Source organism: Rattus norvegicus, chromosome 2 (genome assembly GCF_036323735.1).
Source record: "Rattus norvegicus strain BN/NHsdMcwi chromosome 2, GRCr8, whole genome shotgun sequence".
NCBI lineage: Eukaryota > Metazoa > Chordata > Mammalia > Rodentia > Muridae > Rattus > Rattus norvegicus.
Genome location: NC_086020.1, coordinates 83,987,167 through 84,131,345, shown reverse-complemented (window position 1 = coordinate 84,131,345; position 144,179 = coordinate 83,987,167). Strand labels below are relative to the sequence as shown.

The 144,179-nt window shown below is 46.8% G+C and overlaps 1 protein-coding gene across 6 annotated transcripts; it reads left to right on the top strand.

Moving 5' to 3' along the window:
• Positions 1 to 61,034: 61,034 nt before the first annotated feature.
• On the top strand, positions 61,035 to 142,841 carry Ankrd33b (ankyrin repeat domain 33B). Of its 6 annotated transcripts, none has more exons than XR_005500280.2 (4): positions 61,035 to 62,120; positions 104,586 to 104,715; positions 124,686 to 124,801; positions 125,364 to 125,489. XR_005500280.2 is itself a non-coding variant. In NM_001191565.1 (4 exons), the coding sequence occupies exons 1-4, from the start codon at positions 61,767 to 61,769 to the stop codon at positions 137,025 to 137,027; spliced, it is 1,446 nt and encodes a 481-aa protein (NP_001178494.1). In that variant the 3' UTR covers positions 137,028 to 137,372. The 6 variants fall into 6 exon arrangements, 4 of the variants coding, with proteins under 4 accessions (NP_001178494.1, XP_038958155.1, XP_038958156.1 ...); NM_001191565.1 differs by lacking the exon at positions 124,686 to 124,801 and adding an exon at positions 136,207 to 137,372 and having other exon boundaries at positions 61,767 to 62,120; positions 125,364 to 125,504; XM_039102227.2 differs by lacking the exons at positions 61,035 to 62,120; positions 124,686 to 124,801 and adding exons at positions 77,581 to 84,755; positions 136,207 to 142,841 and having other exon boundaries at positions 125,364 to 125,504.
• Positions 142,842 to 144,179: the final 1,338 nt, after the last annotated feature.

Genomic DNA, 144,179 nt, shown 5'->3' with positions numbered 1-144,179 from the left:
TCCTTGTAGACCCACGTGCCTGGCTTGACTTAGCAATAAGGATGGACACTGGTCCCCATCTCCGGTTTCCTGTGCCACACAATGCTTTATTTGTTGGAGACTGTAGCTGGCCCTTAGATGACCAAGATTCTGTAGCTATTGTCATGGAGCTTTTTGCTCTGGTCTTTATAATCTCCTTTGAGAGAATTCATATGAGATTCACGGGGAGCTTAGCAAATGTGTGGGACTTATGACCACACAAGCAAGGGCACAGACAGTGGCCGGCTATAACACTGTGCTCGCCTACATTGTGGTAGTCATTAAACTATTTCTTAAAACCCCTGAAACAGACAGCCTTTCTGAAGACTCTTTTCCTGTCCAGGTGATTGGCAGACCCGTTTTTTTTGTTTTTGTTTTTGTTTTTGTTTTGTTTTTTGTTTTTGTTTTTGTTTTTGTTTTTTGAGGAGAGGGCAGGAGTATGCTCTCTATCAGAATTCCTTGGCCTGATAGTCATCTGAGAAGGTTTCTTTAGCTATTCATGACCTAAGTATTCAGAATGTAGTATCTTTCCTCAGGGCCAGAAAGATGAGTCAGATCCTTTTCTTCTGACCAGTGATGTTACTGCAGCAACACTTTATGATAAGAACATTTCTTACATTTTAGAAGACTGGGACTTTTGCTGGACCTCACAGTCAGAGTAAATAACACACCTTAATATCACTCTTAAGATTGCTATTCTACTGTGTACTCAGCCTGTCTGTTTATCCTGCCTTTAAGAGAACTTGCCTAGATTTCCCATGTAAGCAACTTTTACAATTTAAGACAATACATAGCTCTGATCTTAAATTATATACTCTTCCATGACCCAAGAATTGTGTGTGTGTGTGTGTGTGTGTGTGTGTGTGTGTGTGTGTTGATAACCATTTCCTAAAAACAGAAATGTTTCAGCGGTATTATAAAATGAATATCTACTTGTCTTAGGGTTTCTGTTGTTGCAATGGAACACCATGGTCAAAAGTTGGGGAGGGAAGGGTGTATTTGGCTTACACTTCCACATCGTAGTCCCTCACTGAAGGAAGTCAGGACAGGAACTCAACCAGAACAGGAACCTAGAGGCAGGAGCTGATGCAGAGGCCATGAAGGGATGCTGCTTACTGGTTTGCTCTCCATGGCTTGCTCAGCCTGCTTTCTTATAGAACCCAGGACCACCAGCACAGGGGTTGCCCTGCCCACAATGGACTGGATCCTCTCCCATCAATCACTAAGAAAATGCCTTACAGCTGGATTTCATGGAGGCATTCCTTTAACAGGTTTCTTCCTGTCAGATAACTCTAGCTTGTGCCAACTTGACATAAAACTAGCCAGCACACCACCATAAATGTTGAATACAACATGTGGTGGTTGGGGATTTAGCTCAGTGGTAGAGCGCTTGCTTAGCAAGCTCAAGGCCCTGGGTTTGGTCCTCAGCTCTGGGGAAAAAAAAAAAAAAAGCCGAACACAACATGTGGCTATTGCTCAATAACCAGTGATGCTGGTAATGCTGTTAGTTAGTTAGTTAGCTAGTTAGTTAGTTAGTTGGTGTCAACTGGCATCGGTGACTTAATCCCTTGTGAAACTCTGTTAAGGATTTCTGTAGTCTCACTCATTTCTTCCTCATGTGACGTGATTTGTACTGTTCAATAAAAGAAATAGAACACTTTGCTAGGTCCTGACACACTCAGAGGGATAGATTCACAAGGCAACCTTCAGAGAAGTACAGGTATAGACTCATACAGACATAGATAAGGAGACAGAAAGACACACAGGAGAAGCAAAGTAGAGAGTTCAAATCTTGCTCTTGGTTAAATGACACCAAGGGAAAGTGCTTTGATTTTTTTTCCTTACCACATGCTGTCATATTATTTGTGACTCTGGGTTTATTATGAATGTGTTCAAACTGACTGCAGTTTTATGAGGTGAACTTTATACCAAGAGCATCAAGGATGGCTGGGAGCTAGATAAGCTAGGGAGGGTGCGTGAGGTGCTTTCCCTGTTGCTGTGACCAAGTACATAATTAGGAGCAACTTAAAGGAAGATGATGTATTTCTTTTTGTGTACGGTCCGAGAGGATGCATCTATCATGGTGTGGAAGGCATGGCGGCAGAACCAGGAGGCAGCTGATCACATTGTGTCTGCTGCCAAGAAGCAGGGAGCAACCAAGAAGCAGAGCAGGACTAGACTACAAAACCTCAAGGTCTACCCAAAGTGTCCCACTTCCTTCAACTCCACCTAAGTGTTGAATGACTTCTTGCACAGCGCCACCTGCTGGGTGCCATGCAGACAAATGCCAGAGCCTATGAGGGATGCTTCACAGAGACCACAACAGAGAATCCTTCCTTTCAGGTTTCAAGAGGGCTCACCCTGTGGACAGTTTCTTTCTTTTTTTCTTTTTTTTTTTTTTTTATTAACTTCAGTATTTCTTATTTACATTTCGAGTGTTATTCCCTTTCCTGGTTTCCGGGCAAACATCCCCCTAATCCCTCCCCCTCCCCTTCTTTATGGGTGTTCCCCTCCCCATCCTCCCCCCATTGATGACCTCCTCCCAACAATCACGTTCACTGGGGGTTCAGTCTTAGCAGGACCAAGGGCTTCCCCTTCCACTGGTGATCTTACTAGAATATTCATTGCTACCTATGAGGTCAGAGTCCAGGGTCAGTCCATGTATAGTCTTTAGGTAGTGGCTTAGTTCCTGGAAGCTCTGGTTGCTTGGCATTGTTGTTCATAAGGGGTCTCGAGCTCCTTCAAGATCTTCCAGTTCTTTCTCTGATTCCTTCAACGGGGGTCCCATTCTCAGTTCAGTGGTTTGCTGCTGGCATTCGCCTCTGTATTTGCTGTATTCTGGCTGTGTCTCTCAGGAGCGATCTACATCCGGCTCCTGTCGGCCTGCACTTCTTTGCTTTATCCATCTTGTCTAATTGGATGGCTGTATATGTATGGGCCACATGTGGGGCAGGCTGTGAATGGGTGTTCCTTCAGTCTCTGTTTTAATCTTTGCCTCTCTATTCCCTGCCAAGGGTATTCTTGTTCCCCTTTTAAAGAAGGAGTGAAGCATTCACATTTTGATCATCCGTCTTGAGTTTCATTTGTTCTAGGCATCTAGGGTAATTCAAGCATTTGGGCTAATAGCCACTTATCAATGAGTGCATACCATGTGTGTTTTTCTGTGATTGGGTTACCTCACTCAGGATGATATTTTCCAATTCCAACCATTTGCCTACGAATTTCATAAACTCGTTGTTTTTGATAGCTGAGTAATATTCCATTGTGTAGATGTACCACATTTTCTGTATCCATTCCTCTGTTGAAGGGCATCTGGGTTCTTTCCAGCTTCTGGCTATTATAAATAAGGCTGCGATGAACATAGTGGAGAACATGTCTTTTTTATATGTTGGGGCATCTTTTGGGTATATGCCCAAGAGAGGTATAGCTGGATCCTCAGGCAGTTCAATGTCCAATTTTCTGAGGAACCTCCAGACTGATTTCCAGAATGGTTGTACCAGTCTGCAATCCTGTGGACAGTTTCTGCTTCAGGAGTGCAAGCTCCTCTGTTTAATGCACCATGTGTGCTATTTTGTCACGGCAGTCCAGGACACTCTAGGTAGGCCTGCCCTTTCCCTTGGCTCTGTTGCTGCCACCTGACCAGTCCCTGCTCCTAAAGCCATGTTTTAAGAAAAGACCATCTTTTCTTCTGTGATACCCATAATAAGCCCCTGCCTTGTGTGTGAGCAGGAACTGGAGTGGAGTTAGGAGGCCTTAGGAATGTGACAACAGGGGATCTTCAGCTGACCTCACTTAGGCAGATGGCAATACGTAAAAAGACCCCAGAGATGTTATGTTGATGCTACATTTCAGATTTGTCTCTGAGCATGGCGTTTCGTGTGGTCACCCTCCTGAATCAGCTAACAAGATTCTAAGTAACTCTTGGCCGTTTCCAAAAAACTGGGGTCTGAGCTAGACAAGTAAAGGCTCACTGTTGTGTCTTGAAATGGAGGAATAAGTTTCATCCTTTGGTGGATGCCCTTGGGGCCATTAGCTTCTGGTTAACACTGTCATTCCAGTCCTGCAGTCTTCGGAAACAGGAAGAGCTGGGCATGACTATTGGCTGAGGCCTTTTCCTATTTGTGGTCTCACAATAGGCTGAAAGCAGCCGACACTGAACGGGTTGAAGGAAGCTCAATTTTCTCCCACTCGAGGCTGACAGCAAGTGATCCATCTTCCCACAGAGTATCTCTTTACACCCCTCCCCCATACTTCTCCCTGTCACCCTCCCCCAAGTGCTGGGGATTGAACACAGGGCCTTGCATAGGGTGGGCAAGTTGTGTATCATTATGCTGCAACCCAGGTCTCAATGCTGCCCTTGAGTTCACAATTCTCTCTCTCTCTCTCTCTCTCTCTCTCTCTCTCTCTCTCTCTCTCCAAGCCTAGGCACTGAACCCAGGAGCTCTGAGCAAAAGCTGAGTAAGTGCTCTCCCACTGAGTCACTGCCCCCCCCCCCCATATAGCTATTGTTTAACTGAAGAGATGAAGGGGAGCATCATTTGGTTGTATCTTGTAGCCTCTTTATCCCTGCGTCTGCTCTTTCCTTTCCATGGTTTCTGGACTTTGTGCCTGGATTCCTTGTAGCAGGATGAGGAACCTTTGTTCACCACCTGAAATCATCAGTTTTCAGAGAAACAAGGAGTCCTCAGGAGGACAAGCAAGCAGGGCGAGAGTGCATCTGGGTGGCTGTCAGCACACACAGACATACACACAGACACACACAGACATAACACAGACACACACACAGACATATAGACACAACACAGACAGACACACATTAACACAGAGACACAACACAGATAGACACACACTGACACACAGACACACAGTGACACTCACATAGACACACACCTTTGAATTAAGTAGCAGCTGAAGCTGGAGTCTGGGTGGCCCTGTTCTGTTCTCTCAAGGCTTTGGGCTGCAGCAGGTTGCTCTAGCTTGCCTGTGTGTCCATCCTGCCTATGCCTTGTTGAAATGCAGCTTTGATTCTCAGGTCCAGGGTGGGGAGTGAGAGTCTAGGCATCTCACAAACTCCCAGGTCCAGGTGACAATCACACGAGAACCCTACTTTGTCCAGTTTCAAGAACCTCAGGGCAGCCTACCTTCTAAGCCAGGACTTGCTTTTACGTGGGTCTTTGGGTTGTTTTAGTGTGTTGGAATGTGGAAGACTGTCAGTGGGGTTACCCACTGGGGTCCAAATGCACCCAGATATCCCCTAGGAAGCATTCTAAATGGCTAAAGACTAAGCCATGCTGGAAATCCTACCTTAGTCAGCAAAGAATGACCTAGACCCTGGAAACAGTCTTGGTGCCCTAGGTTGTTCCAGTGCAGAGAGACTAGGGGCTACTAGAGCCTCAGGCCCTAATCTGACACTTGACTTTATTGAGGTGATTTTCAAAGACATGTCCAAGGCAACTTAGAGAAGAAAGGTTTACTGGGACTCATGTATCAGAGGGTGAGTCCATGTTCAACATGGCAGATAGCATGGTGCTGGAGCAGTAGCTGAAAGCTTGTATCTGATCTACAAACAAAAGGGAGAGAGGGAGAGAGGGAGAGAGGGAGAGAGGGAGAGAGGGAGAGAGGGAGAGAGGGAGAGGGGGAGAGAGGGAGAGAGGGAGAGGGGGAGAGAGAGAATGTGAGAAAGACTCCCGAACTATATAACTTCAAAAACCACCACGCTGCTAAGACACTCAAATGTGACCCTAAGAAGCAGCACTCACACTTTGGCTCCACCCTCACCCACCTCATGGTTCTACTTAATTGATTGACATTAAAACCTTTTCCTTGAGGATAGAGAGATGTCTCAGTGGTTAAGAGCATGAACTGCTCTCACAGAGGACTTGAGTTCAGATCCCAGCAATCACGTTGGGCAGCTCAGTTTACCCTTTCCTCCAAAGGCACTGCATTCAGGAGCACATGCATACACATACATACACACACACACACACACACACACACACACACACACACACACGCAAACACACAGACACACACACACACACACACACGCAAACACACAGACACACACACACACAGACAGTCACATAGACACACAGTGACACTCACATAGACATACACACAGAGACACACACAGACATAACACAGACATACACACACAGACACACACTGACACATAGACACACACAGACATAGACACAACACAGACACACATTAACACACAGACACATACATACATTAACACACAGACATATGTACACACAGATTCAAACACACACAGACATGCCGACAGGTAACTAGACACAGATAATAAAAAGAAATCTTAAAACTTTTTTATTTTTCTTTGCTTTTTTATTTTTTGACAACCTTGAGTCTTGGATTAGCCTCAAACCATGTAGCTGGAACTACCCTGATCTCTGGGCCCTCCTGCCTGCACCTCCTGGGGTGACAGGAGACACCATTCCCAGCTTAAAAACTTTACTCAATAAACCCCAGTCTGCTTCACCATAATGCCTTGTGGAAAAAGTCAGGAATTCAGCCTCATGGGTGAATTCACCTCTGTCAAGAATTAGCAGCTGCAGAAGGGAGTCTGGAGCTCAGATGCCTCCCCTCCCATTGCCACTGGCAGGAGGGAGGAGTTGCCCAGAGACAAGGTATCTGGCCAAGAAGCAGGATGTTGGAGGGGAAAGGGAGGAGGAGGAGGAAGAAGACAGGAAGGGTGGAGGAGGGAAGGAGGAAGTTGGCATTGTTGTTGTGGGCCTGTCTCCTGGTCTATCCACCCATGTCCTCACTTCTCCATGCTTTCTCCAGAATGTTTCTCCTTTCTTTGTCCAAGCACAGGAGCTGTGTATAGGCCACTTGGACCACCATAACCAGCTCATAGGCTGGGCACCTCAGGCAACAGAAGCACATTTACTTGCGGTTCCAGGGGCTGATGGCTCAAATGGTTAGCTGTCAGCAGTTGTAAGGTTCCTGGGTCACCTCTCCTTGATGACTTGCAGATGTCTGACGTTAGCTGTGTCCTCACCTGGGGTGTCCTCTCAGGACAGCAGCCATATTGGATTAGAACCCACCCCAATCCCTGCCCAACCCCACATTTTAGAATAACTATCTCCCTTGAAGGTGCTATCTTCTGATCTAGTCATGCTGTGAGGTCCCAGGCCTTGGACACGGTACCTCCTGCAGCAGTGTAGTTCGGGTTACAGTTCCTCCCCACCACCAGCTGTAGTAAGAGATGTGTGGAAGGGTTGCCAGATAAAACACCATCCATGTGGTTAAATCTGAGTTCCAAATAAATACGTTTCTTGTGTATTTTAAATATCAATATACTGACACACACACACAAGAAATTTGGTTGGTGGTCTACGATTTGCATCTGACCAGTGTCCCATGTCCTTGGCTGTTGAATGGAGCCTCACTGCCACACGAGCTTCCTCACTCTTCTGTGTAGGTACTGGACAGACACAAGGAAAAGGGAAGAATTGGGAACTAGAGGCCACCTGGGATCCGGGAGGCGCTCAAGGGCTGTCACACCAGTCTCTGAAGCCGTTGAGATACTTAAGGTGGGGTTGCCTGTGGCTAAGTGGAGGTCAGAAAATCTGATAAGGGAGTCTTTAGAAGGCACCTTCTGCTCTCTCCTCAAGTCTCTCTCAAGTCTCTGTCAGATGGGAAACTGTGATACTGAAAGGGATTCTCTGAGCATCCAGAATGATCTGGCTTCCAGCTGCACAAACACATTAAGTCAGCCATGACTGTCATCTACCCCTTGGGATGCTGAGGTGAGGATGACCACAAATCTGAGGCCAGCCTGATTTATGTAGCAAATTTCCAAGCCAGCCAGGACTATACAATGGAACTCCGAGACCAAAGAGTCCCCTGGAAAAACAACAGAAAAAAAATTGCCATCACCAAAACACATTATATCATCTATGTCAGGAAGACGAAAATCTGGCAGCCAATCCTGTAACCACCATTCTATAAGCCAAGTAGCCCAGGCAAAGGTTAAGGGGGAATTTGGACAGAAGAGTCACTTGGAGGCAAAACATTTAAGGGGGAATTTGAAACCAAGACCGGCCCACTTGGGGACAAAACAGATCTGAACTGACCTGTGTCTAGGTATGCCCCTTCTTTATTCACTACTGTGGATAGTGCTAGCTTAAGGCGGTAGAGTTGTGAGAAGGGAGGGGCGTGTCTTTGTGGTTGTTGTGACCCAGCCAGCACCCCCTGCTTGAGATAATGTAGAGTAGCTCAGACTGGCCTTGAGCTCCTGATCCCTCTGCCTTGAGCTTCTGTGCTGGATTTGTGCCACCATAGATTTTATGGGTTGAGCGGTGTCCCCTCCAAACTTACCTGTTGACATGCCAGGCCCAGGGACAAGGAAAGGTCAGATAGCTACACAAAATGCAAACTATGCCGTGCCGCTACAAGTGAATGGATGTCAAAACTTATCTCGGAGGCACCTGAAGCCCACAGAAAGGTCTGGGACAGATACCCAGGGCTCTACCTTCATTGCATGCCATGCCACTGAGCAAGGGCAGCCCTGTGAGCCAGTGCTCAGGGTGACTATTCCTGCAGAGCTGTCTCTTATCTACATGCTTCTTCCAGCAGGCTTGAGGGAGCCTGGTTAGGCATTGTGCTTTCTGGAGGTTTCCTTTTAATCTCATCCAGGAAGCTGTCTCCAGCACAGTTTGTCATCTTCTAAACGAAGGCAGGGTAGGTAAACATGACTCAGATGACAGTAAAGAGCTTGGTGGTGGTGGCCAGCCAGCCCTCTGTCATCATTCCCCACTCCTGGGGCAAGTGAGGGCCTAGGCTCATCACAGGCATCCTCACTGGGCTGGGTTCTAGACACAGCCCTGATGAGGCTGGGAGATTCCTGCCTGCATCTGGCCTTTCATGAACTGATCCAGTAGACTGGACCTCCCAACTTACTTTACAATACACACACACACACACACACACACACACACACACACACACACACCACACACATATACACACACACACTCACACACACACTCACACATTCACACTCACACATACACACACACCATACACACACATACACACACACCATACACACACACTCACACACACACATACACTCACACACACACACATAAACACACACCACACACACACATATACACACACACACCACACACACACCATACACACACACTCACACACACACATACACTCACACACACACACATAAACACACACCACACACACACATATACACACACACACCACACACACACACATTCACACAACTCACACATTCACACACACACATTCACACAACTCACACATTCACACACACACATTCACACAACTCACACATTCACACACACACTCACACACTCATGTACATGCACATGCATCAATAAAAATAAAATAAATCTTTAGCAAAAATCCATATTTATCTAATATTAAATTCTTTTTTTGCTGTCTTCCCCAGAGTTTTGATTATTTTATCCTGAAGTCCTCACTAGGATGAAGACCCTGACGCTGGGGAGCTTTTTGTTAATTTGACACACACCAGGATCATCTAGAAAGAGGAGACCTCAACTGAAAATGCCCCCACTAGATTGGCCTGTAGACCAGCCTAAGGGAGACTTCCTTAATGAGTGATTGAATTTTGAAGGACCCAGCCCGCCATGGGCAGTGCCACCCTGGGTGGGTAGTCTTGAGGTGTGGAAGAAAGACTGGGCAAGCCAAAATGAACAACCAGTAAGCAGTGTTCATCTGTGGCCTATGTTTGCTGCCTCTAGTTCTTGCCCTGCCTTCCCTTCAAGATAGACTATGACCTGTGAGCCAAATAAACCTCTTCCTCCCATGCTGCTTTTCGTCACTGTGTTTATTCCAACAAGCTGAAGCAACCATATTCATTCTTTTTGGGCTCCTTATGAGTGACAACAGACTGGGCTCCTGCCCTGGTGTATGATGGTAGGATTTGTTGAAGGAGACAGAGGCAGGAGGAGGGGTTGGGGATTTAGCTCAGTGGTAGAGTGCTTGCCTAGCAAGAGCAAGGCCCTGGGTTCAGTCCTCAGCTCCGGAAAAAAAAAGAAACAAAAAACAACAACAACAACATCAACAACAAAAAACATACACAGGCAGGAGGATCATGAGTTCGAGGCCAGCCTGGGTTACCTGATTATCACATGAGTAAAATAATAAAAGCACCATGTCACGTGACACCTGCACTTACCCTGGGCTGCCTCTGACTTCCTGTTCCCATAGCTGGGCCTGCGGAACATTTGCTCCTCATTTCAAATAGGTTGAGTGATGTTTATTTTAATGGGCATCTTCAGAGACTCTATGTGATTAGCAAAAACCACCTGCCATCCTTGTGAAATCAGAACAGCCCGTCTACACGCTCAAGTCTGAGATTAAGGGGGAATCTGGGTCAGCGGGGCACAGGTCAGCACAGCTGTGGAGGCCACCAGGGAGCAGATGGGCTCAGTGGAGCTCAGCTGCAGTCAGGAGGCAGTCCCAGTAGCAGGAGGAAAGGGAGGGAGGAAGAGAAGGAGGAGAGAAGGGAGGGAGAGAAAGGAGAGAAGGAAGAGCAGGAAGGAAAGGCAGGGTAGAAGAAGGAAGGGAGGGAAGGGAAAAAGAAGGGAGGGGAGACTGTTTTATTTGTTAGCATCTAAAATTATGATGATTCCAGACCAAATGAGTCGAGTTGTCTGGGTAACAGCATGATGCCATGTGCTCTGTGTCTCTCCTATGCGGGAGCAGAGCTAGGGCCAGGCGTACATTTTGCTGAAAGCGACTCTGCTTATTTATACCTTTCCTTCCGATTATGAAGCCTGCCCACCTTCCATGGAAGCAGCCCAGAGTGAGGAGAGCCGTGGCAGCAGAAGCGTGTGGTCATAGGCAGTGCTCACATCTGTCCCTGTGGGGACTGGGCCTGCGGCTTTGCTCTGGGAACCTGACCTGGGTCCTCCACAGCCTCTCTGTTCCTCCTGGAGCTACAGGCTAGCTTCCTGGGAACTGGAGCTGGGTCTTGCACAGCCTCTGACTTCTGGAGCTGCAGGCTAGCCTCCTGGAAGTGCAAACATTTCTTGAGGCTGTTGTGACAAAGGGCTGAGACCAAGGGTGGCTTGATGTGACACAAGCATATTCCTTTAGTTTTGGAGCCCAGAAACCCAAAGCCAAGGTTTTTTGCAAGGCCTTGCTTTTCGAAGTTTCGGGAAAAGAAAAGAGCTACCCACTTGTTTAGTCTGCCCAAGATTAGTTTCAGTCCTGAAACTCCCATACATACATCTCTATGCTCCCAGTATGGCAGGACGGGTGGACTCCCACCCCAGCAGACACATGGAAGTGGACAAAGAGTAATGCCTGCCTGGTCCTCTTTGCCTTCTTGTTCATATTTAACACCTAGTTGGACATATTATCCAATAGATATTTGCTGAACAAACGCCCCTTATCAGTGAGTGTCTAACTGCTGTCAATACTACCAATATTGCCAATACATAGGACAAACTGGATTTATAGCTTGGCCCAAGGCCTAAGAGAAGTTTTGTGCTACTATACTGAGCCAAACTGGTTGAGTTGAGCACAGTGCCTGGAGCACAGCCTACTTCCTGCTTGCTTCAGATACATTGCACAAATGTCTGGTTAGTCTTTCTAGAGACTCACTGAGCTCAGGATCCTAACACACGATCAGTAGGGACACCTGGCTCGGCTTTCTGCTCCTGGATGCTGCCACCCCTGTGGTCCAGCCCTTGCTGCTCTTGGACCCTTTATTGCTGACCTCCGCTGGCCCTCCTGGAGAATCTGGCAGCAAGCATGGTGAAGGCTAGGGTGGCTGTGAGAGGGAGGGGAATGGATCTCAGGGCTGGTTGCTCTTCGGAATCTCTGGGATGAGGGCCTCCCTGGGCTTCTGTTACTTATTGGGTGGTTGGTCATCCAACTGCCTGGTCAGAGTCCACTCCAGTTTTGAAGTCTGCCATAGGCAGGCAGAGTCTGTTCTGTAGTCCAGAGGCACAGTCCAGAGGCACATCTTAAACCCCTCTCTCTGTCTTCCTTTTCACTGTCTTCAGTATTTTTTTTACATGTATAAATAGTGGAACATAACCACGAGCAGAAATGTAAATAAAATGGTCATGAAGCAGGAGGCCGAAACAAACCCCACGTTGTGGCAAATTTCATAAGTAATCTGTTTTGCCATCCTGGTCTACAGAGCTGGTTCCTGGACACCCAAGACCACACAAAGAAACCCTGTCTTGAAAAACAAACAACAACAAGAAGCCAAACAACCAGACCAAACCAAACCAAAAAGTAATCTGTCTGAACAGTCAAGACTCGACAGTGAATTTAACACGCGGCAATTCAGACTGACCGTCAGTATCTACTTCATATAAAAAGCCAATGGAGGCCGGGAAGATGGCTCAGTGGTAAGACGGTTTGCTGTGTTAGCTTAAGTACCTGAGTTCAAATCCCTAGCACCCATGTGAAAAGCTGAGTGTGGCCAAGTACAACTTCGACCCGAGTATCGGATCAAAGACAGGAGGCAGCGCAAAGGCAGGAGGATTGCTTGAATTTGTTGGCCAGCCAGCATACCAGGAAATCGAAAGCCCTAGGTTCAGTGAAAGCCTCTCTGAAGGGGAAAAAGACACCCAGGAGGTCTTTTCCTGGCCTCCTCATGTGCACACACAGGACAACACTCTCTCTCTCTCTCTCTCTCTCTCTCTCTCTCTCCACTTACAACACAAACATACACCACCCTCTCCCCATATAAGAGTGGATCTTCATTCCTGGATTCTGGTCTTGCTCCACAGTCATGGAATGAGGGAGGTGTCAGATGGACGTGCAGACCGGTGGAATAGAGTTGAAGGTCTGCAACAAGTGCCGCCTGCCTGTGGTCTGTCTGGAGGGTCATCAATGCCAGGTGCAGCCATAGGGGAGGGATGGCTTTTCGACAAATACATCAATTTTGGTTCCCCTCTATAAAAAATTAAGTTGGATCGAAGATCTAAATGTAAAATTTATGATATTGCATTTGGCTTCTGAGATAAGGCACCGAAAGCTCAAACACAGGGAGACTTGGGTAGTGGTGTGTGTGAAGTAAATAAATAAAATGTAGCTCGGTTGGTGACATGTTTGCTGAGCATGCACAAGGCCATGAGTTCAGGCCCTAGCATTTCATTAGCCGTTTACTACGGTCCCCATCTGTAATTAGTACTTGATTAGTGGAGGCAAGAAGATCAGGTGGTCAGGGTCATCATTGGCTAATTTGAAGCCAGCCTGGGCTACATGAGACTTTGTGTATCAAAGGGAGGAAGGAAGGGTAGCATTTCCTCTCTTTTCCTGGAGTCGAGCTGGCAATGTAGCTGAAGTGACATTATGTGGCTCCCAAGGCCACGTGGAGAGCAGTTCTGAGGGTTGTGTTCCCCTCGAAGTGCTCCGTCAGCATGCTTCTGCCCTTCTACCTTCCGAGCTGTGGAAACCACAGTTATGAGAGGAAAGCAGGCACAGTGTTTCACACAGGGGCCCAGTCAAACCCCACCTTTGGGTCATGCCAGGTAGTTCAGGTGTCAAGAGTAAAGGGAGCCTGCTCTGCTCCGGGCCCTGCCACCCTCATATTTTCTACTGGGACCCGGGTAACCTCACTGTGCCTCATGCAAAGGCTGCACCCATAATTCCTGGAACCCATGAAGTTGATGAACCCATTCTTCCTGCTGGTATTCAGTTAGGATGCAGCAGAGGCAGTGAGGGCACAATACAGCATGGGGCATCGTTGGCTGAGGGGACCCTGGGAATAGGACCTCCGTGAGGTCTTCTGTAGAGACTCACTAGTCGGCTTCAGACCCCAGCTCCATGGCCCCATGAAGCCTTCTGAGCCTGGGATGGTCTCCTCTGTGCAGTATGGGCAACAGGAGCAGGTCAGGGTGGTCAGTGTTTTCTGTCACTGGCCAGCAGCACAGAGCAGCCAGGGACTGACCACAGGAGGATTTAGTAATGCAGGCTTCAGGGTGCTCATTGGTGTCCTTGTCTCACAGTGACAAACCTGAGAGAGGCAGGGTGTGTTCCTCTGTTTCTCACTGACTCAGTGTTTAGAATCTGGGACACAAAAGTCACGTTCCACCGGAAAGCGTTAAAGGGTTTCTGCCAGGAGGCCTGGTGTAAGAGTACAGTACCTAGCCAGAGGGAGGGAAGTCAAGAATTGAGAAGACAGAGAGGTCGGCTTGGTGCACATTCATTTAGTTATTCATGCCATGTGTGCACACACATGTGATTAGAGAGATGTGTCACCCCAGGAAAACATGGTGGCACCTCTGGTAGACTTCTGAGAGTTTGCAATCTAGGTGTCAGAATATATACATCGGTGACTATCAGGCTCTGATCAAAGGCTTGTCCTCAACAGTGGGTGGGAACATCTGTGGATCATGGACATTCTAGACTGTTCTCAGGGGCCTGGTGACCCTCAGATCAGGTGCTAGGGCAGGGACCCTCTCCTTGTCCCCTATCTCATGCCTTCAGTACAGACGTGCATGTGTGTGTGTGTGTGTGTGTGTGTGTGTGTGTGTGTGATAACTTTCTCTTGGTTGATCTTGCATGTCCCGGGCAGATGAGTGGCATCTAGCTTTTATTTTTCTTGGTTCCCAAATAGTAACAGTTCTCTGCATGGCTAGGCTTCCTTCAGCAACAAAACCTGGAGAGGTGAACCTCAGCCGTGCAAAACAGCTGTACCAGGGGAGACTGGGAGAGGTGAGCCTCAGCCATGCAAAACAGCTGTGCCAAGGGAGGCTGGGAGCAGAGTTCTATAAGGACCTAGAAATTACTTTGATGGAAGCCTACTTAGGATAAACTCCTATTGTGCAGTAAATCTGTGTGAGCCATCTGCCTTTATTAAAGACCATGATTTGATGGCTGTCCCATAATAGACGCCTGCCACGGCCACTACTCCACCAGAAAGGAGATTATATTATAATCGCTCTGGGTTCCTGAGTGGTTAAGCCTCATTGTGCTCATCATTGCTCGTGGTGGGTTCTTAATAAGGGGAGAATGAATAACTGGATAAAGGCACTGGCAGTTATGAGGACCTAATTAAAATCTTTGCAATTTAGAGCTCGCAGCTGGAGGCAGCTGGGATTCCAACCACCACCCCTGCATGGCTGTGCTGGCTCACTCCCTGCTTTGGTAGATTGGAGGGGAAGGCAGTGAGGACCAGAGCGACAGCTGCCCGGCCCCTTCAGCCTTTGTACTGTGGCATCAGGATGACACCTGCCCTCAGGACCCCTCCCCGAAGAGCCTTGGTGACATGAGTGGGAGCTGTCACACCTGGTGGGGACCTTGAAGCTCTTGGAATTGGAGTCTGACATTACAGAACAACTGTGTCCTGCAGGGCAGCCTTGCGTCCTTGGTAGCCTCAGTCCCTTGGGGCAGCCTGTCCTGGGAATGCCGCCACTGTTGACCTTGCTGGTTGCTGACCCCATTTGAAACGGTCCTGGATGTAGCAGGTACCTTTCCTTCTAGCCTACTGCATTGCCGGTGCAGTCAAGCACTTTGACTCACTTCTGACCCTTGGGGGCGTCCTGAGGCTCTGGCCTGCCGAGGGGGTGCTGGTTTACGCTGCTTTCATTTGGGAATTCTCTTCAGCCCTAAAGCACCGGCCCCTTGTCAGTTTACAGTTGTGGGACTGTAAACTTGACATGTGAGTCTGCTGCATGTCCCCATGGGATGGGTCTCTGTGGCCCAGGCCTGTGACTGGACCTGCCTCAAGGACCCAGAACTGAGAGCATGCGTGTCTCAGGGGTCCCAGTCTGTGAGCTGCTTTCAAACCTCGTGGCATACTATTTCCAGTATTTTTCCATTAAAAAACCATCCTCCCCACAGCAACAACAACAACAACAACAACAACAACAACAACAACAACAACAACAACAACAACAGCCCCAGATGTCATTCTCTGATGTTCGAGTTGAATTCTAGAAAAGCTGAGTCTGGGGAGCCAGGTTGTTGGTCAACTTTGAAACATACACTTTTTAAGTGGGAACTGAGGAATGCTTTCACAACAGTCAAACTCGTTTTCCTAAGCGACTCCCGACCTGATGATATTCTAAGTCTAATGCTGATTCCCTCAATAGAAGCAGCGTGCTGATTTAAAGCGCGTCTCTCAGAGATGGCTCAGTGGGTAAAGGCCCTTGTGGTGGTTTGAATAGGAATGGCACCCATAGACTCATGGGTTTGAATGCTTGGCCCACAGGGAGGGACACTGTTAGGAGGTGTGGTCTTGTTGGAGGAGGTGTGGCCTTATTAGAGGAAGTGTGTCACAGAGGGGTGGGCTTTGAGGTTTCCTATGCTCAAGCTCCTGGTTCAGATCAAGATGTAGAACTCTCAACTCCTTCCCCAGCACCATGTCTGCTGCACGCTGCCATGCTTCCTGCCATGATGGTAATGGCTGGACCTCTGAAACTGTACGCTAGCCCCCATGAAATTTTTTTTCTTTTCTTGATGAGAGTTGCTGTGGTCACCGTGTCTCTTCACAGCATTAAAACCCTCCCTAGGACCCTAAGTCCCCAACATCTTCATAACAGAAGGAGAGAACCAGCTCTCACAAGTTGCCCTCTGACCTCCAAAAACACTCTGTGGTATAAAGCCCACATACATACATACATACATACATACATACATACATACATACATACATATGTTTTTAAAGTATATTTCTCCAGATAGCTGGGACAGCATCTACCTATGTGGGAAATTCTCTGTTAGTTTCATAAGGGAATAAGCTTTGGTATCCACTGACAGGTACCACTCCCTACTCTCTGTGTCTTCAGAGGGAGTTCCTGCTGAGCCATCAGCCCCGGTCCTGCCACACGACAAAGGTGAAATTTATTTACTGCAATGAAACATTTGCTACATTAAAGTTGTGATTTATATCCTAGACTTTCTCCTAAATAGTGATGTTCAGGTCACCTTGAGTTTTTGTGGCAAACTCATGATCAGTCCACCCCCTGTCCACGTCTTCCTTCCGAGGAGGCCTGCAGCATTCTGCTGCAATTTATTCCCCTTGCAGCCAGAGGCATACTAAGTGGAAGCAGAAGCCAACAGATTTCTGCAAAACTTGAGTTTCCTGATAGGAGGCACTAAAACGGGTGCACCTTCCTCTCACTTCTCGCTCTTTCTTTCTTTCTTTCTTTCTTTCTTTCTTTCTTTCTTTCTTTCTTTCTTTCTTCCTTTTTTCCCATTTTTTAAAAATTGGGTATTTAATTATTTACATTTCAAATGTTATTCCCTTTCCTGGTTTCCTGCCCATCAGCCTACTAACCCCTCCCCCTTCCCTTCTATAAGGCTGTTCCCCTCCCCATTCACCCCCCATTACCACTCCCCCCAATAATCCCCTACACTGGAGGTCCAACCTTGGCAGGACCAAGGTCTTCCCCTTCCACTGGTGCCCCAACAAGGCTATTCACTGCTACCTATGTAGTTGGAGTCCAGGGTCAGTCCATGCATAGTCTTTGGGTAGTGGCTTCGTCCTTGGAAGCTCTGGTTGGTTGGCATTGTTGTTCTTATGGGGTCTCAAGCCTCTTTAGCTCTTTCAGTTCTTTCTCTAATTCCTCCAGCGGGGGTCCCGTTCTAAGTTCAGTGGTTTGCTGCTAGCATTCACCTCTGTATTTGACATGTTCTGGCTGTGTCTCTCAGGAGAAAGCTATATCCAGTTCCTGTCAGCCGGCACTTCTTAGCTTCATCCATCTTATCTAGTTTTGGTGGCTGTATATTTATGGGTCACATGTGGAGCAGGCTCTGAATGGCCGGCCGTTCCGTTAGTCTCTGCTCTAAACTTTGCCTCTATATCCCCTCCTATGGATATTTTTGTTCCCCTTTTAAAGAAGGAGCGAAGCATTCGCATTTTGGTCATCCTTCTTGAGTTTCATGTGATCTGTGCACTGCATCTTGGGAAATTCGAGCATTTGGGCTAATATCCACTTATCAATGAGTGCATACCATGTGTGTTTTTCTGTGATTGGGTTACCTCACTCAGGATGATATTTTCTAGTTCCATCCATTTGCCTATGAATTTCATAAAGTCATTGTTTTTGATAGCTGAGTAATATTCCATTGTGTAGATGTACACATTTTCTGTATCCATTCCTCTGTTTAAGGGCATCTGGGTTCTTTCCAGCTTCTGACTATTATAAATAAGGCTGCTATGAACATGTGTCTTTTTTATATGTTGGGGCATCTTTTGGGTATATGCCCAAGAGAGGTATAGCTGGGTCCTCAGGCAGTTCAATGTCCAATTTTCTGAGGAACCTCCAGACTGATTTCCAGAGAGGTTATACCAGTTTGCAATCCCACCAACAATGGAGGAGTGTTCCTCTTTCTCCACATCCTCACCAGCATCTGCTGTCACCTGAGTTTTTGATCTTAGCCATTCTGACTGGTGTGAGGTAGAATCTCAGGGTTGTTTTGATAAGCATTTCCCTGATGACTACGGATGTTGAACATTTCTTTAGGCGCTTCTCAACTATTCGATATTCCTCAGTTGTGAATTCTTTGTTTAGCTCTGTACCCCATTTCTTAATAGGGTTTTTTGGCTCTCTGGAGTCTAACTTCATGAGTTCTTTGTGTATTTTGGATATTAGCCCTCTATTGTATGTAGGATTGGTAAAGATATTTTCTTTTCTTAAAGATCTGTTGGTTGCCTAATGACAGTGTCCTTTGCCTTACAGAAGCTTTGCAGTTTTATGAGGTCCCATTTGTTGATTCTTGATCTTAGAGGATAAGCCGTTGGTGTTTTGTTCAGGAAATTTTCCCCAATGCCCATGTGTTCGAGACTCTTCCCCACTTTTTCTTCTATTATTTTGAGTGAATGTGGTTTGATGTGGAGGTCCTTGGTCCACTTGAACTTAAGGTTTGTACAAGGTGATAAGCATGGATCAATCTGCATTCTTCTACATGCTAACCTCCAGTTGAATCAGCACCATTTGCTGAAAATGCTATCTTTTTTCCATTGGATGGTTTTGGCTCCTTTGTCAAAAATCAAGTGACCATAGGTGTGTGGGTTCATTTCTGGGTCTTCAATTCTATTCCACTGGTCTATCTGTCTGTCTCTGTACCAATACCATGCAGTTTTTATCACTATTGCTCTGTAATACTGCTTGAGTTCAGGGATAGTGATTCCCCCTGAAGTCCTTTTATTGTTGAGGATAGTTTTAGCTATCCTGGGTTTTTTGTTATTCCAGATGAATTTGCAAATTGTTCTGTCTAACTCTTTGAAGAATTGGATTGGTATTTTGATGGGGATTGCATTGAATTTGTAGCTCGCTTTTGATAAATTGGCCATTTTTACTATATTAATCCTGTCAATCCATGAGCATGTGAGATCTTTCTATCTTTTGAGATCTTCTTCAATTTCTTTCTTCAGAGGCTTGAAGTTCTTATCATACAGATCTTTCACTTGCTTGGTTAAAGTCACACCAAAGTATTTTATATTATTTGGGACTATTATGAAGGGTGTCGTTTCCCTAATTTCTTTCTCAGCCTGTTTATCTTTTGTGTAGAAGAAGGCTACTGATTTGTTTGAGCTAATTTTATACACAGCCACTTTGCTGAAGTTGTTTATCAGGCTTAGTAGTTCTCTGGTGGAACTTTTGGGGTCACTTAAGTATACTATCATATCATCTGCTTATAGTGATGTTTTGACTTCTCTCTTTCCAATTTGTATCCATTCGACCTCCTATTGTCTGATTGCTCTGGCTAGGACTTCAGGTATTATACTGAATAAGTAGGGCAAGAGTGGGCAGCCTTGTCTAGTCCCTGATTTTAGTGGGATTGTTTCAAGTTTCTCTCCATTTAGTTTAATGTTAGCAACTGGTTTGCTGTATATGACTTTTACTATGTTTAGGTATGGGCCTTGAATTCCTGTTCTTTCCAGGACTTTTATCATGAAGGGGTTTTGAATTCTGTCAAATGCTTTCTCATCATCTAATGAAATGACCATGTGGTTCTTATCTTTGAGTTTATTTATATTGTGGATTACGTTGATGGATTTCTGTATATTGAACCATCCCTGCATACTTGGGATGAAACCTACTTGATCATGATGGTTGATCGTTTTGATGTACTCTTGGATTTGTTTGCAAGAATTTTATTGAGTATTTTTGCATCGATATTCATAAGGAAAATTGGTCTGAAGTTCTCTTTCTTTGTTGGGTCCTTGTGTAGTTTAGGTATAAGAGTAATTGTGGCTTCCCAGAAGGAATTTGGTCATGCTCTGCCTGTTTCTATTTTGTGGAATAGTTTGGACAGTATTGGTATGAGGTCTTCTATGAAGGTCTGATAGAATTCTGCACTAAACACATCTGGTCCTGGGCTCTTTTTGGTTAGGAGACTTTTAATGACTGCTTCTATTTCTTTAGGAGTTATGGGGTTGTTTAGATGGTTTATCTCTTCCTGACTTAACTTTGGTACCTGATATTTGTCTAGGAAATTGTCCATTTCCTCCAGATTTTCCAGTTTGTTGAATATAGGCTTTTGTAGTAGGATCTGATGATTTTTTTTTAATTTCCTCAGATTCTGTTGTTATCTCTCCATTTTCATTTCTGATTTTGTTAATTTGGATACACTCTCTGTGTCCTCTGGTTAGTCTGGCTAAGGGTTTATCTATCTTGGTGATTTTCTCAAAGCTTTTGGTTCTGTTGATTCTTTCTATGGTCCCTTTTGTTTCTACTTGGTTGATTTTCAGCTCTGAGTTTGATCATTTCCTGCCTTCTACTCCTCTTGGGTGTATTTGCTCCTTTTTGTTCTAGAGCTTTTAGGTGTTCTCTCAAGCTGCTAATGTATGCTCTCTCCTGTTTTTTTCTGCAGGCACTCAGAGCTGTGAGTTTTCCTCTTAGCATAGCTTTCATTGTGTCCCGTATGTTTGGGTGTGTTGTACCTTCATTTTCATTAAATTCTAAGAAGTCTTTAATTTTTTTCTTTATTTTTTCCTTGACCAGGTTATCGTTGAGTAGAGCATTGTTCAACTTCCATGTATATGGGGGCGTCTTCCCTTATTGTTGTTATTGGATCCAGCCTTAGTCCATGGTGATCTGATAGGATGCATGGGATTATTTCTATCTTTCTGTTTTATGACCAATTATATGGTTAATTTTGGAGAAGATACCATGAGGTGGTGAGAAGAAAGTATATCCTTTTGTTTTAGGATGGAATGTTCTATAAGTATCTGTTAAATTCACTGGGTTCATAACTTCTGTTTGTCTATCTATGTCTCTGTTTAATTTCTGTTTCCCTGATCTGTCCATTGAAGAGATTGGGGTGTTGAAATCTCCTACTATTATTGTGTGAGGTGCAGTGTGTGCTTTGAGCTTTATTAAAGTTTCTTTTATGTATGTAGGTGCCCTCGTATATGGAGCATAGATATTTAGGATTGAGAGTTCATCTTGATGGATTTTTCCTTTGATGAATATGAAGTGTCCTTCCTTATTTTTTTGATGACTTTTGGTTGAAAGTCAATTTTATTTGATATTAGAATGGCTACTCCAGCTTTCTTCTTCAGACCATTTGATGAAAAGTGTTTTTCCAGCCTTTCTGAGGTAATGTCTGTCTTTGTCTCTGAGGTGTGTTTCCTCTATGCAGCAAAATGGTGTGTCCTCTTTACGCATTCAGTCTGTTAATCTGTGTCTTTTTATTGGGGGAATTGAGTCCATTGATGTTGAGAGATATTAAGGAATAGTGATTGTTGCTTCCTGTTATTTTCGTATTTAGAGGTGGGATTATGTTTGTGTGCTTCTCTTCTTTTGGTTTTGTTGCAAGATTACTTTCTTGCTTTTTCTAGGTTGTAGGTTTCCCTCCTTGTGTTGGGCTTTTCCATTTATTATCCTTTGTAGGGCTGGATTTGTAGAAAGATATTGTGTAAATTTGGTTTTGTCATGGAATATCTTGGTTTCTCCATCTTGTTAATTGATAATTTTGCTGGATACAGTAACCTGGGCTGGCATTTGTGTTCTCTTAGGGTCTGTATGACATCTGTCCAGGATCTTCTGGCTTTCATAGTCTCTGGTGAGAAGCCTGGTGTAATTCTGATAGGTCTGCCTTTGTATGTTACTTGACCTTTTTCCCTTACTGCTTTTAATATTCTTTCTTTGTTTTGTGCATTTGGTGTTTTGACTATTATGTGATGGGAGGAATTTGTTTTCTGGCCCAATATATTTGGAGTTCTGTAGGCTTCTTGTATGTTTATGGGCATCTCTTTCTTTAGGTTAGGGATGTTTTCTTCTATGATTTTTTTCAAGATATTTACTGGTCCTTTGAGCTGGGAGTCTTCACTCTCTTCTATGCCTATTATCCTTAGGTTTGATCTTGTCATTGTGTCCTGGATTTCCTGTATGTATTGGGCTAGGATCTTTTTCCATTTTACATTATCTTTGACAGTTGTGGCGATGTTTTCTATGGTATCTTCTGCTCCTGAGATTCTCTTTTCTATCTCTTGTATTCTGTTGGTAATGCTCACATCTATGACTCCTGATCTCTTCCCTAGAAGAGATCTATCTCCAGGGTTGTCTCCCTTTGTGCTTTCTTTATCGTTTCTATTTCCATTTTTAACTTCTGGATGGTTTTGTTCATTTCCTTCTCCTGTTTGGTTGTGTTTTCCCGTAGTTCTTTAGGGATTTTTGTGTTTCCTCTTTAAGCGCTTCTACTTATTTACTTGTGTTGTCCTGTATTTATTTAAGGGAGTTATTTATGACCTTCTTCTTTTTTTTTTTTTTTTTTTTTTAGTTCTTTTTTTCAGAGCTGGGGACCGAACCTAGGGCCTTGCACTTCCTAGGCAAGCGCTCTACCACTGAGCTAAATCCCCAACCCCTATTTATGACCTTCTTAAAGTTCTCCATCATTATGATAAAATGTGATTTTAAATCCAAATCTTGCTTTTCTGATGTGTTTGGATATCCAGTGTTTGCTTTGGTGGGAGAACTGGGCTCTGATGATACCAAGTAGTCTTGGTTTCTGTTGCTTGGGTTCCTGTGCTTGCCTCTTGACATCAGGTTGTCTTTGGTGTTAGCATGCCTTGCTGTTTCTGATAGTGGCTTGACCCTCCTGTGGGACTGTGTGTCAGCACTCCTGTAGACCTGTTTTCCAATTTTCTTTCAGTCAGTTATGGGAACAGAGCATTCTGTTCTCAGGTGTGTAGTTGCTCCTGGAGGCTGGTTTTCAGCTCTTGGTGAGCGTAACAACCGAAAGGGTCCTGCTCCTACTGCTCCTAGGTCCCTGTGTGCAGGGGGCACAGATGGCACTAGCCATTTTCCTCTTGAGTTGGGTCTGTGAGCAGAGAGTAGTCTCCTCTGAGTTTTCAGGAGTGTCTGCAACTCTGAGGGTCTAGCTCTCCCATCCATGGGATTTGGGTGCAGGGAGCTGTTTGACTGGTTCAGTTCATATCCAGGTGCAGATCTGGGCCATGGGGCTCCTGCAGCTGACTGCTCCTATATTCCTGTGTCCAGAGGCACTATGCAGTTTCCTCTTGGGCCAGGGATGTGGGCACAGGTGGGCAGAAGTGGCAGTCTGGGGTTGGGGATTTAGCTCAGTGGTAGAGCGCTTGCCTAGGAAGCACAAGGCCCTGGGTTCGGTCCCCAGCTCCGAAAAAAAAAAAAAAGAAAAGAAAAAAAAAAAAAAGAAGTGGCAGTCTGTCCTGTCCTACAGTCTCAGGATTGCCCGCACTTCTGGGTGTTCAGCTCTCTCTCCCACGGGATTTGGGAGCAGGGAGTTGTGGGCCTGGATCAGAGAAATTATGGCCACAGCCAGAAACCGGAAGTGCCGGGTCCCAGAGAACTTCTGCCTTTGTGTGTCCTAAGTCCACCAGGCAGGTCACTTGGAGCAGAAAATTTGGCCTTACCTCTGCTCTCAGGAGTGTAGTCACTCCTGGTGGCTGGCTTTCACTTCTTGCTCTTTCAAAGGCACATGTAATGTCTGGAGCTCCAGAAGTCCTATGAAAACAAGAAACAAGACTTAAAACCAGGAGTCCAATTGACAAAGATGGACACAAACCTGGGTCCTTTATGAGAGCACAAGATCAGGAGAACCTGTGCTAGCCTCTTCTTTTAGCATCAGACTCACAAGGAATTAGCACAGACTATTCCTACACTCAGTAAATGCTAAGTGAAGCCTTGGGGCAGGCAAAGACACCCCAAAATGGGGATGGGTTAGAAGAATCAGAGATTGTAAGGTTAACAGATCTTGTTAAAGAATTTTGGAAACATAGGCTCTATCATGTAATGTTATCTCTGACTTAAAAACACACCCATGGGCTGGAGAGATGGCTCTGTGGCCAAGAGCACTGACTGCTCTTCCAGAGGTCCTGAGTTCAAATCCCAGCAACCATATCGTGGTTCACAACCATCTGGAATGAGATCTGATGCCCTTTCCTGGTATGTCTGAAGACAGCTATAGTGTACTTATATATTATAAATAAATAAATCCTGAAAAAAAAACCCCACACCCAAGCAACTTCACATCATAGCGTTGAGGTGACCATGGTATTGATGACACCTGCAACCCCAGCACTCAGGAAGCTGAGGCAGGAGGAGAAACTCCAGTTTGAAGCCAGCTTGGAGTTTTCTCAGGCCTCATGTGCTGGAGGCAGGAGCTGATCAAGGTCCCTGTCAGGGACTGAGAAGTCTCACGTTTGTTATGGTGCAAGAGGCTCTGCCTGCATCTCCCCATCCCATTACCATGGCCAACTTGGCAGCAAGGCCTTAATCTCACTCTTTCATACAGCTGAACCTCAAATTTCAGAGTGCGTGAGTGATTTTTCTAGCTCTATGGCTGGCATGACTGTACTCAACCCACACGTTATTAACAAACACATCAGTGAAGAGCTTCGGGTCCTAAGGGAGGTTGATCCCCGAACCTGTTTTCCCTCTCCTCTGTCTCTGCCTTCAACCTCTCTTTCTTCATTCTTCCTTCCCTATGGAGTTGACTATAAAACCTCGCCTTTGCTCTGTGAGTTTAGGGCCCTGCTCTGAACCATATAGAGAACCAGCCGGTTAAGGGCTATTGAAAGAGACAGTAATAGATGTGAAGCCGCCATGATCCCACTAATGCCGTGTTCATGAGAAACCCACCCAGGGCCATCTGTCCTATTTTTTCCTCAGAAGGGAATTAAGTTATGATCAAGCTTTGAGGACAGTCACGGGATTGCCTTTCTCATAGGAAATGTGCAGAGAACCATTTCAAGGTAGAGTTTCAGATGTGGCAGAGGAGTGAACGTTTTCTCAACCTGAAAGGCACTTTAATTAGTTTCATTTCCACCCAAAGCATCCCAAAGACTGTGCTGTGGCCAAGTGAATGAGTCTTAGGATGTGTGTAGGATGGCTGTCGCTGTGTGTAGGAACACACCAGAGCTTCGTAGGTCCAAACCTGCAGCTCTTATGTCACCATCTCACGTGGCACCCACAGGCCTGCAGCGGCAGAGGCTAGATCACTCCGTGTTATAGGTGACTTGTTCCCACACCTCACCACCACTAAAGCACGATTCACCCCATTAGATGGCAAAACGGCTGATCTGTAGGAAATTAACATGAGAGTATTAGAATACAGTGGCCCTGATGCAGTATATGTTTGCTGCCCTTTAGAGAGGAGATGCTTGCACACTTGCATACACACACACACACACACACACACACACACACACACACAATGCTGAGTATACATAAAGGCAGAGTTTGGAGTGGAAAAACAGTGAAATCAAGTGAAAAAACAACACTGTTCGAATCTCAATATGTGAAGGATGACAGTGGAATTAATCCAGTTTGAGGTTTGAAAAAATAGATTTAAGATTTGCATACGGAAGCTGGGCAGTGGTAGCACACACCTTTAATCCCAGCACTTGGGGGGCAGAGGCAAAGGGACCTCTGAATTCGAAGCCAGCCTGATCTACAGAGCAAGTTGTAGGACAGCCAGGGTCACAATAGAGGGACCCCGTGTCAACTTCCCTTTCTAAAAAAAAATAAAAGTATCAGCCAGGTAATGGTGGTGCATACCTTTAATCCCAGCACTCAGGAGGCAGAGGCAGGTGGATGTCTGTGAGTTCGAGGTCAGTCAGGTCTACAGAGCATGCTCCAGGACAGCTGGGGCTACCCACACAGAAATACTGTCCTGAAAAATATTTTTTGTACAGTGTCAGATGATGTCCCCTCATGAGGTGGTGTGCTGTGCATTCCATGATATTATCATCAGTTTAAAGGTGGCGGTTGGTCAGGATGGCACCTGGGTTTGTTGGGACAGCCACATCTTATTTTTTTTTAGGGGAGTGGGTTTCTATGGGGTGGGTCTGAAGCCCTCACTGCACAGCTCATTCATTCTCCAAATCCTGTTTTCATCACATTTGAAAGCTGGGGGTGCTGGAGAAGGGCTTTGAAGGCATTGTCTATGAAGGCATCGTCTACTCAGAGGCTGGGCCCACCAGGTCTGCTGTGACTGCCTTGTCTGCCTGGTGAAGTCTCACTTCCCCCTAGAGTCTTTCCGTCATCAAGGACATCCTTGCACATCCTTGCACATCCTTGGTCAGACACTGCACATCGGCTGCCATTTGAGGATGGCCCTGAAGATGCGCTGTGGCTGGAACTTGATGCTGGAATCCTGGGCACCCATGAAGATGGTGGTGCAGTGTGTCAGATCATGAAACACATACCCAGCCTGGTGGCTGCTTCTTTCTCCAAGTACCCAGTGTGTACGTTTGTAGTCCCAGCATCTAAGAGGCTGAAGCAGGAGGATGGTGAGCCAAGAGCAGCTGGGACTACATAGTGAGATCCTTATTAAGGAAATAGATGAAAGTGATAAACAAAGACAATGTCTCAAAGGGAAAACTGTCTTTTGGGTAGGCAGAGGCAGGAGACGCCCCAGGAAGGAAGCCCCAGGCAGTGCACCCCAGAGGATGCTGTGAAGGAAGGGCCTGGTTGTCTTCATCTTTCCATGGTTCACTTTCCCCTACCTGTCTTAGTTAGCTTTTACTGCTCTGAGCAGACACCAAGACCAAGGCAACTCTTACAAGGATACCATTTAATTAGGGCTGGCTTATAGGTTCAGAGGTTCAGTCCATTATCATCAAGGTGGGAGCCTGGCAGCATCCAGGCAGGCGTGGTGCAGGAGGAGCTGAGAGTTCTACATCTTCATGTGAAGGCTGCTAGCAGAATACTGGCTTCCAGACAGCTAGGATGAGGGTCTTAAAGCCCACATCCATAGTGACAGACCTACTCCAGCAGGGCCACACCCACTCCAACAGAGCCATACCTACTCCAACAAGGCCACACACACTCCAAAAGGCCATGCCCACTCTAACAGGGCCACACCTTCTAACAGGCCCACTCCCTGGGCCAAGCATACACTAACCATCACACTACCTGGTCTCTTCTTGCTATCAGAAAGGGAGGTGCTATCTCAGCTTATGTTGCCCAGACACAGGGAGGCAAAATCTGGCAAATTCCTTGTCTGGGCATAGGTGTGATTGTCATCGTGTGCATGGCATTGAATAGCATCCCTCAACTTCCTGGCCACTTGTAACTGAGAAGGTCTTCATTTGGGTCTTTGGCTGAGATGAGATTGCACTGGGCTATGGTGGCCACTAACATAGTATGACTAGTGGCCTTAAGACATGTTTTTAAGACATCCTGGTGAAGCCACAAATGAATAAAGAGAGAGAGAGACTGTGATGACAGAGGCAGGGACGGCAATGACTTGGTTGGTGTGTGCGCAGGGAACACAGAGGTGTGCCACTGAGGCCAGCCTGGCAGAGGGATGCCAGGGATGGGTTCTGCAGGGTACAGTCATGGACACTTGAAATTCTGGTATCCGAATCCCAGAGAATGTGGGTTGACTGTTTCTAAGTCATAGACTTTTGATGTTTTATTTTGGTACCTGCAGGACATGGTCAGACTGAGCCAAGGCCAGGAACCTCTGCTTGGTGACCCTAGCTCAAATTAATTGTCTAGACAAGGATGTTCCAAGGAGCTGCGGGATCAGGGGGATGCCACCTGAAAGCAAACACCTGCCACAGAGCAGGACAGGGACAGGTGCCTTAGCATTTGCAAAATGCTTCTCCTCTGGCTGGTTTTTTGTTAAAACAGGGTCTGGCTGTTTGTTTTAAAACAGGGTCTCATGTACCCCAGGCTGGGTGATGATGACCTTGAACATCTGATCTTCTTGCCTCTACCCTCCCAGTGTTGGAATTACTTGTATACAAGACCATAGTGCCAGTGGTGGGACCCAGGGCTTCAAACATGCTAGGCAAGGGCATTCCTAGCATGATCCACATTCCCAGCCCTTTCTCTGCCCTGGACAAGCCTGATTGATATGGATAGTTAATGGCTCCAGAGAAGGGCATCAACATATTCAGTGTGTGAGCCCCCCAACTCACCACACAGAGACCAAGAACGGAAACCATGCTGAAGGGTCCAGGCCAGTCAGCGGCCTGTCTCTGGAGCAGTGGGGGCAAAGACCACAGAGCCACAGCATGGTTAGTTCCAGGGCCCACGTGTAGAGCCTAGCCCTCCTGGTGGTACCTCCCAGTCCCACTTGCTTCTCAGACTCCCATCCTGGCTGGGTGATCTGTGTGACAGAGGAGGGGCCTCCTCTCTGGCAGCTTAGTGTCCCCCCAGAACTAGAGCAGAGGGAGATTAGGGGTTGCTAATTTGGGACCAGGACTGATGTGCTATAAAAAGCAAGGAGGCTTTGGGATCTGCAAGCCATTTTAGAAATGCATCCCACACACAGAAAAGATGAAGTCAGTGGGATTTGTCTCTCTCTCTCTCTCTCTCTCTCTCTCTCTCTCTCTCTCTCTCTCCTCACCCTTTCTCTTTTAAAGATTCTCCCAGAACCTTCCCTGAATCTTTCATGCCTTCGCTGATGTCACTGTCAAGGTCAGAGGTGACACACTCAGGTCTTTCAGTCCAAGGCCAACACTTTTATGTGTCCTTCTGGGAATCTAGGGACCCAGAAACAGGAAGGGCCTGAATGAAGGTATCAAGAAAGTGGAAGGCTGGCCTTAGTGCAGAGTCCCCACCAGGAACATTGGCATGCCAGAAAATGATTGTAGTGCGAGGGGCTCTCTAGGGGGATCCCGAGAAAATCACTCTGAATTCTTGCCAGGGGCATTTTACCAATCTGTGACTTTTACCTGCTCCACCATCCCCACCCCACCCCCGTCCCATTCTCTCTCTCTCTGTGTGTGTGTGTGTGTGTGTGTGTGTGTGTGTGTGAGAGAGAGAGAGAGAGAGAGAGAGAGAGAGAGAGAGAGAGAACCTGGGATAGTTCAGTGTTGATGTGAAGGAAACTTCTCTCTGTCCATCAGAGCATCACATGGACTTCGTAGGGACCTGAACATCGGACTTTGCAAAGATACTGTTTCTGCTCCAAGGCCAGCAGGTTGCTTGGGCCCTGGTCTTGACTAAGCCAGTTCCCTCTGAGGGAAGTGTGTAACAGATTTTGTTTGTTATTGTTTTGTACTTTTGAGAGTAACCCCAACCTGTGTTTCCTCTTTCCCGGCCCATCACAGGCTACTTGGCATTTGAGAAAAACATTCCTCTATAGCTGTGAAGGGGCTCCTGTGTGCTCAGTAATAAATCCCAGGATGTTGTTTGGGACCTAACATCTGCTGTGTAGCTACTGAGAGCAATTATGAAACAGCCCAGGATGGCAGAAAGAACAGCCAGGAGTGGAGGAGGGCAGAGCTCAGAAGAGCCACGACTCTGATCATTATATCACCACTTGATTTAGCAGAGAACCCCTGGACTGGGGCCCTCAATGTGGTAGGACCAACAGCCTCTGATGGCCTCAGACTGCTTCTTTCCTCTCAGATATAGGCCCAGAAGAATCCTGGCTACAGGGTGGGGTTAGGAAGTGGTAAGCCAGGCACACTCTAGGTCATGCTTTATGGGGTGTCCCTACCTTATGATATTTTGTCTTAGGGACCAAAGGTAGTGTCAGGCTGTCCATTAGGGAAAGCATCCTTAACCCAGTCTTCATGGGGAATGGTGGACATGACCGGCATGCGATGCCAGGCTCTGTGACAGCCTACCCACCTGGTCTCTTAGGTGAAGTAAAATTACTTGTAAGCTTCCCATAGTCTGTGGTGGCACACAATACTATACTGTAACAGTAGAATATGGGCAGAGATATGGCTTGGTAACGGAACACTTCCCTGGCATGTATGGAGCTACGGATTCAATTCCCAGCATCTTAAAAGACAAAAAAAAGCACATATAGGATAAGAATAAAATAGTATGATGTGTACATACATATTATATACAGTGTTAGGGTAAAATGGTTTAATTTGTATAGATAGCATGATTATTTATGTATTATATATGTATGTATTTTCATTTCTTTTCTTATTGCTCTGATAAAATAGCTTGATGAAGGCAACTTGAGGGAGAAAAGTTTCTGGTTCAGAGCATCGTGGTAGGGAAATTTCAGTGTCAAGAGGCTGAGGAAGCTGGTCACCTGACATCCACAATCAAGAGTGGAGAGCCGTGAATGCACACATGGTAGCATTCAGCTCCATTTCTCCACTGTACACAGCCCAGAATCCCGGTCTAGGAAATGGTGCCATTCACAGTGGGCAATTCTTCCTACCTCAGTTCACATAATCAAGATAACCCTCTACAGACATACCAGGTTCTAAGTACTGTCAAGTTGACAATAAACAACAATGTGACTGTATGCTATACTAGTCATTGACTTTCTGTTGGTTATAACAATTTATTTAATCCAAAACATTGAAAGGATTATCATTTCAACACATAACAAACATAAACTTATTACTGAAGTATACATATTTTTGTTTCTAAATCTTAAAGATTCTGCATGTTCGGCTTCCAGCACCTCTCTACTTAGGACAGCGACATTCTGGGTGATTTTACATGGTAAGTGGCTGCCATTCTGTAAGCACGGCACTGATGCCTCTGACCCTTGACCTCTGTGAGGCGAATGACTCAAAGTCCCTTTTCAGCCAGAGATGAGAAAACATGTCCTTCCTCCAAGCATTGTTCCTCAGGACCAAGCAGGAATGAGATGTGGAGAAACAGCAGGGCTACAGAAGGAAGCCTCTAAAGTTAAATATTACTTCCCACCTGGTGCTTTTCAGGGAGCCAATAACTGACTTTCAACCAATACAATCATGTTGCTGCCATGCTAATGAAGGTTTTAAATACCTTCCTATATATGCCCCTCCCGAGGGTCCTGTTCCTGACGCCTCTAACTCTGATCCCAGGGCCTATCTCTGCACCTCAAGAGTACTACTTGCTAGGCTCTGGTCATTTTCCAGAGTTATGTGGATCAGATTTGAAAGAGGGAGACTCCTGGAAGACTACATTCCAGAGAATCAAACAAAATAGATATCATGATGATACTAAAATTGTGTTTTGAGACTCATGGTCGGACATGCTGAACTGACCTGCTTGAACTCCTGATCTCAGGGGCTTTCAGCCAGATCCAGTCAGGACAGACATCAGAGACTACAACAATCATTGGTGCGGCCTTCCTGAGGAATTTAGAAACGGTCATCATTTTGCAGGGAGGAATTAGCTAAAATTGGTTGTACAGACTTAATCTCATTTGGTAGAAATCCTTATAATTGTTACTAAGTGAAGTTACAGTTTCTCACATTGGTACAGAATTTGTTTTGGTGCAGAATCAGGGTTTTCATTGGCATAAATTTCCTCTATTGTTACAAAAATTTTAGAAGTCCAAGTCTTGGACTCAGTCCTTCTGTAAATGCCATTACAGACTGAGCTGAGATGATTAAGCACATGAGGTAAGGGCCAGAGAGCAAATTCACGGCTCTGAGTGTACTGTTAGGGTGTTTTCAAGATATTTTTATTAGAAATAGCTGAGAGTAGTTAATGGACCACAGTCCAGATTACTTTACACAGATAGATAGTTTTCAAAAAACGTCAGAATGTGACATTCAGTGTTATTTACTCACCCGTTGAGACGTATCTCTCCTCACAGCTCCCCATCTGAGGACTCAAAGAAGCAGCTGAGCATCTCCACCTCCAGATGAGGTACATTGTGACTCGGTGGCCACCTGTACTGTCCAAAAGGACACAAATTACAGGTTAGGACAGCCTAGTTCTGCCAAGACAGAATAAGCTAGTCCTTACTAATTCCTGTTTCACTAAGGTCTGTCAGATTCCTGGGCCAGAAGGCTGAAGACTGATGCTCCAACTTCCTGACATACTAGGGCTGTATCGGGAGGCCGCTGTCTCTACAACTTGTCTCCGTTCTAGAAGCTGTGTTAGGCTTCCTGTATTCTCAGATAATATTGGTTGTTCTCAGGTTTCTGACGGGGTTATCGTTGCATAGCCAACTCAGGCTATTTAACATTGAGAGAATATATTAAAGGAGAGTTTTCAGATAGTGTACAAGGTAACCAGGACATAATCCACATTTTAAGCCTTTCTTAAGTTAGGATAGATAACAGAGTGTTCTATGTAATTGACAAAAATGATGGACTGGGTGTTAGGTGTATTTTGTACTTTGTAGCTTACAGAATGGTAATAGTTGTGCTCAGCTTATATTTGAGAGAAAAGTTCCTTTTTTAATTAGACAGAAAGGGTGAAATGTGGCAGAACCTTCCCCTAATGAATAAAGATATCAAGGGACCAATCAATTGGCAAGAAGTAGGTGGTACATCTGGGTCAGAGGAGGCAAGGAAAGGACTGGGGGGGGCGTAGAGGTAGGGCAGGGGGGTAGTGGATGGCATGGAGTCCAAAATATAGGTAGGGGAGGCCCCTAGTTCAGGTGGTGGATCTATTGGGATTTGCTACTGGAGGATTTAACTTAGAATGGCTTACATTTAGGATGCTAGCTGCTGTTCCAACGATCGTGTTACCTCTTGATTCTAAACAAACAAACAAACAACAACAACAACAACAAAAAAGAGTGCAGCTTTCTCTGTGGTCATTTACATCCTCCAGACCTTTTATTTTTTAGACTTAAATCCACTTGTGTGACCTTTACCCATCCTAACATTTGAGCATTTGCTTCTGAGCCTACCTCCTTTCCAGCTGGATGAATTGCCACGGACAGGTGACACTTTTCTTTTTAAATGTCTGTGCATGTGTGTTTGTGTGAGGATATGTACACACAAATGCAGTCGCCCTGCAAGTCTAGAAGAGGGGATCATATCCCCTAAAGCTGGAGTTACTGTGGTTGTGAGCTGCCTGGTATGAGTGCTGGGTCCTCTGCAAGAGAAATATGAGTTCTTAACCTCTGAGCTATCTCTCCCTCAGGTGACATCTTCATTTCCACTCACTTCAGCTTCGTGGGATGTGCTTCCCAGAACTTCTGGTGACTGGCATTCTTAAACAGAAAAGAGGAGGTCTGCTTCTGAATTCAGATAAGATGGTGCCCAGCAAAACCCATGGGCCACTCACTCAGCATGGTCTCTTGAGCCTTAACAGCCTTCATTGTTTTTGACAGGACACTCTGGGAGGGTCCAGTGCTGCAAAATCCTGAAGAAATGCAGAATCTTGGAAATCACTGCCTGGTTCACATGCCACAAGGAACAGAAAGCAGGACACAGCCATCTCTGCCAGTGTTTCTCTCCTTTCTCTTTTTACATAAATTCTTATGTAATCCAGCACCTGCTCTATACAGGGCCATCTCAGCCTTCCCTGTGTTAACTATCATCCCACACTCACTGTCACAGCCTCCTACGTTCCCACTCTTTTTCTCTCACACACACATATGGCCGCAGTTCCAGGAACACTTATGCATACAATCATACTCTGACATGCACTCTCTTCGTGTGTGTGTCTCTCTCTCTGTTTCTGTTCTCTGTCTCTCTCATACAAACATCCCTCCCTCCTGGGGTCTTCTACATGGGACTGTAGATGGCCAATGTGTGTCAGTGTATGGATGTGCACAATGTGTGCATGAATGTGTGTGAGAGAATGTGAGTGAGACTTGAGTGTGAATGTTTGAGACGTGTGGAGCGAGGGTGTGAGAAGACATGTGTGTGCGTGTGTAAGTGTTAGACTACACAGCAGGCACCGACACCTTTGGATGAACTGTGAGTGTTTGGGGGACCTCTGGAAGGAACCAGACTCCTTTCTCAACATTTTTGGGGGCCTTTGACCTTGGTCGTGACATCCTCTGCAGGTGCCTTGTACCCTTAGGGTGACTCCAAACTACACTCATCATCTAGGACACCCTGGTGCTAAGATAGGAATGAACTCCTTGCTAGCAGAACATGCTGTGCAAGGTAGAATAGGAGCAAATAGAAGCTCCCACACCACCCACGCACAAGGCTGCAGCAGGCAGGGGGATGACTGATGGCTGAGTCCTAGGCAGCTGTGGGAGCAATCCCAGCCAAGGCTCACTGCTCTGAGGCTTAATTAATGCTTTTCCTTGTTATTTTATGTCAGTCTCCTTCCAACGAGTCTCCGCAAACGACGCTGTAGTTTGAGCTCCCTACCCCTACACACACAAGCATTCATTTAAAAGTAGCCCAATAAAATTCAACCCAGAGCAGGACACCTTTGACCATTAGCTTGGGCTAGTTTTATAAAGTAGTATATGTGTGTATTTATACGTATATAAATTAACACACATATACATATATTTAACTAGTCTGAATGTTGCTAATCTTTTCCCTAGGGCAGAATCTTGTGGGGATGTGGCTGGAATCGAGGCAATTATAGTTGAGATCGGATGCATCCCACTGTGCTGAGGAGCTCCCTATCTTCCCACCCCTAGGTGAGTTCTGCAACATTCCTGACGAGGTGTCACCTGTTCCTCTGCTTCCTGCAATGCCATATCCTCATCTCACCAGACTTGTACCACTGCCAGGCCCCTGCCCTTTGGTTCTGTCAGCTAGAGACTTTCGTGGTGATCTAAGAAGCACTGACACAGGGCGCCCCAGCCTGCCTCGGAAGGGCTTTGTTGCCAGCCTCTTAGTTTTGAAGGCTCATTGGGTAGAAACAGAAATGAAAGCTGAGACATCATTCAAGGGCAGACAAGGAGCTGGGAGAGCCCAGGTTTCCCCACAGTTCCGTGTGCGGAAGACTCTGTGAACTAGAGTGTAAGGAGACCTCCGAGGTCGGAAGCCACCAGCAAACAGGGCTATCATGGCCTAACACTAGAGACTTGGAAGTCACTGGGCTATCATAACCCAAACACCACAGATTGGGGACATCAGATGGGCTGGCCTGACCCAACACAACAGACAGGGGAGGTCAGGTGAGTTATCAAGACCAAACACCAGAGACTGGAGAAGTCTAGGGTTGAGGGCCGGCTGCCTCAGTCCCTGGACCGTTTACTCGCATGCACTTAGCTGCGTTTTAATATCCTCACATGGCAGAGAGAGAGTTCAGGCCACTAATACTGATGTAGGGGCCTCATCTTCATGAGCCCATGGATACCTGATCACCTTCCAGCTCCAACACACGGGGGGCTGAGCCGTCATCCTAAGATTGAGGGCGTGGCTGAACCATAACTGTAGTAAAAGATAATTTTTAAAATCCTCTACCCTACCTGCCTTAGACCATTTATGTTCTGGATGAAAGACACACACACACAGCCTTGAATTTTAAAATATGTCTTAGGGTACAATAGCTAGACAGCTGCCTGCCCTCTATGTTGTTAGAACCCACTTTCTTATTGATAATTCTAGTTACTACTTACTAAGTTCTTTGTGCCACCTGAGTTGCTCTTAACTTCAACTACGCAGCCCTCTGGACCATGTTCTCTTGACTCCTAACCCATGTCCGCTCTCCTTTCTCTTCTCCTGCATGTTCTTTCTCCCACGGTGGCTTCTTCGGCCTCTCTGCCCCTTCCCTGAGCCTTCCAAAACTCAACCCCACCTATTTCTCTTCTCCTCCGCTATTGGCTGTTGACATCTTTATTTACCAATCATAATCAACTGGGGGAAAGATCACTCGGTGTCCTATGTGTTGGGGCAAACAGCCTCGAGGCCCCAAATTAACATTAGATTACAACCAACATTCAGCCAACCCACTATGCTTAACTACTGATAGAGGAGTCCTGACCTATGGTAGAACCTTCTCCAACCTGGCCCAACCTGTGCCTTTTCTTTCCCAATCGTGGGATCTCTTGGTCCCATGAGACACCTGTCTCAGTGTGGCCTGATGCCTTGACTTCAGGAGAGCCCACCACCTTTATTATCCCAGTGACAATAAACTCCATTCCTTCACATGGGAATCCTGGGAGAGCCTCCCCTTCTGGAGAAAACAGAAAACTTCTACCAACCAAACCTTCTAAAGCAAGGTCTGTTGTTTGTTTTCAGTTGTTTTTGTTTTGAGATAAAGTCTCATTCTCTAGCCTAGGCTTGCCTGGAACCGACTGTATATAGCTCAGGCTAGATTCATACTTGCCTGGGAAGTGCTATTTTATTATTTTAATTTTTCTTTAAAAATATTTATTTTTATGCATACGAATGATTTGCCCACATGTGTGGCTACGCACTATGTGTGTACCTGGTACCTACGGAAGTCAGAGGAGAATATCAGATCACCTGAAGTGGAGTCACAGACAGTTGTGATCTGCCACAATGGTTATGGGAATCAAACCTGGGTTCTCTGTAAGAGCAGCAAACACCCTTAACTGCTGAGCTGTCTCTGCAGCTCCCTTTTTTATTTTATTCTGTCCTATATTGGTGTATATTCATTGCATGTAGTGCTCAGTTTATAAACATAGTTTGTTTCAAGTACGTCGTGTGCGCTGACCGTCTTCACACTCACTCATTGCTATGTGTTTTTGCTTTTTTAAAACTCCATTTTGAAATAAATAGGTAAGAATACTGAAGAGATGGCTCAGCAGGTAAGAATACTGACTCTTCTTCCAGAGGACTTGGGTTCGGTTCCCAGCACCCACATCAGGTGGCTCATGACTGCCTGTAACACCAACTCCAAGGCGTGTGATGCCTCTGGCTTCTGCAGGCTCTGTCACTCACTTGCACACCCTCCCCCAAAAACAATTAAAAATAATCTTTAAAAAAAAGAAACTTCAAGCAATATGCATTGGGGTGGTCAACTTAGGAACCAGGAGCTCTGGGACATTCTATAAGCTCTTTAGTCTCATTGTAATGACCCATTTTCTGACTCAATCAGCTGCAGTGGGAGTTTTGTTGTCTACAACCTAGAACCTGAACTAATTAATCCTTGCTTTATGTATTCATACATAGCATTTAAAATTCAAACGGCAGGAGATTCAGTGTCATGTTAGTTCCAATCAGCTTTGAAAGGCGAGCTAAGGTGGGTACAGCACTTGGGCATAGGATCTGGACTAGGGAGATGGGGTTTGCCCCGTGTGCTGCTCCCTGGAGCTGCTAAGAGGTGAGTCCCGTGCATTATCACCATCAGAAGCAGCATGCTTTGAAACAAACCATCTGTGGGGAGGTGAAGATAACTAAAATCAGTTCAATTACTGATTCTTTTCCAAGTAGACAAGTTCTATAAAAGTTAAAGAGACTTTTCTTTCCCCACAAATCAAATTCCTCTTTGCTTCCTTTGTTAAGCATTAATGATCTATGAGCTTCTGGTTATTTTTGGTTGAGTACCCAGGGCATACAAGTGACTTTAGTTTCTTCCAGATTCTTTAGGACATTCTCTGACTTCTTAACAGCCCACCTCTTAGGCCCCACCACCACACAGTTCACCCCATGTTTTCCTTTAATGCTATTTAAATTTGTGAGACAAATTGGTCACATTGTGGTCAAAGACAAAATCAACAACATGGGCCTTGTGGTGTTGACCTCTAATCCCAGCTATAGCCTTTGGAGCCTGATGTAGGAGGGTTGACAGTTCAAGGCCTGCCTAGATACCTTAGCAAGACCCTGTCTCAAATCAAAACTAAACACTAGGAAGCTGTGACAGAAGGATAGCTAGGAGTAATAGAATGGTCTGGGCTAATGAGTGAGACTCTTGTCTCCAAAAACAAATGAAAAAGTAACCAAGTAACATTGCTACATTGTTTACATGTTACATTGACTGTGACCTCTGCATATTTTCTCACAGAGTTTTAATCGCCTCTAGATAATTTATAAAACACAATACAAGTCAGTGCTGCATGCACAGCGCCTGCACTGTATTGCTTTGGGGGCAAGGACATAGCAAGTGTTTCTACATGGTCAGTGAAGACACAGTTTTTTTTTTTTTTTTTTTTTTTGGTTCTTTTTTTCGGAGCTGGGGACCGAACCCAGGGCCTTGCGCTTCCTAGGTAAGCGCAGACAGTTTTTTAAGTTAAAATTTTTTTTCCTGTGCAGTATATTTTGATCATATTCTTTACTACCATCACCACCCCCGGAGCCCCTCAGATCCTCCCCACCTTCCTATTTATCCAACTTCATGGTTTTTATCTCTCCCCAATCCCCAAGGAAACAAAAACCAGGTTAACAAAAACACAACCAAAAAGATAAACTACAACAAATACCTAAACAAAACATGCACAAAAAAAAAGCCATGGAGTTCGTTTTGTGTTCCCCAGCTACTCCCAAGAATGTGGCAGCAGGTAGTGGGTGACATACCCAGTGACACTCCCCTGAGAAAACGGATTTTCCCTTCCCCAGCAGGAATCAATAGCAAATAGCTCCTTAGGGACAGGACTGTGTCTGCTTCCCCTTTTCAGTATAGTGACCCTGTCAGGCTTGAACCTGTGCGGGTCTTTTGCTGCCACGTCTCTGTGGGTGCCATATGTGCATCAGTCCTGCTGTTTCTGGAAGACGCTATTCACTTGAAGTCTTCTGTCACCTCTGGCTTTTACAATCTTTCTGTCCCCTCTTCCACATAGACCCCTGAGGCTAGTGGAAGGGATTTGTTAAAGACATTCCACTGAGGGCTGAGGGCTCCGAAGTCTCTCACTCTCTGTACATCGTCCAGTTGTGGGCCTCCGAGTTAGTTCCCGTCTACTTCAATATGAAGTTTCTCCAACGGAGGTTGAGCGATGTTTGGATCTATGGTCATAGCAACATGTCATTAGGATTCATTTTATTGCTATGTTCCTTTAGCAGAATAATAGTGTAGGTTTTCCTCTAGGGCTGACTTCCTGTGTTGTCCAAGGTTCTTGGCCACTTTAGCAGAGTCAAGTATGGGTTCCATCATGTGGTGTGGGTTTAAATTCATGTTGTTAAACGCAGTTGGTTACTCCCAGAATGTTTGTGCCACTATTGCATCAATTTTGCAAGCAGGTCTCTGTTGTATGTCATAGGGTTTGTAACTGGGTAGCTGGCTGATATTATTAGTTCTTTGCAGGATGATGCCATTATGCAGGTGAAAGCAGGTACAAGATAGGTACAAGGCCTGCCATTGGACGAGAAAGAAGGGTGGGCGGGAAAAAAGTAGCAGGGAGGAGGAGGAGACTGGAGTTAGGGAGAAGCAGCAGCTGAGAGAACATGGAGGTGGATGTTAAGATTCCTCTCCGCACATTTACAGGTTGTTATGAATACTCTTAAGGGATGAATGTGTACAGGGCTTTGTATGTCTAGGTGGGAAATTATATATTATCAATTATATCAGAGGTTATTGTGTTGTGTGTTCTTTCATGTGGCGATTTAATTGAATTCGAGAGCGTATGTGGTGGCTGGAGATACTGGGCCACCACAGAATTGGGATGTGTATGTCTGGCATGGTGGCAGCCTGCCTTGGGAACTAGATGGGTAGAGAGATTGCTGCCAGGCTCAGAGAGTGGCCATGGGCAGTGTGAAATGGGATGGAGCAGGGCGGGTGAGACGCTTTGCTGAGTGAGATGAAGATGTCCACCAGATGTCATGGGGCACTACGGTGATGGATCGTGGGTGGGGGAAGAAACCCTTTTATATATAAATATATATTTATAATATATAATATATATATTACAACAGTTCTTTTTCTCCTCTGGATGCATGCAATGAGCCTTCAAGCACCATGCATGCTACTCAGTAGGGGTGGTACTTCTGGATGGGCACCACTCAGTTTCTCCGTGTTTAATGGCATCAATGGAATCTTCAGCGATAGGGTCTCACCCCCTGGTTGTACAGGATAGCCAATAGCCCTGTTTATATCCTGTGCTGTTTGGTGGGGCTTGGGGATGTGTTGAAAAGACCCTTTTGGCCAATGGCTCAAAAGATAAAAACTGTTTCTCGTACTGAATGATTTACTGGTGGTATAAGATGTCTAGTTTGGGGGATTGTCTCATTCAAATCCTTTCATATATTTTAAGGAGGTTTGTATAGAGGTAGATTTCCACTTGGTTTTTCTAATGTCCGTAAGTGTTAGCTGTCCTTCCTCATATCTCTTCTTTTATCCTCCCTCCTATCCCTCCCTATTTAAGCCTCCTCGTTTCCCCTTTATGTCTTTATAATGCCTTAGTCGATTTCTCCTTCCTGGAAATTCCCCCTTCCTCACAAGTTCTTACTAACTACTGAACCTCTGTGGTTATTTGGATTGAAACACATTTATCTAAGTCTTAAAAGAAACAGTTAAGTTTCCAATCCTGTTTGATCACAATGAGTTCTCACTTGGGATATTTGACCCAGCAATCTTCCATGGGGCTGATACAGTAATGTATATCAGTTATGGCCAGGAGAATGTCATCAGCTGGCTCGTCAGCTGGACCACCTTCATCCCAAGCTGGTTCTTCTTTGTTTTTCTTTTAGCTCAAAAAAAAAACCCTCAAGAATTACCCAGCATATTCTAGAACATTTCTTACCAAATCCTATAAAGATATCACAGTAGGCATATGGCCTGTTTCCTATGCTATAACTGAAGGGAGCTTAATTAACTGTGTTGCAAGAACATAACCAAAGTTGCCAGTTTCTGAGGTAGAGCCAGGCCTGATGGCATACACATGTAATTCTAGCTATTCTGGAAGCTGAGGCAGGAGGATAGGGGATGTAAGTCCTGTCTAGGCTACATAGCTTGGGCAAGACTGTACAACTTAGTGAGCAGTGTCTCAGAATAAAAAGGAGCTACTGATCTTTTTGTTTTGTACTCAGTGTCCTCAGTGGACTTGACTAGTTCATAAGACTCAAGTTCAATGCTCATTGCTATTTGAAAAGAATAGGAGACAATGGTGCCTCGATGTTTGTCAAGGGATTTTAGCCTTTTAGTGTTATGATTGGGACGCACCCACCTTCTGGCACCAAATTCAGATTCCATAGGATTCATCATTTTTAAAAAAGTTTTATTTTAGCTCCTCATGGATTCTTTAAGTGACAAAACATTCTAAACCTAATCTGGCAGGAGTGACAAAGGACTCACTAACTCAGGGAGCAGAAGCCCAGAGGCCATCAGATCCCCAGGCAGGCCAGTGCAGTCACCTGTAGATCCCATCCATCACTCCGATATTCCTTTTGCACAGACAATTTTATCCAGAGCCCCTCTCACTCTGAGGCCGGATACAGTCACAGCCTCCTCCCCTACACCCTCCTCAAGCATTGGGAACGGGTGGAGCTGTTTGCAAGGTCTGGGTAGAAAGAATGACAACTGCTGGCTTGGGCACTGTGTTGATTGGCAAGGAACATCTACTGCCCCAGCCCTGACTGGGCTCCCCAGGGACGGGGGAGTGAACACCGAGGAGGGCAAAGGTCTATAGAGATTCTCAGCAGGCTACAAAAGGCGCCTTCCCCATGACCTTCTAGAAGTTATCTTTGGCAAGAGGCCAAGTTCTCTTCAGAAATGCTCCTTGGAGATCTTTCCTAGCGCAGATGGAGTATCAGGGAAAGTGGGGGGAGTCAGTTGATGAGCTTCAAAGTAAGACTCACTCTTCAGCCGTTAGAGCTGAAAATGCTCCTCCAGATTCAGCCTACTCACACACTCATTCAACGAAAGGGTTCTTTTCCTCCCACAAAATGTATTTAAAGAACATTGTCTTTTAAGTTTTGAGGCTAAAAAACATACATAAAAGATAATTTTAGTAACAATGCCCAATACTCGTGGCTCACTGTGGGATCTGAATATTTCAGCAAGGGGAAGTTTGTATTCAGACTTCCAAATGTCATTGTCTGATGTGATAAGGTTTGCCGGAAAAGCGGGCTTTTCCCCCAATATTCCCCCAATAGGGCACCTGCCTCCTACAGCAGGTAAAGATGTTCATTGCCCTTTAACAACTGTCCGTGCACCAGGGCTCTCTGGCTTTGAGAACCCTGCTCAGAAAGGCTGGTGTAGGAGGAGCGATAGACGCTCGTGTAATTAGTGACCACAATCCACGTTCTGTATCGATTGCTGGGAAATTTTTAGTGGTAGCCTGATGCAGGGTGGATCGGAGAGGAGTATGTCTTTTGGTTTACCATTCTGTCTCTGAAAAGGCCGACATTTCTGATGTAGAAATGTGTGTGTGTGTGTGTGTGTGTGTGTGTGTGTGTGTGTGTGTGTGCTTGGTATGTGTGAGATTGTGTGTGTATATCCTTTTTCCTTCTTTCTTCCTTCTTCCTTCTTTCCCTTCCCTCCTTCCCTTTCCTGTTCTCCCTTCCCTCCTTTCTTTCCTCCTCTTCCTATTTGGTCAGATTTATTTGAAAAATGTTCATACCACTTAAAAAAGCACGAGTTTTTGTGATAATCTTCAAGACCCAAGAAAACCACACTTTCTTCCATAATGCATTATCCAGGGGCCATAGAACTCCTCCATTAACAGTAATCATTCCTATAACTATAGCAATTTGCTCCCCAGGATGGAAGTGACTTGTATGTCTAGTCTCTGCCTCCTAGCCCCATGGGCCCCAACAATGGCCAACCAGGAAAGATGCTTATAGGTCATCTAGTGTCTTCAAATAGCTGTTCACTGGTTGGCCCTAGCAATGTCAAAACTTGGGGCAAAAAGGGAAACTTCAGCCCCTTTCCTGGTTCTGCCTATGCACACCCCAGCTTATGAGCAGAATGTGGGCTCTGATCTTTACAGAGACCCTCTCAGCAAGGTTCCCCTATATAAAGGTCTGAGTTGCCCTAAGTCACATGCTCTCTGGCTTCTAGCTTTGTCCTTCTTGATGAGCATCCACAATCTCTCTTTGTGCCTCTGTCTTTCTATCTTGCTATTTCTGTCTTTGTGTCTCTGAATCTGTTTCTTTCTGCTTCTGACTCCCTCTGTCTCCCCGTTTCTCTATCTCTGTTTCTTTCTGCTTATGTTTGTGTATGTCTGTGTGGGCCGGACATGGTAGTGGTGGTGCTGGGGTTCACACCTATGCCCCTCTATTCCCAGCAAGTCCTTCTCTAAGTACTATCCCAAACTTCTTTTCCAAAAAACTTCTGGGCTTTGGTGCATAAACAAATTCATGGGTTAATTTCCTTTATTATTTGTTTTATCCTAAATAACAGAAAGAGAAGAGGGGTTGATTCAATCTTTAGCAAAACTCAAAGCTTCCTATGGTGAGTTAATTAATTGAATCATTTGATTTAAAGTCTGAACTCGCTTAAATAACCATTTCAGTTTCCCATCTGATCCCTTTCCAAAGAGCTTTGATGGTGGTCAGAACAGATTTTCCCAGAGTTTTTCTACCACAACAGTGGTCTTTATTGTTGTAAACTTGGTGCTGGGAAAAGCTGAGTCAAGCAGAACCTTCTTTGCTTTGAAGGTGTCCGATGTTTTATTCTTGTTCCGTCCGATCGCAGATGCAACAGAGGTTGTGCCTCTTCAGGAAACGCAAATTATAAACAGACCAAAAAATTCTTCTTAAAATATTTTGACTCGAGTATTATTTAAATCAAGAATTTCTGGCATAATTACAACAACATATACTAAAATAATCCATCCTTTTGCATGAATCCGTATATGACAAGAAACAGTGTCAAAAAATCTTTGACGCTATCTTTAATATCCTCCTTATGTCAATTTTCCCACTACTGTGACAAAACACCTCTAGCTGAGTACTTATCAAGAAAAGAGTTTGGGGCTGGGGACGTAGCTGCTGGTAGAGTGCTTATCTGGCATTGCAGGGCCTGGTACTACATAAATTGGGTGTGGTGGTCACATGAGCAATTCTAGTGAGGAGTAGGAGGTTGCGAAGATCAAGTGTAAGGTTGTTCTCTGTTACACCGGAAGTTTGTAGTCAGCCTGGGATAGCCAACAACACTAAAAATCACAACAAGAAAACAGCACAAAAGAAACAAAAGAGAAAGAAGGTTTAGGCAGAGGGTACAACTTGGTTGTAGAGTGCATAGATGTGATACCTGGGTTGGCTCCCAGAAACACGCACGAATGCATGCACGCATGCACACCTTCATGAACAAAAGTTCACGGCAAACACATGAATATCACTGTGGCTCTTTTAGAAACTGTGCGGTGGATGGCATCACGGCGATGGGGCTCACTTGAGGGGAAGAGGTTACACCACAGGCAAGAAGCCATCCAGCTGCTGGTCAGAAGGGCAGTTCTTTATCACAAAAGAGCAGGAGAACTAACTGGGGTCCTGTGAGAACAGCTACTTAACTCCCTCCAAGAGAGATGTTCCCATGACTCTCCTGGACCCCACCTTTCAACATCTCCACAATCGGAACCAAGTTTCCGGGGCAGAGACTTTGTGGGATGCTCAAATCCCATGAACATCCCTGCTCTCTGGTAGTCCTCCTTGAGAAGATCATGAAGATGGTCCCACAGCTGTGGAATGGTGACAGCCTAGTGCCAGCACAACAGTTATGTAAAACGATGTGATTCGTTCCCTGGAAACCACTTGGAATTGACATCTCTCAGGGCTAGGAAAGATGAATAGGACACTCCCTCACACTGCAGCAAACCAGAACTCTGACGCATGCACATTGGGTGCGTTGTTAAGCTAGGGTGCTGGCGAGTTAAAGGGTAAAGGGCACTTCACTGTATTCTTCTTACCATGGGTGTGGAGGAGTACGACCCCATCATAAACAGAGGGGCATCTGTGTATGTCGGATACTGACTACCTTTATCGAATTTCACTTGTTCACGTCCTAACATGTCCACTCCACACAGGGCATAGGAAGGCACATAGCGTGTAACAGCCTGGCAGCATGTCAGGAACGAGGATTATTCTGTGAATCTGTGTTGCTGTTTTTCTCACGAAGAATGTGAAAACAAAATTTGAAAATATCTCAGGTTATGAACGAAGGTGCTTATGTCTGAGGTATTTACTTGGAATGTGGAATCGTGTCTCATTAAACAGTTATAGGCGATGGCTCACCAACCTCCTACATACATGTGAGCTGAGATGCAGCAGTCAGTGGGCTCAGGATGTGTATGCACTTTTGTAGAGAAATACCAGCTGTTTGAATGCAGGGGACAGGTAACCCTACTGTGCTGGGGCTCAGTAAAACTATGTTTTTTTGCAGGGGAAGGTTAAGGCTCAGTTTTGGGGATCACTTGTGTGCATCCTTACCCACACCAGAAACATTTGGTCACCTGACTCCAGGCCCTCAGCATCATCTCTGAGCTATTTCAGATCTCAGAGAATAGTAGGTAATTGTCAGTTTCCCAGGTTACCACACCACAGTGCCAGGAATGACGTGAGATCCCAGAAATTAGCCATCTCCCAGCTTCAGAGACCACACAGTTTCTGAAAGCTCTAGGGAGGACCTTCCTTACTCCTCCAGCTCCTGGCAAACTCTGGCTGGGAAGCATCACTTATCCCGGCTGTGTTTGCAAGGCTGTGTTTCCTGGCTGTGTTTGTTTGCAGGGCTCTCTCAGTATGGGTTTCTGTTGCTGTGATGAAGGACACCACCAAAAGCAACTCGGGGAGGAAAAGATTCCTTTCATTTTACAGCTTGTAGTCCGGCATCCAGAGAAGTCAGGTCATGGGCAGCAGGGCTTGTCCATTGCATGGTTGCAGAGGACTCCACTAAATGAATAGGCCACAGCTACCCACTGTAGCCAGTGCTTAGTAAACATTTGCTTTCTCCCCCACAACCACATTCCTCACCCCATCACCATGACACGATGAACCTTTCACGGCTATTCCGGTTTCTTTCTTTTATGGGACACGCAAGCATCTTACCGCTGGGTGTAGGTTGCAGTAGGAACTCTGCGGCCCATGGATGAGACCACATAGGGTTTTGAACCTTGATGTGCCCACTCTAAACTCAAGAGCTAAGCCAGATGCCACTATGTACCATGGTGTCTCAAACCCTGACAACAATGGAGGCCTAGGAAGAGGACACCTGATGAGGCAGTAAGGGGTAGCTCAGAAGCATGAAGTTCCTGGGTAGATGGTGGGATCCCTAATCATGACATACAGGGCAGAAGGAGCCATTGTGGAGCAAACAGGACTTTGGCCTGGCCCTAGGGAGTGTCAAGATGTCTGTGAGAGCTGAGTATGGTAGTATGCATTTGTAATCTCAGTGCTTGGGGGTGTAGGCAGGAGGACCAGGAGTTCAAGGTCATTTTGGCTATACAAGGAGTTTGTGGGCAGCCTGGGCTATATGAGACCTGGTCTAAAGCTGCCTATTCCCAGAATTCGTCCAGGGTTACTTGTCTCCACACCGTAACTAGCTCCACTGTCGAAGCTCGACTCTGGAACCATGGGTGTGCACCTCAGTGGAGATGAGGTCTCCCAAGAAGTGAGGGGCATAGAGAGAAGAGCCAGGATCAGGAGTGCAGGATGAGGCCCCAGCACAGACCAAGCACAGTGCAGGTGAGAGCGGCGCAGGCTGGTCAGTGTGAGTCCCAGGAGGGGTGAGCTCGCTGAAGGAGGGGAGGGTCAAGGATGAGGGTAGGAGACTGGAGTTTGATAAGAGGACTTCAAAGACACCTCAAAGAGGTAAGCTGAGGCAGGAGGAGGAAAAGACAAGAAGAAGATCGAGGAGCTGAGTGGAGATTGCAGAGCTTAGCAAGACCGTGAGGGGAGGTAGAGGTCGGCTGAAGCACACATCCTCTGCACACCAGCAGACGGGGGTGGAAAGTCTGCCATGTGTCTCTGCAAACCTCAGTGGCTAGATCAAACTGAACCCTGTCTTTCCCCCACTCCCAGGAAAATGCTGACACTGTGGAAGCCACCCTCTCTAGTTTGTCTTTCCGATCCACGCTTCTGATTTTATCTTCAGGCGCTGGACTCTTTGGGAGGCAGATATTCGCCGAGGCCAGAGAGGTACAGGGATGGCAGGCATATAACATCTGAAGTCCTTACACAGAGTGTGCGTGCGTGCATGTCTGTGTACGTGCGTGTTTTCGTACACATGTGTGTGTCCATGTGTGTGACATATTCCTGTCAGACTGGTAGGAGAACTTCACTGAGTTCCTTTGAGACTGGTGGGAGATGGGGAAGGACAGCCTGCTGGCTGGCTGTAACAACAGTAGCTGTCTTCTTAGGCAACCTCAGCACCAGCAGTATGTTAGGCCTCAGTGAAGGCAGAGGGGTATGGTAGTTTGAGTATGGTTGGTTCATGGAGTGAACTTTTAGGAGGTGTGGCCTTGTTGGAGTGGGTGTGTCACTGTGGGGGAGGGGTGGGCAATGAGACCCTCCTGCTAATCACATGGGAGCCAGTCTTCTCCTAGCCACCTTCAGAGGAAGCTGTAGAACTCTCAGCTCCTCCTGCACCATGCCTGCCTGGATGCTGCCAGGCTCCCACCTTGATGATAATGGACTGAACCTCTGAACCTATAAGCCAGCCCCAATTAAGTGTCGGTATAAGAGTTGCCTTGCTCATGGTGTCTGTTCACAGCAGTGAAACCCTGAGATAAGAAGGCACAGGACTGACTTGTATATGTTCTTCTGGTTCTGATGGTGGCCGATCAAACCAGTCAGCTACAGTCAGCCACTGTCCATCTACCACACCTACTGCTGGAGTCATAAAGTCCCTCCCTGCCTGGCTTGTCTGGACCTAGAGATCTCAGCAACACCAGCTCTCTCCAGCCAGGACTCTGCTGAGGCCCTGCTCTTTTCAGGAGTATTCTCTCTCTTGAGGAATATCTGTCAGCGTTTCCAATCTTAGGGCTATGAAGGCACCTCAGCTGGTCTTCTCGGGATTCTAGCTACATACCCTGGGAGAAGGCTGCAGGCTCAGATAGTTTTCATCCCGTGCATCTGCAAGCACAGCCATACTGGGACCTTCCTCTGTCCTTCCCTGCCTGCCGTGGACACTGGAAGAAATACATAAGCAGTAAATCAGTGCTTAATTAATCACAGTCGGGAGGTGACTGCATGGGAGCAAAAGGAGTGAGAAAGGTCTAAGCAAAGCAGAGCCAGGTCTCAAGGGGAGCCAGCCCCTGGGGCACCCTGAGGGCTGGAGGGCCAGGGAGCCAGCTGCCTGCAGGGAATGTGGGCATGAGTCACTAAGGGAGGGAGAGTAGGGAAATCAGTTATGGAATGTGCCTGAGAGAGAGGAGTGTGCATCTGCTGTGCCGCTTGCTTGACTGAGTGCTTGCGGAGTAGGAGATGGAAGCATATAGAACGTGGGCATATTTATCTTCATTGAAGGGATATTTTTGGTACTGAAAATAAAATGCCGAAATGTTCTGGTGAATTGTCCGAGCGATGTTATAGGCATAAAATGAGAAGCAACTGTATGAAGGAACAAGCTGGAGTTGGAACTGTGTGTCAGCCGGGCTGTCTCAGGCTAGGTCACTGGTTCCTGAGAGCTCTGTCCAGGTTCCGAGGGCCTGGTGGGTAGGAGAGCAGGTTGCTTGAGGAGGCTGGGACCGCTCGGCTGTCCCTTCATTTCTCGTTCTTTGGTTCCCAAGTCGGGGCCACAGAGATGTAGATACTTAGGAATCTGAGGAGTTACAGTCTAACGTGGGCAGCTGTGCTCTCCCGCTGCCCCATGGGAGGGAACTGGACTAATCCCCTTCTCTTCTGGCAACCTTAGGACAACAGGCCTATGGGAGTCCCCAGGACCTGGGTGACCACAGTGTGGACTCTTCAGAGTGCGTCCAAGTGACTGAGTCTGCATTTCCTCACTGCTTAGACAGACAAGGGGGAAGCGTCCACAAGGCTCAGAGCTGGAAACGTGCACAGAACTGACCAGAAGACGAAGTTTTAGGGTCCCCTAGAAGCGTGGAGTCCTTTTGTAATTTACAAATATATTTTAAAGTAAGTAAACGAAAGGAAGGGGTGTAGCTTGTGGGGCAGATGTGTTCTGCACGTCTGCTATCGGTTTTTGCCTTCAAGCTGGACCTTTTTTCTCTTCTCAGAACCAATAATGAAGTGGAGCACCAACTGAACAGTAAGGGAGGAGGGAGAGGAGGGAAGGGAAGAGGAGGAGCAGGCATAGGAAATGGTAGTTACAGATACAGGGTGAAAAAAGAAATGAGGGGAACCAGACGTGGTGGCTCAGTCTGGCAATCTCAACACTTGGGTGGGCTGAGGCAGGAGGATTGCCATGAGTTAGGAGGCTAGTATAGGGAAGGGGTAGGCTAATAAAAGTGAGGAATACTCCTGTCTTTTCTGGGAATACAGGGATTTCCAGGGATTAAGGCTCTGCTTCTTTCTTCTTTTAATTTTGTCTGCTATCTTGGCCGTTGTCTACTATCTTGGCATAGGTTGTTTAGCATGCAGATGGGATTATTATGAAGTTCAGAGTCTGTCTGGTATCACACTGGCAAGGCACCCAAGACCCAACCAGTTTCAGCCAGCCTATCTGAAGAGAGCCTTCAGGTCTACAGGCATTCTGTCCTTACGGATAAACAAGATTAGGGAGACAGAATCTCAGGCTTGTTTATATGTCACTCTGAGAAATATAGGGGGTGGGCAGGAAGAGGAAGTAGAGTCTGTCTCACTCTCAGTGAGTGGCTGAGGTGAAAGGACCCTGAGGAGGGGTGAGTGAAGCCATCCAGAGTCCTGAGGGCTCCAGGTTTGGAGTCCAAGAAGGGACAAAGGGCAGAGCTTCAGGGGACTGTGGTAGACCTGAGGCAACTCTAGATGCTCCAGGTCAGCCTCTACCCTCTCTACGGAGAAAGAAGGAAGACTTAGGTGGAAGGGGTGGGAAGGCCACCTTGGGGACTAGCAGTGAGGACAGGGTGTGGAAACCTGTATGTACCACAGGAGCTGAGGTTATCTGGGGAGGAGGCCAACAGTCCCTGGGGCTAGAGAGTGACTGATCTGGAACAACTCTTCCCACTTCCAAAGATGGACATGAAGACAGAATGGAGATGGGCTGGGGCTCCTGGACCAGCATGCCTTGCTCCTCACATCCATAGGGTCGTCATTCTAGATCACGATCTTCTCGTGGGACCTTCCCTGGCTTTCTCATCTAAAACATTGCCATGGACCCTCGTGCTTTCTTTTGATGCTCAATTTGTCCTTTAGCATGTGGCACTACTCAACATACTGTGTATTCCAACTGATTGGAGTTAGGAGCAAGGCCACCTCCTTTGTAGGCAGCCATGGTAATAGGCACAAAAGAAAATGTTGTGTCTACCTCCTCGTGGGACCAGAAGACCAGGTTTACCATGAACTCAGCCTGCCGATGAACTCAGCACTGAAATACCAACCATGCCAACCGCTCAGACTCAGTGTCATGTCACCCTCTCTTGGTCTTTGCTTTTTTTTACTGCCTGGTTCTTCCTCCTTATTGGAAAGATTTCCCAGTCTTCCTTGAGTCTGTGTACATCCACCAGAGCCAACACACAACCAGTGTTCTCCATGTACATTCACATTAACCAGAGAAGATCAAGTTCATATTTACATATGACCTGAGCCATGGTCATTCGAAACATACTTTAAGAATGTACTTAAAGCCAATACCCAAAAGCCGACCCACCCAAAGAAAAGGCAACAACAACCAAATGTTGATTTTGGGGTGTGTGTGTGTGTGTGTGTGTGTGTGTGTGTGTGTGTGTGTGTGTGTGTTATTTGTTTGAGATATAGTTTCTCTGTATAGCCCTGGCTATCTTGGAACTCACTCTAGCTGGAATGAGACCATGCTGGCCTCAGACTCAGAGATCTGACCTCAGCTCCCCGAGTTCTGGGATTAAAGGCCTATAACACCATGCCTGGCTGCCTCAAATGCTCACTTTAAGTCCCCATCCTGGCCAGAGGGAACTGCAGAGGTCCTTTTTGATTAAACCCTGCAGGCCCGCCTTTCTTCTACGTTTCTCCCTCATCTTTCACTAGTATGAGGCATCAAACTAGGCTCTGGCTCAAAAACCAACAATGATTAATATATTTTTACTTACAGATCTCACCAATGTGGCAGAAAATAGGGACTGAATGGAAATAACAATATTAACACACTGGGGTCTGGAGGGATGGCTCAGTGGTTAAGAGAGTTTGCTGCTTATCAGAGGACCCATGTTTGATTTTCACCACCCCCATCAGGTGACTCACAACAGACTGTAACTCCAACTCCCGGGGATCAGATGCTTTCTCTTTGGGCTTCAGGGGGTAGCAGTGTACATGTGTGCACATATAAATGTAAAACACACATGTTGTGTGACAAAACTTCCTGGGGAGACAAAACTTACATGTGAACTCACCCTTGATAGGGCACCCATGATAGAACAACATTCAGATCCCACCAAAGTCTAACGTGGTGAATCAACGAGTTTTACTGGAGTTCTTACAGGAGCAGACATGACTCAAAGACAGCTGTTATTAGCAAGGCCCACCACAGCATGGGTGACAGCTCTCAAAAGCTGGGAACTTGGAACAACCTACACAGCTTGCAGGCAGCTCAACAGGTTGAAGAGTGTCCTTTCCAGGTACCTCAGTTGGTCTAAACCTCTTCCAGTTTGCTCTGCTGGTTTCTGTTGCTCCTAGAATGCAAATGACCTGGTCTAGTAGTCTTCTTGAAGCTCAGTTTATAGTGCTTACTCTGGCAGGGCGGGGCCTAGTGAATCTGGCCAGTTTCAGGGACTTCCTGAAGGTGTTGTGATTTGTTTACCTTCCTGCTTAAAGAGTTTCCCTGCAGGATGAAACTGTTATACAACAACAAGAACAAGAACAAGAACAACAATACAAACACACACAAATATTATCTTTTAAAAAATTAACATTTCGAAGAAACTGATTTGCTGAGGAAGACTGGAAGCCTTTTCTTACCTGAGCTTCATCTAATGAACAGAGCATACAAATGGAGAAGGCAAGGACTCTTGGGGTCCTATAAGGGGCTATTCCCTGAGTGGCCAGAGAGCTTTGGACTCAATGCCAGCTCATTAGTGCGTGCCCATCTTGGGGGTGTTTTTCCTTCCTTTCTCTCTTATTGCTGTTTCCTTTGTTCTGGTTTGGTGCCAAACATGCTTTCCCTGACACAATGGGCCTCCTCACTGTTTCTCTGGTGTCCACAACTAACTTAAAAAGTAGAACTTTCCATCTCCCTCTTCATAGAGGCTGCCAGAATTTTCAGTTCACTTATACTGCTGTTTTTTTTCTCTAGAATTCTAATAAAATTGGCCTCAACCTTCTTTCTACTTCTTTTTTTTTACTCTAAAAATATTTTGTGGGCTGGCGAGATGGCTCAATGGTTAAGAGCACCAACTGCTCTTCCAGTGGTCCTGAGATCAAATCCCAGCAACTACACAACATCTGTAATGAGATCTGATACCCTCTTGTGGTGTGTCTGAAGACAGCTACAGTGTACTTATAATAAATAAATAAATAAATAAATAAATAAATAAATAAATGTCTTTAAAACACTTGTATGTTTTCTGGTTATTTTGCTTGCATGTATGTCTATGCATCTTGTGTGTGCTCAGGGCCCACAGAGGCCAGATGAGGGCATTGGATCCCCTGGAACTGGAGTTACAGACAGTTGTGAGTGCCATATGGGTTCTGGAAATAGAACCCAGATTCTAGGAGAACATTGAGTACTTTTAACCACTGAGCCATCTCTCTAGCCCCCTAAATTCTTCTTAATAAGGCCAAGAATATGAAAGGGACTCTCAGTTTCTTCATTAAAAACCAATGGAACGGAGGATTCCAAAAGCAGGTGCTGTGGGTTCAACTGTAAACTTCTCAAAGTCACATTATACCCAATGTTCTGAGGCCCTGGGGTTCCGCCTGTTATAGCTGAGGATATATACTGAGGTTTTACTGGGAAATAGGATCACTGGAGTGGGCCCATCAGTCTGAATGTATCCCTATAGAAAGGGGAGGTTGGACATAGACACACCAGAGGCCACATGGGGAAGAAGGGAGAAATTTGGGTAATGTTCCCACACAGCCAAGGAGCACTATAGGTGGCCAGTAAACTGCTGTGAAGAGATATGGTACAGAGTCACCCTCAAAGTCCTCAGAAGGAACAAACTGGGGATACCCTAACTTTGAGCTTTGAGACTCTGTGATTATCTGTAGTTTAAGGAACCAAGTGTGTGGTGTTTCATTAGGGAAATCCTAGGCAGAGAATACTGCAGAGAATTTAAATTGTATTTAATTTATTCTAGACAGCACACATTTAGGTCATGGAGAGGTCTTTGAAAGGTTAGGAGTGGAGACTACAGCCTTCCCAACATGCACTGCACACTCAGCCAAATTTCTCCCATCTTGAGTTTAGTCTCCATAGAAACATTTTGATTGGAAACGTATCAAGAAAGAACGAGCCAAATTGCAGTTGACAATGGTTAGTTGTGCAAGACAGTAGTGCAGTTGACTGTCTAGTCCTGACGCAGCCTGACTTTGATTACTGACTCTGTTAGGAGAAAAACCAGGGGGCGATTTTGGATCTCTTCCCTCTTGGGTATAAGCATCAGTACTGGGTGATGCCCAAAGCCTTTTGGTTTGTGTCTCTAGTAAGCTACAGACACTGGCAAGATATAAACCTGACTTTATAGGGAACTGCGGGATTTTAGAACTAGTTCCACAATCTGGGGTAACCCCAGGGCACCCCCTCTTCCTAATTATGAATTACATTTCAAAAATATTCCTGACTTTGAGATATAAATGGACAAAGAAAGGCTGGGTTCCCTCCCAATCAGCTGCTCTGTGCGGCATGCTATGTGACTCCATAGGTCACTAGATGAGATGCAGGGCAGGAAGTGAGAGAATTCAGGGGGCGTCATCTTGTCACTCAATTGGGTTGTTGATTATCCATCAAGATGGTGAGCCTTCTCTCTGAATAATGAAATTAAGAGAACAGACCTGGTCACTGTACTCACTTACAAGGGAGAAGATAGATCTGCACAAAACCATTGGAAAACATACATAAAAAGAACAGTCTCAGAGCTTGTACAGAGACGCTAGGATAGGGAAGGATGGATGCCCCCCCAATCCCTGTTCTTGGAGGAAGTGGGTCATGGAGAATCTCCTGCTGATTTTAACAAGGTTCCACTTTGCTCCTCAGCCTAAACTCATTTTTAAAATCCATCCTTTTGATTCAGATAGGGACCAAATCATCTGTCTCAAAAGCAAGTGGGTTCTCCAGTTAAACCATGGGTGACTCAGGTGCCCTGCCCCTGTTGCTTCTTTGCGGGCAGCCAGAGCTGGGAAGATTATGGCACCTGGGGATGGTGCAGGGAAAGCCCTGGAGGGGATGTGGAGGAACTCCAGTCTCATCTTCTTAAGCTGAGAGGAAGCAAAGTGTGAGAAACTGGATGGCCTCAGTGGTAGGCCAGGGAGTGGCTCTGTTAGGAGGTGTGGCCTTGTAGGAGGAAGTGTGTCACTGTGGGGGTGGTTTAAGACCCTCCTCTTAGCAGCTTGGAAGCTAGTCTTCTCCAGTTTGCCTTCTGAACAAGATGTAGAACTCTCAGCTCCTCCAGAGCCATGCCTGCCTGGATGCTGCCATGCTTCCTGTCTTGGGGGAAGGGTATCCACCCTTCCCTATCCTAGTGTCTCTGTACAAGCTCTGTGATTGTTCTTCTTATGTATTTTTCCAATGGACTGAACCTCTGCACCTGTAAGCCAGCCCCAATTAATGCTGTCCTTTGTAAGTTGCCTTGGTCATGGTGTCTGTTTACAGAAGTAAAACCCTAAGACAGCCACCCCTCTGAAACCTGGCTCCAGGTCCCCTCCTCAGAGAAGTCCTGAGGCCCCGATTCATAGACTGTCTCCTTTCCCTTTCTTTTAACTTAGACCACTGCTCAGTTAGTTCCTCTAAGAGCAGGGTAGTCCTCTCTACATGTTTAGCTATCAGCCTCCAAAGGTCTTCTTCATGTCATTAAAATTCAGTTATTGGGGGCTGGAGAGATGGCTCAGTGGTTAAGAGCACCCGACTGCTCTTCCAGAGGTCATGAGTTCAATTCCCAGCAACCACATGGTGGCTCACAACCATCTGTAAAGAGATCCGATGCCCTCTTCTGGTGTATCTGAAGACAGCTACAGTGTACTTATATAAAATTCAGTTATTAACTAAAAAATTACTTGTGTGTGTGTGTGAGTGTGTGTGTGTGTGTGTGTGTGTGTGTGAGTGTGTGTGCTTGCATGCACATGCGAACCAATATGGATGTGGGTGCTTACAGAGGCTAAAAAAGGCTATCAAGTTCCCTGGGGCTGGAATTACAGTTGGTTGTGAGCTAGATGATGTGGTTTGTGGGTGCTAGGAGCCAAACTCCAGTCCTGTACAAGAGTAGCAAGTGCTCTTAACTCCTGAGCCAACTTCCCAGCTCCCCTACCCCCTCTTCTTCATGATAACTCATTATTATACACCAAGCTGGGCCTGAACTCATGGCAATCCTCCTGTGTCAGACTCCCAGATCAGAATCTTGGATGATTTTGTTATGTGTGATCCTCCTAGGCTTGGTCCTTTTCGTTTAATCCCTACTTACCTGGAGATGTCAGGGTTAATAGAATGAATAAACACATTCAGCTTTCTCTTGATCCACAAGCCATTCCCCTGCGGCTGAACCATCTCCAGCTAACACAGCACAAGGAATGTCTTTCCAACTATTGCTTTGTTTTGTTTTGTTTTTGTTTTTGTTTTTGTTTTTGTTTAAATCCCATTAAAAAAATCATGGCTAGCAATGGAAAAGCAACTCAACTCTGCAAAACTTAACAACGAAGGAGCATGTCAGCTGTGCACTATCTCGAGAGATCTGCTTAGGATTTCTTTTGTCATGCTTCCTCAGAGAGTCTTCCCTGGAATTTGGTTACATCACTTTAGAACAGTGTAAGGCAGTGATGACGTTTACAGCCCCGAGCCTTCCCAATACCCTAGTCACTGACTTGCCATTTTGAATGTAGCAAAATACGAGAGGTAAAGCTAGGCTCGGTTGTGCATGTCTGCAATTCCAGTGTTCCTGAGGCTGAGGCAGGAAGATTGCTAAGAATTCAAGGCAGGTCCAGGCTACAAAGTGAGATTTGATCTCAAAAAAGAAACAGATAACCGCTTTCTTCTTGGATTTAAGTCATGCTTCACGAAATGGGACCCATACTTGACATTATTGTTGGGCATTGAATCTGTAGGTAGGCAGGTTGGAGACTCTGGGACAGTGGTTCTCAGCCTGCAGATCACAACCTCTTGTAGGGGTCAACTGACCCTTTCACAGGGGTCACCTAAGACCATGGGAAAACACAGTTGTTACCTTATGATTTATAACAGTAGCAAAATTACAGTTGGGAAGTAGCAATGGAAATAATTTTATGGTGTGGGGGTTTACCCTAACATGAGGAACTGAATTAAAGGGTCTCAGTAACAGGGAAGTTGTGAACCACTGCCCCAGAAGAAAGCCTATGACTATTATTCTGCTAATTGACATAAGATTAAATGGACTGCCAATGACTTATCATTATACCTGTATAGATTATGCACCTCTCAGTCCTCATCAGGGAAGCTTTTATTTGCAGTAGATGAGCGACATGGAAACACACAACCAGCCAAGGAATGGAGAATAAAAGTCTTCAGAATGCTCAGCCATAAACGGAACATCTCTACTGCACTCTCTCCTCCCAAGGCTCTGGGGACATTTTGGAACAGGACATGGAGGCTGGACAGGCCACAGGCAGTGAATGAATTCAAGGGAATACTGTCCTCAGGATGGGGCAGGGCAGCTAGCTGCATATATGAACTCATGGCAGTAATGACAGCACGCATGAGATCGGTGCAAACTTGCACAAAACCAAGCCCCAGCACCCGGAAGGAGAGGCAGACAGGAAGTCCCACCCCTAGCTGAGAAGCTATTGGTTAACTGATAGCTGCTGGGGGAGGGAGAGTTGGTTTTCTTTCATCCTTTAGCTCATCCTAAAATGACTGTGGTCCAGTGGAACATCACGCAGCCAGGACTACGTGAGCTTCACAAACTGGGTGTGATGGACGAGGAGACAACAACAACAACAACAATGACAATGACAACGACAAGAAGGAGACACAGTTGGGCAGAGAGGAAAGTAGGGAATGGATCTGGGAGGAGTTGGTGAATATAATCAAAGTAACATTGTGTAAAATTCTGAAAGAAGTAATTAAAGAAAGCAATGAAACTCAAACAAACCTTCAACATCAGGAGTAGGATATGGGGATCCTTACCTGTACACCCAGTCCTTCAGAAATAAAGGCAGAGGGTCAGGAACTGACCTCAAGGTCAGCCAGACCTACCGGAGACCCCAAGAAAATGAACAGGAGATTTAGCCAAACAAACACTGTGAACTTACTGTACCAGACATACGGAATCCAGACCGGTTACCACAGGTTTAAGCAGTGGTCGGTGTCACTTAGGAGCCAGGCCATCTGACGACATAATGTGCTTTTGGCCCCAGCCACGTTGCCTTCCATAGATAAAAATATATCTATTGTCTCAAGCGGGCGGTTTTCCTGTTAAATGAACTAAGGAACTTAGAGAAGGCTTTTGCAGAGTGACTTATGCCATCACGGAGGATGGATCTTAATGTTCACAATAACAAAGTTAACCTCGAAGGTAATTCTCAATTCCAGACCAGGAACAGAGTTTAAAGATCGGAAAGTCAGCCCTCGCAGGTGGTAAGTGGGCATTATTTTTCCATTTTGATTTTCAGAGGCAGAATCTTAGTCTGTAGCCCAAGCTGGTGTAATCCTTCTCCGTCAGTCTCCCAAGTGTGCCACCATGGCCAATCAGTAGGATGTTATTTCAGGAACTCTGGGATGGGCTTGGGTTTACTCTACTGTTAGGGTTTCCTAACCCACCCTGTCCAACAAGGAAGAGAAGGGCAGTATAGAAGGATGGATATGCATGCTCAACATCCTCAAAGATAAACACACCACTGGTTTTAAAGATTTACTTTTTTTTTTTTTAAGATTTTATTTATTTTATGTCTGTGAGTACACTGTAGCTATCTTCAGACACACCAGAAGAGGGCGTCAGATCTCATTACAGAAGGTTGTGAGCCACCATGTGGTTGCTGGGAATTGAACTCAGGACCTCTGGAAGAGCAGTCAGTGCTCTTAACCCCTGAGCCATCTCTCCAGCCCTAAAGATTTACTTTTACTTTTAAAAAGATTTATTATTTTATACGTATGTGCATGTATGCAGCATGTGTGTGCCTGGTGCCCGAGATCAGAAGAGGACACCGGATTCACAACTGAAATTGCAGGATGACCGTGAACCACCCTGTGGGCACTAGGAACCAAACCCCAGTCCTCTGCAAGAGCAGCAAGTGCTCCTAACCGGTGGGCATGTCTCGGCCCTAAAGATTTCTTTTTATTTTGAAGTGTGTGTGTGTGTGTGTGTGTGTGTGTGTGTGTGTGTGTGTGTGTGTGTGTGAGTTTGAGAACAATGTCCTCAGAGCGAAGGTGTCACATCCTTTGGAACTGAAGTTACGAACCATCGTGATCTGCTCAGTATTGGTACAGAGAACCAAACTTGGGTCCTCTGCTAGAGAAGTGCGTGCTCTTAACTGCTGAGCCACTGATCCATCTCTCCAGTCGTCCCCCCAACCCTCATGAGCCCCCCATTTCAGTTTGAACTTGCAGCAATCCGATAGGCATGGGTGTGCCTGGCTTTACACTTTATTTTTGCATTTGTTTACGTGTGTGTGTGTGTGTGTGTGTGTGTGTGTGTGTGTGTGTGCCCATGTACTTATGTAGAGCTCAGAGGACAACTTTCTGGAGTTGGTTATTTTCTTCTGCCATGTGTGTTCCAGGAATTAAGCCCAGGTTGTTAAGCTTAGAGTCGTCCCACCAGCCTAGCCCTAAAACTCAGAAAAGCCTGATACAGAACAGTACCTAAGGTAGTGCTGAAAATACTTTAATACTGTAAAGGCAAATTATTAAATTATGAGGACAAAGTGATCTATGTATAATATATCATATACTTGTATATATTATAGACATACCTTTAAAACTCATAGACAATTCATTGAATAAACACAACTTCTCACAATGCTGTTACTGATTTAAGAATGAGCCTCTGTCCTTATGAAGCTTTGATAAGCTGTTCCTCTTTGTCACAGAGATTTTGTTCACATATGTAAATGGCAGCTCCACAAAAAATAAAAAGGAATAAAATCTTTCTTTCCCTCATAGTATATACATATGGCTCATTTTGATCTCTGTTTACTTTCTTCACCTTCTCAAAGGCGAGGGATCTATTGCCATCGTGGGAAAGGAGTGTGTGGATGTCATGCACATACACATAATTATTTTTGAAGTTGAGTCTTATGTAGCCCAGGCTGGCTTCAAATTTGCTGTGTAGCTGAACATTACCTCAAAATGTTCCCTCTTCAGTGCCTCAGTACTGGGATAACAGGCATAGTGTCGGGGTTGGGGATTTAGCTCAGTGGTAGAGCGCTTGCCTAGGAAGCGCAAGGCCCTGGGTTCGGTCCCCAGCTCCGAAAAAAAGAAGCAAAAAAAAAAAAAAAAAAAAAAAACAGGCATAGTGTCTGCCAGGCTGAAGAAAAATATGCTTTTAAAGATGGGGTAGGGTGGGGGTAGGGCAGGCGGGCAGGCAGGCAGGCAGGCAGGCAGACAGACAACCCCTATTAGGACTCCTTTGGAGCTGTTTTATTTATCCTTCCCATCCTTCAAGTGCTGGGGACCAAACCTATATCCTAGGCATGCCGCTGAGTTATACACCAGTTCTGTTCCTGTTTATCTTTAAATGGCAAATGATTCTCAGCGCTAGTTGGACTTAAACTTCTGAGAAAGAAAAGAGGAAGTTGATAAGTAACCGTTCTCCTCTCATCAGTGTTGATAAGCTCCAGCTGGCTTCAGGACGTTCCTCCCCCATCCTCAGAAATAGCTCTGTCCCCGAACCTGTCCCATGGGGTTGGGGATGATGGTGGTGGATTCAGAATTTAAAGCAACCCTCTGCCTAACTGGGAGGAGAGCGAGGCCAGCAACCCCGTGCACCAACTTCACTGTAGCACACAGGGTTTAGCCGGGCAACTGCCCCTTGTAAATCCCCCGAGTCCCTGTAACAGAAGTTGATCGGGAAAGGGGAAATTCCCTGCGGGAATTTATGCAGCTGTAGAGAGTTACAGATAGTGAGAAGTTGACCAGTGGTTGGGAGTGGGGGATTTTGGTTTTCAGAAAGAAAGCCCCAGCACCCCAGCTCCTCTGAAAACCTCAGTATGGCTGGCCCAGCGCGGGGCATCAGGCACTCTAGGACTCTAGAATGTTTTTCAGCCTACAGTGCCTGTTTGGAGTACATTGCAGGCATGAACATGCCCTGCGCCCTTTGACTTGCCCACCCACATCCAGGCTCCTTGTGTCTTGTCTCCAGGAGCTCAGTCGTGTTCCCCTTGGGGCCTCCCACGGGCTGGCGTGCCTGGAGATGGGTGGAAATGAAGAGGAGGCAGTGGGGTGAGAGAGAAGTGAGTGGCTTTTTGCTGGCTCATGAGACACACAGCTAGGATGTACAGGTTTTCCTCTAGAACAGGGTCACACCACCTCCTCCTCTTTAAAGTGAGGGGCTACAGGTGAGAAATCCTTCCACACACGTCCCAGCAGGCAGTTCCATGGTCAATAATCTCAGTTTTTGAAGTGTTTGTTTCTGGCCCTGGATCAAAGCCGGTCGGTCTCTGGCCATTTCTGGTTCATCTGCCACGACGCGTTACCGTCTCCCCACCCCCCCCCTCCCCGTCATTGAAAATGACCAGAGGTGAGGGAGAGTGGAGCCCCCTCACGACTCTGGCCAGGTGCTGTCCCTCTTCACCCAGATATCCTCCCGTGAGGTTCCTATCACCCTTCCATCTCCCCAAGATTTCTTTCCTATCAACCTCCCAGCCACAGCCAGCTTGGGTGACTTAGAGACTCTGCAGACCCTGCCTCTTTCGGGTTAGTCCCCCAAATCAGCCCCCGGCCCTTATTTGGATCAGGGTCGATAGAACAGGTTCTCCCCAAGGTGGAATTTCCTCCAGAGTGGACAGCTCCACCCTCCGTCCAAGAGTGGACACCTTTCCATGCTCCAAGAGAGTTAAGTTTCCAGGGCGTCTCAGAAGTGCAACTGGTCCAGAACTCGACTGCCTGGGAGGTGACAGGTCCTAAGGCTGCCCCTTCGGCCCCCGGGGCTGATTACCGTCCTCAGTGGGGAGTGGGAAAGGGGCGGGTCTCCAGGTGCGGGTACTTTCCGACGCTGGAAACTTGCTTAGCCTTTGGTGTCTCGGGACCCCATCTCCGCTTCGGTCCCCAGGGAGTGGCCCTTGGAGGGGGGGGCTGTCTCTCAGGCTGGCTCTCAGCCTCTGGAGTTACAGCTTCTGGATCTCCCGCTCCTGCTTTCCCCTGCTCCGGACCAAGCGGGCGGGGGTGGGGGGGTGGTGGCGCGGTCTGGAGAGGACCTCCGCTGCGCCCGGGACTCCAGCGGGGAAGGCGCCCCGCCCTCTGCCTTGCTTTCACCCCGCCCGACGGGGCAGGGAAAGCCCCCGCGGCTCCTCCCACCCAAGGGGCTTTTCTCCAGTCGCCAGTGACTTTGCTCCGGGAGCGCAGCCGCTTGGAGCCGCTTTCCGCCGGGCTGGAGCGTGTGGGACTCCTGCTCTTGTGTGAACGCAGCGGGCAAGGGTCGGTGACCCCGGGGCGCGCCTCGTGTACTTGTCCCTCTAACCCGAGTCTTAGCCCCCGGCCCGCGCCTTGGCCTCCAGCATGGTGCTGCTGGCTGGGCCCGGGCCGGAGGGCGGCGGGACACGCTGCTTGTCCCCACAGTCGCCGACGCCACCCCGGAGCGTACAGACAGGGGACGACCCAGCGGACTACGAGGAGTACGAAGACTTCTCGAGTCTGCCGGACACCCGCAGCATCGCATCGGACGATTCCTTCTACCCTCCGGGAGGCGAGGAGGAGTGCGGCTCGGTGTGCGCGGAGAGCGTCCCGGAGGGCGTCCCTGAGTCGGCGACCCTCCTGCGCGCCGCCTGCGCCAACGACGTGGGGCTGCTGCGGGCGCTAGTGCGGCGCGGACCTAGTTCCGAGGAGGCACGGGAGACTGACCGCAACGGCCGGGTAAGTCCCGACAGGTTTCGGTCCCCTCCGCTCTCCTCCCTCGCCCGCATTTCCGTGTCATCCCAATCCTAGATCTACTGCCGCTCAGAGCACGGCTTCCTTCCTGTGTGGCGTGAGGCGATATTGGGACCCCATTTGCGGAGCGGGCGGATGATAGTCCTGCCCGGCTTCCTACTCCATCCAGATTCCCCTTTACCGCCCCGAGGATCCCCGAATTCTCACTAGGGGAATAATTCTTTATGCTGGAAATGTGTTGACATCTTTAGGGGTGGGGGTGCCCCTTCCACTCAGTGCCTCCCTAACTGCTACTTTCCCCAGGCCCGGGTAGGTGATGGTCTCTACTCACTTTCAGGGGACATTTTCCTACCTCCAGCCCCATTTGTCCACCCGGCCTCTCCTGTTGGTTGTCCTTGTCTAACACGTTGGTGCTCGAATTAGGATTTGGAAGCTACAGTTCCTTTCATTACCTAAGCCACCCCTTTTCCTTGCTTTTCCTAGTGACCCGCGCGGCGACTAGCCAGCTCTATGTGAGGTCACTGCTGCGGGTCGAAGCCTACCAACCCTCGCAGCCACGCTTCAGGCAGGACAGGTGCTGCTCAGCTCAGTAGGGTCACGCACCAGGGTCGGCACGCAGGAAAGTAGGAGGCGGTCTCTATTAATTACGCCGAGACTCAGAGATAGCAAGAAAGTTTGAGAAAAGAAAAAAAGTTGGGAGAGATGTTCCCACTGAACACTAGCTGGGAAAGTGACCGCTGTGGCCGTGTCCCCATTAGTCTCTGCTGGGTGGACAAACAACCTCCCCTGATTTCCATGTTCCCAGAGGCCCCGTGGTTTTTGCAGACTCAGCCTTGCACAAATTAGGGACGCCTGTGCTTCTGCTTGGGAGTCGCCAGCTGACAGGAAATTTGCGCTTTAATATAGGGACCTGGAGACCCGATGCCTTTGGCTTATCCTGGGGCTGTATATGCGCAATGTTTTGTGCCTGAAGGCAGTCTGGGTCAGGCTTAGGCAAGTGTGAAGCCAGCGTGTCCCTTTCTGCTTTTGATAACCCGACAACCTTGAACTTGGAGGAATGGTTTGTGCTTGTGATATGACAGGAGACGGGTCTGATGAGGTCAGCACCACTCTGGTGTCTGTGGTGACTCTTCCAGCTGGCAAACAGCGGGAGAGAGGCTCAGGGGGCTGTTGCTCTGCTCCACTTTCAGATTAAGTAAGCGAGTTTTCCGGGTCAGGTGTTGGCGTTAGAAACCTTCCCTTCCTGAACAAGCATAGCAGCGGCTTGGGGGTGGTCTTTGCTTGGAAGTTTTCACCTGTGAGTGGTCACTGGCCTCTCAGCTTTATCATGTTTTCTGGAGAGAGGCAAAAAATTCCAAAGTTTGAAAACAGCAAAGGAAATTGAGAGTGAGTTAAACCCTGCACAGAAGGTTTGAGACTGACAGGACTGAATTCCAGAACCCCTGGAGAGCCCCTCCCAGGCCCTGAGGCAGGAGGGGACCGGTAGCAGCTTTCCTCAGCTCTTGTTTGTCTCCTGTGTAGCTCACCGGCGGCCACAGTCCCTTCTGTGTGGTTTGTGATCCCGAAGTGCCATCCTGCCCACAGTCCAGAGAAGTCCCACATACACAGCCTTTGCTCACCATCTTTCACCCTAGTTTTTCTCTGCTGTTCTGAAGAGAACATGGTCCAGTCTTGTGCCCGAGCGTTCTCTTGGTGCTTTTCTCTTCCTTTGATTTTGAAGATAGAGACTGAAGGGCCTTTGTTGTTCTGCTTTGAGTCTTCCATCCGTTTGCATCCATTAGATGTGCCTGGGGACTTGAGAAAAAGAGTCCGGCCTTGGTTTTTATCTCTGGGTCAGAGGACCAGGCCTTTGTTCTGTGTGCCCTGAGGTGAGACTGCAAGAGCTTTAAGGAGTGAGGTGGTTTGTGGCAGAAGACATTCTGGTCAGGCAGGTGGGGAACCAAGGGACAGTGGCAGGTGCAGAATGATTTGGTCGTAGCCGAGTGTGGAGAGGAGGGGCCGTAGGAGCTAGAGAGGCCTACTCACGCCAAGTGAAGAGGACCTAGCTGTCTCTAGTTGGCTCAGCATATTGAGAATTGGGAGTAAAGGAATGTAAGCTAGCCAGTGACCAGTACTCTTCTGATGGTTAGTTACGGGGACTGGCTTTCTCACCACCTGGAGGTTTCTGTTTTAAGGATACTTTCTCTTGAAGGCCTTTCTACCATCCCCCATCTAAGCCCAGAGCTGGCTAAGACTGTGGAGACTTGGGAAAGGGAGGGCGGTTGGGTGGAGGCTGAGATTGTCAGTAGCATGGTCATTTGCAAGCAGGCATCCTTAGAGCACAGGGAAGAGTCTTTAGGCAGAGAGGCCAAAGTACAAAGGGCCGTGACCTCATTGGGGGCGGGGTGTTGGACATCCTTTCATAGGGGTCACATATCAGATATCCTGCATATCAGATATTTGGTATTAAGATTCATAACAGCAGCAAAGTTGCAGTTATGAAGTAGCAATAAAATAATTTTTATGGTGGGGAACACCATAACATGAAGGGTTGCAGCATTAGGAAAGTTGAAGACCACTGATCTAAAGGCTTTGGAATGTTGCTGCTATGCTGAATTGCTCAATTCTTAGTAGGTAAGCAGCGGACCACAGGTCTTTGCTTCTGAAACATTGTTCTGGAAGGATGTCAGGATTTACTGTGCAACATTTAAATATTTGTTACATCATTTTCCTGTAACTCTGCACACATGCTCTCCCTGTGTTTTTGGATGCAGGTGGGATGGTTTCGCTCGTTGAAGGATGGTTCCTCCAGCAACTCTCTTCCTAATTCTTTTCTTTGCATGTCAGGTTTACTCCTGCAGCCTTGGTGGCTCTCCCATAGTCAACAGTGAAATAGAAGATACATTTGTGGCATCTAAATTTGTCATGGAAGGGCAGTTTGCATGTCTGACACCTGGTAAAGCTGAAGTGCCTCTGTGTACTGAAATCTCAGGAAATTTTCCAAAGTCACTGTTCATTCATTTTATGGGGGTACCTTCCCCCTCCTCGGACGGCTTCCATCTCAATTTTTATAGATACTGGGGTGTGAACACTTTGCTTGAAATACAATTGAGGCATTCGCCGCACATTTTTTAAATGAAAGATTTATGAATGTAGAAATCTTGACTTCCTAAAGCAAGGGTCACAGTGTTGGAAGACATGTCCAACCGTCCTCCCAGGCCTCGGTATGTGGAGCCTATGTGAGCATGGAATTAGGCTGACTCACAGAGAAGCTGAACTCGCAGGTTTTTGCTAGTTACTCTGCACAATGGGTTCTGGCCTTGACCCTCCAGGGCTTGCCAAGGGTTAGAGTACACAGGGAGAGGTTTGCTTTGCAATTTGGGACAATATGTTCCCTCATGTGTTTTTCTCCTCCTTAATCTCATTTTTCCTTTGTCCTTCATCCCTTCCCTGCCTCCCCGCCCTGTGTGTGTGTGTGTGTGTGTGTGTGTGTGTGTGTGTGTGTGTATTCTCACACAGTGCTGGTGTGGATGTCAGAGGACAGCCTTGGGTGTCTTGTCCTCTCCTTACACCTTTGAGTGAGGATCTCTTGTGTTGCTTCTGTATATGTCAGGGTGATATATACCAAGGTTTTCCCATGTCTGCCTTCTACTGTGCAGTAGGAACACTGGGACCACAGGACTGGGATACAGGCCCACAGTACAGCACCTGGCTTGATGTGGGACCTAGGGATCCAAACCCAGGTCCTCACGCTTGTGTGGCAAATGCTTTACCCACTGAGGCATCTCCCTGGGCCTGTTTTTACTTTCATCCTCCAGTGTGGGGAAGGAGAGAAAGACCACACTGAAAGTGGGTCTGCTCAAGTGGGTCTGGGAACACTGGGCTTGTGCAAGCAGCAGCAGGTTCTTCTTCTTATCTGACGTGGGTGTGTCCAGGCTAACGTCAGTGGAGAGGGGCTTGTGTACTAGGTCTAAGGAGATCTCTCAGCTATCTATGACAGTGGTAGTGTTGTGTATGTTTGTCGACCCTGTGTGTCCACAGCAAAAATACCTGTAAGATTTATTATTTATTTGGTTTTTTTGAGATAAGGTTTCTTTGGGCAGCCTTGGATGTCCTGGAACTAGCTCTGTAGACCAGGTTGGCCTTAACCTCACAGAGATCTGCCTGCTTTTGTCTCCTGAGCTCTGGGATCAAATGTGTGTGCTACCACCATCCAGCAGTAATAATTTATTTATAAGAAGATATTTGTTTGGGTTCCTACTTGTACAACTTCCAGCTCAGGCTGAACAGGGCTATTTGGGCCACTGGGTGCCAGATGGCAGTGGCTTCAAGCCCAGGGTACAGGAAGCTGCTCACATCAAAGCAGATAGGCCCTTCAGTCTTACAGGACTCCTTCAAGGACATGCACCTCAGGTGATCGAAGAACCTCACGCAGGTCTCCACCTTCTACTAGTTTGATAGTTTCTTAGGAGTACCACTTTGGGAACCAAGCTTTTAACCCAGGGGCTTTTGAGGACATTATGCAAGTCAGACCACCAGGTAACTCAGACTTAGGGAACCCCAGAGGTTCAATAGTAACCTCTCTGCTGAGGAGAGCCTAGCCTTTTTGTCTGTCTGCACCCAGCTGGTAGACCAGGATGCCTCTGCTGATGACGCCTCTGCTCCTTGCGACTGCTCTCATCTTCCAGCAAGCTGGTCCTGCTGGCTTTCTATGTATGGCAGGTTCCAGGAGAGCCATTTTGGCCCAGGTTTAATTCTACTTCTGCTGAAGCAAGTCACAGATTAAGCCCAGGTTCATGTGGTGAAAATAGACTTTCTTCTCAGTGGAGGAGCTGTGAAGTGGGGGATGAAGGGGGTTGGGGGGATCTCTTCTTGCTATGCCAGTCTACCAGAGGGAAGATGAGTGAGTCTAGGACAATGACTAATATAAACTTTTGTATGTGTAGCTATTAGCAGTAATATGTGTGTATATGTGTACGTGCACTTATCTGTTTGAGTTCATGGGGAAATGCTTGGGGTCTAAAGAGGTCACCATCTGAGGGTGACCCTCTTTGATCATTGGAGTTGAGCTGGCTGGAGCTGCTCTCTGTTGTTTTAAGGATGCACAATTAGCCACTATGTCAGCAAGATTCCTGGGACTTCCAGGCCACTGAAACAGCCTTTGACTCAGAAGTCAGCTCCGAGGAGGCTATGATGAAGGAGTGGTTGTTTCAGAACAGGCGAGGGGACCCAACAAGCTAGCTCAGCAAGTAAAGGCACTTGCTACACAAGGCTAACAATCTATTTTTAATCCAGGAAGTGAGGTCAGGGTGGGAGGAGAGAGCTCACTGGGAAACATTGTCCTCTGATCCTTCCCACGTGCATGTTGTGACATGTTGTGGCATGTTGTGGCATGTTGTGGCATGTGGTGACATGTTGTGGCATGTGCGCCTGGCTCACGGTTTCAAAGGTTTCAGTCCGCAGTCATTCAGGCCTGTTGTATTGGGCCTGTGGCTGCACATACAATACAGCATGGTGGGAGCATACAATGGGAGGCTACTTACTTCATAGCAGTCAGCAAGCAAAGAGAAAAAGGGCTGGGGACCTATTTATTATACCTCCCTGTAGGCTCTACCTCTGGAAGATTATATCACATCCTGGTGATGATACAAGCTAGGACCAAGTCTTCAATGCATAGAGGGGAACCTTCAATGTCCATTTTATGAGAAGATAATGTATAGAGTCCTCTCATTTTATAGCTAGCTGTCCTCTAACTTCCACATATAAACTCTGGGCTACACATGTACCAGCACATGAGATGCTAGCTATTAACCCTCTGTTGGCTGGCTAGCAGGCAAAGGTCTTCTCTCATTCCGTAGGCTGCTTTTCCACTTGGTCGACTGTTGTTCTACAGAAGTTTGAGTTTCCTGCGGTCCCGTAATTGTCGGCCTCATTTTCTGAGTAATTGGATTCCTATTTAGAAATCCTTACCTGTGCTTGTGTGCTCTAGTGCGCACTCCCCACCATCTCTTCAAGCTGTTTCAGGTTCTACATCAAGGTCTTTTGATTCATTTGAAGTTGTTTCTTGTGCAGTGAGAGCTGAGGGTCTAGTTTCTTTCTGCTACATGTGAACGTCCAGTGTCCCACACCACTTATTGCAGTTGTTGTCTTCAGCGTACATCTTTGTAGAGGATCAGGTGGCTATAGTTGTGTAGAATTAAATCTGGGTCTTCTAAGTCTCTACATGTCTGTTTGTGTGCTAATACCATGGTGTTTTTATTACTGTAACTATGGTATAGCAGGTATGCTGAGGCCTTAGTCTTTTTGCTTTGGATTGTTCTTAGCCCTCCTGTTTGATTTCTTGTGGACCAGTGGTTCAGCTTATTGGGGTAGTAGTTCTATTTCATTGCCGTGGGGCAGACAGAAGTCAAAACAATCCCTTATGTCAAGCAAGGCTAAGTAATTATTTTATTAAAAAGAATAAGAAAACCGAAGTTGTTGAATTGAGTGAAGGCAATATTTTTCTTTCATAAAGTTTGGGAAGTAATTCATGTAGGTGGTCTGGGGTATGTGTGTGCACGCGCGCACGCGCGTGTGTGTGTGTGTATGTGTGTGTGTACACGAGTACGTGTACGAGTGCGTACACAAGTGCATGCATGTACATACACACATGAACGTGCATGAACATGTGTAATCATGCCATTCTGACCCTTCCCTTAGCTTCCTTATCTCGGTGGAAAGGATTCAGATGAGACACACAGAGTATGGTGTAGAGAATAAGTAGAACTTATTACTGAGTAGATTGCATCATTCCTAGTGAGTGAGGTTGCCCAGTGGCCAGAGAGACCTTTGCAGAGCAGAATGCTCTCCATAGGTGAACACGGACAATGGCTTGAGAGACTGCTGGGTAGTGAACTCTCCATGGATGAACATAAAGAGTACCTAGAGGGGCCATTTCCTCAACTTAGATTTCAGGGAGGTTTTATGCTATTTCAAAAGTCTATGGAATAGCCTTCCCAATGGTCATTTTCTGGCTAGATGATTGGCAGGCATGTTTGGATTGACGGTTATGGGAGGGAGCAACGATATGTAAGGTCTCCTGTTAGATAGCCATCTTGGAGGAGTCAGGATTCCTGGACCCAGGGCTAGATACCGATCAACTGGTAACCTTTCAGGAAGTCCAGAATGTCATGTCTCCTCCCCTGGCCAGAGATAGTTCCCATTGTTCTGACTGGTCATTTGAATCCTACTGCTCCCATTCTTGATTTTACAAGGTATTGATTATGAGGGAGGGGACCTTACCCAGAGCCTATCATGTCTGCTGATACCTAACTGGTTACTTAGCAATAGTAAGAGAAAGAGCTGGGTGGGGAGGGTGGTGGACGGAAGCCACAGAGACATGGGTAACATGGGAAGAGGTGGATTGTGAATATGGCCTCAGCCTCCTTGTAGCTCTCAGGAGCTTGTATTTAGATGAGGTAATATACTAAGAATTTGGGGTTGGAGAGATAGCTTGAGGTCAAGAGCACTTCCTACCCTTCCATAGGACCTAAGTTTGGTTCCCAGTACTCAACATCAGATAGATCACAAATGCCTATAACCCTGACTTTGGAGGATCCAATGCCCATGTGACATTTGACTTTGTGGGAAATTGCATTAGAGTGGTGGGATTTTAGAGCAGTTTCCAAGTAAGAACAAATCAACTTGGGTTTTCAAAGACCTATTCATGTCAGAGCCAGATAAGCTCATGCCCAAAGCAGGCACTAGACAAGCGGAGAAGCAACATTTCTGTCCAGCTTCGGCTGGTTCTTCAATTGGAGATCACAGCTGCCCTGGGATGGCTCAGCCGAGAGAGGCATAGACGGGTGTGCGGATGAGGGATGGATGGAGAGGGTCCTTTCCTTGTGCTTGTGGGCAGTAGGAATTTAAGGGTGTCACACATTTCATACTACATTCTTCAACAATATGTATTTGCTGTGTTTGTTTAGTTAGTGATGCTGAAGACGGGCCTCACACATGCTAGGAAAAATGTCCTTCCATGAAGTTGGTTAGAATAAAGAAGTTGGGCTTCAGAATACAGCAAATACAGAGGCGAATGCCAGCAGCAAACCACTGAACTGAGAATAGGACCCCCGTTGAAGGAATCAGAGAAAGAACTGGAAGATCTTGAAGGGGCTCGAGACCCCATATGTACAACAATGCTAAGCAACCAGAGCTTCCAGGGACTAAGCCACTACCTAAAGACTATACATGGACTGACCCTGGACTCTGACCTCATAGGTAGCAATGAATATCCTAGTAAGAGCACCAGTGGAAGGGGAAGCCCTGGATCCTGCTAAGACTGAACCCCCAGTGAACTAGATTGTTGGGGGGAGGGTGGCAATGGGGGGAGGATGAGGAGGGGAACACCCATAAAGAAGGGGAGGGGGGAGGGGGAGGTTTGCCCAGAAACCGGGAAAGGGAATAACACTCGAAATGTATATAAGAAATACTCAAGTTAATAAAAAAAAAAAAAAAAAAAGAAGTTGGGCTTCATAGTGCAAGCCTGTAATCTCAGTAAGGCTAGGACAGGAGGATCAAAAGTTCAAGGCCAGCCTGGGTAACTTACTGAGATCCCATCTCAAATAGGAAGTAAAAAGAAGGATGTAGTTCAGCAGTAAGAGCTCACGTCGAATGATGGCCCCCGGGTTCAGTATCCAGTTCTGGGAGTTGGGAGGAAGACAAAGAAGTTACACTGAGTGAAAAAGAGTCCGTTCAAGATGGTAGCACTCGGGGTTGGGGATATGGCTCAGTGACAGAGCACTTGCCTAGGAAGCGCAAGGCCCTGGGTTCGGTCCCCAGCTCCGAAAAAAAGAACCAAAAAAAAAAAAAAAAAAAAAAAAAAAAGATGGTAGCACTCTTGAATCTGTGGCTGTAGAGATGGAAAGAGACTCAGGCGTGGGGAAGTCAGGGCTGCTACAGGAAGATAATGGAGGAGCACTGGATGGGAGCAGTTCTGCTCCTTGCTTGTAGTGGCCATGGGAAGACATACATGGGCAAAATATACATGGAACTAAACACAGGCATGCATATGCCCTCACACACATTCATGTACATGCTCACATATGTATGTAAGACTCTCACACATGTATGCATACTTTCACACATGTATGTACACACCCTTCACATACATGCAAGCACAACCCTTATATACATGTATGTACAACCCATTCTCCCACAGTGCAAGCTCACACAATTACATACATGCATGTACATACCATCTCACATACATTAATGCACATACTCCAGTACATTATGTATAGACACCTTTACATGCATGTATATACACATACACATGCACACTGCAAATGCACACATACACCATTGAGCACACATGCACTCACCCTCACACACACATACTTGCCTGTCAGGTGACATCTGAATGCATCTGTAGTTTGCAGCAATGTTAAGTTTCTGGCATTGCTGTTATGCCATTTTCAGGGGAGTGGTGTCAAGAACAAATGTGGGCCACTTAACTTCCTGTGGGCTACTTAACTGTTTCAAGTGGTTAATGGGGTTCCCCTGTGATGTCACCCCCGCTTTCTGCTTGAATTTACCTTTGGTGATGTGGTTGGAATGAACCTGGCTCAGCAGTGTGACAGCTAAACCCATTAGTGTGTTATAAAGAGTGTGGGTAGCAGGAGCCTTCCCAAGTGCGGGGTCTCAGGCCTCCTGAGGTTGCTGATCCAGGAAGCTGTGTCCTGGGTGCTGAGGGCTACTCTAGCCTTTACTGCTGGATGCTGGAACAGCTGATGGTGCTACTTCAGGTGCCCTCTACCTCTGGGTGCCAGCTCCAGTGACTGTATCTTTGCTACACGCTATGCCAGGTCAGAGCAGGAGTGAAGCCACAGTTGAGCATGAATCTTCATCTTTCCAAGGTGTTTTTCCCATACCCCTCTCCAGATCTTCCTTCTGGCTGCTTGTGGGAGGCGATGCCCAGAGACAGTTGTGGTATTAGATTAGTAAACATGATTCTTAGTTCCTCCTCTCTCCTTGGGATTTCTACTGTAGTGGAATAACTGGAGAGTTTTGTAGCAGCTCAGGTCCATACAGGCTTCACGGGCTGGCAGCTGCCGTGGTGCTTGTTACACGTTTGTTATCTCATAGTAATTAAAATTAATGCATAGATTAATGAATGATCTCTAGTGAATGATCTGGTCAGGCAGCTCCATAGTGGGTGATTTAGCTCTTAAATCCATTTGCTATTTTTTTTTAAATGATGAAAGAGGCATACATTTATTTTTGGTCTTGTGCCACAGTTAGATCTGGTTTTGGAAATGAGAGCAGAGCTAGTGGCAGTGTAGGAAGGGCCAGCAGCATTGTCGATCCTGAAGCTTTCCCACATGCAGGGTCTCAGGCCTCTCTTCCCTGTCTGTTGGAAGGCCTCTGGGTGAGCCTCATGAGCCCTTAAGGGCAGGAGCTCTGGAGAACTTCTTGGAGTAGACACTGAGTCAGGTAGTACATGGTACATGGGTCAGGTCATATGACCCTACACAAGCCATCTGCTCTTTTAAACTGAATTTTAAAGATTTATTTCACTATTTTGTGAGTGTGAGTGTTTTGCCTGCATGCATGTTTGTGTACCATGTGCAAGGTCAGAAGAGGGCTTTGGATTCCTTGGGACTGGAGTTTCAGATGGTCGTAAGCCACCATGAGTGCGCTGAGAGATGAGCCCAGTCCTAAGTAAGAGTGACACGTGCCTTTAGCCAACTCCCCGGCCCATAACACTAATTTTTATACTTATTTGTTTTCCTTGTGTGTGTGTGGGCACATGTGTACCAGGGCGTCTATGTGGGAGTCTGAGCACCGCATGCAGGAGTCGATTCTCTCCTGTTCTGTGAGATCCAGAGTTTGAACTGGGGCCGGACTCTGCAGCAAGCGCCTTTGCCCACTGAGCGCCTGATCATTTGGTCATCGTGTTTCCTGTAGGTCTGAAATGGAAAGGCCCAAGAGTTTAGCACCACCTTCCCGTGTTTCCCTGGGGAATACATAAACTCCTTAAATAGGAAGCACTTGTCCAGTGGCAGATGTTAATTTGGTAGCTATTGTTTCTGTGAGGGAGTCGTACCAAGGTCATTTCTCAGTGCTGCTGGCTGCTTTTTAACTGGAAAAAGGCGCAAGTGAAGCAAATGTTTAAAGCAAAGAGCAGCGGATTAAGGAAATGGAGGTGGGTGTGGTGGTTTACATCTGTAATTCCAATTCAAGAGGCTGAGACAGGAGGATTGTTTGCTGTGAGTCTGAAGGCTATATAGTTTGAGACCTTGTCTCAAAAATAAAATAAAATAAAACAAAGGAAAAAAAAGTGCGGCATTGTGGTACGTGTTGTGGATGTTGTGGGTGTTATGGGTGTGGTGGCCTGTGTTTTAGTCCCAGCACTTTGTTTGGAAGGAGAGATGGGAGAAGCCGGAACTGAAAGTCCAAGGTCACCCTTGATTATATATGCCCACATGTCAAGGACTCTCATCCTGGTAGAAAGGCCAGCTGCCGGGAGATGAGGCATCTGAGTGAGTAGGGACTGAGGTGCTGCTGTGGGTAGCAGAAGGAGCGGCAGAGGGGCCTGGAGGGACTGCAGCTGTCCTGTCAGTGATAGCCACAGTCTTTCATCTTTCTTGGATACAAGTCAGAGCAAAGATTCTGGCATTGGAGTCAGTGGTGCCGGCCCTCCATGGGTCTGATGCTGGGGTCAATCCGCTGAGATTTATTTCAGAAGGTTCCTTTAACTTCAGTGCGGGGACAGAGCCAACTCTGAAGGACCCTACCTTCCCATCCTGCTACTTCCGTCTAAACCTTCAGTGTCTGACAATTCATGGGACAAGAGTCATCTACTAAAAATAGTGGGTAACGACCTGGCTCTTTCTCCGCTTTGGCTGGTGGTGCTCATTCCCCCTTCCCCCTAGGTGTGAGAACAAGAGTGGGTTTCTAGGAAGCAAATTCCAGGTGTGAAGAAGTCGACTCACTCATCCAGTTAATAATTGAACCCAGCTTACTGAATTGTGGTGACCTTCTTTTCTCTGGAGTACAAATACCTAAGCATGGGTATTTGTTTCCAGAAGTTCCCAAGGCCACCTATGGGCACTGTGGAACAGGGGAAGGAGAGACTCTATTTCAGTTTGTCATGTGTGTGTCCTCTCCTCAATGGTAGCCTGGGCCAAACCATATTGATTGAGATGGGGGGGAGGTCACTTACAAGGCACCAGCTGGATGGGGTGTTCTAGTCACATTGGTTAGTGTGTGTGTGTGTGTGTGTGTGTGTGTGTATGTGTGTGTGAGTGTGTGTATGTGTGTGTATGTGTGTATATGTGTGTGTATGTGTGTATATGTGTGCATGTGTGTGTATGTGTGTGTGTTTGAGTGTACACTTACTGTATAGGTACATGTGGAGACTAGAGGTGGTTATTGGGAGGCTGTCCTTCACCACTCTCCACCTTAGGTTTTGAAGCAGGGTCTCTCACTGAAATAGAAGCTCCCATTTCAGCTAAACAGGCTAACCAGTGAGCCTAGATCTTCTGCCTGCCTCTGAGACGCTCCTTCACCTCTTAGCACTGTGGTTACAGATGTACACACACTGCTCCTGACTTTTACCTGAGTGCGGGCATCCAGACTCAGGTTCTCCTGGGATACCCTCCAGCCCTACACTGTACTCATGACTTAGCCATCATGCAGCTGGGGGGACACAGAGCAGAGCTCTCTTCTGGGCAGGGGGTGTCTTTTGGGAGGTAGAGAGCCCTGGATAGAGTTGGGGGAAGGGGATTTAGGGCTTCCAGCTCCTGAGGTGTCCAGGAAAGAAAAAGATTCTCTAAGATAGTTCCATAAGGACACACCATGGTGGCAAGTTCATACTGAGCTGTGGGTCGGCTTGTGTTAGAGTGAGACCCTGTCTCAAACACAGAACCAAAGAACTGCTTAGGGGACTGATTGTTCAGCGAGTAAAGTGACTTGAGGTCCCAGCACCTGTGGAAATGCCAGCCATGGCAAGTGTGTGTCAGTAACCCTGGCAACTCCCTGAACCGAGCTGACCAGCCGACCTGTCAAAATCAGTGAGCGCATGTTCAGTGAGAGAGGAACCCCTTCTATCAACCTCTGACCTCCACCTGCATGTTCTCACACACCCACGCATACTCTTATACACATTTACACACTCCTACTGGAGTGTGCACACAAACCACCCCTAGCACAACAGAGAGTAAACAAACAGAAACCCAGCAGCATCACAGCGTGAACCCCTGCCCACCTTAAGCCTTTAGGATGGCCCTGTGGACTTTAGACTTGGCCTGTCTCACAATCATGTGAGCCAGTTCCTTAAAATAAATCTCCATGTCTGAGCCCCCTATCGGTTCTGTGTCCCTGGTGAACCCACATTGATTCGGCTTCTGTTGAGCCTAGCCTAGCCTCTGGAAGCTGCCTGGCTGCTGTCCTGGGTTTGTACTGACATATTAGCCGGATTCCTTCTGACAGTTTCCTCCCAGCTTCTCCTGCTCCCCCTGTCGCTGGGTGTGGCCTGAGCAGACCTAGGCCTGGATTTACCAGGGCCCCTGGGCCAATACTGTGCTCTTATACCCTTGCTGCTTCCTCCTCCTCCTCTTCCCCCTCTTCTTTTTCTTTCTCCTCCTCCCCCTCCTCCCCTTCCTTTTCTTCCTCCCTCCTCTGTCTTCTCTCTCTTCTTCCTCTTCATCTTCTTCCCTCTCCCCTCCCCCTCCTCTTCCTCTTTTTCCTCCTTTCTTTTTCCCTCTTCTTTCTTTGTTAGAGACCGACCTCCACTGTGTAGTCCAGGTTGACCCCAAACTCATGATCTTTCTGTTTCAGCATCTCATGTGCTGGGTTACAGACATGTACCACCATGCCTGGTGGGGTTTGCTCCAGAGAGCAAATTTGCATCCAACCCTGCTTATGGCCCTGTTCCTGGATGTATCCCTCAAGATAGCCCACCTTCCCTCATGTTCCTCAAAGTGATTTCAGCATCTGGGCTCCCGGTGTTCATTGGCTTCATTACATACGTGCTCTTTCTCTGCTGCTTGGTCGTACCTTGCTCCACATCTGGATTCACCTCCACATGTACTCCCCGGGTAACCAGACTGGATTTGCAGCCTCTTCCTTCAAGGCTGCTACTGCTGCAGCTGCGGCTGCCCCACGTGGAACGGGAAGATGGTACTAGCCTGGGAAAAGACAAACTCAAATCCCAGAGCACTTTCTTCTGCCCATATATTGCTTCAGTATCACCAGGACTTCAGAAATCTGAGACACATCATTGTAAGTCACGGGCTGTCATTGTTTAACAATAGAATAAGATTTCCCAGGCTCGGCACTCCTGCTGTGTTTGGTCCCACAACTTGTGTGAAGACTGTCCTTGGCGTGGTAGGATGTTTAGAAAATGTCCCGAAGTTCCTTTATTAGATGAGAGGATAAACTCTCCCCGCAGTGGTGACAAAACTGTCTGGACGCTGTCATGTGCTCTCTTGGGACATAGTTACCCTGAGGTCAAAGTCCCTAAGCCAGGGCAGGTGGCAGTGGAACTGCTGGAGGATGTGCTCCATCTGGACGGCAGTTGTTTGCTCTCCTCAGCCTCTTCCTTATCACCGGTCTGGTCAGATGGCTCTCAGTTACACAGCCATTCTTTTTCTGACATTCTCCTTGGTGTGTTTTGTTCCTTAATACATGGTTGTGTGTAGCCCAGGGTGGCCCTGAGAGGCCACTCTTTTGAAATTTGAAGGATGTAAATGTTTTTGAAGAAAACTGCCTACTGGCTCCTTCAGGACAGTGTCCTGTAATCAGGGTTCCTTGTCCCATAAACATGCCTGCCTTTTCTTCTTTTCTTTTTAAAGCAAACCAGCAAACAAGCAAACAAGGCCTCACCATGTAGCCCTGGATGGTCCAGAACTCTATGAAGATCAGGTTGCCCTCAAACACGTAGAGAGATCTGCCTTTCTCTGCCTCCCAAGTTCTGGGATTAAAGATGTGTGCTACCACATGTGGCACATGGCAGCTTTTTATTTGGAGTTTTTATTGTTTGAATATTGATGCTATGCTATATTTTCCTCTAGGATTGTAATAGAATAAATGAATTTGCAAAACTCCAAACTGAGGCGCTTAGCCCCATCAGGCCAAACCTCTACTCCTGTGAATTCCTCTGATTTTCCTTTTCGCCCTACGCCCTACCTTATCCAGTGCTTGCAGTAAAGGACACTGAGAGGACAAGTGGAGGCAGCCAGCATGTGCTCAGTGAGGACACAATGGAGCTAGCCAGGAGCCGGAGATGGCCTGCTTCATCCTACTGTGACTGTGCTATCTGTTTTACCAAGAAAGCTGCAACCTTGGTGTGCACATGTGTGTGCGTGGGGGAGGGGGGAGGGGGGAGGGGGGAGGGGGGAAGAGTTGGAGAGGGGGAGAGGGGAGGGGGGGAGGGGGAGGGGGGAGAGTTGGGGAGGGGGAGAGGGGAGAGAGAGCCTCACCATGTAACCCAAACCACCCTCCTAGTTGCCATTTCTCTTCCCCATCTTCCGAGTGTTGGGGCTCCAGGCCTGTACCACCTTCCTGGCACACATTCACTTTTGACTTTTTCTAAGGGATTTTTAGTAACGAGCAGTACTCCAAGACAAAAAGGACACGCACACATACGCTAGAGTCTTCGTAAAGTTGCCTTTTGGGTTTAATGTATTTACTTACTTTTCAAACAAGTAAACCTGTGTTGGGCGGTTCTGGCGATAGAATGCTGAGCAGGGGTGAGGTTGGGGTGCTGTTGGGAGAGGAGTGACTGCAGAGATGCCTAATCCTGGGGGAGGGCGGTGAGTGCTCAGAGGAAGAAGGCTAAGCAGGCAGTGATGGGTCTTGCAGTGTTTGGTTCCTGTCGAAACTTCTCTCTTTGCTGAGGAAGTAGATTAAAGACTGGAATGGAAGGACCTCCCTGAGCTGTTTGCAAGTCTAGGGAAAGAACATTGAGGCAAGAGGAATTGGCAGGAGGGCTTGCACTGTGCTAAAGTGATAAGGAAGGAAGTCAGAGGCTCTGGGGCAGAGCAGAGAGGGCAGTGGCTGGAATAGAGGCAGGGGTGACATTCAACTATGGCTTTTAAGTTGTGACTGTTGAGCAGTGACAATATCAGCCTATATGACCACTGCTGTGGAACGTATGAGGGTTCAGGGTGTGACTCTGTGTGTGTGTGTGTGTGTGTGTGTGTGTGTGTGTGTGTGTGTGTGTATGTGTGTGTAGGTTTCTCTTATGAGTTGGAAGCCTGAGACAAAAGGGCTCTTCATGGGTGCCATGACCTCTTATGTCCTACATCCAGCCTGCTGCCCAAGACCCACCTGCCTGCCGAGTGCACCAGGCATGTTTGATGACTAACGTCCTGGGTCCTCCCAAAGTGACTCTGAGCTGTGACCTGTGATGAGTGACCGGGTATGCAGTAGGTGACCAATGGGGCCCAGGAAGCAGAAAACAGAGCTGTACTTATGGCCTCTGTGTGTAGTCCCCCTGCCTCCATCCTTCCTTGAAGCAGACAGGGCATGTTTTTGTGTGTTAACTTGACACAAGCTGGAGTTATCACAGAGAAAGGAGCCTCCCTTGAGGAAATGCCTCCATGAGATCCAGCTGTAAGGCATTTTCTCCATTAGTGATCAAGGGTGGGAGGGCCCATTGTGGGTGGTGCCATCCCTGGACTGGTGGTGGTGGGTTCTATAAGAAAGCAAGCTGAGCTATTAGTCCAAATGCTTGAATTACCCTAGATGCACAGAACACATGAAACTCAAGAAGGATGACCAAAATGCAAATGCTTCACTCCTTCTTTAAAAGGGGAACAAGAATACCCTTGGCAGGGAATAGGGAGGCAAAATTTAGAACAGAGGCAGAAGGAGCACCCATTCAGAGCCTGCCCCACATGTGGCCCATACATATACAGCCATCAAACTAGATAAGATGGATGAAGCAAAGAAGTGCAGGCCGACAGGAACCGGATGTAGATCTTTCCTGAGAGACACACCCAGAATACAACAAACACATAGGCGAATGCCAGCAGCAATCCACTGAACTGAGAACGGGACCCTTGTTGAAGGAATCAGAGAAAGGACTGGAAGAGCTTGAAGGGGCTTGAGACCCCATGTGAACAACAATGCCAAGCAACCAGAGCTTCCAGGGACTAAGCTGTTACCTAAAGACTATACATGGACTGACCCTGGACTCTGACCTCATAGGTAGCAATGAATAGCCTAGTAAGAGCACCAGTGGAAGGGGAAGCCCTTGATCCTGCCAAGACTGAAACCCCAGTGAACGTGATTGTTGGGGGGAGGGCAGTAATGGGGGGAGGATGGGGAGGGGAAGCCAATGTAGAAGGGGAGGGGAGGGGTTAGGGGGAGGTTGGCCCAGAAACCAGGAAAGGGAAGAACAATCGAAATGTAAATAATAAATACTCAAGTTAATAAAGGGAGGAAAAAAAAAAAAAAAGCAAGCTGAGCAAGCCAGAGTAAGCAAACCAGCAAGCAGCACCCCTCCATGGCCTCTGCATCAGCTCCTGACTCCTGACCTGCTTGAGTTCCAGTCCTGACTTCCTTTGGTGATGAACAGCAGTGTGGAAGTGTAAGCTGAATAAACCCTTTCCTCCCCAACTATCTTCTTAGTCGTGATATTTGTGCAGGAATAGGAACCCTGACTAAGACAAGGTATCAGTCTTCCTCCTGGCCAGTCCCTGTGAAGACCTTGGGCTCTTTGTTAATGTGGATATATTCATGTTGGTATTTCTGTCATCTGTGTCCATTGCTGGTTGCTTCCTCTGTTTTTGCTGTCAGGTGAGAAAGTGGAATAACATGGCTACATGTGGGAAAGAAAGGAGAAGGATGGCATTGGTACATCAGCCAGTGACCCCTACGTCCTTAAGAACTGCTGTTTGGATTTGACACAGTATTGAAATACAGTGTACCTAGGGCTTCCATCACACCGTGTGTGTGTGTGTGTGTGTGTGTGTGTGTGTGTGTGTGTGTGTGCGCGCGCGCGCGCGCGCGCGTGCGCGCAACTCATAATATTCCAAACACTCCATAAGACGACATTTAGATCAACAAACTGTGCTCATCAGTCTTTTAGTGCTGAGCAAGTTTTCTGTGAGGCACTGTAATGCATAATTTAGAAAGTTGCTATCCATATCCTGTAGTCAGAGCCAGATTCAAATGTCGATCTTTTCTGGGCAAATATGGGCATTTCCCGATACATTTACATCACCAGGACGTTATTCATGCTCCCTGGTGTTTGACTTCTCAGTGCAAATGTGTGCTTTCCCCGTACATTTACATCACCAGGACATTACTCATGTGGTTGCCTGCTTTAACTCACCATCAGTGTGTCCTTCTCTAGAGCTGGGAAACACTTTTCCTTGCTCACATGCATTTGGGGTTATGTGAAGTCTTCGTTTGCAAGAAAATGCTTCTGGTTTCAATGCTTTGAAAGACCTTCTAGTGTGCTACAGGTTCTTCAGGGCTTGATTCCTGAGGGACCGTTTAGGATCACCTGAGCTTCATTGAAAATTATCCCTACCTTTTGCCTGTAGTCTTTCTCCCTCCCCTCAGAAGTGCAGAATACATGAACTTCCTACCAATCCCATGCTCCTCTGCCGCTGAGGCCTTACCAGGGTCTGGTGGGAGTGCCTTCTAGATTATCCCTCTTTTCCCTCTTCAAGGAGGCCTGCAGTTTCAGGCAGAGCCTATCCTACCACCCTGAACCTCAGAGAAAGCAGCACAGGAAAGAGGTAGTGGGCCTGGAGTGTGAACAAGAAGATGCCTGCCCAAGTCATTGGGCCTGGGGCTGGCTCATCGCCACCTAGCATGACCAGGACAGTACACATGACAAACAGCCGCCCAGGAAAAGGGATCACCATGCTTATCAGGACTTATTGCTTAGTGTCATGACGACTCTCATGGCTGCCTCAGTGTCTGCCTTCTCTCCTGTTCTTGCCTCATTACCTTGACCAACATACTTCAAAGCTATGTCTACTAGGCTCCTATTTTCATGTTGTAGAAAGAGAAAGCCCTGTCCTCTCATCCACCTGTCCACACCACCATCTTTAAACCTGGCGAGCCCGCGTACAGCCACAGAGTCCAAGATTTGCCTTGTGCTTGCCCCAAATGATCCAGCTCAGTTCAGGCAAACCATCTAGTAACACTCTGGGTCCCAGATTGTTTGGAATGTTACATGAGTTTTTTCCTAGGGTGGCTCCTTCCTCCTCATTGACTCTGCAAGGAAGTGCCACCCTCAGGGTCTGTGAGGGTGCCCAACGTCCCAGCTGGAATCCCTTCCATTCCCTCTCCTAATTGCATCAAATTTGTTCAAGATTTTACTTAAGGGATCACAGAGTAATCTGAATGTCTCTTAGCTCCTGTTTCCACTTAATTTTTTTCTTATCTGACAATTTTTTTATTTAGCCAATCAGCCTTTTGCTACTTTTCCCCTTGGCCTAATCTTCGATTGGTTTTTAAATTCTCCTTTTAAAACTTGTTTTTGACTGATACAGGAAACATCTAAATTATGCATATTAAAAGGCATGTTTTGACTACCCGTATGTAGTGCGTGATGTGATATTCAAGACTGGATAAGTTAATGTCTCCTCAAGTAGATGTCACACCTTTTATGACAAATACTGTCAAGTTATTTTCTTCTGGCTTTTTGAAGTGCACACCACCTGACGGTAGCTGTAGTCACCCCACTGAGCCACAGGCCCTGAACTGCTTGATCCTGCTATCTCAGGACCCACTGACCCACTGACCCACTGACCCACTTCTCCCCAGCCCTCCCACCTGCTCTGAAATTCTGACCCTCACTTAATGTTTTATTTACAGCATCTTCCTCCATTGCCTCTTTATAGGCTTATATTTTTCAAAACCTACTTTAATAATTGGTTTAATGTTGTGAAATGCTTTAACCCCACTTCTAGCCCAACACCGGTCAGAGGTAGTGGAAAGGAAAGGTTAATAGGGCAAAGGAGGATGTGGACCTGTTTAGAAATAGTTCTCTTCTTCTTTTATTTCCCCTTCTCCTGGTCCTGGGTACTGAACCTTCTAGAACCTTGTGCATGCTGACAAGCCCTCAATGTTAAGGTGTCTTCCTAGCTCTTATTTGTTTCTTCTCTTCTTTTCTGTTCTTTTTTTCTTTCCTTCTTTCCTTCCTTCATTTTCTTTCTTTCACTTTGAGTCTTTGCTAGAAAAATGCTTTTCTCCATTTGAAGAGGTTATGTTGAAGACAGAGTTTCCATATTTGGGTCTCCTAGAGACGTTTCTCTTGGTCTTGTCTTCTGGTATGTCTGGTCACTTTTTTTCTGTGTTGTTATATGACAAGTAGCCCCGGATGGCTGACCTCCCTCTGGAGAGTTGCCACAGGCACAAGGCAGACTGTTGCAGGCTGGCTTGTGGTCAGTGCAAGTCCATTCTTCTGGGTTACCTTTCCCTTAGGGCTAGCTCTGGGTGTCCTTATAGTAATGACACGCGTCACAGGCTTGCTGTCATTGGCTGGCTGTGTCCTTATGTCTTCCCAACCATTAACTCCCTGTTGTGACTGCTTTGCGAGTTCCTCCTTTGCTTGCTGCCAGCTTGGTTCTCTGCAGCCTGGCTGCACTGTCACCAGGGGAGCTGAAGCTGGTTTCAGAGCTTTCACCTTTCTGGGGACTGGGCTTGCCATGCCTGCTTGGCTGGAAGGGGGTTGTGTCCACTAAATTTTTGTTCTGTTGAGGCAGCATTTCACGATGTAGCACTGGCTGGCCTGGAACTCCCTGTGTAGACCGGGCTGATGTGCCTACATCCTCCTCCCAATTGGCTACCATACTCAACTGTGTAAAGTTTAGGAAATATTTAGTGATTTTATTGATTTCAGGAGGAGATGGTGTGTAGGGTGCCCTGTCTTGCCATTGAAACCGGCAGTCTCTGTTTTTTTTTTTCCCCACATAGTTTTACTAAGGAGTATTACATTTTCACACAGCCAGAGCCAACCCATTTGCTTATGGTTTGTGGTTTGCCATTGAGCTTCAAGCCACCCTTTCTAAGTCAAGTTTATAGAAGGAGTCATCTGAGTTTCTTCCCAGGGTCTTTATGGCCGTATGCCTACTGATCCGTTTTAGGGCTAAAGTATCATTTGTTTGTTTTTGTGGGAAGGGCCGGGATGCATGCCACGGTATGTGTGTTTGTGTAGATCAGAAGACAATGTGTAGGGACTCCATTCTATTTTTCCTATCAGGCAGAACTTAAGTGGACAGCAGCAAAAACTCTCTTTGAGGCCCCCCCCCCCCTGCTTTGTGTTCTGGGACACGGATTTTTAACTCTGTAGTCCCTGCTGGTTCAGAAATTACTGTGTAGCCAGCCTGGTCTTTAAAGCATAGTAAGGCCTGTCAATATTAGGATTTGAGGCATGTGTTCTCATGCTCGGTGGGGTGTGTGTGTGTGTGGTGAGTGGGTGTGTTGAGACACGTCAATTTAGTCTCCGGCTACCCTGGAGATCGCAATCCTGCTGCTTCCTTTTGAGTTGTGGGATCGCAGGCATGTGCCACCACCACACCTGGCTTTAGGCATGTGTTTTTATTGTTCAGTTATTAACTTGCTCAAACAAAGTTGTTTGTGTATTTTTTTCCATCGTCCAGGTATTTCCCTAACACTTAACCTTTACAGACAAAGGGCTGTTTCTGGGCCGTCTGATCTACCTATACCCCCATCACTTTGTATTCTCACTCCTGTGTTTTATTTTCCTCTCTCTTATTTTGCTGAAGTATCAGACACACATTTAGAAAACTTATTTAGAAGCCCCTGAGCTTGCAGCGAATTGTGGTGGTTTTCCCCCCCAGACCGCTTGCCTGGCTGCTGCCCAGAGTGATGGATCTCTTTCCACCATATTCGCTTCCACTTTCATTCCATCTGGTCGGGACTGGCCGCATTTCTGGCAGGGAACCTGCTCACTCATGATGAGTCTTGATTTATCAGTTCAGGGTGGCGTTCACGACTCTCTGTTGTGGCAGATGGAGTGTTTTGTTCCTACCCCTCATTTTCCCCCTCTTGAGTCAGACTGGGCCAGCCATCTGCATCATTTCATATGTATTATTGTAGGGCGGGCTTGCGTGCGTGCGTGCATGCGTGCGTGGGTGGGTTGCTACGTGGGTGCGTGCGTGCGTGCGTTCGTTAGTTCATGCGTCCGTGCGTGCGTTCGTTAGTTCATGCGTCCGTGCGTGCGTGCGTCCGTGCGTGCGTGCGTCCGTGCGTGTGTTCGTGCGTGCTTGTATTTAGAACAGGTTTTGACTCTGTAGCCCAGGGTGGCCTCAAACTTGAGCTCCGTCTGTCCTTGGCCTGCAGGCTATTGGGATCATAGATGTAGATATCTACCACCAAGCCCAACCTTACCTGTTTTATTTTGACGTCAGCACCACACCCTTCACTTCTAGCTTCTCTGGTAGATAAAGGAATTGCCCCACACCCTTCCATGTCTGCTTCTTCTGTCTTCAGTACCTTTCTGCAGACAAGATTAATGGCATTTTCTTGACTTTGTAACTGTGCCAAGACATCAACTTTCTAGTTTGATTTCACAAACTGGAAACAAGTAAAATTTGTATTGTTGTAATACAGCATTGCTTTGGTGAAGTGCCACCTGGTGAGACAGGGTCACCTCTCCTTTTTGGTGTGGTAAGTTTCACGCTACCTTGGCTTATCTTTTACTCGGTCTTTTTCCTTTTTGGGGGGTGAAGCCTTAGCTATTAACCCATTATTCTTTACAAAATATAAAGCAAAACTGGTGTTTCATACTTCCATCCCGGCAACTTCCTTTAGGCACTGCTCCAGGTATTAGAGAGCAAGTGTCTGAGGCATGTGATCAACCTCCCTGCACCTGAGTCCAGAGTGATGCAAGGGGCACATGCACTAAAGCTGCAGCCATGGTGACTTTGAGCAGCCAGAAGTGACTAGGGTCCCCCAGTGAGTCACAGGCAGCAATCATCCTTCTACTGTCTGCTTGTGGGTAAAGGATTGCTTGCATACAATTCTCTACCTGGTGAGGATCTTAGATTAAAGGACTGGCCTGGAACTTCTGAGCCCCAGGAGTCCCCCCCCAGAGCTACATCTCCTAGAATGATAAGCTCTGGCAGGGCTTCTTCCTGATCTGGTGGTGTCTCTTTAAAGATTTGTTTGTTTACGTGTGTGTGTGTGTGTGTGTGTGTGTGTGTGTGTGTGTGTGTGTATGGGTGAAGGTCAGAGGACAACTCAGGTCATCAGATTTGGCAGATTTGGCAGCAAGCACTTTAAGCTGCTGAACCCTGAAATCCCTGTCGGTGAGGGCTGCCCTGATGGCCTCCTCTCCATTTTCCTTTGGTCGTTTTTAAAGCGGCAGCAAACATTTGCAAAGTGTTTGCTCTGTGCTCAGCTCACTCAGCTGCATTGTCCCTCTTGGTAGGAGCCCACCCAGCCTTCCGGTCAGTCCCTGGAAGAAGAAAAGGTACGCAAATGACCAGGGTTCTGAGTACTCGGCTGCATGGGATGGTCAGACTTTATTTTATTTTTTGCAAATGGGCCAAACAAATGCCTGCTTTTACAACAGGTGCCACTGACAGGGTGCAACTGAGGCTGACAGGACCCTACTTCCCACCAGGGCTGGGAGCCCAGAGATGTCCCCTTTCTTTGTACCTCTCAAGTAAATTGCTGTTTTTGTTTTTGTTTTTTAATAACTGTTTTCATCTTTTTAGGTTTATTTTATGTATAACTGATATCTTTCTATATATCTGAGCTGATTAATTTATATCTACTTGGGTTTAATTTATATCTATGTGGGTTATGTTACCCACGAAGGAAAAAATGTCTTTGATTAAAGGAATGGGGTACAATGTTTTGGGTGCCTAAATCACTTTTTTTCTCACAAGCTCTTGTACAAAGCTTGGGTTCTGCATATTGCTGCAAAGAAAGAGCAAAAGCAGCTGTCAGAGGCAGCCCGGTGAGCCAGCGGAACAAAGCAAACGCACCTGCCCTCTGGTGTGCAGGCAGGAGAGTTACTCCCTGAGAGTTGTAAAGGCACCTAGGATACACAGCTGCAGACTTCCTGGAAGAGGAGGTGTGGCCACTCCGTTAACGCCCTTGAAAGAGTTGTGCCAGTAGGCACAGTTTCTACGTTTCTTTGAGGAATATGTAGGACCCACTGTTTAGCCCAGATTGGCCCCAACTTAGATTTCTTCTTGCCTCTTAAAATGCTAAAGTTTATAAGACAACCAGCCAACTTCTCTTTCCCCTTTCTACTTCCTCTTTGTCTCATAACCATATTCATCTCTGTGATAAATTTTCTGGTGTTAAGAATAAAATCCAGGGGTTTGGGGATTTAGCTCAGTGGTAGAGCACTTGCCTAGCAAGCGCAAGGCCCTGGGTTCGGTCCCTGGCTCCAAAAAAAAGAAAAAAAAGAAAAGAATAAAATCCAGGGATCCCAGGAATCCTGCTTCTCTCTGGGCCAGCCTCTCACTCCCTTTTCTCAGCTCAGACTCCCCATCTTGCTCACCCCATATTCTGTTCCCTGCTACCTCCTCCAGTCGCCCTCTAGCCTGGCACACACCTGACCCTGAGAGAACACCTGCAATTGTGCCACCCACCCTATGAAGCCGCCTTTCCACCCTCTCTCTGTGCCCACTCTGTGTCCTCCCTCTGCTGATCTCACCCAGCCTTAGCAGCTCTGGGTTCCTGGCATCTGTCTGTGTGAACTCCTTTCCCGTCTCCTCACTTTCTGCCAAGAAGTCATTCTTAGCTTCCTGTCTTATGCTGCCCAATAGAAGAACCATCTCTAGGGACTTCAGGAGCCCCCACATCCCTTGTGGTCTTCCAGAGCGCACGGTGATGAGTTCCTTCACTGCGGGGACTAATAAGCAGAGGATTGAGAACGCTTTTAAAAGCTGCTGTCTTTAGACATGCCCTCCCTCACAGAGTCATGAGAAACAGAGTTTGCAGGCCACAGGGAACTACTGCCCCCAGTGAGAAGGGAACCCGCCATAGTTCTGAGGCAGTCACTTGCTCACCATTTGGGCTGACAGTTTTATTCTTAGAGGGGACTTCTAGACAAATTAACTGTCGTCATCACCCAGCTGTGACCCCAGTGAACCACGTGAGAGCTGCTTATCACCAATGAGTCAGTTTCCTGAGACCCAAGTCCCAGGCCTTGAATGAGAAGGGCTATAGAGGAGGTGTAAGCTACAGTGGAGTTCTGGAACCCAGCAGCAGGAGCTGAGGGTTGTCTGGATATGGGTGGGGGGGGGTCTGAGGTGGGAAATGGGGCAAGGGTGATAGCCCTGAGCATGATGGGAGTCAGGGGAAGAAGTACGAAGGCAGTACTGACCTCGTGCTGGGTGGGGGAGGGGTGCTTGTTGACCTCAGCCTGGATGGGCCCCACTGCCACAGTTCTGAAGTCTGGAAGTCAGGTATCCAGAAGACAACAGAGCCCTTGTGCCTTGTCTTTCCCTTGCCTAGCCAGGCACTCCTGGCTATAGTGTATAGTGGTATTGCTCTAAACATCACCCTCATTTTCATGTACTCTTCTCTGTCTCCTGGACAACCCCCTAAGATCTTCAGATTCTTATCCACAAAGGTACTGTTTCCAAATCAGATCACATTCATATAAACCAAGAATTAAGATGAACCTCCACCCTTTATGAATCTATATTTTGAAACGGCATCTCATCAGGAAGCCCATGTTAGTATTAAACTTGGAATCCACCCGCATTTGCTTCTCCAGGCCTAAGACCACCATTTGTGCCATTACACCCCAATGCACATGTCTTTCTGGGGTGTGCAATGCAGTCTGTTTCAGACAGTAGTAATCTCAGGAGACGGGAGCAAGGCTCAGAATCCTGTGTGGCAGGGGTGCTGCACACCCCTCAGGGATCTGCATGCTTTCCCGAGGATGGGCCGTTGCTTGTGAGTCCCCACCCTGATGCTTCCCTATCTTTTCTGGTCATAGCCTTCTGGATGATTCTGACTCTGGAAGTCCTCTTGAATGAATGATGCCAGTCTGAAGCTGAATAACTGAGAGGCGGGGAGGGGTTACCTTCTTGGAGGGGGAAGTGCTTTCTTAGAGAATTAAATCCAGGGCATGGTAGAGCTGCTGTGGCGGGCTCAGGAGTCAGCAGTTGGTGGCTCCGGCTTGGTTGTCCCCCTGGCATCTATTGTTCCTGGAATAGCTGGACAATCTGTTCCAGGCAAGGAAGAAAACACACCAAAGCAATAGGGTGCCTTTGTTATGAGTGCAGTTGTAATCCCAGCATCCTTTGCAAATGATTACACTTACCGATTATGAACCCGTAGTTCTGCTTGGTGCTGATAGGAACCTATACTTCAAACTGACATATGCTGGGTGTGTACATGGGTGGTGTTCTAAGTGGTTTTGGATTTCTGCATCTTGCTATATTTACAGAGAGTCCTAGACTGCTCCTCCCTCCAATGTTTCCTTCTTCAGGCGCCCAGTCAGAGGTAGATCTCTCTGCCTCTCCTCTGCCTTGCTCTGCCTTGCTCACTCTCCCATGCTTCTCTTCCTGTAGTTGGCTTTCTCTCCACCCTAAGGAGATGCTGCTTTCTCATGCAGTGGCTACAGTGCTGTTAGCTCCTGCTTGTGGCCCTGCCCTCTAGCACACAGTGCTTGGCCTTTCTTACCCTGTGTTATATTAACAGTGCCTTACTGAGGAGGTGTTACTTACATACTACAGAGCATGTGTGTTCTAGCAGCTGGATGCTTTTCAACAGGTTCAGCAGTCCACTCCGAGTACACCCTCTGAAAATGAGTTGTCAGGAGGGGTACTGAAGTCATAGATTGTGCTCCGGAAAGCCGAGCTGGGCCAGGCCCTCGGTGGCCTTGTGGTGTAGTAAACACAAGCTCGATGGGGGCCCACATGATGTTGTTCTGACCATAACAGAACATCCTGTTGTACTTTAAGATTCTTTTTGCTAGTAAAACAATATATGAAAAACAGTGGATAGAGCTTTAGAGGTAGCCGTGTCTCTGAGTTCGATCTCCAGAACCCACATTAGGAAAAGCCAGGGGTGGTAGAGGGCACTTGTAATCCTGGCATTGTGGGGTAGAGATGGATAGTTCTCTGGTTCTCAAACATCACTCACTCAACATCGTCTACTCAGCGAATTACAGGCCGATGAGAGACCCTGTCTCAAAAGACAGGGTCGTTGGTGTCTGAGGAATAACCCTGAGGTTGCTACCGGTCCACTATAAGCCTGCACAATATGTGGCTGGACACCTATGCAGTTTCACATACATGAACATGCGCACATGTGTACTCATATGTACCTGTATACAAAAATAAAAATTATGAAGGGTGTAAGATAGGAAGTGCATAACCTAGGAGCATACATACTCACATGTTATTATCAGATTCACTGGGCTGAACATCACGTATGTGCTGTGCTCTCACATGACTGTCAGCATAGTAAATCACTCCCAAGCAAGTCATCCTCCATAGGACATCATGATGGCTGTGAGGTCTGTGGGCAGCAGGGAGTTCCATGGTCATCTGACACGTGTGGCACAGTATCAACCAGATGCCATGCATGGCATGTGGCTCTATCTGCACCTGTGTGGTCATCTCCCACTCCAAGATTCAGGTCTCCATCTCCAGTGTGCCCCCTTTCTAGTAAGCCCTCATCCATCTGAGATGGCCACTATGCAGGTTGCTTTAAATCCATGAATCAGTAGAACCAAGGCAGAGCCTCAGTGGACTCACACAGCCTCGCCCCAGGCCTGGTTTTCTTCATTCATTGTAAAGGGTTTTGAGATTTATCTGTTTTCTGTGTACCTCGTACCTCTTAGGTTGTCTTTTCTTTGCATTTATTTTATTACTTTTTAAGGTGTGTGTGTGTGTGTGTGTGTGTGTGTGTGTGTGTGTGTGTATGTATGTATGTATGTATGTATGTGTATCTGTACTTGTCTGAGTGCAGGAGCCCACCAAGTCCAGAGGAGGGAATCTGTTGGAGGCAGCTGTGCTGTACCTGACATGGGTACTGGGAACTCAGCTTCTGTTCTTGCAAGAGCAATAGTTCCAGTCTACTGGTCACTTCGCCAGCCCTTTTCTTTTTTAACAGCTGCAGGAAGAAGTGGTTTACCTGTTGGTTCCCCTGTTTGAAAGAAATAGCTCTCTGTATGTGTGTGTGCTTCATATCTCATTGTTTTTAAACATTGTGGTAAATGTATGTAACAAAACTGTCTCCTTTAACCTCTGTTGCAAGAGTGCAGTTTAGTGACATTGATGACTTTCACAATGCTACGTAACTATTACTGGTGTTTCCAAAGCTTTAGCAATGCGCGCTACACACACACAGACACACACACAAACACACACACACACACACACACCCATAACTGTGAAGTCTTCGCCAGGTCTGTCTTCCTGATGTCCATGCTCTCTAGCCTACTCCGTGTTTCACATAGGCAGACTGTAGTGGTTTGAATGAGCAACCCGACCACGTGCCTCGGGTCAGGAGTTTGAACACTTGTCACTAGTTCATAATGCTGTTTGAGGAGGTCACCTGACTGTTAGGACGTGCAGTTTTGCTGGAGGGTGAGCTTTGAGGGTTTATTGCTCACCCAGTTTGCAGTTAGCTCTCCCAAGCTTCCTGTGTGACAAAACGTGACCAGCCATCTTGCACCTGGTGCCCAGTGCCATGTTTGTCCGGCCATTATGGACTTCCTCTTTGGAACCATAAACCAACAGAAACCCTAACTTTGTGAGTTTTTTGTTGCTGCTGTTTTGTTTCTTGGCTTGGGTTTTTGTCTTGCTTTGTTTTTTGATCCCCAGTTATTTTATCCCAGCAGTGAAAAATAATGACTACATGTGGGGATATATGAGCCCCTTTGTGTCTGGCTTCCGTGACTTGCACCATTACGTTACTTGGGTTATCCTCCAGGTTCATGTATGCTGTGGCATGTATTGGAATTCCATTTCCCCATAGAGCAGAGAAATAGTCTTGTGTGTGTACACCTCATGTGGCTTATCCACGTTGCCTTGGGTGTTTTAGTTATTTGAGCAATGCAGCTGTGAGCATGGGTGCACAGGTCTCTCCTGGAATCCTTGCTTTGGACCTCCTCAGATGAGTGCCTTGCACTGGAATTACTAAGTTTGGTGGCAGCAAGCACTCTGGGGGGTCTGACTGTTTGGTTCGGTGGAATATTTGAGATCCCTCTGTGTTGTTGCATGAAGCAAGACTTTCTTTTTTTATTGTTAAGGGTGTTTCCTGCATTTGTGTATTTCCAGGTTTACCCACTCAATCCCCTTTCACTTTTCTTCCTCCCCCTCCCCCAGCCTTAGAAATAGGGGAGAGAACTCGAGCTGCCACCCTCAGTTTCATTAGGTTCCTTGATGATGAACAGCTACAGTGTTTGCCATTTGGGGCTGTGTGTTATGAATCAGGCTCCCGATGTTCTTGTATTGGTCTTAATTTGGGAGCGTGTCTGTGAGTGGCACTGCTGTATCATGAGGCAGACACATGCTAAGCTTTAACAGAGACTGGCTCCCCAGTGGTGTTCTCAGCCCCCATCTGCTGGGAACACGAGCGCTCCACACCCTCGCCAACATTTGGTATTGTCAGTCTTTTTAATTTTAGCCGCTCCAGTGGGTGTGCGGTGCTGTCTCTTTGTGGGTTCGATTTGCATTTCCCTGGTGACTAATGATATCGAGCACCTTCACATTTGGGAAAGGTTATAATTTAAATCCTTTTACATAAAGAGATCGCATTAGGAGACATTAACGAACACCTGTAAGCACAGACATTCCAAAGCCCAGAATGTCCTGTTGAAGTCATCTGCCTTAACAGCTATGAGTCAGACAGACAGATGTCAGTTTCAGTTACGTCTGAAATCACAAATGAGGCTGCAGCCTGGTTTTAAAAAAGCAGAAAAGCAGAGAGGGGCATGCATTCAAAGACTATCTTAAAAAGGAAAGAAAATGGAAGGCCGTCTTTCCTCCTCACCTCCTACTGGAAAGCCACGCTTTGGGGGGGGGGTCTGATTGTACTCCGTGTTGGGAAGCCCCTGCTGTGGTTCTAACTTAGCCTCAGCCCTGATTGTGAACCACCTTGATCTGGAGGCTTCTCCGAATTTGTGTCATGGTCCTGTCTTCCCAGGCTCCTTTGGCGGCTGACTAAGAAGTCTCTGCCTGCACTGTGCCAACCCCTCTATAGCTTGGGCCAGTTTCCACCTGCTGTGTGCTGCCCGCTGTCCCCTGGGTCAGCTCACATTGCATTGTTTACTTCCTGGGCTCTTTCCCTAGACCCAGTTTCCCCAGAGGAAGGACCTTATGAACTCATCTTCTTGGTTCCTCTTCCTATTTCTACACCCTGTCAGGCCCTGGCCGGCTACCAGTGCTGCCGGCAGTGGGTGGAGACGGATCTAGAGGCAACATGACTCCCCTCTTGGGATCTGACTTTCTGTGGATATTTGTCTACTTACCCATTCCTAGCAGATATAACTATGCCTATATATCTTAAATCTAGAAGACAAAATACAAGTCGCCATTTCCTGCCTTTCTTCATGATCTTTGCAGCCAGGCTGGTCACAAGGCTATCAGTTGTTCTCAGTGAGGCAGCCTGCTGGTAGTACCATGTGGGAGTGACTCTGGGTATGTAGGCTGGGGATAGGTAAGAGTTTATTAGGATATACCATGAAAAAGATGGGACTGGGCAAGACCTTGCCTGGCCCTGCTGAAGGAGAAGAGGTGTATGGACTCGGGTTCCAAGCGGTGCGAGCATCTTCACCGCTCCGCTGAGAGTCTCCTTCACTCCACAGCCGTGCCCCACATCCTCCTGCCGCATGTCTCACAGGCCACTTGGGAGCTTATTAAAAAATGTAGGCTCTGACTCGGGGGGCCGGGGCTGGGGCCTGAGGTGTGCATTTCTCTCCAGCTCCTGGCAACACTATCGGTCCAGAGACCTCCCTGGAGTGGCTGGGGTAGACGGTGAATCCAACCAGGTCTGTTTGAGGGAATCATCAGCCATCTTGTTCATTCTCCACCCTTTGCATTGGTGGTGTTGAATCCTGCCACCCTTAACATGCTATAAACTAGCCTTGGTACAGCCAGTTCAGTATTTGTGAAACTATTGTCTTTAAAAAGCTGTGGGGAGTAGGGAGACTGGGAGATGGCTTAAGGTATAACGCGTTTGCCGGGCAAGCATGAGGACCTGAGGTAGGCTCTCCAGCACTCGCCTCAAAATGTCAGAAGCTCAGGAGTATGGGGCAAGTAACAAATCGGCCCAGGGGTTTGCCGATGAGATGGTTTAGCTAATCAGTGAGTGTTTGTTGCAGTGGAAAGGCACGGTACTTAAAACAGTTGGAGAGAGGCCGAATTAGACATGTGACATCAGTCTCTAGTCTCCACATGTACATACGTGTGTGCGTGCACATCTTGTGTACACACATAGACTCATGAACGACTGTACACATGGAGACAACCATACACCGACACACTAAGGAGACCGGGTTGAGGTCTGAGAGCCTGAAGATAAAGAAATGGGAAATGTTTGCAGATAACCTAATGTGTTCTATATGTTCAAAGGGGTTTAATTCTTTTGAGTCTGACACTAGTGGGCAATTTAGGTTCCTATATTGAGTTTTATGGAGATTTTTTTCTTAAGAAATCTGTAAAGTTGATGATAAGCTGTAGCCCTTGAAAGGTTCAGTTTGTTGTTCCTTTTTTGGTTGATGGCTGGTGTAGTAAGCTCATGGGTACCCTCCCTCTGCTTTCTGTGGATCAAAAGGCAGCCTTTTCTCAGACTCTGTAGTGTGTCTTCACAACCCATGAACTTGTCTGTGAACTTGTTAAAGGCATGAGATGAGAGGCTTTGCTGAAGTTTTTATTTTCTTAAAAAAATTAAAATTTTGATTATTAAATTGGACAAACCATTCATTACATAAGAATGAGGGTTACTACTATTGAAGAAAAAAAGCCATCATTTAGACCAGCCATGTTAAAATCCTGCTGTTTTTTTTCCCCTTGTATTGTTAATAGTTAACTTTTTAGAAAAACATCTGAAAAATTTACTTGTTTTTACTTTATTTTACTATTTACTACTTCCCTCATGATTAAATTTCTTCCTATATATATATAATTTTAAATATTTAATGAGATCATACAATAGAAAAATTGTTCTTTAACGCTTTGTTCCAATTTCAAAAGAAGTTTGTTTGAGAAGGGTTGGGGACCAGCATTGATCTCATGTCTTCTAAGCATATAACAAATCCTGGTTGAAGCCTAGAGAGAAGTTTCTGAGCTGATAAGTGGCATTAAGTATATGTATTTAGCCACAATTAATATTACATGCAGTAACTTTTCATGATTACAATCATTACATGATAACAATCATCCTGTATTTCATTATGTTGATTACCTTTTCTTATTAGTGCTACCAAGTACCCAACAAGAAGCAACTTAAGGTGAAAGACTTTTGGTTCATAGTTTGGGAGACACCACCCATCTAGTCAGGGATGGGCTGACCGAGTCATGCCTAGTATTGGGGGCTGCTCGTTCACATCTGGGCAGATGAAGAATCAGAGAAGGGATTGCTGGAGTTCAGCTGGATTTTACCTTTCTTATTCATCCTAGAACCCTAGTTCATGGGAGGGTACCACTTAGGGTAGACCTTCACTCTCAGTTAAACCTCCCTGGAAACATCCTCACATACAGAACCCCAAAGTAGATGCTATTAATGCCTTAGGCCAGTGGTTCTCAACCTGGGGTCAGTATTTCTTTTGGGGGATTGAAGGACTCTTTCACAGGGGTCTCCTAAATCCATTGGAAAAACACAGATATTTACATTATGACAGTAACAGTAGCAAATTACAGTTATGAAGAACCAATGGAAAGAATTTTATGGTTGGGAATCACCACAACATGAGGAATTGTGTTAAAGGATAGCAGCATTGGAAGGTTGAGAACCACCGCCCTAGACATTTCTTAATCCAGTCAGGTTGACAATAACGTTAATCATCACAACTCTACCTTTGGTCAACTTGATACCCAAGTGTATCAGTCACCTCAAGTCATAACCATCAACCCTAGAGCTCCAGACTCTTCTGTTGATCCCAGTGAAGTGTGCATTAGTCTATCTCTAGAGTCCCCACAATCCTAGTGTCCTAACTTGTCCAAAACTCAAAGTTCAAAGTCATCCCAAAGACTCAAAGTAGTCTCTTAGCTGTCATCTCAAGTAAACATCAAGAATGAGTTAGATACTGCTATGTTTACAATGGGAAATGTCTCCATAGGCCACTGGTTCCCAACCTTCCTCACACTGCGACCCTTTAATACAGTTCCTCATGTTTTCCTGATCCCCCAACCAAAAAATTATTTTTATTGATATTTCATAACTGTAATTTTCCTACTGTTATGAATCGCATTGTAAATATCTGGTTTTCTGTGGTCCTAGGCAATCCCTGTAAAAGAGTCATTTCACCCTTTCCCCACTCCCCCACTTCCCCCCAACATCTCCCTGTCCCACACAAAGGGGTCATGACCCACAGGTTAAGAATTGCTGCTATAGGCTCTTTGTTTGAGATGGAGTCTTACTCTGTAGTTCTGGCTGGCCTGGGACTCACTACGTAGACCAGGCTAACCTGGAACTCATCTGCCTGCCTCTGTCTCCTGAGTGTTGGGGTGAAATGTGTGTTTGGTTTGTAGGCTCTTGTTTTAGCTCAGGGTCACTCTATGGTACCTTAAGGTATGGCCTTGCTGGAAGAAATGGGTTTCTGGGGGCAGGTTTTGAGGTTTTAGAGCTTTGTTCTACTTCCTGTCTTCTTTCTGCTTTCTTACTGAAGGTACAGAGTGACCAGATGTCTCTTGCTGACATCAGGAATTCCCCCGGCAGAGCTGATTGTACCCCTTATTCAACTGTAAGGGGAAATAAAGCTTTCCTCTGAAGTTGATTATTGTCAGGTATTTAGTTACAGTGAAAAGAGAAGTGACTCATTCACGTACGTCCAGGATGCAAAGGTACAGGGTAAGCATTCCCGTTCCAGAAAGGCAAGACCACTGAGTGTGCAGCTCCATGTTTGACAATGTCAAACACCATTGTCATGGTGGCATCATGTGGGTTCCAGTGGGCTTGGGTAGCCCTATCTCTCCAACTCTGTTGCTTGTATCACATGGAGCCTCTCTCTCTTTAGGCACTCTAGTCTTTGTCTGTCTTGCCTCATGAATGTCCCATGTTATCTGGTATCCTAGATATCTTCGATATATTGGGGTATCCACTGTAACTTCTAGACACTCCTGAGACTACTGTATTGAGTGTTACTTGGGTCAGAGAGAAACACTGGACAATGTTTTACTTCTAGCTGCTTCTTTTGCTGCAGATTCAGTGAATTCCTCTTGTTTATAGTGTGACAGTATTAAGTCAGTGACTCTGAACAACGGCTTCTTTTGTCCTTCCCTAGGAGATACAGAAATTCCCATTGCTGGCGGCCTGAGCATCATTCTGGGCTGTCCTGTCAGGGCCTATGGCTTGGTGTTTTGTAAAGTTTACTCTTTTCACTCCTAATGTGATTTGATTTAAAAAACAAAACCCAAAACCTGGTTACTGTCTTAGTCTTTAATTGTAATAAATTTAGTGTACATTGAGTAACATGTAAACAATGGAGGTGTGGTTGGCTTTGGGAAACCAGAAGGTCTAGATCAAGGAGCTATGTCCAGCAGAACCTTTCTTGCTGTGATTCTGTGGCAGAATGAAGAAGTGCTAAAGAGCCTACATGCTTGAGCAGGCAAGAATTGAACTTGCTGTCTAAGGCTCTTTATATACTAGCGTTAATCCACACATGAGGGTGACTCACTGCACGCCACCACTTTGGACATTAACTTTGCAACATGGCCGAACCTTAGCACACTTGCAGTAGCAATTCTGTAGTAGTGTAAGAGCAAGGAGATTGAACGCTACAGTGTGAAGTCAGGATCATCCAGGAACCAGGAGAGCTCAGTGGTTGATGGGACCAAGCTCCAAAGGGCGCTCTGAAATGTCTGAGCGCAGTGTTTCTGACCAGTGGAGATAGAATTTGTCTACAAGTTGTGGTAACAAAGTTGGCTTACCATGTGGAAAATGGAAAAACTAGACCTCTACAAAGTATCTGCCAGCTATAGAAATTAAGGCAATAGTGAATTAAAGACCTAACAATGGAAAAGGAAATCGGGAAACTTCCCAAATAAAATATGAGTATCTTCGTGATGCTTTAAAAGAAAGAGGTGATTCGTTTGTTTGTTTGTTTGTTTATGTCTTTTCTTAAATGTATGAGTGCTCTGTATGTCTGCAAGCCAGAAGAGGGCATCAGATGGCTGTGAGCCAGCATGTGGCTTCTGGGAATTGAACTCAGGACCTCTGGAAGAGCAGCCAATGCTTTTAACTGTTGAGCCATCTCTCTAGCCCTGACCTGATGTGTTTTAATTTTATTTTCTGTTAGGTTCTCATAGAACTGAGGCTGACCTTGAACCTCTGATTCTCCTACTTCTCCCTTCTGAGTACTAGAATTCGAGGAAAATAACACCATGCTTACCCGGAAGGGATTTCTCATTTTTGTGTTGAAAAAAGTTATTATTCTTGCGCATGCATACATGTGTGTGTGTGTGTGTGTGTGTGTGTGTGTGGTGCAAAAGTGACATGGCACATATGTGGCAGTCGGGACAACATTGTGGAGTCAGTTCTCTCCTTCCACCTGTGTGTGGGTTCTGAGGATCAAACTCAGGTCGGCGGGCTTTCATGGCAAGTGCTTTTACTCCCTGATCCATTTCTCCAACCCAGGCAGGATTTCACAAGAAAGCATTACCATAACAGAAAGCATTAATTATTTTATTATATCAAAATCAAAAATTTGATGGCAAAATAGAAAGTAGGAAGGAAGGCAGGAAGGAAGGAAGGAAGGAAGGAAGGTAGGGTATCTCCCTCCTGTCACACTAATTGCTGTTGAAATGGAAATATTTTGGGTATTTTGGGTTAAATAATAAAAGACACTGTTAGGAGAGTTGCTTTTGTTAACAGGGCCATTAGAACATTTTATATGATGTCCATTCATGACACCCATTCTATATCTCTTGGACAGTGCTGACTTTGAATACACAAAGAACTTAGTCTGATCGATGAGGAAAAAGCCAAGACGCCAGAAGGAAATGGACAGAGGATATAAATACACTGGCATTGCAACTAAAGTCACAGTAACGTGGGAGCCCCGAGTCCCTTCAGCCAAGACAGGATCTAAATCAGTTAAAGATGATTCTTTTTTAAATTACTTTTTATTCTTTGAGAATTTCAGACATGTTTACAATGTATATTATTGTACCCACCCCTGTAGTACCTCCCACCTTCCCTGCTCTACGCCCATCCTAACTTCCTGTCCTCTTCTTTCATGTAACCCACTGAGCTGCCTCATGTGCTTGGATGTGGGGCCATCTATAGGGCATAGGCAGCCCGTGGAGAAACCCGAACCTCCCCCAGCCTTCAACTGTAAGTAGCTCCTCAGCTGACGAGGAAACTCGTGAGCAACTCTCCATTCTGGAAACGTGGACTAGAACTTAAATGTGGACCTGCTGCTCATTTGGACTAGTCCTCAGGAAGATAGGGGGACTTGATTTTGCAAAGTCACCAAGGCCCCTGGGGGTGGAGGGTGGGGGAGGGGGACCACCAATGAGCGAGCATCACCGCTTCCTGTCTCCTGCTGTCTCATCCAGAGTCCCCAGGTTTAGTCATCTTTTTCTCTCTTGCAGTCTTCATTTCTGACCAGATGTCTTGCTCACGCCAACAGGGTGCCGTCATCTGAAGCCTGATTCCTGTTCTGGGAACTCTTTGTCAGGTGGTGGGCGGGACAGACTCCTTAGTAGTAGGGAGCAGGATCGCAGTGCCGGTGGTCCCAAGAGAAGGGCTGGTCAAGTCCCAGGGACCCCAAGAGTCATATAACCGCCTGTGGAACTGGAATATTTATAGGAGGAGGGTCCTGTCGAGTGGCAACGGTAGCTACTGCCTAGGACTTCTGCCAAGGACTGTGTGTACGTTTTCAGTCTCTATTTGTTCTTAAATCCAGACACGCTGTATCTCCCCAAGTGCAGGACCCAAGATCATCAGGACCCAAGTGCAGAAAGCCTTAGGCGCCTAGGCTTTATACACTGTTAAGAGAGGAACAGAAGGGCTTTGTTTGGTGACTGTGAGGGACTCCTCTAGATCTAAGAGTCGCTTTCAGAGGTACTTTTGCTGATGTAAAAAACACCGTGTGCATGCATGTGTATGCCCGAGCGTTAATGCCTGTAATCGCACAAGGGGATGTTACAATGTGTTCAGTCAAATGTTAGAGCAAGGCTTCCACCCAGTGATGTTCAGGAGGACTTTGGGTGCTCTCGCAGTGAGCTGAGAGCATTCTGTCTTGTTTGTGCAACCGTGAGCTGACAGTTGAGCCGGGAGGATGGAGAAGTTGGTGCAGTGACCGGGTCAGCAGAAAAACTGCCAATTCCAGCAGCTTGCTGATCTATCCTTCCAGCAACTGCTCTGTGCTCTTTCCCCTTAAAATTCAAGAACTGAAAAAAGCTTTACCTTATATATGGATGACCTTTTTCAAAAAACCCCATCAGCTGGAGAGTACAAGGCAGCCTTTATGGAGCTGATTGTGCTGTCTTGTAGATGTTAGTTTAAGACACCGATATCATTCCTTAGTGATCACGTGAGCACATGATCTAGTATTTGTTGTGGTAATGATTAATCTCAGTCAGGGGGTTCTACCCTACCTTAGATCATTCAGTTCTCAGATAAAAGACACAGAACTTTTTTTTTTTTTTTTTTTTGGTTCTTTTTTTCGGAGCTGGGGACTGAACCCAGGGCCTTGCGCTTCCTAGGTAAGCACTCTACCACTGAGCTAAATCCCCAGCCCCGACACAGAACTATTTTTATTTATAATAAAGCCTTAGACCTGGGCAGATATCTACCATCTAGGCTAGCATATCTCTTTCCCTACCAATAACCCCGAGCTACGACTTGCCATGTTCTGTCTGCCATGTTCCGTCTGGGATGCTCTTGCTCCGGCTGGCCAGTCCTCGTGGCCAGTTCTCAGGATCGGTTACCCCATGGTGTCTTCTCCTCTCTCCGCCCCCACTCTTCTCTCCCACGTGGTCCTTCAACCCCAAGCCTGAGAATTGAAACCCCACCAACCTCTCTTCTGCCCAGCTATAGGCTGTCAGCATCTTTATTTAGTTTCAAATTAAGGAGCAAAGTCACAAAGCATCATTTGGTGTACACAAGGATTCACTTGTCCCTGTGACAACCAGATCTTGGGGGCCAGCATTAGAATTATACACAGCAAAAGACGAAGCCTCAACACGTATTCTTTTGGCAGGGCCATTAATTATGGTAACAGGAAAGGTGCCATATGGAAAAAATCATTCTTTTTCTGTACCTTTGAGTCAGTTTTGTCCTGTAGTTCAAGATGGCTTTGTGTTTGAGATCCTGCTGCCTCTGCCCCCTGAGTGCTGAGATTATAGCCGTATGCCACCATGCCCAACTCATAAGTGACACTTTCATTGAAAATCTGGTGGGGCCACTGTGGGAGTACTCTGAATTTAAACTTGGCACCCTCCGTGTAGCAGAGCATGCACTGGCTGTGCTGAAAGAGCCCGTGTTAGCAGACCATTAACATCTCCTTGATGTGTGTGTCAGAGAAGGTAACCCTGACATACCCTTGGCTATATATTAAGTGCTTTGGCCAGCTGAAGTTGCTGGGTTACTAAACCCTGTGGACTGTGTGGCTTATGAACTAGGGGAGTTTCTTTCTTGCAGTTTTGTAACCTATGGAAGTCAGAGGTCAGGGTTCTAGTGGTGCTTGGTCCTATTGAGGTCCTCTTCAGGTTTCAGATGGCCACTGTGTCTCTCTCTGTCTTTGAATGCTGGGAAGGGATCTGGAAAGTTATCTGAGGTCTCTATTCTGTAGGCACCAATCTCATTCATGGTAGTTTCAGCCTCATGATATGTCACCTCTCAAAGGTTCCACCTTCTAATGCCAGCACTCTGTGGGTCAGGAGTTCAAGGGTGACTTGCAGGAGTACACAGAAATCTGTCTATAGCAGCAGGTCCTCCCAGTAAAGCCTCTGGGGACAAAAAGGTAACTTCTTGCCTTGGATCTCATATTTGTGTTTAGTGTCATCTACTTAATTAATACATTTCTAAAAACTGGTTTTGTGTGTGTGTGTGTGTGTGTGTGTGTGTGTGTATGTATGTATGTATGTATTAGGATGTCATGCCTGGATGTTTCACTTGTGCATTTCCAGTGAACAGCATAGAATTCCCACTCTCTTCTATTTCTGACCTAATCTATCAGGCCTCGGTTTTGTAATTCCTCAGACACACGAGAGAGTATCACTAAGTCCCAAAAAGGAGTCTTCTTGGGACTCACAGGTCTGCAGGGCTTAGCATAGACTTGATGGTGAGTAGAATCCTGGTGGTCCAGTGGATGGAACAAGTATATGAACAAGTTAAAGACCTTTCTTTGTAACTGCCACAAAGCCCACATTGAATTCACATTAGCCATTGCTTCCATAAGCAGCAGCAACAACGAATCCTAGAAACAACTAAAGTGGAAAGTCTAGAACCACCACAACTGGTAAGTGGGGCTGGATGCACAGCTTGGGCTCTGTGTCTTCACCTTTCTTGGTGGAAGCTGCCTCCTCAGGCTTCAGCAACAGCCTTTCCCCTCCACAGCTCACAATGGCTGGTTAGACCCTGGCTCTCCTAATGCCACCATTAGCCCAAGCCAAAAGCAGTCTTCATGCAGCATCTTCTCAACCTCTCTTGTTTCTCACTGGGCCTGTTAGGTCACATGACTTTTCTGGAACTAATCACTGCATCTGGGCGAGGTGATTAGCCTAGAAGCTAGAGATCGGGAACAGCTTACTCTTATGGAAACGCACTGGGGTGGCCAGGTACATAAATTCCCTGGAGAATAACTGTGCTAAGTAGACTTGAAAGGACAAGTTCTGGAGGCTGCAAGCATCCCTACTAAAACTCTTGTCCAAATTTTTCCTGTGACGAAGTGATCAAAGCCACTCAGAGGTGGACATTCTCCTACATCATGGTGGTCACTACCACAGCCCTAGAAGAGAGCAATTACTGAGGTACACCTCATCTTTCCCAGTTTAATTTTGGCCTTATATTAGCTTCAAGCAACAGGGAGATATTGTCCTGCAGTCTGGGGGCACAGCACTCTGGGCAATAGCACACTTTGGGAGGGAGAGCATTCTGAGAGGAAGAGCATGCTGGGAGGGAGAGCATGCTGGATGACCGAGTACTCTGATACTCTGTAGGTTGAAGCTCTACTCTTTGAGTCCTTCCTGTCTCTTCCAGTCCTTGTGGCTCCTGGGAGTCCATGGTGTTCTTGGTTGGAAGACCCATCACTCCAGTTTGCCTGTGTTTTCATATGATCCTCTCCCTGCTGTCTCCTTCCTCTGCCTATAAGGCCATCCACCACAGTGGATTTGACTTCATCCTGACTAGTCACATCTACAAAGGCCTTGTCTGCCTCTCTGGCACATTATGAGGAACTCATTGTTGGGTTTTAACATTTTCTCCTCCTCTTTCCCCTCCTCCTCCGGCTCCGATAAGTGTGCTAAAAAAACAAAACTACTCAGCCATCTCTCTGGCCCCTGGACCACATTCTCTCATCCATTCGTGGGTTGATGCGTACGTGAACTAGGTACTTGTCTTAGTTACTGTGACTAACACTGAATGGCAGGACATGCAGATACTTTTGTCATGTACTGTCTTTAAATCCTTTGGGCATGTCTCAGTACAGCTGGGTCAGATGCTATTTCAGCTTTTAGTTTTTGTGAGGAACTTCCGCCCCACTTTCATAATGGCTGTACTAGTTTACATCCCCACTGGCAATGGAGAAGGTTGTTACTATTGTGTATTCTTTTGTTGCTGTTTTTCTGTTTGTTTTTCGACATGATTTCTTTGTGTAACCCTGGCTGTCCTGGAACTTGCTGTGTAGACCAGGCTTGTCTACAATGTCAGAGATCCACCTCCGGCTGCCTCTGGAGGGCTGGGATTACACATATGCGCTATGACCATCCACCTTGTATGCATGTGATAATTGGGCAGATATTTGATTAGTTAGTAATCTCCAAAATCGGCCATCCCCCTGCGTGGACCTCTCCCTGCTGTCACAGAGCACCCTCCTCTGAGGTGCAGTGTGCTCTGGTCTGCATAGCTACGTTCTAAAATACCTGCTCTTCCCAGAGCATCCCCCTTCTATGATGGTGGACAAACCCACTCAGTTTCTTAGGGTGCGACTTTGGGGTCTTCTCGGTTTTTCTGTTCTCACGTACCCCAGGTCCATCCTAACAGAAAAGCATCTTCCTGAGATGATACCAGAATCCACACACATCTGCTACCCAAGGCTCCACCTTGGGCCACTGTCACCCGATCAGCTTCCATAGCACATGCCCCTTTGGTCTCCTGGAGCCAATTTCTGCCCCGCAGACCAAATTAATGCAGAATATTGATCACCAACTGTTCAAAGTGCTCTGGGGTTCTTCGCAGCTTCTGTGGGCTTGGGTACCGCTCCGCTCTCTCAGTTCACTCTGCCCCAGTTTGAGAATTCTGGGAATCCCCTGACAGACAAGCCCAGGTCTGGCTTTGCTTCTGCTGTTTTTTTTTTTTCTGCCTGAGCTGTTTCCCGTCCTTGCTCCCCTGGCTTGTGTTTTCTTGCCTCCTTAGAATCAGGGTCCAAACATTCCTTGTGAGTTGGCTTCTAACTCTGTCTGCTGCCATTCACTCACATCCTGACTCGCCCCACACTGCTGAATACTAGACATGATACTGGCTGTGTGTGTGTGTGTGTGTGTGTGTGTGTGTGTGTGTGTGTGTATACATGTATGTGTGTGCACACTTGCTTTCTCTCCCATCAGGAGGAAACAGCCCTGAGGGCAGACATCTAACCATTCATTGATGTCTTTACACATTGTACCTCATGGGATGGACTCTGATTATCAGCAGATAAATACTTGATTGGCTTAAGAATTGAAAAGGTTGAAGCTGGGGACCTGGAGTCCCTGTCTTAGTTAGGGTTTTACTGCTAAGAACAGACACCATGACCAAGGCAACTCTTATAAGGACAACATTTAATTGGGGCTGGCTTACAGGTTCAGAGATTCAGTCCATTATCACCAAGGTGAGAACATGGCAGCATCCAGGCAGGCATGGTGCAGGAGGAACTGAGAGTTCTACATCTTCATCTGAAGGCTGCTAGTGGAAGACTGGCTTCCAGGGTACGATGGAGTTCTTAATGCCCACACCCACAGTGACAAACCTACTCCAACAGGGCCACACCTTCTAATAGTGCCAGTCCCTTGTTTGCATTTACAAACCATCACAGTCCCTGTTGCCTCTGGTTTAGCCTCCTGGAAGACAGCTGTCCCCTCAGGGTCCCCAGAGCTCACTGATGACGCTTTGGCTGTGTGCCTCTGACCCATTTCCCCTCTTCATTTCCAGACTGGCCTTATTATTGCGTGCTACCATGGCTTTGTGGATACCGTGGTGGCCTTAGCAGAGTGTCCCCACATCGACGTCAACTGGCAGGACAGCGAAGGGAACACAGCCCTGATCACTGCTGCCCAAGCAGGTAAGAGCTGGCATTCATTCTCCCTCTGGGGCGATGCTGCTGGACAGCGACTTCTGAATGCATCCCACAGAGATGGGCCAGGAAGGGGCTGACTGGCATGCAGGAGAGAGTGCACATTTCTCTCTGTGCTCTTGGAGCAGCACGTTTACCCATTCGGTCAGGAATCACTGCCACCAGCTAGTGTCTTTGTGTAGAGCTGCCTTCGGAAGGCAGGCTTGCCTGCCTCTCAGAGCACTGACATCCCCCAAGACTGGGCGGCACGGTACTGGTGGGCCGGAGCCACAGTCACAAGCCTTACTGACAGTTATGTAATTAGATCCACTGAGAAGGTGACCTTGCTTTTTACCTATAAAGAAATGCTGGGGACAGCTCTCTGTGAGCTTCAGAGAATTCATGTAACCGAGTGAGACTAAATTAGTAAGAACCCTGCAAAAGTGGATCCAAGTACATGTCAGGTCACCTCTGGAGGAGAATATATACTCCGCCATTACCAAGTGCATATGGGTGCCCAGGGGTTGGCAGTCCATTCAGAGTGCTGGGATGTAGCGCAGTCCACAGAGTGCTCACCTAGGATGCTTAATGCCCTGGGTTCACTGTGCAAGAGGCGTGGTCTCTGCTTACCCATGACGTCAGCACTCAGGAGGTAGATTGCATGCAGCAGGGCCAGAAGCTCAGATCATAAGACCACCCAACCGGAGTTAGAGGCCAGCAAACAAAGAAACATTGTATTGAGTCTGTTTAACATAAATGCTGACACTTTTTTCAAACAGTTTTAAATAACTGATCCTTCCCTTATACATCAGTCAGCCCTTTGTATCTTGAGACTCCCCATCTGCAGATTCAACATGGATTAAAAAAAAATACACCATTGTAATCGGATCTGGAAGAGGAGTTGTAGACAGCTCAGTGGTGAGGCCCCAGATTTGATCTTGAGTGAAACAAATATCAACAGCACTCACTCAAACGACGAGTGTGTCAGCACTAAAGCACATACATTTTCCCTCATCAGTATTTGCTTAAAATACAGCATAATACATATTATATCTACCCTGCATTAGTTACTGTACATACTCTAGAGCTGGTCTAAGCACACAATACAATGTGTGTAGGTTATATGCCAATACTACACCATTTTAAAAAATTAAAAATCATTTTACTTTATGGATGTTTTGCCTGCTTCTATGTCTGTGCACCACACACACGCCATTCCCAGGGAGGCTAGAAGAGGACGTTGGATCCCTTGGACCTGCAGTGACCTGATGGTGGTGAGCCACCATGTGATGCTATTAACAATCCCTGGTTCTTAGTAAGAGCAGTAAGTGCCCTTAATCTCTGAAACATCTCTCTAGCCCCACTGTATCATTTTATATAAGATACTTGAGAACCTCAGGGTTCTGGTACCTACAAGGGAACCTGTACCCAAAGATACCAAGGATGACAGTGTAGTTCACCAGTCAGGTTCTTGTACGTAACTTGTACGGCTGCCCATGGCTGTGTCAGGGAGAAGAGGCCTTTGTGTCCTGAAGGACTGTGGGCAGCTTGTGTGGTGTCTTGCTTAGGGTTTCTATTGCTGCAATGAAACACCATGACCAAAACAAATTGGGGGGAGGAAAAGGTTTATTTGGCTTACATTTCCACATCATTGAAGTAAGTCAGGACAGGAACTCAAACAGGGCAGGAACCTGAAGGTAGGATCTGATGCAGAGGCCATGGAAGGATGCTGCTTACTGGCTTGCTCCTTATGGCTTGCTCAGCTGCTTTCTTATAGAACCCAGGACCACCAGCCCAGGGATGGTACTACCCACAATGGGCTGGGCTCTCCCCACATCAATCAATAATTAAGAAAATGCCCCCGGACTTGCCTGCCACTGATCTCATGGGAACATTTTCTTAACTGGGACGCCCTCCTCTCAGATGACTTTAGCTGTGTAGTTGATTTAAGACTCTCCCACATAGGTGGGAACTGGGCGCAAGGCTCTGAAGCTGTAGAAAGTGCACGAGTGTGGTGGGTGATACTGGTAGAAGTGTCTGCAGCTGCCCCAAGGGGAAGAGACCTCTACTCTCCCTCTGGCTTACTAGGCTCCATGTCAAGGGCAGTCTGGGTAGATATCATTAGGTGACATAAGGGAGGAGAAACACCAGCATCTATGTCATCTTCCTTAGCAAGAGGTAGTCTTTGCACCCCACAGGCCAGTCCAGATGTTCTTGCTGGAGAGTTTCCCTAAGTCACTGTGTCAGCACATGCCCCTTCCCTCCTCCAGTTCTAGAGTGGGGAATTTATCTCTGTTGTAGGATCCCAGATTTTGGAAGCCCAGATCTCAGCCACCAGCAGTGGGTATATGACAGCATCTCTGCCATAGTTTAATTTCTGTTGCTGTGATAAAATGCCCCCTAAAAGGGGCAGCTTAGATGAGAAAGACTTTGCTTTAATTCATAGTTCCAGGTTACGTCCATCATATTGAGGAAGTCAAGGACACAAGAACTTAAATAGTCCATAATGGCCACAGTCAAGAGCAGATAGAACGATGCCTGCTTCTATGCTGCTCAGTTCTGTTTTCTTCCCCTATTCAACCTGGGACCCTCATTCAGGGAATAGCACCAGTTGCAGTGGACTGGGTCTTCCTATGTCAATTAACAAAATCAAAAACATCCCCCACAGATTTGCCCCCAGGTCAGCCTAATCAAGACAATCCCTCATTGCAACTTCTTCCCCGGGAAAGTTATAGTTGTGTCAAGGTGATGATTAAACTTTCCTACACCTATCCATCACAACAGTGGTAGGTGTTTGGTGACCACAACCATTATATAGGATATCCTGTGGTCCCAGCACTGTCAGGGATCAAGGGCCCAAGAAGTGATGGCCCATCCTGTCTTGAGTCTTTCTCCAGCTCACAGGACACAGAAACAGACACAGGACCCAGTGCTCCTGGCTCAGGCATTGGGGGAGGGTGCCCTGTTGTATGCAATAGGAACATTTCATCTGCCTAGGGCTCAGAACACCAAGGACAGAGAACTCAGAGCCAGGTTTCTTAGCTAACGTGTCTCAAAGCCTGGGCTTTGGATGGAGCTGTAGGGATGGTGTATGCTGTGTGGTATTAGTCAATATCTAGACGAGAGGAGAGTTCGATGATGGAGATAGGGGCTGGGCCAGTGTCCTGCAGGGTGGTTCCAAGTGACATGATGTAGGGAGGGTGGACAGAGGAAGGGCTGAGAGCTGTGTGTCAGGAAGACAGCTGTCAGTGGTGCTGCTGTCGTGCTGACGTAGGAGTCTAGGCTGTTGGGTGTTTGGTCAGGGAACAGTACCGACTGTGAAAAGTTGAAAATTAAGAAGCAGGGAGTTGCAGAAGCATTGCTTCTATTCGAAATGATGGGAGATGTCAGCAAGGAGGTCCCAGTGGCTAATGAAAGGCACAGAACCAGAAACATGGAATTAGCAAAAGTGAGGGCCATGAACACAGGCAAGATCATGAACAGTGGGAGAATGCAGAGGAGAGATCTCTTTTCTGATTGATTTGCTCATTAGCGTTTGATGCTGTAGGGTGCTTTCTGAATGCTTGCTTATTTGAAATGCTTCTGAACAACAACTTGACTGAGTATAATAAATAATAACTGGGTGCCTTACCCGCCCATCCTCCTCCCCCTTGCTTTCCCCTCCCTCACTGCCCCTCCTTCCCCCTCTCCCTTCTTTCTGCTTACTTCCCTCTCTGGTATTGGGAGTTATTGGAGTCCCACCTGCTTTTTGCATTTTTAAAATATTTTCAAAGATTTATTTATTTTTATTTATAAGAACACACTGTAGCTGTCTTCAGACACACCAGAAGAAGGCATCAGATCCCATTACAGATGGTTGTGAGCCACCATGTGGTTGCTGGGAATTGAACTCAGAACCTCTGGAAAATCAGTCAGTGCTCTTAAGCACTGAGCCATCTCTCCAGCCCTTGCATTTTGTTGGTACCTGAAAATGTCATCTATATTTCATGCTTGACAGTGGAAACAAAGACCGTTCCCAGCACCTATGTGCCATTTGTAACTGTCCTTAATAATAGTTCATCTGGCGCCCTCTTCTGGCCTTTGTAGGCAACACACACACACACACACACACACACACACACACACACACACACACACACACACAGAGTCAAAACATACACACAAAATGAAAGTGATAAATCAGTCTTCTTTAAAAACCCACAGAAGCTAGCTGTCACATCTCAACTTCTCTGTGCTTGTTTGGGCTCCTCTCCAGTGTGCGTTTCCTTCGGGAAACAATTTTCAGTTGCTCCTAGAATTTCCATCTGCCTGTTTTGTTCTCAGCCTCCCAGCATCGATTCTCACTCTTAGGGTGGAGCAGCCCTGTCTTCCGAGCTGGAAAATGCCTCACGTACCCGAATCCTTCACTATTAAGCCCTCCCCCACAGCTTTGAGTAGAGCTCTGTGCTGGGCAATGAGTTCTCCCCAAAGCTTTATTGTGAGAAATCCACAAGAGTTCAAAGAAAAGTAGCGAGGACCAGGTGGCAACTGGTGACTTCACCTGTTCGCTTTGCTGGCTGCCCAGATTAATTATTCTTCTTATCAGTGTCACAGAGTACTTGACTAAAACAATTTAAGGAAGAGAGGGTTTATTTGGTCTGTGTGGTCTGGGGGTACAGTCCATCCTGGAGGTGAGGGCAGAGACTTGAAGCACCCCAGTCAGGAAGCACAGATTCATGAATACTGATGTTCAGTTCACTCTTTATTCAGTCAGGGTCTGAATGGTATGAGGCTGCCCACATTCTGGTGGGTCTTTTCTTTCCAGTTAAATTCTCTGGAAGCAACCATACAACATAGCCGGGGGTGTGTATAGTTTTAGATTTTTCAAAACTGACTTTAATAAGAGTTCTTCGATGCTTTAACCTACCTTCTAGCCCATCACCTACCAGAGGTGACAGAAAGGAAAGGTTAATAGAACAACGGGGGAGTGGACCTGTTTAGAAATAGTTCTTTTGGGAAATTCTGATTTTTCCTTGTCCAGGATATCAGCAGTTCAGTTCACACAAATTGGCAGCAGTAGCTTGATCCACTTGCAAACACCATTCCCAAATCAGCAATAGCAGTTTGATCCAGAAGAAACCACAAGGCTCTGCCAATCAGCCCAAGTCCTCAGAATACCATGAGAAGTTCTTTGGTGCATTTCTCTCTATGACGTCACAACATACGATGATCATTGAAGAAGGCAAGGCAAACCCATGCCACAGCATCATCAGCGAAGAACAACATTAGCAAAACCCAAGGAAGACCAGCAAAAAGCAGCAAGGCGAGCCAATACCACAGCATCGTCCACTGTCTGCTGGGTTATACTTATACCCTTTCCAAACGTCAGGTGTCATCGCAAGCATCCACTCCAGCAAAATATCACATGCCCTTTCTGTAGGCAGCTTCCAGAAAAACACCATGTGTCTGTTCTCAGCAAAATAACATCCTCTCATAAGACAGTTTCCAAAAAAGACATGGCACAACTGAGTCTCCAAAGAAACCAGAAATTTCCACGTCAGGTGTGTCTCCTGTTAATCTAAGTTCCATAAAGGTGACAGCAGAGATTAGCTGTCATACCATCTGAAGGTCAATCACACACCCCTCGGCCCCTGCACACTACAGCTACATCTCCAAGATGGGTGCATAACAACCTGTCAGTGCTGTACACAGGAAATATGTCATAGACACAGATTACGTTACCCTCAAACTGAGATGAAAAGTCCTCACTGTTCCCACCACGTCCTTATAGGTGAGGGCTCTGCAAGAGCTATATCCCTAATAGTTTGGCTGCTCTTTAAACCACGTGACATCAGTGAGGTGTCACACCCCATCTGCTTGATGTCCTGAAGGAGACCTATGGTGGCCAGAGGAATGTCCAGATTCTTCTGCTGCAGCTGTGCACACCCTTAGGTCCTGGGGACATTGCTGAGGTTCTGTCACACAGTCCTCTGTGTTTTGAGTTCCACTTTCTTCCTGCTTCTCCTCTTTATATAGGGATATCTTTATATAGGGATATACTGGTTTAATTTCCTGGTGACCTGGATCCTGAGCCGGAGACTCTGGAGCTGTGCTCTGGGTCCAGGGTCAGTGGATGTAATGGGACTTTCTCAGTGGCCTGGGGCTGTACTCTTTCTTCTTTTGCTCTCCCAATGCCACAACTCTATGGTATGGGGTTTGTGAGGGCTAAAGTTGAGCCGACACTTTGCCTGGGGTGGTTGGTATCCGCTGGCCCGGGGAACTGGGGGGCTCGCTTCAGACAGCCCTGGGTTTATTTGTCAGTGAGCTAGAGTGGCTGCCTTGCACTAAAGGGTTGTGGGGTGGCATGGTCACATCCACTGACCCTGCCCTGGGTCGAGCAGTTGGAGGGTGGTCAACTTGACTGTACAAGGCCCCCTAACACAAGGCCTGGTTGCTCGTCTTGTGTGCTGCTTGTGTTAAATGTGGTACCCAGTGTTTGGAAAGAACTGCAAGCAAACAAGGGGTGAATAGGAGCAAAGACTCTCCTCTCCCAGCTTCTCCTTCCCAGAAGGAGTGTCCAACCTTCTGACATTGCTACAGGAAGCTATTGTCTACAGGGTTCGCATTCAAGCTTGAGACTGGATGTGTGCAAGGCAGGTAGCTAAAAACAAACAGACCAAAATACTGCATGGAAATGGCCACTCCATAATTAAAGGGGAAGGTTTTTTTTTATTATAGGTAAAATAGAGAATAAGGCACAGGGTGGGGGTGGGGGGCAGCTTAATTTCAGGGACTAAGAGGATCAGAGAGAAGGGAGCTGGGAGAGAGCAGACTGGCAATAGCCAGGGCAATGGGAGCAGAGAGGACAGCAAAAGTGAGGGAGAGAGTCCTACCAGGTATAAGGGGGCGTGCTGCGGAGGGAGGAGGGCAGGTCAGCTGGAACAGCCTGGGAGCTAGCATTAGCATGGGGCTCTGATCTGTTGGAGTTAATAGAGAACTAGGTGCCCTCTCCTGAGGCTTCTCCTGGCAAACAAACCCACTCTACATAGCTTCTGAGGAGCGCTGAGTGTTTACCTGGTGGGAGGGCAGCCTCAGCTGAGTCTACATTGTCACTGGAGGGCTGGGACCTGGCACTAATTGATTCAGTTACCAACAAAAACACCCAAGAAAAACCAGAAACAAACTAACCAAACACCAAGAAAACAAACAAAACCACACAAAGCAACGAGGAAACCCTCATAAGGTTTTCAGTACAGCTACAGTTTTGGGTTGGGCTGCATTGGCAGCTGTTCTTGGCCACATATGGCCGGTGGTTGGTGGTTTGTTACACAGCCCTGCAGAGGCAACCATAATTAGTGCCTGATGTCTGCGTAAGGGTTTCTTGGATTAAAAGAGAAAACCTATTTTTCTGTTCTTAACCTTTTGTTCTAACGTTGTTTTTCCTCGTTCCCTGGCTTCTGTTAATGCCCCCTGTTTGCCACTTTGCTCAGCCACCCTGTGTTTGGCTGGGTTGTTTGTGCCCGCCTCACCCCTGCCCACAGCCAGCAGCCCAGGCTTCAACCTGATTCTGCCTGCCCAGGCTTCTGGTTCTGCAGATTGCTTAGGATGCAGTAGGGAGGAGGTGTGCACAGCTGTTAAAATGTAAATTGAGAAGCTTTTCCTTGGTGCTTGGGAGCAATCCTAGGGCCTCTCTTATGTACTTACCACACAAGCCCTCTACCTCTGGCACGCCCAGCACCCCCCCCCCTTTTTGTCTTAATGGTCTCAGTCTGATGAAGGTCTTTTCCTAGTTTGTTTGGAAATGCCAGAGGCAACCTTAGCCCCATGACGAGTTGCATTCACAGCCTGGCTCCTGCATCTGTAGAACCTGTCCTGTGTAATCCACCCACAGAGCTGCTTAAAGCACTGAGCGCCCGTCCTTATGCTAGGAGTTTGTGTTCTAACAGTCTGGGCCTGTCACCAAGTGTCGGAAGCTAGTGTGCTGATTAGGAGACCCACTGTGAGGACCTGGGTCTCAGGTTCTCCACGCAGATGTCATGGGAGAGCCTCTCAGGAGCCACTTCGGCAGTAGCACCGCTGACCTGCATGAGGTGCCTTTAGAGGGGCACAAAGGCACTGTAAGTTCACGTGTTAAACAGGAAAGGGAGGTTGTTGGTTTTCCAGGGAGGTCACAGCCCTCTTCTCAGCTTGATTTCTTAATTTCGACCATTGTCTAGAAATTGCTGCTTGCAGTAAAGTCACTATAGTTTGTGTGTGAAAGTCTTCCCTCCTTTAAGGCTGTTTTACTAATCTGCACTCAGCAGGTCTCCAAGTAACCATGGTAACCATGCCACCCAATGTCAGGCTTTACACCACCATTCTTTATTCTCTGTCCTTTGCAATCTCAAAGCCTGTTCCCAGTGACAGGTCTTCTCCAGCAAGGCCACACCTCTTCCAGCAAGGCCACACCTCCTCCAGCAAGGCCACACCTCCTCCAGCAAGGCCACACCTCCTCTAGCAAGGCCACACCTCCTCCAACAAGGCTATGCCTCCCAATCCTTCCCAAACAGTTCTACTAACTGGAGTCTGGCATTCAAATACATGAGCCAATGGAAGCGGCTGTTCTCATTCGAACTATCATAAATGGCTAGGATAATGCTGTTGGGGTTGTGGTTTTAATCTTTTTGTCCCCTTCACCTGGCTAGAAGCTCTTATTGTGAGACTCTTGCGACTCTGCCTGGCCCTCATGGCCTCTGGGCTCTCTTCCGTATCCCACCTAGATGTCCAGTGTGGAGCTGGTGCAGTGGCTAGTTTTAATTGTCAACTTTACACAGTCTCCAATCACCTGAGATGAGAGTCTCAATGAAGGATATCTAGATTAGCCTGACTTTGAGCATGTCTGGGGCGGGGGGTGGGGGTGTTTTGATTACATTGATACAGGAAGACCCTGTCCACTGTGGGTGGCACCGTTACTCCCCAACCCCCAGCCCTGAATCCAGCTTCCTGGGGTAGAGAAGGTGAGTTGAGTAACCAGTGTGTATCCATTCTCTCTCTTCTTGACCGTGAATGTGGTGTGACTAGCTGGTTGAACTCCTGCCTCATGGGCAGTCTTAACACTCAGTGAGGGACTGTGGCCCAGAATTCTAAGCTGAATAAACCCTTTCTCCCCTAAATTAACTTTTCCCAGGGCATTTTATTACAGCAAAAGAAATGGAACTAAAACAGGTTAGGGCCATGTCTGCTGTGAACTCCCTGATGTGGGGACCCACTGTGAGGGCAGCAGATGCTGGGAACCAAACTTAGGTTCCCTGGAAGAGAGGAGAATGCTCTTAACAGTGAGCCATCGCTCCCTCCCTTTCCCCTCCCATCCCCTTCCCCTTCCCTTCCCCTCCCCTGCAGCCCCTCATCCCCATCCCCTGTACCCCTTTCCCCTTCCCGCTCTCAGCCCCTTAAGAGGTGGAGACTGAGGAGTGGCCAGGTCACCAAGCTATTCCACAGCCCTTTGGCTCTTCTTTTGAGGCAGGGCCCTAACACTCTCCTGTGAAGGCTTCCTGGGCAACCACGACTACCAGCTTCTTCCACTGTGCCCAGTCCTTCATTTGTAACACAAAATTATTTTCACTATGTTTTTTGTGTATGTGCATAGGGATATTGGGGTGGTGGGGTATGTGGTGCCCATGGAGGCCAGAGACATCAGATTACCCTGGCTCTAGAGTTATGGGGGTTGAGAGCCACTTTATATAGGCGCTTGGAACTAAACCTTGGTCCTCTATGAGAGCAGTACACAGTCTTAGCCATCCAGTCACCTCTCCAGCCCTATTTAAAAAAGACTCCTTTTGTTATTTTAAAATGCTCTGTGTGTGTGTGTGTGTGTGTGTGTGTGTGTGTGTGTTCACGCACTTGTGAGTACAACCCAAGCCCTTCATTTTTAAACCAATCTTCTTATCACCTCCAGTCATCAGGATCTTGTTTGACTTTGAGTCCTCTGAGGGGTTTGTTTTTCTCCCCACCCTCCCTCCTTCTCCCTCCTCCTTCCTCTTCTATTGTTTTAAAGCAAAGATTAGAATTTGGCAAGCCTTTGATTTCCTAACTCTGCCTGCTCTTCCAGTAATCCCAGCTTTCAGAGCTTCAGAGCAGAGCAGTCAGGCAGAGTAGCCCCAGCCACTGCTCTGCCTTCCCCTCCCCTCCCCTCCCCTCCCCTCCCCTCCCCTGCCCTGCCCTTCCCTGCCCTGCCCTCCCCTCCCCTCCTTCAGCTCTGCTGCTCCAACTCTGGCTTTTCCCCCTCTTCTAGTAGGATTCCCTGGACATCCCAGCACACCTCCTGGGGCTCTGCAGTTCCAAAGCCAACAGTTCCCTCTGCTGGCCTGATTTGGAGAACTACACTGAGTCAAACAGACCAGACTGTGGAAAACCAAATTCTCTAACACAGGGCTTCTCAACCTTCTTAATGCTGAAACCCTTTTACATAGTTCCTCATGTTGCAGTGACCCACAACCATGCAATTATTTTTGTTGCTACTTCATAACTGTGATTTTGCTACTGTTATGAATCATAATGTAAGTATCTGGTATGCAGGATGTCGGATATGGGATCCTTGTGAAAGGGTTGAGACCCAGAGGTTGAGAATACTGCTCCAACAATTTCTATTTCTAAATTTGCACAAGTGAAGGAGGACATTTTTCATCTGTCCCTGTTTTTAGTGACAGGAGGACTCTTGGCCTTAATCTGTGCTTGTGGCAATGTGGAACGAGTCAGTGATTGATTACTGTGGTGGCTATTTAAGTTTAAATGATGGGGTCATGCTTTATGATTATTAAGTATCTGATAAGGGGAGCTTCTCTGGAGGCAGCGTCTTTTGATCTTTTTATTAGATAGGTATTCACTGAGCCTGGAGTCTTCGGCCAGTCAGAGGGCTGGGGCTCACCTTGGCACACTGTGTTGTGGGTCAGGGTTCGAATATTGTTGTAAAAACCAGAAGATAAGTACGGAGGGAGGCTACATGTTCTGGGTAGGGTGTGGACAGGGGCCACAGGTTAACAGAGGAGCTGTACACACCACAGAGTTACTTACATATCAGTGTCGATGGTGGCATTACCCACAACACGTAAGTTATAGAACAAACCTAGGTGCCCAGCAGCTAGAATGTATGAGAACATGTGGTGCATGTGCATAAGGGATTTTTGTTCAGCCATAAAAAAGGAAGTAGGTTACATTATTTACAGGAAAGTGGGTATGACTGGAGACCACAGTTTTCTGAAAGACTAGGTCTTTTTTTCATGGTTCCTTATTGTATACAACTACATGATCACACAAATACAACCCCAATCAGAAGTAAAACTGCCTAAGGCAACTGCCGCCTTAACCCATGCGTGGTGACCCCACAGGGATCACATGAGCCTTTCATAGGGGTAGCATATCAGATATCCTGTCTATTATATGTTTATATTATGATTCATAAGCAAAATTATAGTTATGAAGTAGCAATGAAATAAACGTATGGTCTGGGTCACCACAACATGAGGAAGTGCATGAAAGGATTGTAGCATCGGGAAGGTTGAGAAGCTCTGGTCTAGGGAACAACAGGGACAAATGGGGATGGGTAGGTGAAGAAGAGTGCAGGCATGAGGGAGAGTGTGCTCAGTGTGCTGTGTGTGAGTGAGTGAGTGAGTGTGAGTGTGTGAGAGTGTGTATGTGTGAATGTGTGTGAATGTGAGACTGTGTGAGTGTGTGTGTATGAGTGCAAGTGTGTGAATGTGTGTGAGTGTATGAGTGTATGAATACATGTGTATGTGAGAGTGTTTGTGTGAGTGTTTGTGTGAGTGTGTATGTTTGTATGAATGTGTATATGTGTGAGTGTGTGTATATGTGTATGAGTGTGTGTGTGTGTGTGTGTGTGTGTGTGTGTGTAAAAGGTTGAAGAAACCCCCCAAAGCAAACCATAATACAAAGGAGAGCTGTGAGCTCACCAGGTGAAGGAGAAAGGTTCTGGTTGGGGGACAGAGCATTTTGCATATTGCTCTCTTAATTTTTTTATGTTGCCTTATAATTTCTAAGTTATTTCACTCTGCGTTCTCCTTCTAATCTTGCTCTCTCTTCCTGTTCTGATGTAACAATGCCTTACTCCCAACGCTATGTTCATAATGCTCTCTCTCTAATGTTATGCCTGCCAATGCATCTTTCCTAGTCTTTTGAACCTTTTCTAGGAGAATAGATCACATGGTTTTCCCAAGCATTCCCTTTTTTTTTAAAAGTTCACTAGAAGTTTAAACATAAGTTCAATCATAAATCGAAGAAGTTTACAACAGATAATGCTTACATGCATATCCATTAAGAATAATTATCTGACTAAACATTCATCATCTGTCACTAGCTCTATAGGTTCATGAAGAGTTAAAGACCATAGCTTTTGTGACTAAGTTATTAGTGAAGTTTTATATACATAAACCCAGTCAATATTTTATCTTCTGTCTTTGCACCTAGAGTAAATCATTAGTTCCCTTTTTTTTCCCCTTGGGAGCTGAGGACTGAACCCAGGGCTTGCTAGGCAAGCGCTCTACCACTGAGCTAAATCCCCAACCCCAATTAGTTCCCTTTTTAATCACCTTTGGTTAATGGTTTTACAACCTCTTGGAATGTGCTCTAGGTTGCAGATGCTTGCTTACTATTTCAGATGCAATTAGCTGGTGACACTTGAAGACTGTCAGCCTTGCAGTTTTGACGCCAGAAAGGACTTAATAGCAGTCATATTATAAAAGAGTTTAATAATTACGAATATAATTTTAGAAATTCTTATAGAATCAGCAGTAAGAATTAAGGAATCACCTATTTGTCTATATAGCAAATCACCTATTTGTCTATATGTCTTCGTTGTTCTGCAGACATCTGCTCAAGAGAGAGGGCTAACACACACACACACACACACACACACACACACACACACACACACACACACACACACCAGGAAAATCATTCAATAGCAAGAATCTTTCCTAAAATGAGATTCTTCTTGGCCTTGCCTAGAGAAGCCATCCTGTCATTAACCTTGACAGTCGTGGCGGAATCCTCTAAGAAGAGAACCTGCTAGTTTGTAGCTTCTCCTAGACGGCTCCTGGCATTTGAGATTGGCAGAATTTGCTGTCTCGTGACATGCAGGAGATGGGGAGAGGGTTTGGGATGGAGCACAGATGTCTGGTGGTATCCATCACTAAAAAAGTACTGAGGGAGAGGAACAGGCCTGAGGGGTAGAAGTCTGAGGTTTGATGCAATGGGTTTAGCTTAGTTGTGGGACTCCCAGGATAAGCACACAGTAGACATGTAGATGAGAAACGAAAAGACAGAAGTAGATGTGAGTTAGTTGGAGACTTAGAGGTAATAATTGAATACATGGAGCACGTGGGGTTATGGAAGGGAGATATGTGGGATGAGGAGGGGGCTTTTCCATCAACCGAGGAGTAGCAGCTTCCCAGGAACAAGAAAAGCAGAGAGGTGGAGGGTCAGAAGAGTGAGTTTCTGGAGTACTCATGGGAAGACAGTTCTGTGAATGAGGGAGGAGAAAGTGGTCAGTGCTGTGGGGAGGCTGTTCTGTCACAGCTGGACAAGAGGCAGTAGCCAGTGAGCACAGGACTAAAAGGAGTGGGATGACTAGTGGTAGCCAGGTGGCTGTGTGTGTGAAGGCAGACCCACAGGGTTAGTGTTGGAAATACAAGCTTTCTGTTTATAATTATGTTTTTTATTTGTGTACATGAGTGTGGGTACCTGAGGAGGCCAGGAGAGGGCACTAGATCCTGTACAACAGGAGTTACAAGAGGTTGTGAGCCACTTGACTTAGGTACCCGGAACTGAAATCAGGTCTTCTGTAAGAACAGTACTCACTCTTTACAGCTCAGCCACACACCCCCCACCCCCCCCCACACACAAACCCCCCTGATTGAGAAAGATGAGAGGCTTAGACGTGCATGCTGGCTAGCTACTGCTGGGTGACTCCCTGCCTCTGCAGACTTTCCGACATTACTAATGCCCATGCTTCTGTAGACAGGCTGAGGTTGTAATTTTATTGCTTTCATTCAGGATTAAACTGTGGACCCTGTTCTTAGACACTTTATCTAGGGCAGCTGTTTTGCTAGCACTTCTTGTCATGCTCCTTTTGGGAGTAATGAGCCTGCTGGGGCCCCAGGATGGGGAGAGTCTGCGTTAGTACATTTGAACCTCTGCTGGTTTCCTACCTGCAGATATTCCTTGGGAAAGGGTTCCCTGTGACAGAACCATGATGTCACATAGCAAGGGGCAGGCTGAGGAGCTATGGGCCTTTCATGTGATCTAGTGGGAGTGTGTCTGCAAGGATGCCGAGACTGGTGAGCAGAGGCAAACGGTGGCTATTCCAGGAAAGCCAGGAGGTGTAAGGTGGCGGACTGGTAGCTTTGCTTATGATGTTATGGGTGTTGCTGCAGCCATTAACTACTATAGAGCCGGGAGTTGGCATCCTTGAGTAAGAGTTCGAATTCCCAAAGTGCATGTAAATGGTGAGTAGATGTGGGGATTCACCTGTAAATCCCACTCAGAAGGCAGAGGATGGAGTCCCTAGAGCAATCAGCTAACAGGACCAGTGAGCTTTAGATCAACTGAGAAATCCTGTCTCCAGAAATAAGGTAAAGAGTGATGATGGAGGGGGGACTTCCAGTGTCAACCTTGGCTGTCTACATGTATGCCCACACATGCGCACATCTGCATTTCCACACCGCCACACCACCATATGCACATCTGCATATACACATGCACCATGCACAAATACATACAAGAGAAAATATTATTGTTACTATTATTGAAGTGTTGGCGGACTAGTAACTTTAATGGGTGCAGGGTCTCCTAGGTTTTCAATGGGAGAGAGGGAGCAGGGACTCCTTGTGAATGTGGTGATGTTGTGGGGATGATGTGGGAGGATGGAGGAGTTCCCTTTCTGTGGTTCTTGTCCCCTGTGAGGTGGGAGGTGAATCGTCTTCTGACAGCAATTTGCTCAAGGCAGGTGCTTTAACAGTTAATGGTTTTGAACTCCAGAGATACTCAGTCTGCAAAGTGCTCCACACAATCGTGAAGACCTGCATTTAGACCCCAGAACTCATGTTAAAAAAAATTCAGGTGTGGCAGTGCATGTCTGCAACCCTAGTTCTGGGGACTTGGAGACAGGAGGTTGGCCAATTTGTCTAGCTAAACTGACAGTTGCCAGGTTCTGAAGAGACCCTGTCTCAAAGACTACGGTGTAGATGATTGGGGAAGAGACTCGGTGTTGCCTTCTTGCCTTCTCAAGTGAAAATTCTGTGCACCTGCGCCTGTACATGCACGCACATCCACACGCCAAAACCAAAACAAACCACAAGGTAGAAATTTTTCCCCAAATGTAGCTTGAGGGAGTAGTTGGTCAGGACATACAGACTTCAGCCAGGCTGAGAACCATTAATCTACCTGCTCATGTGGAGATGGCATTACTGTGCATGTGTGTACTGGTGAGTGTGGCTATACTGCTTTGTGCTCTTCCAGCCACCTGCCAAGGAACTCTGGATCCTCGAATAGAAGACAGATAGACAGACACACACAGGCAGACATACTACACACACACACGCACACGCACCCCAATTAATTTTAAAATGCCTTGGCTAGCTTGAAGACTGGGCACTCCTAAACCTTCCCCTGCTACCCCAGGCCTAATCAGGGAAGTGACCAGTGGTCACTCATCCACTGGAATTCTCACATGTCTGGTTGGCTATCACTCCTGTAGCTCCTGTCCCATTCTTTTCCCTTGAGTCATGGTGATTCTCTGTCTCCTTTTTCCCACTTCCTAGCCCATGCAAACTAAAGGTCCTGCCCCATCTCCCTTTGCCCAGGCCTCCCTGGCATCTTTATTGTACAATCAAAAACCAATTGGGGACAAGGACATGCAGATTCCTGATTAAATCAAAACGTTAGAACCGATCCCCAACTCGTGGACCCTGAGCCTACTGGTGGGATGGTGAAGGGGGTGGGGGTGACATGTATCCTTGTGTTTCACAGAGACCTTCCCACTTGATTCTCAGGCTTGCTCTCTGCCATCCTCTGATCTCTGCTCCTCTCCTGCCCCCTCGGTGTCGCATAAACAGCACAGCTCCCCCTGTAGTGGAGGAGGATCCACACTCGGCAGCTACAAATTTCTGTTCCTGCCTCGATTGTTTTCCTGTTTTATTTAAGATAAACTTTCAATTTCAGAATAGTTTGGATTTAATAGAAGCTCATCAGACCTCTCACAGAATTCCTGCATATGGCTCACCCAGTTTCCGGTGAAGATCTTGCATTAATGTGGCAGACGCAGTGAGTGAGAGAATATCCACACACTGTTAATGTCTTGGTTAGGTTTCTATCGCTGGGAAAAGACACAGTATGACCAAAAGAAACGTGTTAAAGAATTTAGTCAGCTTACATATGCGGGCCACAGTCTACAGAGGGAAGCCAGGACGCAACTCAGGGCAGGAACCTGACAGCAGGGACTGACCCAGAAGCTGTGGAGAAAAGCTGTGCGCTTGCTCCACATGCCTCACGCAGCTTCTTGCTTATGCACCCAGGATCACTTGTTCAGGGACGGCACCACCCACAGTGAGAAGGGCCCTCACACAGAGATCACCAACCAAGACTTGTCTACAGGACAATCTTACGGAGCCATTTTTTCAATTACGAGTCCCTCTTCCCAAGTGACTCAGTCTGTGTCAGATTAACATAAAACCTTTCTTTATTTAGATTTCCTTGCGTGTTCCCCAGTATCATTTTCCTTCCCCTCTTTCCAAGGCAGTGTTTTGCTATGTAAATCTGGCTGTCCTGGTGCTCGCTATATAGACTAGGTTAGACTAGAACTTGCAGCAATCCTCCTGCCTCTGCCACTTCAGTGCTGGGATAACATGCAGGTGCTACCACATTTGGCCTCTCATGTCCTTTTTCATATTAGATTCCCATTCATGATTCTATGTTGCATGTCTGTGTCTCTAGGCTCCTGGTGGCTATGCGACTCTCTCAGATGGCCTTTGTGTTTGATGGTCTTAAGGTTTGCATACAGGATGTGGTGTATTGTAGGATGTCCCTTATTTGAGCTGTGCCTTGGAATTGGAGGTAGGAATTCTTTGGAGCCACACAACACAGCCCCTTATCATTGCTTCAGAGGGCACGTGCTGCAAACACAGCTTTGGTCCCCTGGCTCCGTGGTGGTGGCCAGTTTCTCCACTGTGAAGTTGAGCTCCAACCCCTCTCCTGTGTTATATATGCTTTGGAGAGAGGTCTCCAGGCTCAGCCTTCCAGTCAGGAGTAAGGAGTCACTTTCCCCTGGGGACGGTGGGGTTGTCCCCTGTTCAAGCTCTTCAGTTTCTATGTGTAGTTTGCTTTTTTGAGGCAGAATCCTTCGCATTCCAGACTAGCTCCAGACCTGTTACGAAGCTCAGATGAGCTTGATCATCCTGCCTCCGCCTCCCACACGCTGGGGGTAGAGGTGTGGCCAGGACTTTTCTTTTCTCCCCCCCCCCCCCCCCCCCCCCCGGAGCTGGGGACCGAACCCAGGGCCTTGCACTTCCTAGGCAAGTGCTCTACCACTGAGCTAAATCCCCAACCCCGGCCAGGACTTTTCTATATGTCTTTTTTGCTGGGAACTTTCTGCATACTTTCTCTGCTGTGCCTTCTGAAACTGTGTATTGATATTATCTCTCCATTTTACAGACATAGAAAACTTGGTCCCTTTCTCAAGAGTACCTCAGATTTTTGAGGGGCAGGTCTGGGAATTGGACTGTATATATATTTTTTGATATATTTATTTTATTTATATGAGTACATTGTAGTTGTCTTCAGGTACACCAGAAGAGGGCATCGAATCCCATTACAGATGGTTGTGAGCCACCATGTGGTTGCTGGGGATTGAACTCAGGACCTCTGGAAGAGCAGTTGGTGCTCTTAACCACTGAGCCATCTCTCCAGCCCTGGACTGTATATTTTTAGAGTAAGCTCTCTAAAGTATAGTGGGTGACCTCTTGGATACGTTGGGCACCACTTTTGCCCTTTCCTTGGGCAGGATAAGGCTCACAGTGGGAAGGTAGGGAGTCTCTGTGGTGAAACTGCCCTTAAGATAGAACCAACTCCTGCAATGTGTAAGTTGGGTTAGACTCACTTGAGTATCTGGGTACTTTTGCACTAAAAAGATTATGTATTTAGTATAAATGCACACACACACTTGGCCAGTTGAATGGGCAGAGAGAAGAAAACAGAGAAATCTATAAAGCAAACTGCCCATTATACATATATTTTATATAAATGATGTTGAAGTCAGAAAATCCAGCATAGGGGGAGCCTGTGTCCCGATTGTAGGCTGGAGATCTGGTGACCTAAAAGTCCTTCCCTAGCCCCAGACTTTTTCCAGAAGGGAGAACAGCAGCTTTACCATGCAGACTATTTTCAATAGAAATTAAAGATGAACCCGACGCTTCTAACACTGTGTAAACATTAACTGTTCTCCTTAAAAGTCAGGGCAAGTGGAGACTAGGGTAGCTACTGTGTGTGTGTGTGTGTGTGTGTGTGTGTGTGTGTGTGTGTGTGTGTGTGTGTGACAGCAAATACCTGCTGCAAATTGTGACTGACACGCAGTGTCACATTTTTAAAGAAAAAGATGGAAACAAACAGCAGTTGATTTCACAGAGACCCAGTCTACATCTGACTGGTGTGGCAACTGTTCAAGCAGATACTAGCTAACTTCAGATCAAAGGTCTTCTTCTACCCCACTGACTTTAGAGCTACTGAGCTATCATGGGCTTCTGACCCCCAGCTTCATCCTAGCCCATCACACAGAGGAGGTCAAGAGGTCAGCAAGACCAAGCAGCACCCTCACAAACTGGAATCTGTGTGTTACTTTGCCAGCTCCAGCTTGGTTTTGTTAGCGTTGGAACCCTCAGCAAGGAGCTGACATCAGTAAGGTACTGACCCACCTTTTCATGTGGCTGAGCTCAGTGGTAAACTGTAACCCAGCTTCTTCAGAATCCGATCTCCAGTTTATGTGACTTGTTTATTCCTAACCTATAAATTGGTGAGAGGCCAATCCCCAGTATTGAATTTGGAGGGTGTGGGCAGAAGGCTAAAGTATACAGTGTCCTTCAGAAGGGATCACCAGGGCTCCAACCTGGATATCTGTGTCACTTGGGTGTGGCTTGGTTGACTGAAGCCGTTCAGTGTATTAGGCAGATTTAATATTGTTCTCACACAGTGGAAAGACTGTGGAAGGGGCTGAAGGCCAGAGACATGTGCACCCCCTCTTACTCCCCCTCCCCAGCTTCTACTTCATCCTGGAACCCACTCTACTGGAAGCTCAGTCACAGCAGAGAAACAGATTCTCAGAGCTGCCACCAGCTTCGGGCTTCTCCGTCTGCAGGCAAACAGGAGAGCCCCCAAAGTGCCTCCTGGTTCTAGGTTTCATGTAACATGCCCTGGAATCCTGCTCAGAACAGGGCTTAAACACAGGGCCTGACTTCCCCACACGAAAAGGGACCGGATCAAGTACAGAGCGCGTGGGAATGCGCCTGAGGCCCTGTTCCTGTGGGTCTGATAGTGGAGTTGAAAGGAGCATGGGTAGAGTTAGGTTGTGCAGGGAGATTCTGGTCTCCTGACCTAGGCACCCGGAAGCTAAGGGGAGGGGTGCACATGAGCACAGGGCAGTGAGCAAAGGAAGCTGTCTTCTTGTCTGATGTGGATGGTCATGAAATAGAACCGTAGCCCTTCAGGGAGCATGAGGCCATGTTTAGATACTCTCTTGGTTGTCTAGGGCTAGGGAGGACCAGTGTTTGTCGCTCTTGTTTTAGGGCTACAGGTCAAGAGTCCTGCTAGGCAGATTGTAGTCAGTCTTAGAATGGTTATCCAGGGTTCTGATTTTGACCACTGAGGGTGGCTGGGGAGGAATAAATCTCAGGGCTAGAAAGGCAAACTGTTGGCCTCAGGTGGCTGGGGCAGTAGATCCAGCAGCCATTTCTGCTCTGCAGGTAGCTGTTTTCCTGCCTTTTTCATGATCCTTGCCAGAGAGGCCCCCAGGGTGAGCGCCTGACATTTCAAAGCCCCAGGAATGAGTGTAAACCAGATTCTGTTTGGGAGGAACAAGGTGAGAAAAGGAAGAACTGTGTTCTGAAATGCAGGTCTTCACCTGCTTAGATTTTATAGCCCTGTGTGTGTGTGTGTGTGTGTGTGTGTGTGTGTGTGTGTGTGTGTGTGTGTGTGTGTTGATGTGGAGTGGGAGCAGGGAGAAAGGAAGGGAGGGAGAAATACAACATATTTTGAATGGTAACCAGAGGTGCCCCATGTGAATTAAGGTATACCCTTGCTCTAATGAATTTCTCCACGAAGTGTTTCCCAGGCTCCTTTGCAGCCTGGCATCTGTTTGCCCTGGTGACTCCTGCTGGGAGTTGACTGTATCCTGCCTATGGGGAAGTGAAGTCACTTCATGTGACAGCACAGCCTGCCTCTGCCTCTGCCTCCTGGGAGGGAGACTGATGGGCCACAGTGAGCTGCCCTGTGTGGCTGGAGCAGTGTCTCCCACATCCCACTGCTCCCAGAGCCACACACAGGTGACTGATGATGATCAGTGTCTGTCTCTTTTTCTGCCACATAGAAGTGACCTCCTCTGTGGGTACATGGACCTTCATAAATGTATAATTCTCTTTCAGGGCATGCCACCATCACCAACTACTTGCTGAATTATTTCCCCGGTCTGGACCTAGAAAGGAGGAACATATTCGGCTTCACAGCTCTCATGAAGGCAGCCATGCAGGGTAGAACAGAATGTGTGCGAGCCCTGATGCTAGCAGGTAAGCCCTCCTGTGCTGCATACTCTTTAGGCCTTAGACCCAGGCCTCTCACAGACACAGTGGCAGTAAGGAATAGATTGTTGTTGTTGTTGTTGTTGTTGTTGTGGTTGTTGTTGAGCTGTACAGTGTCATCATTTGAGTTTTATTTAAAAGCAAGCAAGGGTATATATGGCTCGGACAGCAGAATGCTTTCCTAGTATACAGAGCCCCAAAGCTCAATCCTAGCACAACATAAACTGGGTGTAGTGATGCACATCTGTAATCCCAGCACTTAACATGCAGATACATGAGGATAAGGAGTTCAAAGGCATCCTGAGTCACATAGCAAGTCTAAGGCCAGCCTGGAATACAGGAGACTCCAGTATTCTTGTCTATGTTTGAGGGAAGGGGGAGCCCAAAGTAAGTGACTCTGGGACTGGCTAAGGATTGATCACAGCACTGGATCATTCCCTGAAAGCCCCATTGCTCCCTGCTGGCATCTCCCTTTACCTCTCTGTCTGTTGGCTCTCTAGCTGGCTTCATCAAGAGTGTGTATTCTGGGGGCTGGGCATATTGCTCACTGGGTAGAGCTTTACCCCACATGCCTGAGATGGGAATTTCTAGAAGCCACATAAATGCTCAGTGGGTATTCTGCACTTGGAAGATGAGGACAGTAAGGGGTTTTCAAGAACAAGCTGGCTAGGTAGGCTCACTGAATGAACTAAGGGGATCAAGGAAGATTCCAGATTGGCTTTGGGCATTCATGTGCCTGGCCACTGGGTGAATATGCATATGCACCTGAACACATAATATGCAACAAAGGAAGTGTGCTTCCTGGCCTTGCCTCTGTCCTGAGGACAGAAGTGTTGAAGTTGACATGGATGAGGCTGAGCTGGGCTGTTCCAGCAGGGTCTCCATGGGGGATATCCCTAGGTTGAAGCTGGATCAACAGGACTATGCACTTACTCCATAGGTTCTCCATCTGGAGAAATCCTTCCCTGTTCTTCTTTCTCTCCCTCCCCCCTGAGGATGAATATGCTATGACTTTGCTACAAAGTTTGATGAACCCCATGTTGTAGGACTGTGGGGTTCCTGGATCTGCTCTGCCACAGGGCAGGGACCCACTGCAGGCAGGATGAGGGAGTTGACTCCACTTACCCCATGCTGTCACCAGGCACTGGGGCAGGTGTTGAGCTGCAGGACACAGCTCTGGGGGTGGGGAAGTGCAGTCTGGAGGAGACAGCTGGAGCTGGCTCAGGGGTCCTCAGGCCTCCAGTGAGGATGAGACCAGGACTCTGGTTCTCAGGCTCTCGGACACCCAGGTGCCACCGGATGCTGCGGGAGAGCTGAGAACAGAGTGGGGGCTCGCAGACTGGATCTAGCCTGGGTCAGGGCTGGGGGCGTCCAGCTGGTCCTGTGAGGAGAGTTCTTGGCTTGACTGCAATGGGCTTGAGCTTGGCTTGGTCATAGTGTGGCTAGGAGCACAGAGAGGCTTTCTATGGGAGATTAGACAGCAGCTCTGTAGGTGAAGGCCTTCTCCATGGCTCCTCATGGTGGATCCCCAGGAGAAAGAGGCAGTCCATAGTTTTAAGGCATTTATTGTCATGGCAGAAAGGAGATGAGTAAAACCATACCTCCCTTCTCAGTGTGGGCCCGAGATTAAATACTTTATTTTTCTCTTTTAAAGATGTAAGAAGTACACCATAGCTGTCTTCAGAAGAAGGCATCAGATCTCATTACAGATGGTTGTGAGCCACCATGTGGTTGTTGGGATTTGAACTCAGGACCTCTGGAAGAGCAGCTGTTGCTCTTAACCATTGAGCCATCTCTCCAGCCCAATTAAATACCTTTTGCAGGGAGGAGTGTCTGGGAAGAAAAGCCTAGTGGTTAAGCTCTTCAGGCCTCATCAAAATGGAGATTGGTCTCAAGCCTATGTGACTACAGGTCACATCCTTTGCATGGGGGTGTAGTGGGGCTTGGGGCGTAGCCCTTATGTGACTGATGGCCACAAACCTATGGTAGACTTATGCTAGTGACTGCTTGGGAACAGGTGAGAGAAGCATCTACTGTCCCTTCAGGGTATCCGGGGTTTCAGGACTTAGCTCAGCTGGGAATTGGGCTACCTTTCACGGTTCCACAGCACGTAAAGGTCCCTGTGACTGATCTCTTGTTCTTTTCCTGACACAAAACTGAAAGGATCATTGCTAGGGTAACCTGAGCAGTGTCTTCAGGAATTAATTGAGAAAACAAATGTAACCTGCACACAACACCGGGTTCACAGTTCGCGTCCGACACCTCAGAGGGTGTTGCTGTTGCTAAATGTGGTTCTTTTAAGTTATCTTTGTTCTTGGCACGGGGCGAGGCCAATCCTGAGGAGCTGGTGCTTATAATCAGTATCTGCGTGCTGTCCTCAGTTCTAGGGCACGGGAAGCCCCTCATCAATGCATCAGCAGAGTTGATGTCTGATGAGGAGTCAAGCTTCCTTGTGTCTTCATATAGGACACAAGGGGCCCTTTGTGGGGCCTCGCTCTCGGGACAGAACATGTCCTCACAGTGGGTACAAAACTCCGGCAGATGAGGTTTTGAGGACACCAAAGTCAGAGCACAGGGCCCCCTCCCATCCTAGTTACCCAGGGGTGGCAACGTTGTTCTAGACGTTGGTCTTTCCATGAGTGGCCTATCTGTGTTCTATCATCCCAGCTGGCCCCACGTGCAGTTCCCACGTGTGCCCCATCCCCTCTGACTCCTGACAGTCGCTCTGTCTTTACTGATTGTCTGTGACTTGGCGCTGTACATTGTACAGCATCTTTTAACCTTGTCCTTGTGATTAGTCTGGATTTAGGGGATTACAGCCTTGGATTGGCTTTCCTCCTGCTTTAATCTACACATCTTAGAGGATGGTATAAGTGAGAGAGAGAGTGTGTGTGTATGTGTGTGTGTGTGTGTGTGTGTGTGTGTGTGTGTGTGTGTAAATAATTAAAATAGACTCCTGGGTCTGCCTAGACCTTAGGAAGAGAACTGATTCCTGCAATTTGTCCTCTGACCTTCACACACAAGCGATGGCATGTGTGCCTATGTGTGTATACACACATTCAATCAGTACATGTGTGTAAAGTGTATTTTGGAATTAGTTCCACCGATTGTACGTTCAATTCAACTGAATTTAACTTTTAGAAGTTAATCAGTTTCAGCAGAGGTAAGGCCCTCCTGTCCCATTTCGATGAGAAATAATTAAATGGTGATTACCTGAAGCTTGGTGTTGGGTAAAATCTTCGTCCGTTTTCACTGTGTCAAGATCTAGTTCTAACTGAATATAGATCTTTTAATGATTTCTGTTCTTTAACCCAAAAGTGAACGTGTCAATCATATCAAGTGAGTTTTCCACAGTTAATTAATTTGAACTCTCAACTCTTTTTCGGCAGGGGGAAATGAGTCCTCCTGTCATTTTTTTTCTTAGGTCTCCTGGGGTTTCAGGCATCATCTATAGCATCTAAAGTTTCTCAGAAATGCCTTCCACAGCCCAGGGAGGGCTGCGGCAGCTTGGGCATGGTGGTGACTTTGCTGCTGCTCCTTCTGCCCCTGCTTACAGATTTGACATGCAGTCTCTGAACTCACTCTTCTCTGTTGACCCCCTACAACACTGTGTGAGTGTCTCCCCTCTGCTGAAGTCTAGAATAATCCTCAGGCATTCAGGTTCCTGTCTGCTGTGTTCTTTAGAATACAGCAGAAATGCCCCCAAGTCAGGAGGGCAGCTTCCTGTGTGTCACATGCCTCTCTGGGCTGATGACAATGTCATCACAGGAAGTCACAGATGGGATTTTGTTCATGTAAGGCCAAGGTACCCACCTTGGAGGGAGCTGTCGGTAAAAGCTGGTTACTCTCAGCTTTCACTGTTGATCCGTTTACACCATCAGGGGTTATTTGCGAATGAATGAAAAATAGAGTGCATTTTTCTTTTTAAAAGTTACCCTTGTGGTGAGATATTTGTGTTAATAAGCACATAATTTCTTGCCACCCTGGCATGTGGGGTTTGCTCAATCCTTACAGAGCCTTTCTGCCAATGTGGGATGTTAGTAGCATCTGTGGCTTCCACTTAGCAGATAACTGGAGCACTCTCCAGTCGGGACACCCCAAAATGCCTGCAGATATTACCTGATGACCTCTATATATGTTGTTGTTTCCCATCAAGGGTCACAGATGCAACTAATTAAAGTGGGATAGGATTTTAAAAAGTAAAAAGAGATCTGTATCCTCAGACACAATCCTCCTTCCCAGCCTGTTCTGTTCCAGACCACACTGGCATGGTAGCTCCTTTAGGGTGCATTTGAGCTCCCCCAGAAGTCTTGTGTCTTAATTAGGGTCTTATTGCTGTGAACAGACACCATGACCAATGCAAGTTTTATAAAGGACAACATTTAATTGGGGCTGGCTTATAGGTTCAGAGGTTTAATCCATTATCATCAAGGCTGGAGCTTGGTAGCATCCAGGCAGGCATGGTGCAGGAGAAGCTGAGTTCTACATCTTCACCCGAAGGAAGCCAGGAACAGACTGAGCATCCACAGGCAGCTGGGAGGAGGGTCTCCAAGCCCACCCCCACAGTGACACACTTCCTCCAACAAGCTACACCTTCTAATAGTGCCACTCCCTGGGCCAAGCATATGCAGACCATCACACCTTGACTGTTCTTGACTTAACCTCAGGAACATTGTCGCACACATCTGTCTCGTTAGCTTACAATTCTTTTCAGGAATCTGAAGTTTACTTTCCTTTTGGTGTAACTGTGTATATTTGAAGAGAAACCAGTGTGCAAGTGAATAGCCTCCCCAGGTTTGTCAGCCATCAGCAAGGATGCCTGTTGACACATCTTAAAAGTTTGCATCCCTGCTTTGATTCTAATTTCCATTTACACATACCAGTATTGAGCAACTGGAGGTATTCATAGGTACCAGTTGCCTGTGCCTTTCTTTAAGTTGGCCCCTCAGCACAAAGTGTGTTTATGTATGGTGGAGGGCAGTGATTCAGTAGCAGACTGCAGAATGATCTTCCTGTAATTGTTCTAAAAGCAAAGGGCACCCACAATACTGCATAGTGCCAATAGGGCACATGCGTCTCATTCCGATATTGTTTTGTTGTTAGAATTCAGTATGCTTCAGTTCCTGGGTGCTTTTGACACCAGACATTTGTTTCTGACTTGCAATTTTATTACATTCCATTGGAACCACTTCACCTAGAAATGATGAATGATTGAATTGGCTGACCATCTAAACCCTTTAGATTTTCCCAGAGTCTAACACACAGGCACACGTCAGCCCTTATCTGCATTGTCAGATAGAATAAAATAACGTTAGAATTATCGGAAACCCAAATGTAATGACAAATGCAGCCGACGCTGCGAGCCAACCTGGTGGCTGTTTGGATTAGGTTTCCTGATAATGTCAGCCATTCTGATAAGAATCGAAAGGGACATGCAGCATCTTGTCAGCCCAGTGGAATATTAATGCACCAAAGTGACAGGTCTATTTCCGTAAGTGGCTCTGAGGAGTTGTGTCAACGATGTGATTTTTTATTTTTTTATTTTTTTATTTTTCATGGAGTTTGCCAGGTTCCAGACTTGCTCAACAGAGCCTGCTTTATTCCTGAAGTGTGATGTAATTGTTGCAGCCTCCGGGAGGAAGAGCACGAAGCTGAAGTTTAGCTTCCATTCTCCTGTAGTTCTTGGGAAGAAAATGGCCTGGGAGGGAAGCGAGGCGCACACTGCAGACACTATCCCTTGTATGTTTGCTGTCATCTCAGACGAGGCTGCATGGCATGCTTCTCAAAAGCCAGGTGACTTGTGTCAGCACATAGCTGCTTTCAGTTTATATGCAGGACAGGAGTTTCCTGTCCTAGTTAGGAGCCAGAGGATGCCTGCAGGGTCTCTGCACTGAAAGGACTCTGTAGTCTCTGTAGAATGTGACCTTAGCGAGAGGCGCAGACGGAGGGAGGTGACAGGGACTGTGTTGTGGGCCACTGCAGCCCAGCCTCTATGAGACTTAGACACCCCAGGAATGCCGGCTGACGACCTAGGTAAGCTATGATATCCCAGGAATGCCGAGCCTGGGTCTTTATGCCGTCTAGAGGAGAGCAGTCCTGAGACTGAGTGTTCTCCCCAGCACTTGTTTGTGATGCTTTCTGTTTCAAGTAACAAAAATCCCATCCTGGGGATGATTTAAAGAAGGTAGACATCTGGGCTGGAGAGATGGCTCAGCAGTTAGGAGCACTGACTGCTCTTTCGGAGGTCTTGAGTTCAACTCCCAGCAACCACCACATGGTGGCTCGCAACTATCTGTAATGGGATCTGATGCCCTCTTCTGGTGTGTCTAAAAACAGCGACAGTGTACTCATATATAAAGTAAATAAATAAATAGATAAAAGACAGACATCTATTTCTCGTGTGTCATTAGATGTCATGAAGTCCACAGATACCACCCAGATCTGACCTTGGTTCCATGACATCATAGACCCTGCTTCCTTTTTACCAGTTCATTCCCTCCTCTTTCCCCCTCCCTCTATCCCTCTCTCCATTCCTTCCTCCCCCTTCCCTCTCTTTTTCTCTCTCTGTGTGTATGTCTGTGTGTATGTTCATAGACTTGTGTATGTGTACGTGTGTGTGTGTGTGTGTGTGTGTGTGTGTGTGTGTGTGTGTGTGCATGTGCATGCATGTGAACATGCATATGTGTGGAGGCCAGAGGTTGATGTTGGATGTCTTCTCTTGCTTTCCGTATTGTGTTCTGAGACAGGGCTTCATGCTGAACCCAGAGCTTTCTGACTCAGCTACAATGTATGACCAGTGAGCTCCAGGCCCTCCTGTCTCTGCCTCCTCAGCACTGGGATTGCAGGGGAACTCTATTGTGCCCAGTGCCTGGCTTTCTACATGGCCCGGGAGTCCAAACTCAGGTCCTAATGATCATGAGGCCCACACTGACACCTGTGGATTCTGTGGCAATCACTAGACATCTGGGCCTGCGATGTGTGTTTCAAGTAGGAAGCAGCAGCAGCAGCAACAGGAGGCAAACAACTCATTAGGGTTCACTAAGCAGGGGCTGGCTCCTTGGCCACAGGAGGCTGGTTGGCTGGCTGGCTGGGGAACAAGGCTGTAGTCCTTAGGTTAGACCAGTGATTCTAAGGTGGAGTTTGTTTTCTCCTAGATGGTATTTGACATGGCCAAGAGTTTGACTGTCCCAACAAATGGGTTATGACTGGCATCTTTTATAGATTGGGGGTGTTCTTAAAATTCCCACAGGATTAACTGGCCAAAGACTCGAAGCCCTAGGTTAAACCAATCGCATGTATTGTGTAGAGCTGGGTATAAAGTTGTTTTGAGGGTACTAGAACATTTTGCATAGGCTGCTTACAGCACACAATTCAGCAACAGTGAGAGCCCAAGTCACATGTCTCTGGTTTTGTGGGTGCGGTAGTACTGGCTGGGACTAAGGATGCTGGTGAGCCACGATAAGCAGCACTTCCGAAGTTCTTGTAGTTTCTCCTTGAAAGGTATTTATGTAAGTGCGAATCATCTTCCAGGATGGGAGAGCACTTGCTGGGCATGTGCAGGGTCCTGGGTTCAATCCCCAGCACTGCAACAAGTTCTTCCAGTCCCGTGTCTCAGATTCTATGTCTATGGGTACAGCTAACTCTGACAGAACACACACATACACACCGTGTGGACGGACCTTTTTTGTTGCCTTTCCCTAAACAGCGTCACAATGATTGTAATTGACTTAGGATAATGGGTAATCAGGACATGTTTCAGTGTATCAGTAAATGGCGGTGGTTCTCAACCTTCCTAATGCTGCGACTCTTTTTATATAGCTCCTTATGTTTTGGTGATGCCCTTCCCCCAACCATATAAGTATTTCAATGCTACTTCATAACTGTAACTTTTGCTACTCTTATGAATCGTAATGTAAATATCTGATATGCAGAATATTTTATATGTGTTGGGGTTGTGACCCACAGGTTGAGAACCACTGATGGTCTTCATGGGTGCTATGCAAACGTACCATTTTATATGTGGGACCTGAACCACCTCAGAATTTGATGTCTAATGAGGATCCTGGGTCCGATTCATTGTGGAGGCCAGGGGCGGTTGTACTCATTTCTTACAGTTCAGTTCCTGTTACCCTTAGCAGTGAGCGGTTTCTTGAAAAAGTGGGTCACTACCTTGGAGCATGTGACTGGAGTCTAGGGCTGCTGTGGTAGGATTGGCCTATCTTCTTGATTTATAGCATGTGTGTTTCTGGTCATGTTCAAAGGTTGTAGACAGACTGCTAAGCTCTGGACAGCCATTCCTTTCATTTTTCATTAGCATTTGAAAAATGTCTCTTTCATGCAAGTGTTCATTACGGTTTTAATTTCGCAGTTTGTTCCCTTTTAACGTGACATGCAATTAATTAAGGTTTAATGTGTCATCTATTTTTGCAGTGGCATTTTTACTGCCCCCTTTTTCATTTTTGCTAGTTTATAAATTGTGCTCTGGCTAATGAGTTCCTCCTGAATTCCAGTTCCAAATAATTGCCACTTTTCTAAGACAACAATTTTTTAATGTGTCATAGAACTAAGGCCGTTAGCAGGTAAGCTTAAGTGAGGTGATCTTCCCAGCCCTGAGGTTGCTATGGGCCTGCATGACAGGGATGTGACTGAGCCCTACACTCTAGGCCCAGAGCAACCGAGCAGCCAGCATGTGTCAAGACACATGGGTCTGTGTGAGACATGAATGCAGATGCGGCTGCTGGCTGGGTCCCTGAGGAGCTCACAGGCTAATTGCCCCAGTTCTCTTGCAAGCTTCGCCAGTAGAGCTAATGGGACTTGAACTCCTGAATGATTTTTAACTATGTTGTGGTGAGATTGGACCAAGATGAACTGAACAGCAATTTGGAAGCCATTTCTAAAGACAGAAGTTGAAATGCATTGCCCATCTGAGCTGAAGTGGGGTTTAAGTCTGCAGTGTGTTTTGCAGAAGGGGCCATGGTAGAGCGATTTTGAGGAAGTGACTGTCTAAGGAAGATAGGGACATCTGGGGAGCAGTAATGGGGAGTGGATGGGGAGGGGAACACCCATATATAGAAGGGGAGTGGGAGGGGTTAGGGGGCCGATGGACAGGAAACCAGTAAAGGGAATAACATTTGAAATGTAAATAAGAAATACTCAATTTAATAAAAAAAAAAAAAGGCAGAATCAGAAAACCAGATCATCTTCTAGTGACATCCCAATAAAGTACAAGAGAAGGGAAAACCTCTCCTTGTGTGTTTCCTTCCCAAACTTTAATGAGGTTTTAAAAAAGAGAGAGATAGAGATAGAGATAGAGATAGAGATAGAGATAGAGAGAGAGAGAGAGAGAGAGAGAGAGAGAGAGAAAACAGCCCACAAGGCAAGTTAGTAAAGCAATTCATCTTGGTTGTCTTAGGCAAACTGTGGGGATTCAGGAGTCTGAAATTCATAGACCATGTGTAGGCATGTGTGCTCCAGGAAACCCATCCTTTCTCTTAGAGTCTACCCCTGATTGGGTGGCCTCACCACATTTGGAAAGTAATCCTTTTGACTTAGAGTCAAATTTCTTCAGGCTTGTGCTTAGCTTTGTGCTTGATCAAACCAGAGTGCTATGGCCTAGCCAAGCAAATACAAAATTAGCCAGCATAACGGTGTTGCTTGGGTTGGAAGTGTACGAATTTCAGTATAGGAGACTCATGGCAGGGACTACTTGGCTTCCATCAGTGGCTTTGAAGCTTCAGGTGGCTGCCTCAGCTGCTGGGACACTATTTCATCAGGAGTCTTTGTTAAGTGCATGCTTCTCACACAGAAGGTAAGATGTTCTGAGCAAACATTAGGCAGTATGCTGTGCCTCCATCCTGGAGTGCCCACTGGCTTGTGGAGGCAGCCGTCTGCTCCACAGGAGAAGCAGGGCATTCCCACGTCAGTAGAATGAGACCTCTACCGTAGCTATGCACAGAGATGAGAGGGCATTAGGACAGCCCTCTTTGCTAGAACGTTCTTCTCTTATTGTTCAGGGGATGATGGGGCCTGTTAAAAATTCTTTTTAAAATTGCATCCATTCATTTATGTATGTGTATTTGTGTGTATTGGGTGCATGCCAGTATGTGTACGCATGTGTGTGTGTGTGTGTGTGTGTGTGTGTGTGTGTGTGTGTGATGGTAGCACAAATACTGTGGCATATATGTAGGAGTCATGATCATGTTGGGTTCCTGGTATCAAAATCCAGGTTGTCATGCGTGGTGTCAGGTACTAAGCCATTTCACCAGCTTCATGGAGACTTAAAAAAAAAAAAACAAAAACAAAAACAAAAAAAACAAGCAAGCAAGCCGGTTTGCTCGATTTTGGCTTTTTGAGACCAAGTGTTGCTATGTGCAGCCTCAGCTGTGTAGAGCTCAGTGTTTAGCCCAGCTTAGCTTCCCACTTGAGATTTTCTCACCCCTCTCTCCCAAGTGTCTGGGGTTACAGGCATGAGACACCTCGCCTGGTTTCCTTGCGGGTTTTTATCTAGGAAGAACGAATCACCTAAGAGGCATTTGCAAGGCTGTGTGGGTAGCGCCTTGTGAGCATAGGAACTGTGACTGGACTGGGCCAGGTTCTCTGTACCGTCCTGAATTCTGCCACTGTTCTTTGCCGCTGAAAGACCATCCTAGCTGCCCATCCGGCTGCTGCATTGTGTGCTTTTGTTTTTCAGGGGCAGACGTTCAAGCAAGGGATCCCCGACGTGGGCTGTCACCTCAGGAGTGGGCTGCATACACAGGCCGAGCGGAGGCTGTTCGAGTCATGCAGAGGCTGATGGAGCGACCCTGCCCAGAACAGTTTGGGGACAAGTATAAGCTGGAATTGCCACTTCCCGCTGAGACGATCTTAAAGAAGGCAGGTTCCAAAAACTGCTTGCAGAGATTCACCGCATTCCTGCGATCTACTTTGACCTCCCGCTCCGGCCAGAGCCTGGAGGATGGAGGCGTCCTTGATCACATGGTCAGGATGACCACAAGTCTCTACAGCCCCGCTGTTGCTGTAGTCTGTCAGACCGTGTGCCCGGAGAACCCACCCTGTGTGGGGAAACGACGCTTGGCGGTACAGGAAATCCTAGCAGCTAGGGGCAACCTGGACGCCCAAGCGCAGGACAGCAACAACGTAGAGCTGCAATCCCAGATTTTGGAGACTCCCAGAGCTAGCTCCCGGTCTCCCCAGTCGCTCGGCTCGGGTTCCACTCCTGCTCCTGTTACTCGGAAGGCCAGCCTCCTGCCTTTGCAGTTGCTACGGAGGAGCAGTGTGCGGCCGGGCGTGGTGGTCCCTCGAGTGCGCATCAGCAAGGCCCCTGCGCCCACCTTCCAGCCAGAGCGCGCAGCGTCCAAGGGCAACACCAAGGACAGCATCTATCTGCAGATCCCCAAGTGGCGGTACAAAGAGGCCAAGGAGGAGAAGAGGAAGGCGGAGGAGGCAGAGAAGAAGCGCCAGGCAGAGGCACAGAAAGAAAGGCGGGCGCCACGCTGGAGGAAAAGGACGTGAAGGGGCTACGACTCTCATAGGCCTGTGCCTGGTGTGGGGAAGCAGCGCAGGAATCCTGCTGGGAGGCTGCAAGTGCTGGAGACAGCACCGTGGAGAGGGATGCTCCTGTCTGCTACGGGGTGCGTGCTGCGTCACACAGCCTCCGGGCCATTCACATCTTCTAGATCCACAAAGGACGGTCCACATTGCTCCCAAGACAGAACTGGGAAAAGTACAAGTGATTTTGTTTAAAACCAGTTCCTTGAGCATTCTGTACACTAAGAGGTCAGTTTACCTAGAAGTCGCCCTTAAAGAACCCCAATTAAGAATTAAAAAAAAAAAAAAACAACCCAACATATCACAGGGCATTTTCGCATAGTTTTGTATTTTGTTACTTATGAAAGATTGCAGCATTTTACCAGTGACAGGCTCTTTATAATTAAGTCCATTTTAATACTTGTATTTGCAGACCCTCTGTTTAAAATCCTGTCTCTAGCAATAAATACTTGTAATGAGTGTGTGAGTTACACAGAAGGGATTCTCCCCTCGCCACTTGGTTCTGGCCTCTGCCTTCTCGTGTCCTATGGACACACCCGTGCACTGGCTTTTCTTGTTAACTTGAGTGATGCCAAATGCCTGTTTTTACTTGAGAAAGGCACCGACTTCTATCCAAAGCGATCAAGTGAGATGAAGTCTTAACTTCCTTTCATTCTTTAACACTCTTTCCTTCCTACTATCCCCAGCCCCTGTCAATCAGTCATTTCATGAAAGTGGGTTGTGGGACATTGCAGAAATACGATGCTGCTAGGGCCAAACTCATTTCAAGCAAGGGGCTTGAATAGACCATCTTCAGGTGATTTAATGAAGGCAGGTTTTAATGAATGAGTGGTAGGAACAAAGTAATATGTGCTTACAAACAGCCCATGTGGTCCTTAAAACTGTCAAAGGTGGGGTTGGGGATTTAGCTCAGTGGTAGAGCACTTGCCTAGCAAGTGCAAGGCCCTGGGTTTGGTCCCCAGCTCCAAAAAAAAAAAAAAGGAAAAAAAAAACTGTCAAAGGTGCACAGAGTAGGGAATTCAGAATGCTGTCAACTGCTGAGGGCAGACAGGTAACTTTTGGAACAGGTGCTACATGCTGGATACTAGACGGAGTAGTTTGGGGAAGGTTTTCCTGGAGTAGGCTACACTCTGATAGTCTCCTCCAGATTCAAGTCCAGAGAACCCCTTGTGTGTTTTTCTACTGAGAGTTCCCCTTGATGACTGACCCTGGTGTTAGGCTCATCCCCACGCCAACTCTGTAGAACTTCCAACATGTGGGGACTTTGGCAGGGCAGAGATGGGATTTATCCTGGGTGCCAACACGTCTGTGAAAGTTCCCTTCTGTCTCCAAAGCACTGGGAAATCCCAACTGGGCCATAGAGTATCTGTCACACATGCACTTTATTTGAATATTTAATGTAAATGGCTTGGAAGCGATAGAGTCAGAATATTACAGACTGATTTGGAAGCCCTTTGCTGAGGTCTGTCTTACACTGGGGTGGGGAGGGGGTAAGCGAACTGGCTTAAGCTTATTCTTCTAGTTGGTACCACTAGGTAGTGAATAACATTATCTTACACCAGCCTTCCCCCAAATGCCCTAAAACGGGACCTTAGGCTGCTCCCAGGTGGATTTGAAACTGGTGCCACCATTCAGTGTTTAAAAAAGAAAAAAAAATCTCAATTTAGTAAGTTTCTCTTTAACCCTAGAAAAATACCAAGGGGAGGCTGGGGCCTCAGACCCTCCTCTAAAACTACTGATATCTGGGTTCGCCCTTGGGACCTAGGACTTTGGTTTAGCTACATCTCATTGGGGGCTGTTGTCTTTTGGGCTCATCTTTCCTGTCTCTCCTGGCACCACCTAGCTTGTCACAAGCCCCACCACTAGGAACCAAGGCAGTGCCACAGTGCTTCCAAGCCACATTTCGCATGCTGGCTGTCCACAGATTTCATCCATTTCCCTGCTGCAGAGGGGAGCTGCACCCCAGTACTGGACCAAGCACCAAGGCGACCGCTGCCTTGGTATTGAAACTGAGGCTTCTCAGCGGGGGCTGTGGGTAACCCTCATTTCCTTTCAGGGCGCTCTTCTGGACACCCAGCTTGAACTCCATAAAAGGCTCCATGTCTGTATGTTGCCTGGTTGTCACACGAATAGGCAGTTTGAGGCAGCTCCTGCAGAGGATGACTTGGTGTCTGGCATCCGTGCACCGCCAATCATACAACCCGTTTTCACTGTGTTAATGCCACATTAGAAATGACATATTACCCCACCAAGCCCGGGTCCCTGCTGCAGGCCAATTAGAGATGTACAGTTTCGATTCCTCCAAATCCTTACCTTTTCATGATCCATTCTCAGAATTTCCAGTTAAGCATGAGTGACTATCCGTGATGTTGCAGCAAAGGACTCACAGGGTTTCCTTGTTTCCCGAGTATTTGGAAGTGTGCCACCCCTATCCAGGCACTAGGATGATGTTGGTCCTGGTGTCTGACTACATGAAAACCCCAGAGATATATATGTGATGGCTAGCCCCTTTCTCTGCTGTCTCCAGCAAGTTCCCCATGACTTGGTTGGCACACCCGCTCCCTGCCTCCACGTTTTCTTCCACTTGCTTCCTTTCCCAGTTTGATCATCCTTGCACCAGATGCCTTGGGGTCTAATAAGGCAGAAGTACAAAGGCTCTTGAGGTAGTCTCTCTGCATTACCAGGCTGGGACCTCTAAATCTCCAGAAGTGGATGGAGGGCAGGGCTGTGGCTTCTGCCCTCTGCTCTCGGAAGGAAGGTCCAGTCCGTTCTCCCGACCTGGAAGGGCAGAGGAGCAGGCTCGGGGCTAGGTTTGCACTGTGTTTATTAACTGTAAATAGTGAACTCCAAGCTGACAGGTGTCTTCTCAGGGATTTATACATAAATATAGTTAGGGAAAAGTTAAAGTGTATTTTAAATCTTTAAAGTTGAAGTATGTTTTAAATCTTTTTGATGTTTGAGTCAATTAGGATTAAACTGAACAGAAGAAATATTTCCGAGGGTAGTGTCCGTGCTTCTGTTTCTAAGTGAGATCTTGGGACTTGTCTCCTCGTGGAGATTTATGGGGACCATGGCTATGGGAATGGCTGTGCATATGAAGCCAGAGTTCCATGGCACTTGCTTCTTTCTGGCTGTGACTCTTGTGTAAACAATTGCCTCCAGGTAAGCAGAGACAGCTGGGTCCCCAGATGAACCCTCCATAACTGCCCCCCACCCCCAGAGCTGTTCCCTGCTCCCCTGGTCTTTTCTCCTTGCTTTCAAGAATAAAATGTTCACACTCATTTCTGCAGAAACTCACAAAGCTCATCAGGAAGGATCGGGGAAAGTTCTACACACTTGGTTCATCATGTCCTTGATGGGCAGTGTGTTTGCTGAACTAGAGGAAGACAGCAGGTGACAGGAGGGACTTTGTGACTCTTTTCCAGCTCCTACCAGGCTCCTGGCCACACTTGATGCCTCAAGGGCAGCAAGGTGGTCTCTTTTCAATTTTGGGTTTCCCTGACTCTGGGGGCTCATCCTGCACATCAGGAAAAGAGGACTCATGATTTGGCTAGAAAATGGCTTTATAGACTCAGAGAAAGTGTGCCAAGTGGTCTCTGTCCATTCCTTCCCCGTTGGCAACTGGGATCAGGTCTCTGGAGCAGAGATAAGGCAGTTATAGGTGAGAGAGAGGCTTGTGGGGAGGGGGCTGGCTTCAGTCCCCAAATGAGGGAAAGCCTGCCATCCCTGGGAGTCTGGAAGCATCATCAGTTATCCCGCATGCTGCTCAAGTGGCAGCATATTACCGTACACTCCCTCCTCTTTCTACTCTCTGGGAAATTCCAGCAGTTCCCCAACTGTTCTCCTGTTGGTCACTGCCTAGATTGTGGTTTGCACTGCCAGCCCTTGGCCCCTTCAAACTGGGTCACTGTGTGGAAAATGAAGGAAGGAACCTGGCCATGATGAATCCTTAAAAACCAACAATGTCACATAGATAACAAAAGGAGAAGAACTGGGACCATCAGAGCAAAGGTAGAGTTAACCACAAAGAATGAAAAAGTCACTCCTTAGTTACTCACTGCCAGTTCTGCACATTGGTGTAACTGGAACCAGAGACTCTTTTCTTCACCCTTGGACTCATAAGTTTATTTCTGAATATTTTAGATAAGTGGCTGGAAATGACTGTGGAAGAAATTATTATTATTATTATTATTATTATTATTATTATTATTATTATTGAAGCAATGATGCTATCAAGAATGCTACCTGGATTCGGCTGTTTTTCAGGTGTTGCTGTCGAATGCCAGGTGCAACTCCTACAGTTCTCACACTCTGCCCCAGCCTGAAGCTGACTGTGATGAATGGTGAAGCCTCTGTCATAACGTTGGCAGCTCTCAGCATTAGGTTATATTAATGGGGACCTTGCGTGCCATCCACTTAAATATGCAAACTGAAGGACCAGAACTGTACTTGTAGATGTACTAACTGTGGTGGCTCACAGGGACCCCAGGGAACATCTCTATAACCTGTTTGAATGGTGTCGATTTAGACAGATTGCAGGGTCAGAGGGTCTACTCAGATTCCCCAAACAATGTGAAACCTGGTATGGCTGGAGTTTTCATAACCTAGGCTGTTCTACTAGAAGACGGTGCTGACCCAGGTGGCTGAGAGCAAATAGCATGGCTGCACCAGTGTCAGCTCTGGCTTTGATATGTGACATGGCAGGAGGCCCAGACTTGAGAGTATTCCCTCTGGAAAGCCTCCAGCCTACAGCTTGGGGATGGGACCTGGCACAGGCTCACCCTAGGACAGCATCTTACTCTAAGGGGTCATTGGAATCTCTAGTCTGCCTCAGTATTAGTTCTGCTGCTGACCAGTGCTGGCTTTGAAAGTATTCTCTTGCCAGGGATGTGGCTCCTGTTGTTTTAGAGGGAAACGAAGACAGGAGGAAAAATCAAGCTGGCCATCTCATATAGAGCAGTGGACTTTGAGTAGTCAAGCACCTATCAACACCGGTTAGGAAGTTCTAGAAACTGGTTCAGAATGGCCCAACTCTGAGTGTACCGGATGGAAAGTGTGAGTGGACACTACATGTCCAGAGAGTTCCCATCCTCCCATCCCACTGCCCCGATCCTGGAGCCTGCTGTGGAGTTAGAACCCAGAGCTCCATTCAGCGACAGCTAAGTCTACTATGATTGGAACCTTCTTGGTTCCAATATAGTTCTGGAAGGTAAACGGCAGGCGAGCCATGCCCAGCATTTGCAGGGTGTGAGGGTCTCCAGCAAGTGGGGACAGAGGGAGACCTGCACCGCCAGGGTTGGGGTTCCTCCTCCTGGCTCAAGCTCTGTTTTCTAATGTGAAGCGATGTTCTTTGTCATTTCTAAAACCTCCTGTCAGTTTCTGGATGTCCAAATGCTGTTGAATATGGATGTAACCATAAATTCCAGAGTGTTTTATTTTGAGATGAGAGTTTTGCTACAGTTTATATAGGCTATTTTCCTATTTAGACCTCAGGGCTATCTTGGGACCCACTACTAAGTGTGACCCTCCCAGCAGCTTCAATTCTGGGTAGACAAGTTACATAACCTTTAAATGTGATATTACTCAGCAGGAAGAATGTGTTTCTCTCTTTTAACTTCTGGCAATTTTTGTTTTAAAGGTCTAGAAAAAGACACTAGAAGAAAACAGAGGTAAAAGAATTAAAGATCAACTGTAAAATAAACATTCTCATGGTATACAATTGTGATATCCGAATAAACGTGTGTGCATAAAATTATTTTAAAAGTGCTATGAAACAGACGGCATTGTCCTGTCATTTGTTGGGGTGGAAGTGGTTTTATACATTTTTACTTGCACTTTGTTTTTCAAAGCTAAGGGTTTTTAATGTGTTTATCATGAGTGCTTCCTTACACCTCACAATGATCCACCCCTTCCAGGAGGGGAGCACCCCTCAGACAAAATGCACCTCTGTTTTCCTGTGTATCTCTTTACCTGAGCGACACGTCGTATGTGTTATCATTCAGCCCCCCCAATGTCCTTGAGATTTAAAAATAATTTGGAAGTATATTTTTATATTTTGTGTGTGTGTGTGTGTGTGTGTGTGTGTGTGTGTGACATGCTGGTGTGTTAGTGTGGTGGATTAGAGGACAGCTGTAGAAATTGGTCCTCTCCTTCCGCCATGTACACACTAGGGATCAAACTCACGTCCTCAGACTTGGCAGCAAGCGCCTTGACCGGCAGAGTCACCCCGCCAGTCTGAAGGTGTAGTTCAGGTTGACCTCAAAGCTGTGATCCTCCTCTAAGGTGTGCATGCGCCACCACAATTGGTTTAAAATATTTTAAAAATCAGTTTTAATGGCAAAAAAACAATAATGAGGGAAAAGTCTAGAGCTATACCTTTTACTTAAAATTTTATTTTGCTTTATGTGTATGAGTGTTTTGTATGCATGTGTACCTGTGGCCCTCAGATTCTCCAGAATAGATGGCTGTCAGCCACCAAGTGGGTGCTGGGACTTAAACCTAGGCCATTAGAAGAGCCACCAGTACTCTTGACGGTTGAGCCATCTCTCCAGACACACGTCTTTGTTTTTAAAACCTGGATTTTACGTATAGCAATACAATAACAATAACATAATAATATAATATTGTAATGTAATATACAATGTCAAATAACATAATAGAATCTGACATGGTTTTAAATAGAAGAAAAAGAAAAAACTCAGGTTATCAAACCCTTCCCCTAGAACAAATTTTGAAAAATAACTTTCCTAAGTTGGATCAGTGTGACTAATCATGTCTAATTCCTATTTCACGAATGGTCTGTGGGATTAAAGCCCAGTTTCCACACTCATTGCCTCAGAGGTGTAGTACACGTTGGATTCTTTTGAAGTGCAAACGGTTCTTGGTCCTTCAATGCACAGAAAGTTAAGTTCACCCATCCATCATGAAACCAGAAAATATTTAGCTTTCTGCCCTCGTTCACATCTGCACGTCCTTTTGCTGGGACTCCGCCCTTCAGCACCCACTCCCTCCTTCACTCACTGTTCCTCACACTCACGCATGCATGTGTGTACATGGATGCATTATAAGCAAGTGCTCTTTATATGTGGACACTGGCTGGTATAGAGCTGTGCTTTT

Coding starts and splice junctions, on each gene's coding strand:
- Ankrd33b (NM_001191565.1), top strand. CDS start 61,767: ATGGTGCTGCTGGCTGGGCCCGGGCCGGAGGGCGGCGGGACACGCTGC. Junction 104,716..125,363: donor GATCACTGCTGCCCAAGCAG/GTAAGAGCTGGC, acceptor ATTCTCTTTCAG/GGCATGCCACCATCACCAAC. Junction 125,505..136,206: donor GCGAGCCCTGATGCTAGCAG/GTAAGCCCTCCT, acceptor TTTGTTTTTCAG/GGGCAGACGTTCAAGCAAGG.